Here is a 144,179-nt window from a genome sequence, read left to right as displayed (position 1 = left end):
TTGTCCTGAAACAGAAATTAAAATAAATGTTATAAACCATATTTAATTTTTGTCACTCTATATTTCAGAGGCAGAAGCTCAGTTTCATTGATATTTCTTTTCTTTTTCTCTACCTAATAAGAAACCAGTAGAACAGTCAATTCCTGTGTTTGTTGTATCATCAACCTGGGGCCACAGGGAATGCTGCAGAATGATGAAGCAAATCAGAGTCCAAACTAATGACTAAAAACTGTTAAATTGTACACTCTCTGGTACCACTAAAAATACTTGAGGACACTAAACAACAAGAAGCTCATTAATATTAGAACACACAGGGCACAATACATCAAAAATAATCAAGAATCTAGAAGGTGAAAACCTCATGTAGTGTATTTCTTTATAATATTAGCAAAGGCAATAACAGATGCTGTTCAAGCCAACTTTTAATTAAACCTGACAATGCACACAAAACATTTGATGTGGTAACAATCAACACTAATACAATCTTGTTGTAGAAATATCCTCAAAAGCATTTGATAGTTGAGCTGGATTGAAAACAATGAAATGACAGATACACTACTAATCTGGTACTGTGGTGACGTCTATAACCTTTTACACACAGCGGAAGGATTAGTAAAACACAAAGAATCACAGTAGCTATTTTCACATGACAGGCTGTAAATGAATGGAACAGAGATGTAAAGATGGATGATAAAATGAGTGAACAGGTACACTGAATACTTTATATTAAGAATGTCATTGCTTTTCTTATGCTATGTTATTGACACTGCATTGTTAATACTGTCTAAAAGAGTTCCTATTTGATATGCAGTGGAATTACTGAAGAAATCTAATAACTAGAGATAAATCTAACTTTAATACTGGGACCATACATGCAAAATGATGTGTTCTAAATTAGCTGTTACCACTCAAGGAAGAAGATCTTGGTGTCATTGTGACAGGTTTCAGAGTAGCAGCCGTGTTAGTCTGTATCCGCAAAAAGAACAGGAGTATTTGTGGCACCTTAGAGACTAACAAATTTATTAGAGCATAAGCTTTCGTGGGCTACAGGCCACTTCTTCGGCTGCATAGAATGGGACATATATTGAGGAGATATATATACACATACAGAGAGCATGAACAGGTGGGAGTTGTCTTACCAACTCTGAGAGGCCAATTAAGTAAGAGAAAAAAACTTTTGAAGTGATAACCAAGATAGCCCAGTACAGACAGTTTGATAAGAAGTGTGAGAATACTTACAAGGGGAGATAGATTCAATGTTTGTAATTGCTCAGCCATTCCCAGTCCTTATTCAAGCCTAAGTTGATTGTATCTAGTTTGCATATCAATTCCAGCTCAGCAGTTTTTCGCTGGAGTCTGTTTTTGAAGCTTTTCTGTTGCAAAATTGCCACCCGCAGGTCTGTCATTGAATGACCAGACAGGTTAAAGTGTTCTCCTACTGGTTTTTGAGTGTTATGATTCCTGATGTCAGATTTGTGTCCATTAATTCTTTTGCATAGAGTCTATCCGGTTTGGCCAATGTACATGGCAGAGGGGCATTGCTGGCACATGATGGCATATATCACATTGGTAGATGTGCAGGTGAACGAGCCCCTGATGGTATGGCTGATGGGATTAGGTCATATGATGATGTCACTTGAATAGATATGTGGACAGAGTTGGCATCGGGCTTTGTTGCAAGGATAGGTCCCTGGGTCAGTGTTTTTGTTCAGTGATGTGTGGTTGCTGGTGAGTATTTGCTTCAGGTTGGGGGGTTGTCTGTAAGCGAGGACAGGTCTGTCTCCCAAGATCTGTGAGAGTGAGGGATCATCTTTCAGGATAGGTTGTAGATCTTTGATGATGCGCTGGAGAGGTTTTAGTTGGGGGCTGAAGGTGACAGCTAGTGGTGTTCTGTTATTTTCTTTGTTGGGCCTGTCTTGTAGGAGATGACTTCTGGGTACTCATCTGGCTCTGTCAGGTTTCACGTGCCACTAATACATTTTAACGTTTTTAGAAGGTCTCTCTCTATAAGTCTATATATAATATAAATAAACTACTGTTGTATGTAAAGTAAATAAGGTTTTCAAAATGCTTAAGAAGCTTCATTTAAAAGTAAATTAAAATGCTGATCTTAAGCCGCCGACCTGCTGAGCCCGCTGCCAGCCTGGGGTTCCGTTCACCTAGGCCGGCAGTGGGCTGAGTGGGGCCTGCAGCCGGAACGCTGCCTGGCAAGGGGCCGGCAGCCAGAACCCCAGGTTGGCAGCGGGCTGAGCGGGGCCAGCGGCTGGGACCCCAGCTGGCCAGAACCCGAGGCCAGAACCCCAGCCAGAACCCCAGACCGGCGGTGGGCTGAGCGAGGCCGGGACCCCAGACCGGCGGCGGGCTGAGCGGGGCCGGCACCCTAGACAAGCAGTGGGCCGAGCGGCTCAGCCCGCTGCCGGTCTGGGATTCTGTCTGTTGGCTCCTGCCAGCCAGGGTCCCAGCTGCTGGCCCCGCTCAGCCTGCTGCCAACCTGGTGTTCAGGGTGGGGATGTGCGGGGTCCAAGAGTCAGGGCAGTGGGTGTGTGTGTGGGGGGGGGGGGCTGGGGATGTGTGGAGTGTGCAGGAGTCAGGGAAGAGGGCTGGGGGCATGTGAGTGGGTGGAGGAGTCAGGGATGGGGTCGTGGGGGGGATGCAGGGGGCTGGAGTGCAAGGGGGGTGCAGGGGTCAGGGCAGAGGGCTGGGGGGTGGGCTGGGATCAGGGGGGGTGCTCCTTGCCCCCTGAGCGGCTCACGGCAGGGGGCTGGAGGGATACGCCCCGCTCCTACCCTCCTTCCCCCTTCCTCTTCTTCGCCGCCTTACTGGTCTGAGCAGCGAGGGCGCTGGAGCTGCTCTTCTCCCCTCCCTCGCAAGGGCCATCGGCGGCAAGGAGGGAGAGAAGGCAGGGCTCCACACAGCACGCTGGGGGAAGAGGCGGGAGAGGGGGAAACTTGGCTGCCAGCGGAGCCTGCTGTACAGCAGCAGCCGGCAGGAGCAAGCTTGCTTCTACCCCTGCCTCCGCCAGAGAGAGCAGTAGGTGGGGGGGCGGAGAAGCGCGGGCTGGGTCGGGCAGGATTTATAATGGCACGCTGCTGCCTGCTGGAGTCCGTCTCAGCCCGCCGCTGGGGTTCAGCAGCGGGCTGAGCGGGACCCTGGCAGGCAGCAGTGTGCCATTAAAAATCGGCTCGCGTGCTGTCTTTGGCACACGTGCCATAGGTTGCCGACCCCTGGCCTATGCCTTAATCCAGCTGTGTACAGACCTTTCCCAATCTCTGATTTTCCCTTTGGCCCCTATTGGATTGAGCTTCTCTGATGTCCAACAGTTTACCCAATAAAGAGGAAAGTCCCCTAGTTATGTTGAAAGGATCAGTCCTTTCTTCAAACCATCACTGTTTTTGTTGTTTTAATCATGTTCAGCACTACAATTGCTTCCAAGGAACCATGAAGGGTTATTCATTTTCATAGTGAATAATAATTTTATTATGTACACTTTAGTTATTATGAAAATGATTGGCCTTATTCTGTTCCTAGTTACACTGATGAAAATCAGGAGTAACTGCTTAGGGGCTAATGGAGTTAAACCAGCGTAAAACTGATATAAGTGAAATCAGAATCTGGCAAACAAGTCCAAGAAATACTAGAATAATTATCATTGTAAAAACTAACTAACTATTAAATTTCTTTCACATTTACTAAACTGTTATTTAAATCACCATTAGCTAAAATAGAGAAGGCCTGTTCTGGATGAGAGATTAAATTACTTGCAGTATGCATGCAGTCTTTGAAAGTGATTGTGCTCCCCTTTCTATCCTCCTCTTTAAATGACACCAGTAAAACTTCTCTACAAAATAAATAAGAGAAGCAAAACCTATTGGAACAAAGTCTGCTCTGTTACACTCATGTAAATCTGGAGTAACTTTATTTATATCAGTGGAGTCTCTCCAGATTGACACCACTGTCACACAGAAAGTAATCCAAGAGGCTGCTTTTTCTTAAAGATACAAATTGAACTTTTGGGCCACTAACTTCCATGTCATGTAACACTCACATTCACAGTATGATGTTTTTTAATCATATGGGTATTCCTTACTCATGCAAGCCTCCCACTGCAATTTCAAATGAGGAGAACCATTTGTACTTTAAGCATCTTCAAGTTATGTAAAGGTCATTTATTGCAGCGATTCTCAACCATTTTCCACCTCAGATCCCAAAATGACTGGCATTTTCTTGCTATGACCCACCCAATCCTACAATTCTTGTGGCTGCAAACTATTATGGGACTGAAGTCTGGAAAGAAACCACAAGTGGGTTTTGTTCCTGAGTGGGAATTCTGGGGCTTTTTTGGTGTTGGTTGGGCTGTTGCTGAGGGATGGTGAGTGAGAGCTACATTGGGAAGGTTTGTGGATGGGGAAGGAGAGAGTCAACATGGGTGTGGTGCAAGTCTGGTAGGTGTTGCTGATGGTGGTTGAGGGGGCTGACTTAGGGGCTGACATTGGGCTGAGGGTGCTTGAGAGAGGTGTGGCTGATTCTAGCTGTTGTGAGTGCTTTTCTTTTGTCCTTTTCACCTGCCCACCCAACACTCATCTCTGGGAAACTGGCTTCAAACCTTCTGAAGCACCATTTTTCCTGCTCTAATACAGAGTACTGGTGGGTGGCGAGAAGAGGTGAGGGATGAGAGCTTCTCTAGGGTTGGGTTTAGGGGCGGATTATTGGACAATTTCTCCAGATGAGTCACATTAGGCTTATGCACTTAAATATGTAGGACTCAACTCTGCACTCTGCTACCCAGCAGCTATCACAGTACAGTTTGGGAAATCAGCTGAAGTTCCTACGTTCATGATCCAGCACAGTTGCTTGTTTTTAAGGTAAATGATTATGTGATTTACATACTGGAGGGCTGTAGCAAGCCCATATGTTTTATATATAAAAATCTAGAACTGTACCTTAAAACACCCCCTGGGATAATCTGGGGCTTGTGTACATGGGAAGTGTAGTGAGACAGGGAGTGGCTCTACAGTATACCAGCTTGCCAGGCAGTAACATCCCATTTGGACACAAGACTTCAGTATGTTGTAGTAGTGTCCACATGGGGCATTACTGTGCGGCAAGCTGGTGCACGATAGATTCACACTCTGGCTTACCACGCAGTACCTTGTTATATAGGCAAACCCTGGGTCTCATTCACTTAATCAATGCCGAGGTTCCCGGCCAATGGGAGCTGTGGAGCCAGCACTCAGGGTGGGGCGGGGACAGCTCACAGAGCCCCCTTGACTGTTCCTCCACCTAGGAGCAGCAGGGACATGTCACCACTTCGGGGGAGCCACATCGAGCCAGGTAGGAGCCTGCTAGCCCCACGCCAACCGGACTTTTAATGGCCCAGTCAGCAGTGCTGACCGGAGCCGCCAGGGTCACTTTTTGATCGGGCATTCCGGTCGAAAACCAGATACCTGGCAACCCTAACTATAGGACTAAATTTTCTCAGAGGAACACATATTTTCTAGAGAGAAAAATGAGCATCTGAGAATATTGTGCCATGAATTATATTGTCGTACATAATAACTACTGTATTACCAAGGTTTCCAATGTCTGCTTTGTGGCCTAAAAGGAGTAGGTGGTCTGAGACCAGGCCCTATTGGACAAGTATTTACATCTGTGGCAGAGTTGGAGTAAGCTAAGGCTAACTCACAGCTCTATGCTCTGTAAGCTTCCCAGCAGAGGCCTAATTTGGGAGATACTTGATTAAGGACTGTGTGGTTAACCAGTTAACAAGGGGATTCAGCTCCTCTGCTGGGGATGGCTCAACAGGAGATGGAAAGGGAGAGGGTGAGGCTGAAAGGAAGGGCAAAGAAGCCCTGGATCTCAGAAAAGTGTGATTTCTCCCCACACCTCTTGCCTTGTTACCTTAGGAGTAGGCAGGAGCTTGGGGAAAGCTTTATGGTGTGGGGACATGAATTTACTTGTATAAGACATTGTAAATAAAGCACATGGTGTTGACGCCCCTACAGGGGAATGTGTGAGGACTGTTTGCAAAGAAGAACATATGGGGAAGGAGAGCCCACCCTATGACAACATTGCATAAACCACTATTATAGTTGTCATTAATTATCATCCTGGTGGGCTCAGCAAAGAAACCACAGATTGAGTGGACATCTCAGCTCCATAGGTGATCCATCCAGGTTAGACCCGAGGTATATAGGCAAGATGGAGTGGGAAGCTAGCATTTCTGGTATCCATGCTATACTTGATCTATGATTATAAAAGAGGATTTAAGTCTTGTATCTTTCATGGGCACTGAATTTACGCAATTGTTTTTAAATTACATTTAAATTTAATCTGGTGTTTTGTTTACAGTAGGTATCACTATCTTCCTTTAAATTCTTCCTCTTCCTTTCAGGCCTGGGTTCATAAACAAATATTTTGGCCTGATGAAGGGTCAGCGAACCTCACCAGTCATTTTACACTTGTGAGCATTCTTAGCAAATCCAAAGGCTTAATCACATGAGTAAAATTAATCAATTGTATAAGGGATAGGGCCCTAAGGATAATATAAATTATACTCTGACATAATTATATACTGTATTTAAATCCATACATACCCTCTGTATCAGTGAAATACTTACCGTTACATATGCAAGGTACACAGGGTTAAAAATGGGTAGCTTCAGAGTAAAGAAATAAATCTCTGAAAATCGTAAAATTATCTGGGCCCTATGGAGCTGGCAGAATTTCCCTTTTGAGTAGAACTCTGGCTGTACTGCAAGAAGAAGAGACTTTATGATTTGTATATTTAATCATAAATAGTCTCTAACAAAATGCCTGGTATATTGTGTGGTTGTTAAACACCAATTAAATCATAAAATGTATTGAACATTTTACAGTAAGATAAAATATGATGTGCAGCTGATAAAACAACATCAATATTAACCACATTATAAGTGAACAAGATCTATTTACAGATAACTTCCAGATTCCCAGGGATGTTACAATTTATGTACACAGCTGGCTTGAATCCTTTCCCTTCCATTTCTGGTTTTTGTCAGGCTGAGTGCTAAATTTTTGAAGGGGAATAAGTGTTAATTCATTATCCCGTCAGTTCTTTGTCTGCTTCCACAACACAGAGGAGATTTTTCATCATGCTGCTCATTGTATAGGGCAGCCTTTAGAAAGAACCATTTACGAGCCTGATTCTGCTCAAACCAACAGTCTCAATTCTGCAATTGTATCCGTGTACATAGACCCATGTGGAGCCCGACTGATTTGAATGGGGTTGTGCTGGGGATGGGTGGGGAGGAGGAATTCAACTATGTGCACCTGAACGCAGGAATAAGGCCTAAATCAGGCATAATTATGCTGAAATCCATCACACCAACAATAAACTGGTGAGAAGTGCTGGTTAGGAAAAAAAATCTGGAAAATGTTTTGTTTTTTCATCTGAAAACTGAAAGCTCCAAAAAATAATTTTTTAAAAAAAATTTAGTTCAAACCCCAACATTTTCAGCTAAAAATTTCCAAAAGTTTGTAGCATATTTTTGACCAAAAACTGCTGAAAAAATGTCAAAGCTTTGGCTGAAATCTGCTGAAACTTTCAGGTTAAAAACTGCCAAAGATTTTCAGTTTTTGTAATTTTTTTTTTTTTTTGTGAGGAAAACAAGACACTTTCCATGAAAATTTTTATTTAATCAAACACTCAAATTTCCATTGAAAAAAGTTTCAATGAGAAAATTTCAAGCACTTCATGGGTGAGACCAGAATCAGGCACCATCCATTTGCACCTACTTCTTCTTTAATTGCTTTGGGAAAAACTGTGACCCTCCTTGTGCAGCTGTACAAGGTAAAGGGCCATACCGTCAGCTACACATAGTGCAGCTCACAGTATGGGAGGAGAAGCAGGCCATATGGAGCCACTACCATTCTCCTATTCTTGCAGGAAGAGAAGAAGGGGCGGGCAGTGGGTGGAACTTTGATTCCACTCTCAATGCACCATGCAAAGAAGCTATGCTGATGCATTGGCAGATGTACACTGTGCCAAATATAGATCTGGCATGATTTATTTCCTCCCCAGAGTAATAGGGGGACCAGGAGAGAGACTGTGTCTTGCTAAGTCACAATCTCCCTTCTGGGCTGCTCCAGAAGCAGCAAGAGAATGGTTGCTTCTTACTCTGGACAGATAATTAACTCACAATCTAGTCCTTATAGGTTGATTGTCAAATCCTTTGTGAGGGGTTAAACTGGGTTAAACTCATCCTCCAGCTGTAGCTTTCACTTCTCATGTACCATACATACACAAGGTTATCCCATGCAGATTAATATAGGAGGCTTACAATTTTACTTCATAAAAAGTTGAAAGAAATCTTTCTACTTGTACTTTAATAATTTTTTAAAATGCAGCACATCCTACGTAAACAAACAAGCCTATGTCATCTTGAATATAGGCATTTATGGTAATTTAATTTGCATTGAGCTTGCACATTTGCATTGTATTTTAGGAGGAGGTGGCCCACCACAGTTTTTCATTATTTAGACATTGGCTAACAGCATTTGAAATGGTTTTAACAGAGAGAACTAGAATGTTGCAGTGTCCATACACTGGCTACTGCAAGCACAACATACCTTGCCTCCACTTTCTGCACTGGTTTCCTATAGAATATCCAGTCAAGTTCAAGCTCTTGGTGTTTAATCTTCAAGGCAATCAAATGCCTGGGCCTAGCCTATCTAGAAGATTACCTAAAGCTCTGGGATGAAGACTCCTGAGGCACAGTAGAACTTTCTACCAAAAGGGAGAAGCTTATCTTCAGGAGACAGAGTTTTCTCAAAGGTTGGTACATGACTGTGTAGAACAAACTCCCCCAGGAGCATCACAGACCTCACCAACTTCTGCTCCAAGTACAACCTCCACTTCTTTGACATTGCCTTCTCTCATATAAACACAGTATATGTAAAAACCCCAAACCAACCTTACCAAACCAAAACACTCCACTGAACATGCAATTCTCTCCTTGGCAGAAGAATGAAAGAAGGAACCACACATGACACCTCATTGCATGCACAATTGTAAGGTGGTCAGATACCACAGTGATGATGATCGTATAAGAACCTCTATAGAATAGAACCATAATGCTATTTATTTAAAACACACATAGCAATGCCACAAGATTCAGTAGCAAATTTGTGTTCAGCAATTTATAAGCAACTAAAGAGGTCACAGAGGGGTTACTGTGTTGCAATTATATAATTCTGATCTTAGTTTTCTGTTGAAAAGCATAAACAAAGAGGCAAATTTTCAAACAAAATTACATTGACTGCTTTACCTAGCTGCACAGCTATAAAATGGATCGGAACTCCCCAAATATCATATAGGTATGTGACGTGTTTTGATTAAGGCTTGGCAAACTGTTCTTGAAAAATATGTTTGGCATCCTCTCTCCATAAAATTGAACAATATTTTACAAGGCATTTATAATTCACCAGTGGAGTTTACTGCTGTGAGAAGCAACTGAGTCAAACAGGGTTTACGGAAGGATTGCATTTATTTTATGACCACTAGCTATGTTTGTGACCATGCAAATCAAGATAATGAGAAAGTTAATCAACCACTCTCTTCTCATTGAGATTTCTCCTTAAGGCTCACTTCTTGGACATCTGCAAAATACTCATTAACACAATAGGGTCCTGGTCCATGACTATGGGTCCTAGGTGCTACACTAATACAAATAATAATAATCATAGTTAGATAAAGGGACAATTAAAATTTGTTATATTTAATAACTTAAAAAAACATAAACTTGTTTGTATGTCGTATTCCTTCTCTCTATCCCTTGTATGCTTCCTTTTACTTATTAGGAAAACATTCATGAAAGTACTTAGATTAAGCTCACGTTCAAGTGTTTTGCTGATTGGGGGCCTAACAACGTAAGCTACTTAAGGGAGAACTGTTTCCCCAGGCGCTTCAGTAGCACCCGGCACAACTTGGGTGCTACTGCAGTTATAGGCGGATCTTGTATACCTTAAGTACACCTATACTTAAGGTATCCTGCATTTCCTGTTTTAATTTGCTTATAACTTTGTCAAACTTTAATAGTTGAGGCTGGAATTTTCCATGCTAGGTGTCTGCCTCAGGCTCAATCATTTTGGAGAATTTCAGCAATTTAGCCATTTCCTAAAACAAGATTAGGGAAAAATATGTTTTGCCCCTGGTTTAAAAAATAAACTTACAGCTGTTTCATTGAGAAGCTATAGCATCTCCATGCTTTGGAGCAAGGATCTGAAGTACAGAAGAAGGGCAATGGCCCTGGTGTCAGCAATGTGTCTTTTGCTGTTCCCAAGAAAAAAACACCCAAATCTGGCCAAGTTCTAAGCCTATGAAAATCTCAGTCCTCACATGCTTAATGGAGACCCGTTAGAATTTGGCAGCTACATTCTCTAAAGAGAATGCCTTCATTGAGCATGCTCCATCCTGGGGCTGAGTAGGACTTCCCCTGCAATTTCTGCTCTCCTGCTGGTACCAAGGCAGCATAGAAGAGGAGGCCATTTAAGTGGACAGGAGCTAGATAGGGCAGTGGCTGAGGGAGTAGATTAAGAGTGGGGTGGGGTGGATGGAGATGGAGGCTGTCTGGGAAAGGAAATTGGGAGTGGAACGCTGGAACTTGGAGTCAGTGGGCAGAGAGAAGGCTGACATCAAATGAAGCCCTGCAGGTTGGAGATGGGGAGACTTGGACTGACTGGGCAAGGAGATTGGAACTGGGATGAGGAGTTGGGAGGATGGAGAATGGGACTGGCTATGTGAGGAATCTAGGATTTGGACAAGGAGTTGGGGATGAGGATGGGGGAAGAGACAGGGAGAAGCTGGAGGGAAGAGGGACAGTGTGAAATAAATAAGGTATGGGGCAATACTTCAAACAAGGATAAAACAAAATATTGAATAGCTGCTCACTGACTGGGCACCATTCATCCTGTGCACTGAGTGAGGCAGGGACTTGTGAAAAAAATAGTATGTGGTCATGCAATTAAAGACACTATGATAATGTATGTATCATAGGCACGGACTCTGTGGGTGCTCCGGATCTGGATTTTTAGAAGATTTTTCGGTGCTTTCATCTGTTTTTAGAAGATTTTACAACTAATATGGACATGACAAGGTCTAGCAGGAAAGTATGGTCACTCATAAGGAAGCTTAGAGCAGCACAGAAATTACCACCCAATGACAGTGTAAAGAGTCCTCGAACAGCATCACCACACACCCACCTACATGACAAAAGCCAACAGAGACAAGCCCTTTAAGGAATCAGGAGAGAGAGAATAGCCCCACCTTGGAGTGAGGAAGACATCTGCTAACCTTTCTCCACTGAGAGAGCACTGAACCTTCATAAACACAGGAAAAGCAAGTGAGGTGGCCTTGATAAGATTTCACCAGAAATGCTACTATATCTTTGTAAGAAGAGCATTAAATGGCAATCAATTTTCAAATCCTTTGTCATCCAAGAGAACAAGATACCTAAGTTATGGTAGAAAGCTAGAGTGCTAGCAATACCAAAACCAGGAAGAGACCAGACCCTTCCAGCTTGTTACCATCAGTAGGGCCCTACCAAATTCACCATCCATTTTGGTCAATTTCACAGTCATGGGATTTTTAAAATCCTAAATTTCATGATTTCAGCTATTTAAATCTGAAATTTCATGGTGTTGTAATTGTAGGGGTCCTGACCCAAAAAGGAGTTGTGGGGGGATTGCAAAGGTTATTGAAGGGGAGGTTGTGGTACTGCTACCCTTACTTCTGTGCTGCTGCTGGCAGTGGCGCTGCCTTCAGAGCTGGGCAGCTGGAGAGCAGTGGTTGGTGGCTGGGTGCCCAGCTCTGAAGGCAGCGCCGCCGCCAGCAGCAGCGCAGAAGGAAGGATGGCATGGTATGTTATTGCCACCCTTACTTCTGTGCTGCTGCCTGCCAAACTAGGCCCTCAGTCAGCAGCTGCCACTCTCCAGCCGTCCAGTTCTGAAGGCAGCAGCACAGAAGTAAAGGGTAGCATGGTATGGTATTGCCACCCTTACTTCTGCGCTGCTGCTGGAAGGGTGCCGCCTTCGGAGCTGGGCACCCGACCACCAGTCACCACTCTCCAGACACCCAGCTCTGAAGGCAGTGCAGAAGTAAGGGTGGCAATACTGCAGCCCCCCTAAATAACCTTGCGACTCCCCTGCAACTCCCTTTTGGATCAGAACCCCCAATTTGAGAAACACTGGTCTCCCCTGTGAAATCTGTATAGTATTGGGTAAAAGCACACAAAAGACCAGATTTCATGGTGGGAGACAAGATTTCATGGTCCGTGACACGTTTTTCATGACCGTGAATTTGGTAGGGCCCTAACCATCAGATATCACTTCTGAGCTGTGTTTACAGACTTCTGGAGTGACTAATTCTGCAAAGAATCACGCCCACAGTACAACAGACTATAGGTAATAATCAGGCAGGCTTCAGACTAGGAGCACTTGTGACCAAGTTCTTGCTCTTTCCACCTATATAGACAATAGTTTTAAACACTAGGGGGCTGTGAGTTTTGACAACAGCATATGGTGCTGTCTGGCATACTGGTCTGCTATCTTGAAAAAAGAATTTTCTTTCATCTGAAATGCATAGCTACATTTATTGAAAATGTTTATTGTTGATTGTATTTTGTGTTATTTTCCCTGGAATGTTTAAAAAATAAAATAAACAAACTCTCCAGCTAGCTTTCATTATCTAAATGCAATTGCATGACTTATAACTACATTTAACATAGCGAAAACTTGCTGTGTTCCTGTGGTGTAGTTTGTGGAATCCCAGAGGGTTTGTATAGAACTAAACAGACACTTTGCTGAGTGCTTTGCAAAACCCAGAGTACAAATTTGCCATATTTCTCATGTGACAACAATAAATGCTCATATATAGGGAAGATGGGTCATCCTGACAGGCTTGGAATTGGTGATTTTCCTTTAAAAAAATAAGTTAAAGGATCTATCCATGCTCTGGTTCACTCTTGAAATTTGGAAATGCAATGAGAGCATCCTATCAGGTGCTGGGTAAATCCACTTACCTGTTGTGTTTCCCAGTGATTATGGAGGGCAATGTACCTGACATAGTAGCATCTTTTTACTGCACTTTCCCAATTCTGAAGAGTGCAGATGACTTAGAATGCTCAGGAGAGCAGAGGGCCTGCTCCATTTCTTCCGTTCCAGCAGCATGCAGTGGTGAAGAGTAGACAGGGACATGATCCCAACCCACTCTTCACAGTAATGCTAAGGACCACACCTCTTCTTAGAATTCTCTGCCTTCTCAGAGGCTGGGACTGTGTCAGTTGCTGCTTACTTAGGCATCTGCTGTGTCACAGGCATGCTTGCTATTCTCCCCCATACCTGTCCCCAACAGCCAGGGGAGACCTGTGGAAAAGGTATGGATCTGGCTGTTCTTTTCATGTGAAGAAATGAGTATGGTGCAGACATATTTGTGCAGAGAACATTTTAAGCAGGGGAAAATGACATGCATCACTGATTGAGGCAGAAATTGTTTCAAAATTTGTCAGCACAGCCCTGCTGCTGCTGTGACTCCCAGCCCTCAGATTCCTCACTGACTCATCTGCATGGCAGTGAAGGTTGCCAGTCAGCGTGGGGAATTGTCTTTTTAATACCTCTTTCTATATGACTGATTTCCCCCTCCCTTCCAAACACTGTTTGGTAGCACACTTACAATTAGCAAAATTTACTGATGGAATGAAATTTTCAGATTGAAAGTAAGCAGTAAAAATAATCCCACCAGACTAGAGAGGGTCAATTAATTAACAGCAGGTAGTTAGTAAGTATCAAGTGATTATCTGGAGCTATGCCTTTGGGGTCGGGATTACTACCATTGCTAGAAAACCTGAATAAAAAGCCAAGAGAGGGTGATGCTGGAGGCAGCTGGCTTTTATTTATTCACTGTCATAACTATAAAGGGAAGGGTAACAGCCCTCCTGTGTACAATACTATAAAATCCCTCCTGGCCAGAGACACCAAAATCCTTTTACCTGTAAAGGGTTAAGAAGCTCAGGTAACCTGGCTAATACCTGATCCAAAAGACCAATAAGGGGACAAGATACTTTCAAATCTTGGTGGGGGGGAAGGCTTTTGTTTGTGCTCTTTGTTTTAGGGGTTGTTCGCTCTTGGGACTAAGAGGGACCAGACATCAATCCAGGCTTTCCACATCTTTCTGAACAAGTCTCTCATATTTCAAACTTGTAAGTAACAGCCAGGCAAGGCGTGTGAGGTTTATCTTTGTTTTCTCAACTTGTAAATGTTCCTTTTGCTAGAGGGTTTACCTCTGTTTGCTGTAACTTTGAACTTAAGATCTAGAGGGGGTTCCTCTGGGCTCTTTGAATCTGATTACCCTGTAAAGTTATTTTCCATCCTGATTTTACAGAGATGATTTTTACCTTTCTTTCTTTAATTAAAAGCCTTCTTTTTAAGAACCTGATTGATTTTTCCTTGTTTTAAGATCCAAGGGGGTTGGATCTGGACTCACCAGGAACTGGTGGGGGGAAAAGAGGGGGAATGGTTAATTTCTCCTTGTTTTAAGATCCAAGGGTTTGGATCGGTGTTCACCAGGAAATTGGTGGAGAAGTCTCTCAAGGCTACTCAGAGGAAGGGTTATAGTACTTGGGAGGGAAATATTCTGGGGAGGGGGGGTTAGACAGAGTTTCCCAAATAACTCATAAATAATTTGAGTGGTGGCAGCAAAACCAGATCTAAGCTGGTAGTTAAGCTTAGAGGTTCTCATGTAGGTCCCCACATCTGTACCCTAGAGTTCAGAGTGGGGAAGGAACCTTGACATTCACCTAGACCCCTCCACCCCAGTCTTACAAAGGTACTGGTATTATTTTTCTACTTTCTAACTCCTGAGCAACCTGCACTCAGCCCTGATTCATACATTTGTAAGCAGAATCAGAATGAGCTCTCCCCTGATATCTGGTGGTGAGCTGTGGAAAAGGACTTCAGGGGCTAATCTGGTTTGCCTGGGCACACCCACCCTACCTAGCATGATGGACTGCTTGCCCAAATGGTCACTTTGGCTGCTGTGGGATCCCCAGTCTCTTTGTTATTGGGGCAGGAGTAATAAAGGGTTGTTATCCTGGTTATGTGAATCAAAGACAGTAGAACTATACTTGGCATTTTATGACCGAGGGACTCACCCTCAACTAAGTAGCACTTGCTAGGCAAGGGACATGGGTTCCAAAACCCAGTGAACTGAGAGAGATTGGGGTCCCCAAACACCATTTTTACCCTGCTTATCTCCACTGTGTAATAGCAGAGCTAATTTTGACTATGTTAGGAGTCTTGTTACATACTGCAGAGCTGAAATCACTGATTTCCAGGTTTAAGCATGTGGTTCTGAGTGTGCCTGTTTGTAGCCCCCCTACTAACAGCTGAAATTACTAAAGAGCTAAAGTTACTAAGAGCTGAAGTCACTGAGTGCTGAGTTAAGTGGGGGAGGCCTGCAGACATATTGGTGAGTGGCTAGTAGGACGGCTAGCAGAGAGGAGCTGCTAGCAGGATGGCTGGTGGTGAAGACTGTAGCAGAACCCCACGGAGAGGCGTGGCAATCAGCCATCGACCCGAGCAGCGGAGCATGTAAGCTGCCCCCATACCTCCACCCACTTCCCCCCAGGCTGGGAGGTAAACTCTGCAGAGGAACTTCTGAACTCTGGGGGCTGCACTGACCAAGGACAGAACTCTGGGTAGGGGTGACTGTTGAGTTGCTGAACTTAAGACCCTGAGGGGAAAAGGAAACTGAAAAACTTACTTGGGGGTGGGTCTTTTGCTCATGGTTTGTGTTATGAATCCTGTTTGTGGTGTTTCCCCAACATAATGCTGCAATGTTTTGTGTTATGGTTTGTGTTATGAATCCTGTTTGTGATGTTTCTCCAACATAGTTCTGCAATGTTTCCCTCCTTTATTAAAAGGCTTTTGCTACACTCAGACTCTGTGCTTGCAAGAGGGGAAGTATTGCCTCTTAGAGGTGCCCGGAGGGGTGGTATATAACTGTTCTAGGTCACTGGATGGGGGCTTGAGCCAGTTTTGCGTTGTGTTATTGAAACGGAACCCCTAGATACTGAACCCGCCCCTTGTTGCTGCCAGCTCTGACGGCAGAAGTGTTACACTTTATAGAATTATAATCTAAATGTCTGTTGTGAATACAGCACAAGTAAAAGAGAGAGATTTTTCCACAACAATATTCACCACAGTGAAGATAATTTTGACCCAGTAGCTATAGAGGAGCTGAAATAGTGTTTCAGCACTCTTTGGTACCATCATTAAATAAAGTGATATACAAGAAATGTATGCACTATAGCATAATATGAGTTGGCAACAGAAGAATCCTTTAACAGTAAAACTGTGGCAACGTCAAACTACTTATCATATAATGCTTTTTATAACTTGGATTTATAGCCAGTTTTGCTATTTTGTGAGTTTTATGTCCAGTGGTTTCAGGAGAGTCCCATCCCAATTGTTGCAGGATTTAAATTCAAGAACATGGACTTTGGAAATGAATAGGCCCTGAATCTTTGAGCTGCACCATGGGACTTGAGAACATGTGAAGGTGTTTCACTGATTAGGGATGGATTTAAGTATATGTTTAAGTGCTTTGATGAATTGGGGCTTCAGCAGTTAAAACAGATTGAAAGAGGAGAAGGAATTCTCTCTCTCTGCATGTGTCAGAGAGGGGACTGCAAAACTTCAGCACTTGGGGTGGGATCCCCAAAGGGACTTAAGCACTGCAATGCTGAGCGTCACAACACCTAACTTTAGCAGCCTAGAAAAACACAAACAAAATTGTGATCCTCAATGCTGAGTTAAGTGCCTAAGCTCCCTATACAATGAATGGAGGAGGATAGGTTCCTTAGAATGCAACCCACAAAAGCCAGCACGCTAGGTGTAAAGCTGCCTACAGTAGTCAGTGGAGATGCCAGCCAGTTATGTGCTAAGCTCTTCCCCTTGCTTACAGATACATAGCCGCCAAGCTAGGCTTGGCAATCCTTGAACAAAAACTAGCCCATAGGTGCCAACACTGTGGGTGCTCCAGGGCTGGAGCAACCACGAAAAAAAAATAGCAGTTGCTTAGCACCCACTGGCAGCCAGCTCCCCCCAACCAGCACCTCCTGCCCACTGGCAGTCCCGCCAATCAACTCCTCCCTGTCCCACCCACTATGATCAGCTGTTTTGCGGCATGCAGGAGGCGCTGGGAGGAACAGGTGTGGGGACGGGGCACGCTCAGGGGAGGAGGCGGAACTGGGCGGGAAGAGGTGGGCTGGGGTGGGGACTTAGGAGAAGGGGTGGGGTGGGGCAGGGCCTGCGACGGGCAGGAAGAGGTGGCATGGGGGTGGGGGCTTGGGGAAAGGGGTCGGGTGGGGATGGGGCCTGGGGCAGAGCGTGAGGTTGAGCACTCCCTGGGCCTAGAGGAAGCTCGTGCCTATGACCCAGCTGCCTGGAGTCAGGTAACTTACAAACGGAAGGCATTTCTTGCTTCACACAAAGTGGCCATAGGAGGAGGTGGTGGCTACCTTATAACTCTTAGCCCAGTGGTTAGAGCAGTTACTGGGATGTAGAAGGCCCATGTTCAAGTCCCCTTTCTAGCAGAAGGGAAGAGAGGATTTGAACATGGGTCTCCCCCCTTTCAGAAGGTACATGCTAACCACTCAGCTATGGAATATTCTGATTTGGGCTTTCCTCAGTCTTTCCTGTTGAAGCTGTTGCACTGTGAATAAATAATGAAAGAGTGATTAGAGCAGGGGACAGGACCACCCAGGTGGGTGCCCTAATCAGTAGGATAGAAGTTTTAAGCTGGACACCACCACCACCTCCTCTTCCTCCTCCAGCTAGAGTTTGAATAGAACCTGATCCAGTAGATATGCTCAGAGGGTGCCTACCAGATCGGACCCTGCACACGACTTAGGTGGCCAAATGCTTATCTCCCCCCAGTTCATGAATCATTGTGGGGCTTAGGTGAGAGACAGGCACCCAGACTCCTAGAGTGACAGAACTGTTGGAATGCTCAGGAACTTTTGCCCTGAAAACCTAGTTACTGAGTGAGTTTAGGCATCTACAGGTTTTAGTGGGAACTTTGTGGATGGCAGTGGAGCCAAAACTGGGATTTAGGTGCCGAATCTTAAAATTTAGGCACCTTTGTGATACTGGCATTTGGGCCTTGCTGAACAGTGGTAGATTTAAACATACTTTTCTGAATTGGGGCCTGATTCCTTCACAGCTCTAAATTTTATCATTGTTTTCACACCATGCATGGAAAAAAACTGCATTCTAATTTAGTAAATCGCTTCTGTGGGTATAAGTGTGTGTTAATTAATTTGCATTTAATAAACACTGTGCAATCCCACTGAACTAAGGATAATTTTACAGGGCCGATGGAAATTAAAAAGTACAGAGAGACTGAGCTTTTGTGTAAGAATCCCTGGGACTAGAAGGCAGGAGTTTGGGGAGCCTGTGATAGTAGCTGATACTCCTACATCACCACAGGAAGGCTATGCAGAACTACCTCCAGGGAGCACTGTGGGGATTAGGTGCTGCAGGAAGTACCACCCACAAGGTCTAGAGTAGCAGCACCCTGTAGCTCTCTGATTGGCCAAGCACACTATTTAACCCTGGAGGGTGGCCCAGGAAGTTGTCTGGGCAGTCATACAGGTGTTTGCCTTGCTGTGATGCCAGATTTCACCTTGCTTCTGATCTCTAGCCTCTGACTCTGGCTTGACTCTTGCCTCCTGATTCCAGCCTGGCCTGATTCTGACTCTTGGTTATTGATTCTGACTCTAGTGGTTACTCTGATTTCTGCATGCTGGCTACTGCCTCGTGACTGTCCTGGACTGGTAGGCCAGACTGCCTGTCCCCTGGTCCCTTATACTCTTTGTAGTAAAGACACACAAATATTTGCTTTAACTAAAATAAGTTTAAACAGCAAAAATTATAATTGCACAGTTTGGAGGCTGCTTCCATCTGCCACACAGAGACTACTGTGCACCTCCAATGCACTAGTTTTATATTGAAGACCCTACAGAAATACAACAGGGGACAAGGTCAAATTTTACCTAATTATCAGGAAATCCCTTTAAAATCTGTGCTGCTAAATAATAGACTTATGAAAGCAAAACTGGAGCCTGGTTATAGTGTGACAGATTTATGTTACCAATCTGCCTGTGGCATCCGGGGATCACGCTGAGGCCGCAGGATCTTCAGGGGAGGAGAGGAAGAGCACCCAAGTGTCTGAATTTTAAAGCTTTATTAATAAAAAAATAAAATAGCAGAGAGTGCTGGGGATCCCCCATGTCACTCAGAGGAAGGAAAAAGCAAAGCGTTAGTGCCCCAAGCTCTAACTCACTTTCATACTCACACCCGCACTACCCGAGGCTGGCCAAGCCTAGATGTAACGTAAGAAGAAGAGGGGGAAGGGTGGATGGGAGTTCTTGTCCCGTGCACAGGTCAACCAGGGTCCACTGTATCTCTGACTTTCTTTGGCTCTCAGGAGGGTTTTTAAGTCCTGGCTTCTACTGGGGGTGTTTCATTCAGGGACCTCTGCTCCTGGTGCTCTTTGTACCAGTCCAAACCGTCTCGCTGTGGCCTCCTCGGCTTTCCCAAAACACATTGGCTCCAGAGACTTTGTTTCCCCCCCGTTGGCCTTCACTGTTTCACTCGTTTTGCAATCTCTCCAGCCCTGCTCACCTCAGCTCTCCTTTTGTCACGGCTGGCTGGGGTTGGGTAGATGTGAATGCAGCTGTAAACTTCTTGTCGAGCCCATGACCTTGGATCGGGACCAGCGTCTTATCTTCATACGGAGCTCGCTGAAGTGTCGAGTTAACCTGTTCTCTGCTCTCTTCCTCCTTCCCCCTTTGGCCTCTCGCAAGCGGCAAAAGAATCTTCCACTTCACACTCAGACACCTTTGACCCTCCCCCGAAATGCCTTGCAATGCTTGCAACCGCGTTAGCAACATATAATGCTAATTTGCCTCCCCATGAGACCCCCGGAGGGAGGGAGTCCTTGGGCCTGTGACAATAGGCTAATGGCTGAAGTGCTTTATAAGGTAGGATTTTCAAAGGGTCAAAGCAGAGGCCTAAATCTGTTCCCATTGAAGTCAATGGCCAATGATTTCAAATAGGAGCAGAATTAGGCCAATGTCGCACCCTTTTGAAAACCTCACCCTTAGACTTGAACATACATAATACACACAGAAAATTACGTTTTTAAGGTTGTGAATTTAAGCTCTTAGAAGTGAGAAAATGCTAGAATTAAGGCCCCCTTCTGCACCTTCAATTTGGCCCCCCTTGTGAGTCTATAATTTCATGTTCATATGCTTTTTTCTCACAATACCCCTGCCTTATTCAGCACCATTCTTCCTATGCACTAACTGAATGAGCTATTCAATATTCATTACTCAATGCATGACCCCAGGCCTTATTTACTGCACACTATTCAAAATCTGCTCTGAAGACAGAATTATTAACTTCTTCATGGGATTTTCTATGGCTTTCATCACTATAGTATCATAATGATTCACAAACATTAAATGAATCAATTTTCACAACACCCTGTCAGATGAAGGGCTATTATTATCCCCATTTTTCAGATGAGAACTGAGGCACAGAGATCAAGGTAAAACATTCCAGTAATTTGGAGTGCCCAATTTGAGACACCTAAGACCTGATTTTTCAAAGTATTTAATATATGATAGCACTTTATATGTTCAAAGCACAGCTCCCATTGATTTCAGTAGCAACTGGAGTGCTTAGCACTTCTGTAAATCAGACCCCACGGACTCAAACTGGGCATTCAGAAAATGAGGAACACACAGATTAGTGACCACCTGTGAAACGTTGGATTTAAGTGACTCGCCCAGCCTACCATAGGAACTCTCTGGTAAACAGAAAATCCAGTTCTCCAGGGCAGTAATGAATTGCCTTAACTATGAGATTGTCCTTTCTCTTCCTGCAATCCCTGCCTCATTCACTACACACCTTCCAACTTCTACAACAAATGAGGCAGGGTCATTCCCAGAACAGCTGCATCCTGTGCACTGAATGAGGTAAGGGTCCTGTGGGAAAAAACAGTATTTAAACATGTAATTAAAGACTGCATCATAATACACACACACACACACACACAGACATCCTTCGTTCTTGAATTCCCCAACTTTTAAGTGTCTGATTTTGCAACCTCAAGAATGTTCTTTTAATGTAATCTTTTGCATGTAATTTTCTTGGTTTTTAAAAAAGCAAACTAAACATATGGAAATTCCTTCATATGACATCATATTGATACCCACATGGGTCACCAGCAGGGTTGGAACATTTAGATCCACCACACAGATGCGTGCCACTTAACTAACCAAGTAACTGTTGGCAGTAGTAGGTTACGTATGCGATCAGGCACTAGAGGTAGATGAGGCATACACCTTGCTAGTGAGTTTCACCAGGCCCTCTCAGAGGTCCAGAGAGGCCCAGACCCCTTCCAGCTTTTGAGGCCCCTAGCCATAATAAAAATAAAAAATACAATGTCACAGTTGATATTAAGCATGGCAAGCTCTCGTCCCATATTTGAATGGTGATCGTTCTTTACCTGCTTCAGCACGTGGAAGGTGTGTTCACCTGAAGCCACTGATGCAGGCAAACTGACAAAAATATGCCATGCAAGTGTCTAAATTTGAGGCCCCCTTTGAGCTTGAGGCCCAGACCAAATGGCCCTCCTGGCCCCCCCTCTGATTGGCACTGAGTCTCACAGATATTTACTAATGGCAGAGAACATAGAAATTCAGAACTCCTGGGTTCATTGCCAGTTTTTGAAACAGCATGTACTCTTATGGGTAGAGACCGTTCTGCCCATTCTCCTCTCCAAGCCTCCCTTTGTTCTCTCCTTCACATCCCCTAGCTATTGCACCGTCTGCTTCTATGAGTATCACACACACAGTCTCCCCAGCCCGCACATGCACACACACCAATGTACCTCATTGTAGAGAAACAGAGAGAGAAAAAAATTAGAATATTGCAGGTGTTTTCAACTTGTCAACTAATGACCATTCATCATAGAAAAAAATCTCCTTCCAGTTCCTTACATGTAAATCTGGAGTAACTCCACTGAATTAATCAGAGAAGGATTTGGTCCTCTGTCATGATACATGAAGTGAGAAAAGTCCACAAATCTGATTTCAAAGCACACCGTAATAAAACTGTATTTTCTCCTTCTGGAAATTTCTCAATAAAAAAGTATTTTTTCACCAATCCCCTTTTCCTGTCCCCCCACCTCCAACGTAAAGTAAAAATATGAGAGGGTGAATAACAGCTTTTGGGCATTTCTACTGATGTGCTAAAATCTTTGCAGTGCTCTGGCTTTGAATGAGAAGCCAAGCCTGAGCTGTAGTGAACTCTTCACCAGAGATTAAATCAACACTCACAAGCTACAAAAAAGAGAAGTATTTCTTTACAGCTTTTAACTCACTAAGTAACTCCAACACACCTCACTAAGCTTTAATAGTTCTTTTCTCAGCTCCTTCCCACACACACAGGCACAGTTCTCTCTCTTTAATGCCTGTCTACATCTCTTGAATTTTTTTTTATCTTAGCATATGCTATGACAGAAACTGGCAACACTGAACTGCAGCAATTCTCAGTCCAGGTTGGAGGCTACAGCAGCAAGGCACTGTAAAGGGCAGGCACCCCAGGTTACAAGGCAGGGGTGACTCAGCTATTCATTGGTCTGGCTTGTACCCTAATATGTCACACCTACGCACACAATATCTGCTGCAAATCTTAATACATTGATCAAAAAGCACATTCATCATGTCCTTGCTCTGTGGCCATTTCAAGCTCCTGTCTTCTTGAAAAAGGAGGATCTTAAGCTTGAGGACATGGAAAGATTTAGGTAAAAGATACACTGTACCGAACCCATTTATCTCCTGTACATTTCAAAACCTGCAACATTTGTCCAGTGCCCACCTGTAAATGACCAAAAAGGTCTTTGCTATCCCCTGGTTTCTACCATTTGTGCCTGGGCGTTGACTGACAAGACCTCATTCCACTGTATCGTACAAATGCAAGGTGATGAAGTGCTGCTCTGCGCTCCAATTGACACAGGGTGAATGGGATCAGGGGAAGAAGGAGAGGTGAACAGTTCAGCTAAATGACACACATTTGTAAAATGCCAGTGCTGGGCCTCAGACAAACATCTGTGTGAATGCCAACATCTTGGTCATTTGCAACTATGGCGTAATTTTCAGGTATCTCTGAAAAAAAAAAAACCCATAAAACACCATCCCATGCAGAGGCGACATGTCAGAAGGGCCATGCTGGGTCAAGTGCCCCCTCTCCCCCCACAGCAGCCAGCTCAGTCAGGGAGCAGAAGGGCAGGGCCAGAACCAGAGTAGAAGGGGCGAGGCCAGGGACTCTTCTGACCACACTGGACTGCTGCCTGGTGCATCTGCTCTCCCAGGCTCAGCTTCCTGGGACAGCAGCCAAGCAAGCCGGAGGCACAACCCCTCCCCTCGCCCCAGGGTAGGGAGGAGACACGAGGGAAGGTCACATGTCCTCCCCTTTAGCTTCTGCCTTCCCAGTATGGGGAGGCACCAGTCATCTATGATCCCATGCTTGGAGAAGATCTGTTGTATGCATTTGCAAGTTTCTTTGAAAATGCAGCCCAGACCCAGCAATGGAAAATGAGTTTCTCCCATGCAAAAACCTGGGAAAATGAAGTCAAGAAATGCTAGCTTCAGTTGCTTGCAAATAAAGATTGAGCCACAGCTAATGCAGTGTTTGTTATCTCTTCCTCAGAAGTCTTGGATTCAAGGATTTTACTTTTAAAAAAAATCGATGATGACTTTTGCCATTTGGGCTTTTGCATGAGGGCAAGAGGATGGGTCAGTAACAGCTGAACTAATTTCACTGCAAACATTTTAAAGCTGCCAGCATAAAACAAGGGCATGTAAGGGAGAACAGGCACTTGCATAATTAGAAGTGAGGTTTTCCTGTGGGGCAAAGCAAGATATCAAAGTGAAGTGGATTCTGTGGAATGCTCCCTGTTTCTCTCTGTCTTGGGGAAGGGACACTGAGCCCGATGACCAGACCATGAGTTCATGTCTCACCTCAACTGTCTTCTGTTTGTAATTCTTTACAGCCCTTATTATAGAGAGAGGCCTTAGACTCCAGAAGACAGACAAATATCATTATCCCCATTTTACGAATAACTCAAGTGAGAGGTTGCATAAAGTCAGTTCAGGCAAAGCTAAGAACAGCTCTCTGATGTGGCAAACCCAAGTCTCCTTGACCTTGTCACACTACCTTCCCCAAATCTGTGAGCTTGGTTAGCCTGCTGATAACCCCTGCATTAACCATTGGACCACACTCCACGCTCAAAGAAAGGAACAGAACAGAATCCAGGAATCCTGACTGCCAACATTCTACTGCAGACCGGAAAATACTATGGACCCAATGGGCAAATTATGTGTCACGTTCTCCTCTAGCGGCTGGACCCCAGAGAGAGTAACAGCTATTCCTTTACTTAAGTGGTAGAGGGCTGTGTTGGGAGTGTAAAGGTGGAGGAGTCTTTAGGGTTGTACACGATGGAATTTATTTTTCCAGTCTCATGTTTAAAATGGTTTACATAATTCATACAGTGAAAGAACCATTATAAATCGGTCAAGTTCTGACACAAAAAACAAGTGTGCCACAGTTTGAACATTTGCACATTTCAGTGGCTTGTGTCTCAAACTAGCAGGTTTGAAAGTTGAAGTGTAAGATGTGGGGTCATGAATTCTTTGGGAAATCCTGCAGCTTAAGAAACTGATTAAGGATTTGAGCAGGAAGGCAGCATGGAAGAAAAACAGTCCTGTCCACATTTCTGCACTGTGTGAGGGGATGCGTTATTCCTGAACTAGAGCCTGATTAAGCCACATGTGATGACGAGTCATTCCTGTGCTAGGATCCAGCCGATCCACAAGCCGGTCTGGTGCCTCTCAGGGCAGGTATATAAGCCCCCCAGGTGACACAGCCGCTCAGTCTGTCCACCGTCGCTTCATGGCTTGGACTCTCCTCTGCCTGTTAGTGGAGAGCTACTCCACAAGCCTTAGCCTCCTCTGGCTCCAGCCTTGTTCCCAGTCCTGCTCCAGCCCAACGTTTGCCTTGTTCTGATCCTGATCTTGACTCCTGATTTGGGCTCTGATCTCTAGCTCCAGTTTCCAGTTTGACTGCACTGACCATTAAGATTGACTGCCATTGCTTTAGGACTCACCATCCAGCTCTCGGTTTCTGATACACTGTTGCTAATGAGTTGTCTTCCACTTTCCACTCAGATGTTTTACATGTATAAAACCAGATTGCATGAAGATCTGCAAGTTGTGCATGCATTTGTGTATCTATATTTGTACACACAGTTACACCAACTGTACATGCAAATTCGATATATGCATGCACAAGTCCTCTTATGCCCATTTGAGTGCCAATTGCTCACTTTGCAGATATAGGTCTGGCTCAAGCACACTTCTGTGTGCACTGCATAGCCCTTCACCTTTAGAAAAACCTTGAACATATTCTTTAAAACGTGTGTAATGAATTAATGTTACGTAGAGATGGGCCCAAATCATATCTGCATCCCTCTAACCCTGCATTTTGGAGGAATTTGTTCAGGGGATAGGGGAGAAATCTCCAACTTTGTGTCTCTAATTTTTCAGCTTTAAATCTTCTTAACCTGGAAGCTCTGTCATTTATTACATATATGGTGCTAAAGAAGTACTGTATCTAAGACCAGGTCTACACTACAAACTTACATTGGTATAATTATGTTGCTCCGGGGTGTCGCTAAGGGGTGTGAAAAATCTACACCCCTGAGTGATGTAGTTATACTGACCTAACCCCCAGTATAGACAGTGCTATGTTGATGGGGGAGCGTCTTCCGTCAACATAGCTACCGCCGCCTGGGGAGGTGGATTAACTAGGCTGATGGGAGAAGCTCTTCAATCAGTGTAGTAGCTAAAACACTATAGTGACGCAGCTGCAACGCTGTACATGTAGACAAGCCCTAATTTTTGTTATATTTCTCTGCTCCTCCTTGTTATAAACAATTCATTATAAGTGATAGGTTTCAGAGTAGCAGCCGTGTTAGTCTGTATCCGCAAAAAGAAGAACAGGAGTACTTGTGGCACCTTAGAGACTAACAAATTTATTAGAGCATAAGCTTTCGTGGACTACAGCCCACTTCTATGCATCCGAAGAAGTGGGCTGTAGTCCACGAAAGCTTATGCTCTAATAAATTTGTTAGTCTCTAAGGTGCCACAAGAACGCCTGTTCTTCATTATAAGTGATATTTCTTAAACAGACAGAAATAAGCCTTGCCTTTTTTGTCTTTATAGCTATCAATGTTAGTCTTCACAGCTTGTATTAAGCCTAGTAAGCCTTTCTTGATTTACACCCTGAGTGGTTGCATTTGAGTTAATAGGATTACCTGGGGCATAATGAGCGTTGAATTTGTCCCAGAGAAGATGAAAAATAAGGTTTTGGTTATCTGCTGCTTTTCGCCTATCCATTTGTCTGTCCTACAAAAAAATGTTTGTGTGCATCTTAGCTAAAACTGCAGTAATGCTAACTGCACAAAAAGATGTAGAGTACAGGGATAAAGAGCAATTTTAACGGTTAATTGCAACGTACTGTGCAGTGGAGGAAATGTCTAGTAAAATACAATAAATTATTGCAACCAGTAGAGGGCCTGCTATGTCTGACACAAAAGCTTAAAGAATGTGAACACTTTAAAGCCCATCCTCCACTCAAAAAAAATCCTTAGTATGACATCATGGCATAGAGGACAGCAATGAGGCCTATGCTGCATTCTAATCAGAAAGCATGCAGAAGCCATTCAGCAGAGCATTACGCAAATCAACAAGCCACTTTGTATTTCTTCACAAAGCAATAGGGGTTTTTTCCACACCATCTTTACTTTGCAAACACAGAAGTGCAATTTAAAAAGGAAGACTGCAGAAATTAAATTGATGGCCAAATAAATGCTCCGTGAAGGCCAAGGAGCTGTGAGAAGGAACTGCAAATTTCTGGGCTCAGAAATCCAGTACATCTAGAACCGGTGCTTTTTATTTGTCTACTCTTTAAGAGGCTGTATGGTCTGTTGACCAAATGCTAGAACCAAGCAACTCAGGAGAGTTGTATGCATGCATATTTATTGCTTCTGATTCTTCTGTTTGGACAAAGAAGATGTGTGAGCTGAAACATGCTGGTAAATCAGGTATGAGTGTTGGGAGTAAAGTCTCCTTCAAGCTCCCAGTCCAGCTCATTGATGAACAGGGGCAGCAGATGATCATGGGAGAGCAGGAGTACAGTGGGACAGTCCTTTTTCACTCACCTGGTAAGTTACTTGAACTATATTAAAGACTGGAACTAAAAACTAAAAGGCTGAGCGATGTACACACATAGCCAGTGAAAGCAGGCAAAAGGATAATGTCCCTGTGCCTTTAAAAACATTCATTTATTGATCCTGAATGCATAATCAATCCTATGTTTACTGAAAGTTACCCAGAGAGATGGGGCTGCATTCATATCTACTTACAAAAGGCAATGCAAAAAGTGGTGTAATCAGTGTTCTGTTATGTGGAGGAGCCAGGGAAACTTTTTTTATCTCTTTAAAAAGACAACAATATTGATAACAAATGTAAATATCTACTTGAAACCCCTTAGTATCGTTGAAATAGCATGTGTCATTTTTCTTTTGTAAGGGCTACTTTGCCATCTATATATTTTCTGTGCTTTCATCTGTTTTTAGAAGATTTTTTCTCTTCTGTTCTCTACTGAACTCCCAGCTCACTGATAAAATGCAGTATTTAAAGGAAAAGGCTTTCACTGGTGAGGAGTGATACCGTCCCAAAGGAAAGCAATGCTGGTTTTTGATACAAACTTGCACTATAAGGGTATATCTACACTGCAAGTGCAGGTGTGGTAGTAGCACAGGTAGGCATATCTGCACTAGCTTTAATCTAGCTAGCATGGGTAACAATCATAATGAAGATATGGTGCCATAGGCTTGTGCTCAAGCCACCTGAGTACAAGACTGCCAGGGAATTTGGATACATACCTGAGTTGCTAGCCCATAGTGCCACATCCACACTATTATTACCCTTGCTAGCTAGAATAAACCTAACACAGTTATGCTACCCTTGCCATAATCACACCTTCACTTGCAATGTAGACATACCTTAAATGAGGTAGAGGAAAACAATCATAGTGCATGCCCTTACACTGGAAAGATACATCAATACAGATTAAGGACACTTTCCCCAGATCTATACTGATTTGGGGCATAATTTAAATGGAAAAGTAATGCAGAGTAGTTCTCTTATAGGGCCTAAACTGGTGTTAAATGTATTCTTCCATCTGAAGTCGTCTCCATGTAATTGTATGCTTATTATTATTGTCGAGTGGAAGTCCAAAGGGCATTGGGGAATGTGGGTGGTGGGAAGATATTTGTGTGTTCCAGCTGATGGCAAGACACTAGCAGATTTAGAATTAGCCTCCTATCCTACTGCGTGTGTCCCACACTTTGTCCTAGTACAGTAATAATCATAATGGGCATACACATCCCAGCACTGGAGGAAGGGCATTTGCTAATTGATTGTCTGCTTTAATCAAGTGTCTGGCCATCAGCTGGCAAACTCAGGAAGAATGTCCTAAACCACCAGGTTGCACCTGTCCAAACTGGGAGCAGAAAACACTAGAAATCCCATAACGGAGATGGCTCATGTAGGATTTCCTGCACTGTTTTGCAGACTCTGGCAGTTCAAGAAGTTAAGATAAGAATTGCAGTGTTTGGGGTGTTTATTCAACCTGTATTTCCAAACCTTTTATGGTTTGTATGTTTATGGTTTGCTCTTCACAACCCTTAACCCCGCTTATCTGACAAACTGAAGAGAATACTATCACTGACACACATGATACCGCTCTTTACTTTTAAGACCCTTGAGAGCTTAGCTCTACACTACCCATCAAGCCCAATGTGCTAATGAGCCATTGGCCGCTCCCCTGCAGTTCTGCAGATATGCCAGCTTTCATTATCCATTAGTTCAGTTTTTTTCCCAAGACCTTCATGCTTTTTCCTATGCCATTCCTTATGCATGAGAGTTGCTTTCCCCATCCCCCTCCAAATCCATAAAGCCACTGTTTTACCCTCCTTCAAATCCCATCCTAAAACTACTTTCCACCATGGTGCCTACAAAATGGTCAAAAATGGCTAGGCGGCTGGTGTGCTGTTACTGCCGATTATCATACTTAGAATGAGCATTTCATTCCTAGGTTGTCCTTCCACCTTCTCCTGTTTCTTTTATCCATCAGTTATCTCCTGTCATATGCTACAATAGTCTCTGCTCCAAAGACCTTACTGTCTTTTTTTTTTTTTTTAATACAAGCATGCACAGCACCTAGCACAATGCAATTTTGAGTCCTGATCGGGGCTATAGGAATTTCCGCCATACAGATAATAAATACTAATGATAAGGATAGAGGTAACATAGGAAACCCCTTCCTGTCTCAGAGTGTAAGCTCCCATTTCACCATGGGTACATTTTAATAAGTCATTACATTTGTAACAATGCAAAACATCATGTTATGCAAAATAACTCAAATGATGATAATAATAATAATAATTAATAATAATCCCAATATGCAGTAGCTCATCTTCCAACCTTTTAATGCATATCATGAATCGCATGCCATCCTCAAAGAAAGGGTACATCCCAAGAAGCGTTTTGCACTAAGGCTGTCAATTTAATTGCAGTTAAATTTAATTAATGCATTATTTTTTAATGTGCGTCATCAGCATGGAAGCATGTCTTCTAAAATGGTGGTTGAAGCATGAAGGGGCATACAAATGTTTAGCATATCTGGCACATAAATACCTTGCAATGCCGGATACAACAGTGCCATGCAAACACCTGCTCTCACTTTCAGGTGACATTGTAAATAAGAAGCTGGCAGCATTATCTCCTCTAAATGTAAGCAAACTTGTTTGTCTTAGCGAGTGGCTGAACAGGAAGTACGACTGAATAGACTTGTAGACTCTAAAGTTTTACATTGTTTTGTTTTTGAGTGAAGTTATGTAAAAAGGATAATTCTATATTTGTAAGTTGTACTTTCACAATAAAGAGATTGCACTACAGTACTTATCTGAGCTGAATTGAAAAAATATTATTTCTTTTATCTTTTTACAGTGCAAATATTTGTAATAAAATAATAATATAAAGTGAGCACACATAAACTTTGTATTCTATATTGTAATTGCATTCAATATATTTAAAAATGTAGAAAACATCCAAAAATATTTAAATAAATGGTATTCTATTACTATTTAACAGTGCAATTAATCACAATTTTTTTTTAATCTTGAGATTAATCACAATTAATTTTTTAATCATTTGACAGCCCTATTTTGCACCTCAACAAAGCTATCAGACTTGGCCTAGAGCACACAATATTGGGGTAAAAAGCAATAGAAGGTACCAAAAATGTAACTACCACATTTGCAGTGTTTATCCAAAGGCATCCAAATGGACAGAAATCCCAGCAGGGAAAGAGTTATTTGGTGTTCATATTGGCTGTCGAGAATATTAGGGCTTTGCTGGTGGTGGGATGTCTCCCTTTAGGTTGATTGGTGTTAATCACTCCTCTCCTTTTCTTAGTTGACTTCCTCGTTCATAGTGTGCTGAAATAATCAGGGGTTTTGTCTTGATGATACTATTTATTGTAATAACAATACTTATCCTCTGTTTCTTTGTGTCATTCTGTAGATTAGGTTACAAAACTGTGTTTTTCTCTTACTTATTTCATGATAGGATAGTAATCATCCCCCCCTCCTAGCCTGACACAGAATCAGCCTGAAAGGGAAGAATACCTTCTCCCCAATCTCCTTCTTTCCTACCTACCTCTAAAAGTAATGCCACCCAGAGGTAATCTCCCACCCCTTCTTCTTGGTTGCCGAATTACCCCAACATTGAAGCTGCTCACCCAGAAATTGAGGGCCTGGTTCTCCAATGCCCTTCACCTAGCATAGTAATTTACGCACGTGTTTAACACTCACATTGCACACAGTTGACAAAACAAAAAATAGTCCAATGGACCTGAGTCTTTGACCCAGATGTCAAGTAATGCTTCTTTCATTCCTCAAGAAACTGTAGGTCAGACTTGATAAAGGCATTGATAATTATGCCTGCAAGCTCTCGTGTAGTGGCTCAAAAGCATGAGTATCAGACTCACAGCAGACTGTTAGAAAGCAGGGCACACCAAATTGGTTGTGAGTTCTATTCTTAGATTTCACCTATCAAGTGTAAACTCTGTAGGCACTATAGCAGCCCAACTATGGAGTCACAGACGGTCTCCTTGGGTACTCTGATCTATCTTGCCACCCAGGTGAGGCTGTCTTTGTCACAGATGGTCCCTTACACCAAAGATCAGAGCAATATTCAGGTTACTTCCAGTCCCATAAACCAGTCACTTACCCCATGTCAGTAGCACCTTAGATCTCACACCAAAGCCAAACCTATAATAAACTATCAAAAGATTTATTAACTAGGAAAAGGAAATAGAGTTGTTTACAAGGTTAAAGCAGGTAAACATGTATAGAACATGAATGAGTTCCACTCTAAGTTTCAAAAGGCAATCAAAGCTTCTATAATAAGCAAGCTCTAGATGTGCTTTAGGGCTAACCCAGGCCAAGACGCTGGGGAGCCCTTGCTTATGCTTAGAAATCCCCCTCCCCCCAAGTTTAAGCAACCTAAAGATAAAGTTTCTTCTTATTAGGGATTTTTATTCCCTTCCCCCCAGAGTTCAAACTGATGGTGTGAGTACACACACATCTCTCCTCTTCATGGGGGCAGGTGTGTGTGTGTGGAAAAGGAATGCAGTTAACAAAATCTTTGTTCTTTGATGTTCCACAATGGTTCATTTGGTTTCATCGGTCTTCTTGGTGGGCAGGACCTAACACCTTCCATAAGAAGCCAGCATTTTATATTAATTAATGCTTCTTTCCTGTTTGATGACTTACACAATTATAGAAGATTACAGTGTGAACATTTAATATCACCTATAACATGGGGTACAGTTGTTATAAGTGAGATTAATACATGCAGCATCTTATAAGCATTTCATAAAGTCTAAACACTAAACACATTTTTTATTTTAACAATACAAACACACAGGTGAGCCAGACTCATTTTGGTTGTGCATTTCTCAGTGTTAAGTTGAGGCCTAAGCACATGAGCTGGCACCTGGTCTGCCAGAGTCTCAAAGCTCACAGTATTTGTGCCGAAGTTCCAACCTTTTTATCAAATGTGCAGTTTCCTGTCCCATTACTGCATGCAGGCTGAGCAACTGTGCACATTAATATGGTACTTATTTTGTGAAGGCAGGGGTTCAGTATGTTTGCACAAATGTGTGCATAAGCTGAAAGGTTGTGTTCACATGTGTTCTAGATGTCACTAAGGAGGCTCTTTGTAAATTTGTCCCTTTCTCTTATGGAAAAGTTTGCAAGAGTTTAATAGAGACAAAACCAATAGGGCTGTATTAGGTTACTTTAAAACATATGCATTTGATAGAAAATGATACCTTCTCTATTTTTTTTGTTTACCCTTCCTCTAGAATTCTATAGCAAAGATATAATTTTTCATCTAATTCTCTATTCAGGCATAAGTGGAACTTAAGTAGTATGTAACCCTTGTGATGGCCCTCTGCACAGCGATGAATTGCACCTGGAAAGTGTAAATGTAAAGGGCATGAGCATGATGAAAGCCAATTCCCTTAAGGATTTGAACCAATATTTTCAGACTCTTTTTGTATCTGAGGTTCCAGAATTGGACTCCTGAGTCATCTCAGGACCCATATGTAATTCCGTGGTAGAGATCATCCTCGAATCGAGGGTTTGCCAATCAATCACTCAGTAGAGCAAGGGTAGTCAATTATTTTTTGTCAAGGTCTAAATTTCTTGGTCAAGATATAGTCAAGGTCCAGACTCCAGAGAAAATAATAATAATAAAAAAATAATGTTAATAAATAAATAAAAAGATTTCGGGGTCTGTTCAAAAGCATCTGGCAATCCAGATTTGGCCCATAGTCTGCCTATTAACTATCTCTGCAGTTGTGTCATTACATGGTCATGAATTGTATGATCACAAATCCAGAATCCAGGACTTGTCTAGACAAACAGTTAGTGTGCAGCAAGTTCAGGTGTAACTCTATAGTGTGCCGTGTGGACCCTGCTACCATGCACTAAGTGGTCCCTAGTGCATGTTGACCTACTCCTGTTAGGAAGGAACTTTTAATGTGCAATAGCAGAGTCCAGATAGACAGTTAGTGCACTGTAGATTTATACCCCAGCTTGCTGCATGCTAACTGTTCATCTAGACAAGCCCTCAGCCAACTTGGAAGTTTCCGATATTTTTTGATGGCTTATCCAAGTCAATGTGAGCCTTAGTTGAACCTCCAGACCTTCTAAACTTTCCCCACCCTTAAAATGCCCTCCTTTCTCCTACTCTGTGACCTCTTTTCCCATCAACAGACTCTTCCCTCTACCTTTCTCAAACCCTTGCAGGATTATTCTGCTCATTCCATGCATGGTCAAACTGTGTTATACTGGAAAGCACTTTAAGGTGCAGAGAAGGAGCCATGGGCACTCTCCCCAGTAAGCAGCATAATATAAAGAGAAATGCTGAATCACGCTCCACCTAGCAGTTATCTACAGGGGAGAGAAGCTGGGAGAGAATGACTTATTTGAATATATCCAGCTGGTTTATTTGGGGGCTAAGACAAAGTCTGAGGACAGGTCTCATTTTATCTAGATGGTTTTGCCTACTTCTATTTGTTACAACTAGAACTGGTCAAAAATATTATTGTGAACAATTTTAGAGTTGTTTTCATTTCAAAGTTCTCAAAAATAACCCATTTTTCATTATTTGGGGGGGGAATCAATTTGTTCTTTTCAAAATCAAAACAGTTGGCTAGTTTATCTGGTTTATGGAAGAAGAAGAACAACAAAAAGATAGCTATTTAGTTAAACTTCTGTGATAATGATTTAAGGAAAAAGGCATGAAGTTTTTCCACAACAAATGAAAAATTAGAACCATGTTGACTTTTTTCATAAAAAAATATTCATTTTTAAAAGGTCATTTGTTGGTGGAAAAAAATGTTGGTGGAAAATTTTTGACCATCTCTAGTTACAACATTGAATCAGGTAAAGGAAACCAGCTGTAGAAGAGAAAGAATCTGTCACACACAACTATGTTGTTTAGAAGCAAGGATAGAAAAGAAAGTAGAAAAAAGGACATACCAGTCGAATGAGATTTTGGTACAAAGAAAAGTGAAGTAGTGCTTCCTTAAACAAACTGCTAAGAATGGATCAAATTCTCACATGTTATAAATAGGTGCAGTTCCATTAACTTTAGGATCCAATGGTAGTCCTTTCCTGTGCATGGAAGGTGCATAGAGCATTTAATTTACCCTCTGGTTATTTTAAAGACAGAATGCAGGAAGATATGTAGGTTAGAAAAAGAAGATAAAAATAAATTGTCTCCCTGAGAATTCTAAATGATAATGGGGAAATTCTGAGCGTGATGCATAAGAAATATTTATTCAAAAGTAGTGTGTCTGACATTTAATTAAATGTACAACCTGCATGATAAGTAATCTTCCCAATGTGATCTGTGAAAGTCAGTTGTCCTAATCAAAGCCAAGCAGGTAGAAATACAGAACTTAAAGGAGACTGTTAGCCTGAAAATATTCAAAACTGTTAATTTGATTTTTGTCAGGGAAATCATAAATCAGTAGTTAAAAAAATTACCAAGAGTGGCAGTGGTGAGTGTTTAATTAGAAATTATGTGCCAACTCTATTTTTAATTGCAATAGACGTAATGTAATAATGCTGTTAGAGAGAGAGACTGGATTTGCCTTGAACAAGCTGGCATGATTAGTATGGCTGTATTGAATACACAACCACATTTTCTCAGACTTAACTAGAGCATCTGAAATTATCCTTGAGTGAGCTGAACAGTCTCTCGCTGTTGCCCAAGCAAAGCTGAAGTGAAGGAAACACTGAAACCATCCCACACTGAACAAAATATGTCCAGGATGAGTGAGCAGCACCGCTCCACAAACAAACAATCAGCTCTTCGTAAGGTGGAGGGGAGATTGTTATGTTCTCCACAACAGTTTTGCAAAGCTGCCAAGTCACATAGATGGTGTGTCCATCTATTCCACATGCACAACCATTTCAAAATGATGCTATTCACATGGCAGTTTAGGGATTGCTCACTATTGTCTGACTTATTTTGGAGCCAGAATTTAACACTGTGGTGGCTTCTCTTTCTAAATTCAATTTGTTGTTGGTCACACATCACTAAACCAGAAACAAATGGCTGGATTGAACCTGGCCCTCCACAGATGCACTCAGATCTTCCCTACCCCATGATCCCTACCGCTGCAGTGGGGGAAGGGCTTTCCAGATCCAAAATGGGAATTACCTCTTCCTCCCTCCCCAAATGCCGTTTGATGGGAGCATTTTCCTTCAAATGGACCTTTCTCTTTCCTCAGCTGAGCTCGGCCACAGGGCTCCTAGGAGGTAGTAAGTTCCAACCTGCCACCCAGCGACCAGCTAACAGTTGCTAGGATAGAAGCTGAACCATGACAGAGGATTCCAGTCCTGGAATCTGATTGGCAGAAGGCTGGGGGTCCTGACTACTTCACAGCTTCTGTATAAACCCAGCAAAAGAACAGGAAGTTGTCCATGCAGCTGGGATCTCCCTGTGTAGGGATGCTGCTCTCCCTGCAATTCCTGCTCCAACTCACCTGACCCTGCCTGCCTCCTGACACCCGATTTGCCCTTTGGTATGTTGTGTACTCTGATCTCCTGGTAACCTGACCCTGCCTGCCTCCTGACACCTGAGACTTGATTTTGCCTTCTGGCTTGCCTTGGACTCTGACCTCCTGGTATCTGACCTGGCCTGACTCCTGCTTTGATCACTAGGTCAGACTGCCCATGCCCCAGTCATGACACTTACTCAGCCATGTACTTTCTGGCTATTGTCCTATCATTTCTCATTTAGTAGACCCTTTCAAATTCTAATCGTTGTCTCATCAAAGTCAGTAGTTGTAGGCAATGTCATCTAGAGAAAAAGATTGCATGTCTGTCATTCAGGAATGTCTCCTTTGTTTTGACTACTGAAGTAGTTTCCTCCAGAGTGACTGTTTCATTCAGTCCAAGGGTTATTTCAGAATTTTATGTCAATTTTTTGTGATCAGACTTGACCTGATTTCTTCCAAACCTCATTTACCAGAAAAGAGTATTACTACATAATTCATTAGAGACCAGAAGTGCATTAAAAATGTATTCGACAAGAACTAATCCCTCCAGGAAATCAAATAACAACGTATTTCCTTGAAGCAGCCACAATGGAGTATGCCAATGTCTAAACATGCCAGACTTTTTTACATTAAAATAAATAACCATCATATTGCCTCTGCGTGCACATATATAAAAAGAATGCTAAGGTCAGTTGACCAACACGAACTAAACAAAATCCAACAATCTGATACTCAGCTATAAACAAAAATGCACACACCCTCTGGCTAGAGCCTGGACTAAGAGCTGACTTGGTGAATTATTTAATGTCACAGACTTTAGACAAATTCTTTTTTCTTACTCATATTAACAAAAAGGTGGCAGCCATATGAACAATGTAAATGTAACCCATGCTAACACAATGTGGCTCTTTGTCACCCCCCAGTGGTGAGACCACATATAGAGGTTTGAGTCTGCTACCGCTGCTAAGATAACTCACCTAGTCCTTTAGTTCAAGCAGTAGCAGGTTTGTGCTTTTAAATCCAAATATCCTAGTTTCCATTGCCACAGATGCCCTAACCAGGGGCATGCTAATGAATACATTAAGGCTATGTCTACATTTATAATGCTACAGTGGCACAGCTGCAGCTACTCCACTATAGGATTTCAGTGTAGACACTTACTACAGAGACTGGAGGAGTTCTTGCATCACTGTAGTAAATCCACCTCCCTGAGAGGCGGTAGCTAAGTTGATGGAAGAATTTTTCTGTTAACCTAGCGCAGTCTACATGGGGACTTAGGTCAGCTTGACTATGTCATTCAGGGGTGTGGATTTTTCACAGCTCTGAACAACACAGCTGGGTTTGATCTAATTTTCTAGTGTAGACCCAGCCCTAAGATGTTTACAACATTGCATTGTGAACTTCTAGCAGAACCTTCAAAAGATGTAGAAACTACTTAGAAAATCTGTTTTAGCATCAGCCTACCCATATGGCGGATCATTTGATTTACTATATTTTTTTCCCCAAATTCTTATCATTTGCCAGTAATGTAGGTTGCTAAATTAGCTCTGAGGTAATGAGGAAGCAAAGAAGTTTTTGTAGAAAGTGGGGGTGCTCCTTGGAGAGCAGTTTTGTTTCCCCTGATGAGTTTAGTTCCATCAGACATAGTACTATACGCCCGCTATTGAGAACAATGGAAGTTTCTGGGTGCTAAACATGCTAGAAAACCTGGCCACCACCTTAAGGTATCTAAATGGGAGCTGAGCTCTTTAAAATGTGACCCTTAGGGCAGGTCCACACTTTAAATGCTGTAGCGGCACAGCTGCACTGGTGCAGTTGTGCCGTTGTAGTGCTTTAGTAAAGAAGCTATTATGCCAATGGGAGAGCATCTCCCATCAGTGTAGTTAATCCACCTCTGGAACTGGTGGTAGCTATGTCAATGGGAGAAGCCCTCCCTTGGACATAGTGCTGTCTACAGCATGGGTTAGGTCGGAATAACTGTGTTGACCAAGAGTGCGGATTTTTCACCTGCCCCGAGCAACGTAGTTATACCGATGTAAGTTTATAGTGTAGACCCAGCCGTAGTCATTTTCTCCACCATTAGTAGTTAGGAGTAGAGCAAGGCAGATACTTAATTTTTCTATTCCATGGGAAAGTCTGCAATTTTGAAATTCTGTTCTGAAATGGAATGAAAGCAAAATATTGTAAATTTCCCGCAGAACAAAATTCTGGGGGGGAAAAGGTCAGGGTCAACAAAATCTAAACCTTTTATTCCAAATTCAACTCTATTATATAAAAAAATTCAAAACAGAAGTTGTTTTGAAGTGACATATTGAAATGTTCCATTTCAAAAGTGTCCAAATAGAATACTTTGATCTTATTGAAATATTTATTTCCAATTTTTTTCCAAAATGAAAATGTTTTTATGAAATGTTTCACTTTCAACAAATCTGCATTTTCTAGTGGAAAAAAATTCCACTGGGATATTTCCCATCAGCTCTAGTTAGGGTCATAGGCACATCCAAGCAAATTTTATTTGGTTTTACCCAGATAAAAAGTGCAGGCAGTTAGAACTGCTTCCAGACAAATAATATCTTTTTTTTTCAGTTGTTCACAACATTTTCTCTAAAGGAGAAAATAGCAAAGAAACCTTTATTTTTAAGGGAGTCAGCAATTCTTGGGACATTTCCACCTCGAGGGATGGAAGTTTGACTGAGTTACTTACCAGAAAGTTATTTTCGTCTGAAGCTGCTACAATGTGTTGGAAATCATTAATTCACAAGGAGTTTCTCACTATGGATGTCAGTTATTCATTTTAGGGTGATGGGTTGAATGGATGGGTTGAATGGGTAGGCCATTTGTCCAGTTTTAAGCCAGACAGTCATGTATTTAAATGTCCTGTCCAGTACTGAGACAAAACTGGACATGGTTTTGTCTGGTATCAGGGACAGGTGATGCCATTTTGAAAAGTGCATTGCTTGGCCCCCGCTGCTGAGTTCTTGCATGCACAGTTCGTGTGAGGTCACACTGGTGGGGATGGGGTCCACAAGTGGCAGCGGGCCCACGCCATTCCAGGAAGTACTAGATGTCCAGGATTCTAGGGATGTGTGAGTGGCTGCCCTAGCTTACCTTGTAAGAAATGTGTTTTGTTTCTGAAAGTCACATTTAGCTCCCAGGCAGATGTCACATTTCATTTAAGGTTTGTGAACTTTTCTACTAGATGACATAAACGAATAATCAAAAGGTATAAATATTGTACATAGTCATTGTCTTGATTTTATTAATGTTGGCATTTGAACTCCTTCCATTGCATTTTCTTCCTAAAGTCTGTATATCCAATTTTAGAATTGAATTTTGGGGTCAGATCCTCAGCTGGTGTAAATCAGCATCACTTCACTGAAGCCAGCTGAGGGTCTGCCCTTTGATGTTCAATAACAAGAAAGAAGGTCTATGGAGGGTCTGGGTTTTGGTCTGAGATATAATATGTGTGGCCTGAAGCCCAAGAGTGTGATGAGCTCACTATTGACACCTGTTGATGAAATGGGAGAAGAGTGGCCCAGAGTTGCTTGCGAAGTCCAGAGGGGCAAAGGTTCTGCTGCGGCAGGAGATCTCTCTCAGCATCTGTTGGTTGAGCAAGGGGCAATGGCTGAACTGGGCAGGCCTCACTTGCATTTCAGTTATGAGAAAGTTTGGGGTATTGGAGTTAAAATACAGTTAAGTTTTGAGTTTGGGGGCAATAAAATGCTATTGGCTCTGTTGGGAAAGAAGGGACAAGAGAACGGCACCAAACATACCTGAGGCAGCTTGGGCTGAAGCTGTGGAGAGAACAGTAGCCTGCTAAGAGACTCTGGAGTGGGCCTTCCTACCCAGCAATTAAAGCTGCAATTACCTCAGCTGGATCATGTGGTATAGAGGCCCTGGAGCAGCCCAAGCAGTACTGACCTGCTAGAATCCTTGAACTTCTCCGACCTTAGACCAGTGCTTCTCAAAGCTGGTCCACCGCTTGTTCAGGGAAAGCCCCTGGTAGGCCAGGCCGGTTTCTTTACCTGCCGCGTCCTCAGGTTCGGTCGATCGCGGCTCCCACTGGCTGCGGTTCGCTGCTCCAGGCCAATGAGAGCTACTGGAAGTGGCGCGGGCCGAGGGATGTGCTTGCTGCCCTTCCTGCAGCCCCCATTGGCCTGGAGCAGCGAACCGCAGCCAGTGGGAGCCGCGATCAGCCAAACCTGCGGAAGCGGCAGGTAAACAAACCGGCCCGGACCACCAGGGGCTTTCCCTGAACAAGCGGCGGACCGACTTTGAGAAGCATTGTCTTAGACAACAAACTGCGAGCAGGGAACTGGGGAGTACGGCAGTGGCTAGAATACAATGGCCACTCAGAACTGCAAGAAGAGGACTGAGATTTGGTTTATTGCTAAGGCACCTTGTGGGATGGGAGTCTGACCTAATAGTTTTCAGAGGGGTAAGCGTGCTAGTCTGTATCAGCAAAAACAACTAGGAGTTCTTGTGGCACCTTAGAGACTAACAAATATATTTGGGCATAAGCTTTCGTGGGCCAGAACCTACTTCATCAGATCTAATAGTGTTAATTAATTATATGCTGGCTTTCCCAAATTTATTCTGTTAACTCTCCCCTGCCCCCCCCATTTATAACGTTTTCTTTGTTTTAAAATCCCTGCATTCCAGTGCTTGCAAGTGGGGAAGACTATCAAAAGCACCCAAGGTGTTATATATAGTTTCATAGGTTTCTGGGTAGGGTTTTAAGCCAGAAGTTTTCAGAAGGAAACCCTTAGAAAATAGAACCTCACCCTTTTTTGCTGGAAGAAGGGTTAGATTTATGTGAATCGCTTTTTAGTAAAGTTTTAAAATAAGATTCAAGTTGCCAAGGCCCAAGTCCTGCAAACTCTTATGCATGTATTTAACTTTACACATGGGTTATGACATAGAAGTTAATGGGAGCACTCACATGTTTAGAGTTAAGCCCCAGTGTAAGTGTCTGCTGGATCTGAACTCCAGATAGTCTTGAAATACCTCACCGTTTTGAACATGTGGAGCATTTCAGTTCTGTTGTTGACTGAATGGTGGGATTGTTTTCAGTAATAAAGAATATTTATTATAGTGCTATGTGAAGGTCTTTCTAAAGAACTTTTTAAATGGGATATCAAATAAGTCAGTGTTTTCATTCTCTTGACCTTGGAGCTTAACATTTAGAATGAATCATGTGAAGTGTGATCCACCAGGATATCTGAAACCAAGTGACATCACTCACCTCAGAGTATTGTACAGACATCCTGCTGCAGAAAACACCTCATTTCCAGTGACCAATCTTAACCATTTCAGGACTTGAAAAATCAAATCACTCCCTGAATATATTTAATTTATAAATATTTTGAATACAGGGCTAGATTGCCAAAACTGATTACCTTAACTTGCATCCGCAGTCTTGCATACAAACTTCTGCATGAGCAAAAGGGGCAACTATCTGTACAAGTTCCATTTGCATGCACAGCCACCCATTATGCATGTAAACATGCTCATGTAAAGGCATAATACAAATTTTGTCCATGCAATGGGTTACATGCACATTTTGCCTGTGCTGGGCCGTGAGTTTTAACAATTTGAGCCACAGTTTATATCAGCTATAAACTGGATGTGCAGGGGAGTAAAGTTCACAGACTGTTTTGGCTTAAAGGATATGAATAAAAGGTGCCTTGGGGAGTGTGTAAAAATAACAAAGGTTCACAGAAGTTCTTGATAATGTTTAGAACATTACAGTCCTACTGCATACAACAACTGTGTCAACACTAAAAAGATCACCTGTGTATTATATTGTTATAGGAATAGCTAGGAGTATCTTCTCCAGATAATAATTTCTGATACTAAATTTCAATTCCTGATGTTCCAGCAACATAATCTCAGTAATGTATATTAAATCCTCAGAATGAAAACAGGGAATGTGGCTTAATAGGCACATCATGGTATCCAGCATCAGATGTGCCGCTCTTCACAGCTTTTATGTGTGTTAATTTTAACCCACCTCTTTAAAAAGTTCAAATCCTGACATTTTCAAATCCTTGGAGTGTGAAAATCAATGTAAGCCTGGAATAAATTGTATGTGTACATCAGAATTGTAAATCTGATCTCCCTGAACCTGTGGACGTGTGCACAACAGAGAAATGTGCCAGACAGGATGCAGGTGTATGAATAGTATTCCTATTTGGATTGTGGACGTAGGCACCGACTCCGAGAGTGCTCCAGCCCTGGAGCACCCACCGGCAGCCACGATCAGGATATGCAGGCAGCATGGGGAGGGAGAGGGATGAGGCGAGGACGAGGCGCTTGGGGGAAGGGGTGGAACTGGTGGGAAGAGGCAGGGTGGGTGTGGAGCAGGGGCAGGAAGAGGCGGGGCAGGGCTGGGGACTTGGGATAAGGGTGGGGTTGGGGCAGAGCCTGGGGCAGAGGGGGGGTAGGAAGGGGCAGGGCAGGGTGGGGTTGAGGGAAAGGGGTGGGTGAGATAGGCCCGGGGCAGAGTGGGGGTTGAGCACTCCCGGGACCTGGAGGAAGCTGGCATCTGTGATTGTGGGAGCACCTAGCAACCCCAGTCATGGACTAGGACCCTAATGTACTAGGCAATGTACAAACACAATCCACGCCCCGAAGAGCTTACAGTCTCAGTAAAACCCACAGGCAGTGAGCTCCTCTTCTCCTGAGGAAAATAGCCCTGCAATTACTGGGTTTTGAAAACTGAATCTGAATGTTTTTTTTCTGGGTATGAGGGGAAAAAAATGTCATCTAATTCAATATAGTGAGCAATCTATTCAACATTAGCCACATTTTCTCATGAATTAAGAGAAATTGAACACATATACACTCAGCCTTCCCCCCCCACCCCAATATTTACACCATCTATCATATGTACTTACCTGGGCTCCACCACTATGATGTCCGAATGTTTCACCATGTTTTAATGTATTTATCATCACACCACCCTGCGGGGAGGGGAGAGAAGTGCTATTATCCCCATTATACAGATGGCGACTGAGGCACAATATATAACTTGCGAAAAGTCCCACAGGAAGTCTGTGGTGGAGCATGGAATTGAACATGGGTCTTCCAGGCTAATGCCTTAACCACTGGACCATTCTTTCTCCAAAATGCTACCATAACTCAATACAGGAAGAAGGATTCCCTGCCAGATAAAAGGAGTCTCTCCACTCACCCTCTCAGGGCCTGTGGACTAATCACTGATGAAAGGAGGATTTTTTCCCATGATAGCCTGTTTTCTCACTAATCTTATTTTAAATAATGTAACATAATGAGGATTTATTTTGGTCTCTGTATTTTTTTTTTAAACCAGACAAAAAGGAAATGTGTTATTTGTTTGATTTCTAGTTTAGTACTTTATGTGACAGCTTGACACAAGAACAGATACAAGAATGTGGCTCACTCATTTGTGTATAGATAGCAGTCTTAAAGGATCGCAAACCAATTATCCTCCAAATTATCACATGATTTCTGGCTGATATATTTTGAGTGACTAAAATAGTTTAGAATAATAACCTTGTAACTGGACAGTAGTTTTTCGGAGCCTGCCTACAGGGCTCAAGTAATTCGTAGTATTTATTTTTTAAGATTAAATCTTTGAAAACTCCAAGTCCTTATGTGCTGGGTCCATGCTTCAAAAGTTCATCCTTTGGTGTTGTATCAAATCACAGAATGATGAATTCTGGAGCAACAGCAGAATGAAGCTATCCAGCCAGCATGGTAGTAGAGAAAACTACTGATCATAGTAAAATAAAGTTAGTTTTGATAGTTTATACACTGAATGAATCTCAGAGACAGATTAGTAGGGTGTTTAGAATTCATATGTGAAGGAAGTGAAATTTACCAGAGTGACCCAGGGATCCCTTGATGCCCTCCGGCAGAGGGCACAGGCATAGGTGCATAGGGCTTTACAGGGATACTCTGGGTCAGTTATATGCATAATAGTTCACCAAAGGGTGGCATGTGAGGTCTCTACTGAGAGTCAGTAGCCATAATTGTTGTGAACTGTATGTACAGATAATATTTAAGGAGTTATGTATCAATCCTAAACATTATGTTCCTCAGGTCTTGAGCTAAGGCGGGTCACCAGGAGGTGACATACCTTGGAAATGTTGCTTTCAGGCAGGAGATTACAGACACCTATCTCCCTGTCAGGTCATTTTTAATGTGTATATTGTACGCCTCACAATGTAGGCCTATTTGAATACTGAGCCACCAGTGGTAGATTGCTTTAGCCTGTGGATTTCACAAACAATAGCTGGTGTCCTGTTTATGAACAATGACAAAGGATTGTTCTGGTATATCTTGGGGTGCAAGGAAACATGTGGGTCCTTCGCTAAGAAGGCAAGCTGACAGCATACTTATTTCATGAAAGGAGGATCATAGACAGCCTGGCTGTAAAGTGCTGTAAGGATTTTGGGCGGGCAAGACACGGTTAGACATGAGCCTATCTTGTTAATTAAGTCTAGGCTCCAGAATGCATGTTATTATTTTATATGTAACAATTTGTTTCCAATACTTCTACTTGCTATTATTTGCAGGGCCGGCTCCAGGTTTTTTGCCACCCCAAGCAAAAAAAAAAAAGTCAGAGTGCCACCCCTTGAAAAGTGCCGTCCCCAAAGAGCCGGAATGCTGCCCCTTGAAAAGGGCCACCCCAAGCACATGATTGAAACGCTGGTGCCTAGAGCCGGCCCTGATTATTTGAATCTCTGTTTTGGTAAATAACCTTATACTTAATTTCACTAGAGACTTATCCAAGTGATGTGTGTTAAGCGGAGCAGTGATCTAAGGTGGAACTGGTAAGCAGGGGTGCACTGCTTCTTTGGAAGCAGCGAATCTGTGAATTCTGCGAGTGCACAGGAGACCAGGGGCTGGACACTTTAAGGTGATGTTTGGAGGGCTCGTGGGTTGGGGTGTGACAGTCGCTAACCTGTAGAGAAACAATGGGGCTTGTGAGGTCTGTGTGGCCAATGGAGTTGGGGAACTGACTTCTGGCAGGTACAGACAAGGCTTCCTCATTCCAAGGGCAGGTGGTAACAAGGTATCTCACAACCCTGGGTACCCCGGAAGCATCACATCCAGTTTTATCAATAGATCGAATCTTAGAATCTTAGGGTTGGAAGAGACCTCAGGAGGTCATCTAGTCCAACCCCCTGCTCAAAGTAGGACCAACACCATCTAAATCATCCCAGCCAGGGCTTTGTCAAGCCGGGCCTTAAAAACCTCTAAGGATGGAGATTCCACCATCTCCCTAGGTAACCCATTCCAGTGCTTCACGATCCTCCTACTGAAACAGTGTTTCCTAATATCCAACCTAGACCTCCCCACTGCAACTTGAGACCATTGCTCCTTGTTCTGTCACCTGCCGCCACTGAGAACAGCCGAGCTCCATCCTCTTTGGAACCCTCTTCAGGTAGTTGAAGGCTGCTATCAAATCCCCCCCCCACACTCTTCTCTTCTGCAGACTAAACAAGCCCAGTTCCCTCAGCCTCTACTTGTAAGTCATGTGCCCCAGCCCCCTGATCATTTCCGTTGCCCTCTGCTGGACTCTCCAATTTGTCCACGTCCTTTCTGTAGTGGGGACCCCAAAACTGGATGCAATACTCCAGATGTAGCCTCACCAGTGCTGAATAGAGGGGAATAATCACTTCCCTCGATTTGCTGGCAATGCTCTTACTAATGCAGCCCAATATGCCATTAGCCTTCTTGGCAACAAGGGCACACTGCTGACTCATATCCAGCTTCTTATAGTCCATTCATCCAATCCATACTTTTTTAACTTGCTGGCAAGAATACTGTGGGAGACAAATCAAAAGCTTTGCTAAAGTCAAGATATATCTATGTCCACTGCTTTCCCCATATCCACAGAGCCAGTTATTAAATCATAGAAGGCAATCAGGTTGGTCAGGCATGACTTGCCCTTAGTGAATCCATGTTGACTATTCCTGATCACCTTCCTCTCCTCCAAGTACTTCAAAATGATTTCCTTGAGGACCTGCTCCATGATTTTTCCAGGAACTGAGGTGAGGCTGACCGGTCTGTAGTTCCCCAGGTTCTCCTTCTTCCCTTTTTTAAAGATGGGCACTATATTTGCCTTTTTCCAATTGTCCAGGACCTCCCCCGATCGCCACAAGTTTTCAAAGACAGCTCTGCAATCACATCAGCCACCTGTAAAGCCTACGTGTCAGTCTTGCACTACAGCTTTGATCCATCAAAGCATTTGAGCACATGATTAGCTTCACTGAAGTCATTGGAACTCCTCATATACTTAGTTAAGCATCTTCCATGATTGAGCCCTGTGACATTATAAGAGCTTTCTCCTACGTTTCCACACCACCCATCACTCCCCTGCCCTCGCCCCCCTGTCCCCCACCGAAAGGACATAGACAGGCAGAGGCACAGAGCCATTGTTAAAGTCCAGAGAAATACTGCAAAGTCAAGCGATTCATTAAAAGGCAACTCTGACATTTTGAAAAATGGATAAAGTTCAGTGATTATATTTTGCTGTTTTAGCTGTGAGATCTGCATGCTTCAAATGTCAAAAACATTAGGCAGGATTCCCAAAAACCAAGAACAAAAAATTAACCTATAAGTTTCACCATTTCCTCTTCCTTGCATACTTGTTCTCTCTTTCACATAATTGGGGAAGTTGCTTTAGTGCTAGACAGAATTATGTCTTTCTGGATATCTCCAGCCCCTTATTATGTTCCTGACTTTCTGGATTTTTAAAATATTCACCCGGTGTGTATATATAGAGAGAGAGGAGTGGGAAAGATTAGAGTAGCTGCAAGTGCATGAAGTGTGAAATATCCTCCCCTGCAATTTTGCAGATAGACAAATAAATGAACTGTTGCCGCAAATGAGTCACTTCACTATGTACATTCATCACAATGTCTGATTTATATTTTACATGGGCAATGCACTTTTTAAAATGCACTTTTGTAAGTCAAAGTCATCCTCCACACATGCTAACAGTCTCCCCCACAGTTCCAATTCTCCCCTACAATCATTCCTCTTGAACTCAGTAGGAGTTACTCATATCCTGCAGGGGCTAATCAATCTACAGTATTATGCTTCACAAAAAATGCTTGCAGACCATTAGCCCACAATCATAGCTGCATGGGCAAGTCCTTGTACCCACATTGGGATCTCTTGAAGGCCAATTTCTGTGCAGATGCATGGCTCCATCCATGTGATTCCAACTGGAAGATCAGGGCCATAAATACTACTTTAGTAAGTGTATATCTTCATCACAGGGCCTGATCCATAGCTCACTGAAGTCAATGGGACTCTTTCCAGAGATTTTTCTGGGCTTTGGATCAGGCCCTTAATGAGAACTTAAAATCCTGAAGCTGCAGTGAGCTCTGTGTGGGCCGTCCTATGCTCCTACATGAGGGCTGCTCATGGGTGGAGCTCTGCAAATAACCAATTTTTTTAATCTGGTGGTCAAACAAAACATTTAAAACAAATGGATTTGTGAAATGTTTTGAGTGACCTGAATATGCACGTTTCATCTGAAGCATTTCATCCAGCTCTAGTCATGGTGGAAGGTATCCACCTACATGGAACTCATTGCAGAATCCAGGCCTAAGTTCTGAACTCCCTTGATTGAGGCTGGCTGTTGTGTTGGAGAGAACTGAGAGACGGATAAGTAATATATCTGTATTTCCATAGGATTATGATGCTGTTCTTTGGCTGGTAGCATACAACCCCTCTTTGAGCACTACAAGGTAAATAACTTGACATTAGCTGAAGTTTAATTTCTCTTATAGTTGTTAGGCAAAAAGATTCTTTTCCCCAAGAATCAGGCAAGTACAGACAATACTGAAGGGGATTTATTCACGGTACTGGGAAGACTGACAAGCAGCTTCAAAAATATGGTGCCACTGTGACCAGTTATATACATTCTCTTATAAATTCATTTGCATTTATCTGTACATACAGAGTCAGACATTGTTACAAGTCAAGAAAGAACCCCGAACAAAGATAAAAATAAGAACAATACGTACATATAGAGGTCATCCTACTTGCATCAAACATTTATGGCTACCTTGCAGGGGGAGGACGCGGGGTAAGGATGAGTGCTTGCAGACATCCAGTGGGTTGTGAAGGGAGGGTTAGCATTGTTCTAAGAATTGAGTTACTGAGTGGGCATTGACCACATAAGCTTATCAATTGTTTACAGTTGTCAGTGTCCTTGTTTCTCAACAGTTTCTGTCTTTTCTGCTGGCTGAATTTCTGCTGGCTTCCTGACATAGTGGATGGAGTTTTCTAGTTTCCAAAAGCAATAACATACTATAATAAAAACTAGAAATGGCCTGGACCCAACCAAACCCCCAAATCCAAACATATGCAAACATAGGGACATTTTGGTCCAGATCCAAGCTTTGTAGCTGTCATAAACAGATAGTTAAGGGTTAATGCCTTTTTTACCTGTAAAGGGTTAAGAAGTTCACCTAGCCTAGCTGACACCTGACCAGAGGAACCAATGGGAGGACAAGATGGTTCAAAAGGAAGGAGGGAAGTTCCCTTTGTCTGAGTCAGTTTTCACGTTTGACAAGAGGGAAAAGCTCCAGAATTCAGCCTTTTATCAAGTAGTGAGTATTAGTGAAGGAAATAAATAGGTTTATGTTTATTTCTTTGTAACCTGTCTTGTGCAATTAGAGGAATAATCAAATTGGGTATTTGGGGTATTTTTTGTGTAAGTAAGTTTTTGCCCAGGGGAACATCCTCTGCGTTTGGAATCTGTTGTCTGTGAGAGTAGCTAATCAGACCAGATGTAAGCTGTTAATTGAGCTTAGAGCTTCTCATGAAGATCCCCCACATCTGTACCCTAAGGTTCCTTCCCTAAAGTTCAGAGTGGGGAAGGAACCTTGACAGTAGCTCACTCAAGGCCCGCTTATAGCAAAATCAGATGTTTCTTATATTTGAGATGAGAAATGACTCAAGCTAACTGGCCTGTTCTAGATAAAATGTTCAAGGATTAATTTCAGAGTGGTAGCTGTGTTAGTCTGTATCAGCAAAAACAATGGGGTGTCCTTGTGGCACCTTAGAGACTAACAAATTTATTTGGGCATAAGCTTTCATGGGCTAAAACCCATTTCATCAGATTAATTGCAATTTTTGGAATGATATTTATTTTTCTTAAGCTCACCTCTTGTGAGGTTTATGCACCATCTGAAATAGAAATCATGATTGTGATGGGTTAAGATACCACCTAAGGGAAATCTCACTACTGCTGTATTGTATGATAACTAGACTGGTAATATGAGTCAGAATCGTACACACCAATTGATCTGTAAATATATCTACTGAAACTAACTGCAGTTTTTGCGAAAAATCAAGGGGAGAATAATTGTTCTATCTATATAAGACCCCATTTTCTGCTACCGACAGCTTCCAGGCATTCCCCTGCCCACACGGTTCTTAATTCAGGATCAAGGTCTATATCACTTCCCTCATAGTTTCAGGCCGATAAGATATTTTCCATTTCTTGTCCTAACTAGAGTATACTGTTGTTGTGCACTATTAAACAGTTGCCATGATTTGCCCCAAAGTGGCTCAATTTCAGGAATGTATGAAATGACTAATACATACATGCAGTCAGATCCTCAGCTAGAGTAAATCAATATGGATTCACTGAAGTCAATGGAACTGTACTGATTTATATCAGCTGAGGAGGTGGCCCATAGTTTGTGAAGTAGGCTAGTGTCATATTTGATGAAAGATGCTATCAAAAACCAGTTCATTTTCATTGTATTGCAATGCTCTCAGCCAACTGGATCTTGCTTATATGAATCTAAAAGAGCATTACCTTGATAGGATAGACAGAATTAACTTTTTATATTACTTAAAAATACAGTATTACAGCCAGAAAAAGCTAAAAATTCATTCCAACAATTGCATATTATATTGTCCTATGACTTTTGTTCAGTTGAAGGCTGCTTCCATTTGGTTTAAGTTTCCACAAACCTTATAAATGCGTCAAATCTATTTTTCACTGTGGAAGATAATTCTGTAATCAATTGTGTAAAACCAGCAATTAGGTATCTAACCTAAATGGCACAGCGTCTGATGCCTTAGCAAAACCTGTAATATATGCAGAAGGGCAATGTATTGAAGGATATTACTAAAAAGTCAATTTAAAAATCCCTTAACATTATTTTAATTTTGCACAATAAAGCACTCAAAAATAGGAGATGCCAAAGTTAAGATTGACTGTGCAAACAAAACTTTGTCCCTTGTATGTATGGACTGTTATAATACAGACTTTAATGTATGTTTGTGATTACACCTCTCCCCCGATATAACATGACCCAATATAACACGAATTCGGATATAACGCGGTAAAGCAGTGCTCCGGGGGGGGGGTGGGGCTGCACACTCCGGTGGATCAAAGCAAGTTCGATATATAACGCGGTTTCACCTATAACACGGTCAGATTTTTTGGCTCCCAAGGACAGCGTTATATCGAGGTAGAGGTGTATATGCTATTTTTATTTTAGCAACTGGCCTGATCCAAGGCCCAGTGTGTGTGTGCAGGATGGATTGTGCTTAGTGACTGAAGCAGCTATTTGATTGTTATTTGTATCCCCTTTTGTTTAATGTCCCATACCGGGCACTATGTCCATCTCCTGCACCAACTGAGGCAGAAGCCCTCCAGTTTCATTCACTCCATGTTGGCCAAATTGTCTGCAATAACTCTGTCTCACTAGAGAAACACCCCATAGACCTTTTATGACAGGAGCCATTGATGGGGGCATGGTCCACAAGTTTGCATGTGTAAATTCCCTAACTCAGTAATAACCTGTTGGCTCAGGTCTTGTGCAGGGTATTTCTACACTTAGTAGTAGGAAACTGAGCAAGGAGCTGGTATTTGGCCTGAAAATGTTCAGTTCGATGTACATGTGTGCTCATTTCAACATCCATTTTGCCTGGGTGCTCTTTTTGTTCCATTCTCTCTCTCTTGTATCTATAGACAGCTGTCACTGATGTATGAATACAAATTCATGTGGGCATATATATTGAAGTTAAAGGTAAGAGAGGAAAGTGAAGGCCCTGTGGCATTCCCAAAAGTCAGTCTTTCAGCAGTTACCCCATGTGGAAAGCCAAGGGGCAATAGTCCTCACTAGAGATAGGTCCATGTTTTAAACTGTGGATCTGAACCACCCTAAACTGTAGGGAAGTTTGTATCTGGATCCAAATTCACTAACATGCTTCTTTCTCTCTAATGAACAGAACCCAATCCCTGGAGCCAAGTGCCACAAAATTTGGGAAAGTTTGAGTGTGGATCCAAATGCTCCAGTCATGTCCATCTCTAATTTTCAGTAATCCCAGTTCAGCAAACCATCCCTATTTAGCAAAGCACTTAAGTATACGTTTAATGTTAAGCACACGTTTATTAGCTCAGTTCTGTCCTTTCTCTACTGCCTGCAAATTTGCCTCCCTCCCTCTCTCTTTTTAACCTTATCATAAATAAAGAGTCCCACTTACCCTTTCCTTGCCCCTATTTGGACCGGCTACATATTCCAACAGAGTTTTCTTGGTAGTAGTGATGTCATGGAATCACACCGTTTGGGACGTTGCAGCACAGCCAGTGTTAGCTGGTACAATATCAGATGATCCTTAAAAGAGAAGAAAGTGATCCATGTGATGAATGCCTCTATTAGTCCAGTGTTGTTGTAGCCATGTTGGTCCCAGGACATTAGAGACAAGATGGGTGAGGTAATATTTGTTATTGGGCCAACTTCTGTTGGTAAAGGAGACAAACTTTACACAGAGCTCTTCTTCAGGTCTTGGAAAGGTACTCAGAATGTCACAACTAAATACAAGGTGGAACAGATTGTTTAGCTTTGGTATTTAATACTACTGTAAGAGAGCTTTCCAAGTGAAGTGGCCCGTTAACACTTCTGCAGTCAAAGGACAAAAGAGGGGGGGTTAGTGGGTTACATTGTTATATTAAATCATAAAGCCAGTGTCTTTATTAAATCCATGATTTTTAGTGTCTAGCAAAGTTATGACTTTAAGTTCCTAGGCTAATCTTTTGAAGGTGTTGTGCAAGTTTCCTTTGAGGATGTGGACTGAGAGGTCAGATATGTAGTGATTGCTTTGTGAAAAGAGTTCACTCATGGGAGATGGGGTGCTTTTGTCTTTTATCATTTTTCTGTGTGGTCTCATTCAAGAGCATAGCGATGGTCTCATGTCATCAACATAGTTGTTATAGGACACTGGATGAGGTACACCACATGTTGTGATAGGTATGTGTAGGAGCCATGGATCTTGAAAGGTGTTTTTGGAGGGTATTGATCACTGGGGTGTTGTCCGAAGGCCAGAAGAGGGAATTCAGGAAAGATTATTTCAGGATGTGGTTCCAAACTCCCACTTTGGCCTTCAGACAACTCCCCCACACTCAAGCTCATTCTCAGAAGCTCCACACACCAACTCAAAGCAACACTAGACCCTGCCAGAACAACTGATGCAAAACCTGTAGAAATATCTCCACTGTTACAATGATCAATATCTACATAAGAATTGCCATACTGGGTCAAACTAATGGTCCACCTAGGCCAGTATCCTGTCTTCTGACCATGGCCAGGGCCAGAGGCTTCAAAGAGAATGAACAGAACAGGGAAATTTTTGAGTGATGCGTCTCCTGTCATCCAATCCCAGCTTCTGTCAGTTGGAGATTTAGGGACACCCAGAGCATGGGGTTGCATCTCTGGCTAGCTTGGTTAATAGCTATCGATGGGCCTATCCTCCATTAGCTTATCTAATTCTGTTTTGAACCCAGTTATATTTTTGGTCTTCACAACATCAGTGGGCAATGAGTTTCACAGGTTGACTGTGACTTCCCACAACACACCTTTCAAGATCCATGGGTCCTACACATGCCACAACATGTGGTGTACCTCATCCAGTGTCCTAAATGCCCCAACAACAACTACGGGGATGAAACCAGACAATCACTACGCTCTCGAATGAACCCACACAGTAAAATGATGAAAGACAAAAACACTATCTCGTCCATGGGTGAACATTTTCCACACAGCAGTCTCTCCATATCTGACCTCTCAGTCCTCATCCTCAAAGGAAACCTGCACAACACCTTCAAAACATGAACCTGGGAGCTTACATTCGTATATGTATCCAAAGAAGTGGGCAGTAGCCCACGAAAGCTTATGCTGTAATAAATTTGTTAGTCTCTAAGGTGCCACAAGTACTCCTGTTCTTTTTGTGGATACAGACTAACACGGCTGCTACTCTGAAACTAAAAATCATGGATTTAATAAAGACACTGGCTTTATGGTTTATTACAACAATGCAACCCACTAATTCCCCCCGCCCTCTTTTGTCCTATGACTGCAGAGGTGTTAACAGACCACTTCACTTACTGTGGTGTTAACTAGTTATGCTAAACAATCTGTTCCATCTTGTATTTAGCTATGATAATCTGAGTACTTTTCCCAGACCTGAAGAAGAGCTCTGTGGTATGTCTACAATGTGATAAAGACCCACAGAATGGCCATGGCTGGCCCAGGTCAGTTGACTTGGGCTCACAGGGCTTGGTTTATGGGGTTATAAAATTGCAGTGTAAACGTTCCGCCTTGGGCTGGAGTGTGGGCTCTGAAACCCTGCAAAGTAGGAGGGTCTCAGAGCCCAGGCTCTAGCCTGCACCCGAACGTCTACACTGCAATTTTTAGCCCTCAGCCTAAGTCAGCTGACCCACCTCTAAGACTCAGTGCTGTGGGTTTTTCCCCCCCAACAATATAGACATAACCCGTGTAAGCTCTAACCCTGGTCTCTTTCACCAACAGAAGTTGCCCAATAAAAAGAATTACCTCTCTCACTTTGTCTCCAGCACATTCAGGATATATATATAAAATAACTGAGATTTCCCTTTTTGATTTGCAAGTGACCTTTTAAAGATTAGCTCTTGCATTAGCAGTGCAAGTCCTTTATTCTTTAACTCACAGTATTTGCACATTTCGGAAATAAGAAAAATGCAAAATAAGTCAATTAATTAAAACAGTTTGGCTTCAAAGGCTCTCAAATCTTTAATGTTATTGATCGTGTTCTGTGAAGGTCTGCATGATACACGCAAGAAATAAGTTCCTAACTGAATATCAGGCTTTATTCTGAAGAGAGCCCGCATGATTAATAAACTGCAAGAACTCAAGTATTAGTCAATGTTAATAGAATAACCAGATTAAATTAGAGCTCTTGTGTGCATTTGGAATCTAAAATAATGGATTTGGCTCTTATTTTTAAAACACGATTTAGTATCGATTCAGGAAAGAATTAGAGCTAGAGGTTGAGTTTCATGCACTGTCCATGAGACAGAATTTAAGACAAGGAGGTTTAGGGGAAATGTTCCTCTTCATTTCTCAAAGTAGATCTCTACTGCATCTTGGACACAATCTACTCCATTGATTTGTTGTACTCAGATGTAGTGGTAGGGTGACCAGACAGCAAGTGTGAAAAATCAGGACAGGAGGGTGGTGGGGGTAATAGGTGCCAATATAAGACAAAGCCCCGTATATCAGGCCTGTCCCTATAAAATCGGGACATCTGGTCCGGGGGCTGATCTTCAGCCACCCAGTCCTGGTATAAATTATAGCTTCAGAGGAACAACTTTAAAGGAGGAAATGTCTGCAAGGTGCTGTGTGATTTGATGCAGTTAAAGCACTAAGCGCTCCTGGATGTCCGGGGAGAAGGCATGCTGTTAGTGTGACCCAGAATGGACAGGGTTAGTGTGGGTGTTACACAAGATGAACAGAAAAGATTGGGATGGGTGTGATATGGAAGCACAGAAGCAAAGATTTTGTGGGCCTGCTCCATTATTGCCGTCTAGCCCTAATGTCAGTTTGTTCAGCCAAGGTAGGATCACTCCAGTATAAAGAGATTCTCTGGTGGCAAAGAAATGACATGGGGACACTTATGCCACATCTGCTCCCTGCTGCCAGCCTTGCAAGAAGAAGGAGGCATAGTCTGAAAACAACAGGCATGGCTGGGATGCCCTGCACCATACCAATCCTTGGCTGCATTTTCAGCCCCTTGTGACCATTGTCACCAACCAGCCTGAGGCTGTCATGGCAGCTCTACAGTTCCACACAGTTGTCTAGACAACAGAAACTACTCCCCAGAAAGTGATGCCTTCCACCCTGCCCCACTAACTGTCCATATCATGGTTCCATTCTGTCCTACAGTTCTTGATATACTTTCCCGTTGTCCTAGGGAATGTGAGTAGAGTGACTCAAATGCAAGGAGTGCAGAGAGACAATCCAGCAATCAGTGAATATTTATTGATCATATCTTCTCTGTCAGGAAATCCTTGGTAAATGCAGAATTCAGGATACAGCCTGCTAATCTCCTGCTTTCAGGCTGCAAAAAATGTAACCAATAAATAATACAACAGCATGCAGAGGAATATCATTCTGTGGGTAAAGTCGGAAATAAGATGACTACACCTGGTTTAGTCCTATTGAATAATAAATGAACTGTCTTTTTCTCAGCTAATATAACTGCTCTCATTACTGGAAATGTTCTGTAATAATCATTCATCCGGGATCCCTGTCTTGTTACAGATGTAGATATTATACTTCTAAATGAAAACCCCTAATGTTCACCATGGATATATAACTGAAATATGATGTTGAACTCTTTTATTCGTGCTATGAGGAAGGCTTCAGTAGCTAAGAAGGACAAGAGAATACATGCAACAAAGAATACTGTGGCACCTTATAGACTAACAGATAAGCTTATGCTCCAATACATCCGTTAGTCTATAAGGTGCCACAGGACTCTTTGTTGCTTTTTACAGATCCAGACTAACATGGCTACCCCTCTGATACAAGAGAATACATGTATATCTTATTCCTATTTACATTATTTTTTCTAAGTGGACCATCTCCTGATTTAATATAACTTTTAATGTTCCATCTCTAGTGTTCACAATATCTCACTTTTCCAGGTGTAAATTTATCAGAATTCTTTACAGTTGAAAAAGACAATAGATTGTATTAACAACTATGGATCAAACATTCATTTGAACAGCTACAATGATGACAATATGGCAGTGATAATAAAAACTGTAATCCAATGCACTATGTATGTATGCAAAAAACAGAGTTAATACAATATTCGGGTTGAGAAAACAAGCATTCATAAATCAGGAAATGGAGTATAAGGCTGAAAGATAAATCTGAATTATAAAACCTTGTGCTTAGGCTTACTGTATAGTCTCTCCTTATACCAGTATAAATTATTTGCCCATTAGTTAATACTGTGATGGGGCAAGGCCAGATGGCTACAATAAAGTAGTGAGGAACAGGTATGTTAGCCCCAGGCTAAACAAATCCCTGGTACCATGGTAACCAAATGGCAGTTGCTCCAGGTTAATCAAGACACCTGGGGCCAATTAAGATCCTTCTAGAAGGCAGGAGAGACAGCTAGATTGATTGGGACACCTGAAGCCAATTAAGGACTGGCTGGAACTAGTTAAAAGCCTCTCAGTTAGTCAGTGTGGGGTGGGTGTCAGGAGCTATAGGAGGGAGCTGTGCTGTTGGAAGAAGGAAGTAGTAGGAACCATATCAGGTGCAAGGAAGGAGGCCCTGAGGTAATTGTGAAGAAGATATTGAGTGGGGGCTGCTGTAGGGAAGTAGCCCAGGGAATTGTACATGCCCTATTTCCAAAAAGTTAGCTTTCATAGCTGCTAAGTTTAGGGTCCCTGGGCTGGAGCCTGGAGTAGAGGGTGGGCCTGGGCTCCCCCCTCCTCTCCCTGATTAATCACTGATACTGGGAGACAACAGAGAGTGTGTGAGGGAGGGTTGTTTCTCCTCACCTCCCTTGCTAGCTTATGATGAAAATGGCTCAGTAGACTGTGACCCTTGCCTCTAGAGAGAGAAGGGCTATGTGGAGGGTCACAGTGAGCCTCTGAGGCTAGCAAAAATCCATCAGGAAATGCAGGACCCACGGAGTCAAGGACAGAACTTTGTCACAATACACACTACAATATGAACTATTTTTCCTTAGGTAGCCTTTTTTATATAGCACAATGCACACTGTTACTGAAAAGCATCAACAGCAGAAGATACTATGGAACAGGACTTCGAAAATATAATAAAATGCAAACCAGACTTGGCACTTATTAGTCATCAGTTTTCTATTTTTAAAACCAAGACATGATATATTTCCAGACAGTTTGTTTACAAGACAGTGAGAGATCTTTAAAGCTGTAAATTCCCTTTATGGTTAAGCAATCAAATGGCTTAATGTCTATTTGGTTTATTTCATTAGCATAAGTGCATTTGATACTGTGAAAATGTACTGCAAACATCTTGCTCCGGATCTGTCAGGGAGTGCTTTGGGTATCTTCTATTCTTATTTAAATTGCCTGCAATCTGTAACCACTGAGATGTTCTTTGCTGCACTGATTTGTTGTGGTTTTCCATGAGTATCCATTCTGAGGCATTTGTTCTTTGGGTTATTTTTTTAAGGATATTTTTAAGAACGTAAGTGGTCACACTGAATCAGACCAATGGTCCATCTAGCCCAGCATCCTGTCTTCCAACAGTGATCAGTGCCAGATGCAGAGGGAAGGGACCAGGATAGGACAATAATGGAGTGATCCATCCCCATCTCTTCTGGCAGTCAAAGTTTTAGGGAAAGCCGAAGCATAAGATTGTATTCCTGACTATCTTGGGTAATAGGAATAGATGGACGTGTCCTCCATGAATGTATCTAGTTCTTTTTTTTAATCCAATTCTTCTTTTGGCCTGCACAACATCCCCTGGTAATGAGTTCCACAGATTGACTGTGCATTGTGTGAAGAAGTACTTCCTCATGTTTGTTTTAAAGTTGCAGCCTATTAATTTCATTGAGTGACCCCTGGTTCTTGTGTTGTGCTCGCTACCCATTCCAGAGTTTATAGAACTCTATCATATTCCACCACCCATCAGTCATCTGCTTCCTAAACTGAACAGTCCCTGTCTTTTTAATCTCCCAGCATATGGAAGTTGTTCCAAACCCCTAATCATTTTTTGTTGCTCTTCTCTTTACATTTTCCAATTCTAATATATCTTTTCTGAGATGGGGTGACCAGAACTGCACACAGTGTTCAAGGTGTGGGCATATAATGGATTTATATAGTGGTGTATGACATTTTCTGTCATATTATCTACCCCTTTCCTAATGGTTCCTAACATTGTTAGCTTTTTTGACTGCCACAGCACATTAAGCAGATGTTTTCAGAGAACTATCCAGGGTGTCTCCAAGATCTTTCTTGAGTAGTAGCTAATTTAGAACCAATCCTTTTGTATATACAGTACAGACCTATTTATGCGCAGATGTCGGGAGTCAAGCTGTCACAACCACGTATTAACGGACCGTGGGTGAAGAGGGCCATGCTGAAAAAAGTGTCTATGATTCACTTAGAAAAAAACGCCGTTATTTTCTGCTCTTTCGGGCTTGCATTTTTTTTCTTTCTTATGAAGTCAGTTATTCGCTGCAGATGAATGATTTCAATATTTTCCACATTTTACACCTCCAGAAATCTTACAACTGTTTCTGTAGCACTAAGGGCTTCTATGGGCAAAATTTTGACCTTTTCAACGACATCCTCGTCATCGTCATTGTCATATAGGCCTGCGTTATTAGAATTCTCACCATCACTTTTATGGTCCAACATAGCCTCGCAGCCCGTTAATATTTCTTCCTCGGACAGAAATTCTGAAGTCGGGCAATCTTCATCCATCTGCAGCCACTCGGTAATGATTTCCGGCAACGTATCCAAACTAAAATCTTTTATTATTTGAAAGAGAAGTTTATCTTTATCCTCTTTTGTCTGCGTGCATGTTTGTAGGATGTCTTCTTCCGAAAATCCTTCAAAGTCTGGCTCTGAATCAGTGCCACTGCTGGAGTTTTCTGAGTCTGAGCCATCTTTGACAGAAAAGACATCACCAAGAGTCTTCATCCAGCAGTTTTCAATGGACTTTTGTTTTACTCCATCCCAAGCTTTTTTAACTAAATAAATAATTTCCTTCATGTTTAACTGTTTCAGGAATTTGGAAATGCCTGAAGACATGCATGACACGATCGCCAAAATCAGCTCCCGTCGATAATTGTTTTTAAAATTCTGAATAATGCCCTGGTCTAAAGGTTGAATTTTTGATGTTTTGTTGAATGGTAGATATAGCACTCAAATTTTTCCATCGCTCGATACAAGTGATTCGGCTGGAGGATGGGCTGGACAATCGTCAAGTAGCAAAAGTGCTTTGGCTTCGAGTTTCTTCGACTGCAGATGCTTACAAACAGCTGGAACAAAACTGTTGTGGAACCAGTCATCAAAAATATGTCTCGTCATCCAAGCATTTTTGCTGTTAGCGTATATTACTGGCAGTTTGGCTCTATTGAGGTGATTAAAGCAGCGAGGGTTATGAAAGCGGCCAACGAGAAGAGGGGCAAGCTTATGGCTGCCCGTCTTATTACTATAAAAAAGATCACACGATCTTTTATCTTTTTAAATCCAGCTGTTTTCTGTGTCTCGTAATTAAAGGCTAAAGTCTTATCAGGTAGCAATTTTGCAGATAAAGCTGTTTCATCACAATTATAAAGTTGTTCTTCGTGGTAGTCTTCATTTTGAAAAATAGATTTTAACTCGGCTGGAAACGCGTTTGCGGACGATTCATTGGCTGATCGGCTTTCTCCAGAAATCGATACCTGCGCTATGCGATGATGCTTTTTAAAAAGACTTATAAACTCCTTGCTGGCTTGGAATGATTCATTCCCTGTTAAATTTCCAAATTTTGTCACTTGGGCTTGAAGAATTGACCCACTTAGCGGTATTCCTTTCAGCCTTTCCTGAGCAAACCACGTGTGCATGGCTTTGTCTATTGTGGGTTTGCTGAATAGCGTACATGTTTTCGCTTAAGCCCCAAGGCAAAATCGATATTTTGTACAAAGCCATTCAGTTTAGATTAGTTTTTTAGCCATCCTTGGAGAGTAGATTCGGCAATCCCAATATCTTTTGAAACTTTGGCCTGGGTTTCTCCGCTATTTACTCGATCTGTTACAGCTAGCTTTTCTTCTACGGTGTAGGAACACTGACGCTTACCATCTGCCATTAAAATTTTCTAATGTAGTATATATATTATTATATATCTCTCTAGCGTGAGAATGACTAAGCATGCGTGATACGTCTTTACCAATATCGGTAAAGACGTACAACATGTTTCCACTTTGCACTTCCTGTCGATTTCTATGTCAGTGAGTTAGTGAGCAAATCTGTAGTGCTACATAGCAAGTTCCTGTACCGCATGTTAACAAGTCTCGCATGTTAAATAGGTAGCACTGGGAGGCATGGCGCTACTGTGATTTAAGCGGATTCACACGTAAACAGGTCTGTACTGTATATAGTTGGAATTATTTTTCCAATATGCATTACTTTGCACTTATCAACATTGAATTTCAACTGCCATTTTGTTGCCAAGTCACTCAGTTTTGTGAGATCCCTGTGTAACTCTTCACAGCTTTGGACTTAACTATCTTGAGTAATTTTGTATTGTTGGCAAATTTTGCCACCTTACTGTTCACCCCTTTTTCCAGATCATTTATGAATATGGTGAACAGCACAAGTCCTTGGGGGACTTCATTATTTACCTCTTTCTATTGTGAAAACTGACCTTTTACTGCTACCCTTTGTTTCCTGTCTTTTAACCAGTTACTGATCCATGAGAAGACCTTCCCTCTTATCCCATGACTGCTTACTTTGCTTCAGAACCTTTGGTGGGTGTGGGACCCTGTCAAAGGTATTCTGAAAGTCCAAGAACACTATATCAACTGAATCACCCTTGCCCACTTGCTGGTTGACAAGGAATTCTAATAGATTGGTGAGGCATGATTTCCCTTTTCAAAAGCCGTGTTGACTCTTCTCCAACATATGGTGTTCATCTATGTGTCTGATCATTCTGTTCTTTATTATAGTTTAAATCACTTTGCCTGTTACTGAAGTTAGGCATACTGGCTTGTAATTGCCAGGAGCACTTCTGGAGCCTTATTTAAAAATCAGCTTTGCATTATCTATCCTCCAGTCATCTGATACAGAGGCTGATTTAAATGATAGGTTACATACCACAGGTAGTAGTTCTGCAATGTCATATTTGAGTTTCTTCAGAACTCTTGGGTGAATATCATCTGGCCCTGGTGACTTATTTCTGTTTAAATTATCAATTCTTTTCAAAACCTCCTCTATTGATACCTCGATCTGAGAGAGTTACTCAAGTTTGTCATCTACAAAGAAATGGCTAGGTGTGAGAATCTCCCTCACATCCTGTGCAGTAAAGACAAATGCCAAGAATTCATTTAGCTTCTCCACAACAGCCTTCTCTTCCTTGAATGCTCCTTTAGCTCCTTGATCATCCAATGGCTCCACTGATTGTTTGGCAGGCTTCTTGCTTCTGATGTATTTAATTTTTTTGCTGTTAGTTATTGTGTCTTTGGCTAGTTGCTCTTCAAATTCTTTTTTGGTCTGCCTAATTATACTTGCCAAAGTTTATGCTCCTTTCTATTTTCCTACTAGGATTTGACTTTCAATTTATAAAGAATGCTTTTTTGTCCTCTAACCTCCTCTTTTACTTTGCTGTTTATCCACAGTGGCACTTTTTTATCCTATTTTTTTTTTTAATTTGGGGTATACATACCTTATGGTGTTTTTAAATAGTCTCCAGGCAGTTTACAGGCATTTTACCCTTGTGACTGTTCCTTTAATTTCTATTTAACTAGCTTTATTTTTGTGTAATTACTGTGATGGATATCTTTTGGTATTTCCCCTCTACAAGGATGTTAAATTCAATCACGTTATGGTTGCTATTACCAAGTGGTTGGACCAGATCCTGTGCTCCACTTAGGACTAAATCAAGAATTGGCTCTCCCCTTGTGGGTTCCAGGACTAGCTGCTCCAAGAAGCAGTCATTCATGGTGTCTAGAAATTTTGTTTCTGCATTCCATCTTGAGGTGACCCATACCCAGTCAATATGAGGATGGTTGAAATCCACCATTATTACTGAGTTTTCTGGTTTTGTAGGCTCTCTAATCTCCTGGAGCTTTTCATAGTCACTATCACCATCGTGGTCAGGTGGTTGGTAATATATTCTTGCTGCTATATTCTTTTTATTATTCAAGCATGAATTTCTATCTATAGATTCTATGGTATAGTTTTGATTCATTTAAGATTTTTACTATATTTGACTCTGCTTTCTTTTATATATAGTGCCTCACCCCCACCAGCATGACCTATGCTGTCATTCCTACATATTTTGTAACCAGGTTTTGTCATGTTCTGTTGATTATCATTCCACCATGGTTTTTGTGTTGCCTATTATATCAATATCTTCATTTAATTCCAGGCACTCAAGTTCACCCATGTTAGTATTTAGACTTCTAGCAGCTGTATACAAGCACGTATAGAATTTGTCAATATTTAGTTATCTGCCTTCATGTGTTATAATTGAATGGGACTCTTTCTGTTTTGTACTATTTCTTTTCTGGGCTGTCTCCTTTCACTTGATGGTTCTTCTCACTTTATGCTGATGCACACAACTTTATTTTCATCTGTGACATCTTTGATCAAGAAGAGTCTTCTTTTGTAGTTATATAAGCCTGGCCTCACAAAGAATATGTTCAAGCCAGAAGCACTGTTCCTGAAGGAGTAATCAACTATTAAATGGAGCATCATTGAGTGAATTGATATGAATGTCTGCCATTTATTTAAGCTCTGAAGGGAAAAAAAGAATCTGGGTGATTATTTTGAACATGAACTTGCTTTAGAATCACAGATGCAGTTCGAACAATTTGTAAAATGTTTCATTACTGTCAACCCAGTGCATTGCAGCTTTTGCTCTGCTTCTTGTTTCAGACAAAGTTCATTATTTCATGTGTTTTTCCTGTGGCAGTCAAGCTGCAAGAGATACTGCTATTATAACTTCCCTATTAACCTCACTTGTACTGAAAAGTTTGATCATCTATCACCTGCCTCCTGAAGGAATCCCGTCTCTCTCATTTCTGAAAAACTCATTTTTAAAAAAATTGCTGTTCTCTCCCAGGTTTGATAGTATCTTAGTAATGCTCCTTTGCATTTGGCTGAGTTAAGCTTTGACTGGTGTCCAAGTCACTCACTCTGAACTGCCAACACAAGCCTTTTGTCTTTTCCAGCATTTAATCTCTGTTTTGCTGATGCCGGAGTTCAGGTTATTTTGCCCCATGTTTGTTGAATTGTTGTCTTCAGAAGCTGTAGCTCATTGATTCTCTTAGACATTTAAAGTCAAAGCATTTCTTGCTTGCTTTTTTTTTTTTTAAAGAATATGGTATTGCTTTCCTATTGTAGAACATTATGAAATATACTCCATAAAAATGCTGGATTGGCCTATTTCTGTGGTGACGACGCAGGAAAGGAAACAGAACGCCAGGTCTGTGGTAGCTAGAGAGCTTTACAAGCCTCTTGCAAAAAGCCTCCTAGGAAAACTTTTCCTGGGGTTTTTATTTCTCTCCTTACTTTGTTTACAACTCTTCTTAGTGGTTACATTCTTGCGCATAGAAGAGCCAGGCAGTATACATGCACATAAGATAACGAACCCATCTCTTGAGCGCGTGAACACCAGCTGCGAGGGTACAATCAAATCAGCCAAATAAGTTTCCCAAACACAAACGCTGGATTGAAGGTCACTCCTGCCTCGTAGCCATGGGAGCAGTTTGCCGCGCCTGTGGACTGGCGATTCGGGAGCTATGCATCTCTACATCTCCCCCTGTTTTATTTTATAAATGCGGTGTTTAAACAAAACACTCTCGCAGGGTAGCATACACAATGCCACTAGATTGGGTATACATTAAACAAAGCAGCAAAGTAAAACGTCAAACATCAAAACTAGGACCCCATACTATAAAAGGGTCTTCATCCACTCTAAGGGTGGCTATAACTAAATATAATCCTACCAAGGAAGAAAAACGTCTTGGCGGATGACTTAAGCATAGCATTTCAGCATATCAATTTGCTATTGCATACAAAACTATTATCAGCAAGCTTAAAACAGCACATTTCTTTCACTGTCTCACACCCCAGATGTTGCTGGGTGGTTTACAGACAGGAACAAGGCAGGTACTTAACAGACCTTGCATTTCCGGGGCAACGGCCAGGCAGAAATCAGATTGATTTAATACTTCTGCCAGGTGGACCCAGGTGTTAAACTGCAGCCGCTGCTCCATCTGGGGTTCGCCTTGGCAGCTAGGGGCCAACAGGAAACTCTCCAATACACACAAAATAAGGAGTGAATTAGCATTAAGGCAAGCTAACAATGTCACAAGGTAATTTTCTGCGGTAGGTTCTAGCTGCTGCTGCACTCGCAGCTGCTCGGCCTGCAATGAAAGGGCTTTAACCTGTCCCCAGGTTATGCGCTGCGGGGGCCCCCGCGGGGGGCGCTGGCGAGGACGCTCGGGATCCTGCAGATGTAGGTTGAACTGTGGAATGGGGTTCGATAGTCCCTGGTGCCAGGCCATCGCCGTGCCACGGGCGGACGTTACGCGCCGGGACCCACAACGGACCTGTAGGAAGAGAAACGGCAGCATGCCCTCGTCCCCACGTTATAAGGGGCACTGGGCCATGCCACTGAGGGTCTGGGGCCTTGCGATATTTAACAAAGGGGCGGGGCAAGGCCTGGTAGCTGCGAAAATGACATTCTGCTGCAGAGTAGTTGTCAGTCAAATTCAAATGATTCAGGGTAAAAAGCACTGCAGCCAGCCATTCCTGGCGGGGAGGAAGGCCTACGGGAATCCCCCCTTTCTGTTTTTGGCGGACCAGGGCTTGCTTGAGCGCGTGAACACCAGCTGCGAGGGTACAATCAAATCAGCCAAATAAGTTTCCCAAACACAAACGCTGGATTGAAGGTCACTCCTGCCTCGTAGCCATGGGAGCAGTTTGCCGCGCCTGTGGACTGGCGATTCGGGAGCTATGCATCTCTACATATTTCTTAGTTGCAGTCAGGAGTATTTCACTGTAGAAGGGATGTCTGTGTGTAATATAACATGGTGCCTGGCAATCCAAGGCCCTGATCCTGTAAAGACTCATATTGAAGGTTATTTTGCACACTGTAAGTAGCCTATTGAATTCAATGGGATTAATAAACCTAGAGCAGGAATATAAAGAGGAGGCACAAAAGAGTTGGAGGATGGGTTCTGAGAGCACAGTATCCTCTCCCTCTCCCTGCCTTCTGGCTTCAAGGAGGAACAAGAAAATATAGGGTTGCCAACAGAGCAGTGTAACAGGATAGGTGGTAGGGAGACCAGACAGCAAGGGTGAAAAAATCAGGACACCTTTTTTTCAGGAGGCGGGAAGGGTAATTGCATATAAAAATTAAAAAAAATAAAAATAGAATGTGCACATAGGCTATCTTGTATTGAAGATCACACAACTCTCAGATTTCATCATTAGCAGTCTTATACTTTATCGATGATGCTTCAGCCCGGCGTGGCTCCTTCAGCTCCTTGAAACACAAGCCTCCTTCAGCCCCACGCAACAGGGCTCAGGCTGGAGCTACTTCAGTCCCACGCAGCTCAGGCTGGGACTCCTTCAGCCCTGTGAAAAATTGGAACAAATTACGTCCCAACAGTACTTTGATTGGGATGCAGGACAAACCCTCTAATATCGGGACAATCCTGATTTTTATCAGGATGTCTGGGCACCAGAGTAGCTGGCCCCCATGGAATTGGACCCAGATCTCCTGTTGCAGTCAAGGTGTGCCCTAGTTTGGGGAAACAAGAAGGGCAGGGCTGTCCCTTGGGGTTATAAATGAGAGACAGCCCAAAGGCAAGAGAGAGAGTTCAGGAACCAGAGTCCAGAAAGAGAACACTCAGAAGAAGAGCAGAGCTGGGCTGAGAGCTTCAGGAATGGAGATGCCCTTGAGGGATAGAGCGCTGAGAGCTCCCTAGATGAACAGTTGCAGTTTAAAAGCAGAAGGTAGTCAGGGTGGTGGAGGTCACCTATAAACTTCCCCAGGCCAGAGAGGGCTGAAGGCTAAGAGCAGCAGAGGGAGATGCCTGTTGGCTCTTTGAACCAGAGAGCTGAAGCTGCAGGGCCAGAGTGGGCTGAAGGCTGGGTAATGATAGAGAGGTGAGACCACTGAGGTCTCTGGGCAAGTGCTGGGACCATACCTGAGAGAGAAACAGGGCGGAGCACCACCTCAGCTGGAGGGGCTGGAGTGATGCATGGTGAGTGATGTTGCAGTACCTCAGAGGTGATGCATGCTGAGAGATGCCGGAGCAGTACATTATTTGGTGTATTGATGGATTGTTGGGACTTGAAAGGTTAAATGTATTGTTTGGACTGTGCTGGGAAATTCTGGATTATGGTTGTGGGACATTTTGTAATAAATTAACCCTGCAAAGGGCTGTTTATTCTCAGAGTTTGTGTGGAGTTACTGGGGATTCTGGAAGAGGGAAATTGAGGCAGGGGCTGCTTACAGGATGATCCTGAGTGAGGCCATGATAGGGAGAGCCCTACAGGCAGCCACCCCCTGACAGTCAGGGTGGCAAAATTCTGATGAAACGCTTTTTTTGGGGGGGGGGGGTCAGAATTTGCTAATTTGTCAGAATCAAAATGTTTTAGAGAGATGGTGTGTCTGCGGGAACCCAGGCTGGTTTCCATCTGAAACCCATCTGGCTTCCTGCCAGCTTACCTGCCCAGCTCCTTGACACATGCTATGTGCACTGCCTCTGAACTGGGGATTCCAGGGTCCACAACTCTAGGGCAGCCCACCAGGCAGCTTGCCCCAGAGCTGGCCCTCTTTTCTTATGCAGAGAATTTCAAAAGTTTTAGTTTTCATTCCAAATTGGAAGCAAACCAATTTTCAGACTATTAAAATTCTCCACAAAATGGAATTGCCTTTCTTCACACAGCTCTAGTTGCCAACTCTGGTGATATCTGGTGTTTGGCTTGAATCCCTAGCTCCGTCCAACAACTCATTAGGTGAGAATTACAGCTTTCACTTTTTAAACATGAGGGCTTGTCTACACCACTTAGCTTTTAGTGACAAGGCTGTGTCGACGCAGCCTTGTCGCTAAAAGTGAGCATTTGTAAATGCTCTTTGTCGGTACTTTGTCGGCACTTCCAGCCCTGCGAGTGGTGTTAGCTTTGTCAGCAGGAGAGCGCTCCTGCTGACAAAGCCGGGTTCACACTGCCACTTGCGTAGGCAAAACTTTTGTCTTTCGCAGGGGGGCTTTTTTAAGTACCTGTGAAAGACAAAAGTTTTGTCAACAACTTCCCAGTGTAGACATACCCTGAGTTTCTAGACCTCGTGGTTGCAGAGAAAAGCTTGAAAATGTGACCTGAACTCAATATAGCAGCTTGGAAATGAGAGGGCAAATAAAAAGAATCTCACATTTATTTATTTAAAAATATCATGGCTTGGGCACGGGAGGCAGTTCATGATTTTTGGAAGTACTGCCATCTTGATCTACAGCTGACATGAGACTCTGTAAGTTAAGGGCTGTTTTTTCCTGAACTGAAGCACATCTCCCTTTACTTGCTATTTTGCTCTTTTTTTTCTGTCTGAGATGAAGAAAACCCCTAGCCAAAGTTTATGGTGGAGAAACTCTCCACCTTGTGGCAGGATATAGAATTGCAGGGTTCCTCTCTGTCCCCATGCTTGTTTCCTCCCCCCCCCCATTACTGGGCTGTATTTGTACCCAGCTGATTCTACAGATATACAGCACCTAGCACTCTAGGGTCCTGGCCCATGCCTAGGGCTCTTAAGTGCCATGGTAATACAGATAATGATGAATACATGTTCATAAACTGACCAGCTGCTGACTCCAGACTGTGCTGGTGCAACTATGTGGGGCATGTGGATGAAGGATCTTGGTGTGAATTGGACAGAGGCATGAGTCTGGAGGGCTTATAGCCTGGGGTGGGGAAGGGAGCTGGAAGTCACATAGAGGGTTTTTTCAGCACAAATGTGCAGGAGCTCAGTGCACAGAGAGCTCTAAGATGCTTCGGGCATGTACCATCTTTTTGTTCTGTTTGTGCAGAGCCCAGTACAATGGGGTTCTGGGCCATCGCTAGGGCTTTGAGATGCTATGGTATGGTAATATGGTAATAAATATGCTATGGTAATATAAACAAACAATAGGTTAGGGTTGCCAAGCCTTCAGGATTGTCCTGGAGTCTCCAGGAATTAAAGATTAATCTTTACTTAAAGATTGTCATGTGATGAAACCTCCAGGAATAAGTCCAACCAAAACTGGCAACTCTAATATAGGTCCAATTGAGAAGGATGTAATATGTGTCTGAAGTGTTCTGCACTTTATAATGATCCACTAGGAGGAGCTAAAGGGTAACTTATTGCAAGGCAAATCAGTCAAAGATTTCAGGTTACATAATTAATGAAGGGGTAGTAGCGTGGGCAGGGAGTCCGGTGGGACCTGGAGTTCTCCATCCCTGCTGAGTAGAGCTTTGTTCTGGAACTCTCTGTATGAGCTTCAGTTAGGAATAACACATGTCCTCTTTTGTTAATCTATAACAGCGATCACTGATTTTGAGGGTTCTGTCTCTGGTCCTTAAGGAAGCCTGATCCTGAGAAATGTATACATGGCTGAGGAGCTTATTTAAAAAACTGTACATCTAAAAAAATGCACTGCACAGATTTTAGCGTGAGATTGAAATTCATTGTCCTAGACAGATGCTGTGTGTATGTACGTGTGTGTATGTAATATTGGCACTCCACACACATCTATATAATAAAGCATTACAATAAATTAAAGCTGTGTTGATTTCATTTTGATTTCATTGTATAGCACTTCACTTTATACCTACTGGTTCATGCATATGCTAGGAGCACTGTACTGCTGTTTGTGCTAAACAGTCATGTGTTGTACCTAGTTATGTAACTTATGGCAGGAGACATTGGGTAGCATTGTTACACATAGTCTTACCCATTATTTTTCTTAGCATTCAAGCAGTACACAGCCTTTGAAGAAATGATGTATTGTTAGTTTTATATTGATTCCTTGAGGTGAGCTGTTGCAAACAAGAGTTTGCTCTCTGCCTTAGTCTCTACAGAGTTAAGACTTGGTGTAGCGTAGTTTCTAGGAACTTGACTTTGGTGGTTGGGTTGAGATTTCTGAAAGACAGATTTGCCTGGGTGGTGGTTGATTTCAGTTCAAGGACTGGTATGTGTGTAAATAAACAAATTACACTAAGAACATATCCTGACTCCATGCTGCTGTTTTCTCCTCCAGTGGGAAACTGATTTTCAAGGCCTCAATATCTACTGCTGCTTGATAGACAGGTGATATAACTGTAAGATGTTACTGTGTTTTCCTGAAAGTCCTAGGGTTACCATACGTCCAGTTTTTCCCGGACATGTCCGGCTTTTTGGCAATCAAACCCCCGTCTGGGGGGAATTGCCAAAAAGCCGAACATGTCCGGGAAAATGCCGGCCGGGCACTTCCCCTCCCGCAGCTGCTCTGCTCCTCCTCTGACTCTTTGGCTTTGTTTAAGAGCCAAGCTGCCCGAGCGCTATGGGCTTCAGGCAGTCCCCTTGCCTCCGGACCCCAGCCACCGGCCAGGCACTTCCCCTCCCGGGCTCCGGCGGCGCAGGGTACGGAGGCATGGGGGCTGCCCAAAGCCGGTAGCGCTCGGGCAGCTCGGCTCTTAAACAGAGCCGAAGAGTCAGGGGAGGAGCCGAGCCTCCGGCCGTGGCGGCTCTGCTCCTCCCCTGACTCTTCGGCTCTGTTTAAGAGCCGAGCGCTACGGGCTTGGGGCAGCCCCCATGCCTCCGGACCCTGCGCCGCCGAAGCCCGGGAGGGGAAGTGCCCGCCCGGGGGCGCAGGGTCCGGAGGCATGGGGGCTACCCAAAGCCCAAGCGCTACTGGCTTCATGGTTTGCCGGGCAGCCTCCAGAGCCTGCGCCCCCGGCTGGGAGCTTCCCCTCCCGGGCTCCAGCTGCGCTGCGGAAGTGCCGGCCAGGGGCATGGGGTCTGGGGGCTGCCCGGCAAACCGTGAAGCCGGTAGCACTCGGGCAGCCCTTTTCGCGTGGCTGGGAGTGGGAGGGGGCGGGGTTGGGGTGGGGAAGGGGCGGAGTTGGGGCGGAACTGGAGGTGGGAAATGGGCGGGGCCAGGGCCCTGTGGAGGGTCCTCTTTTTTTATTTGTTAAATATGGTAACCCTAGAAAGTCCCCTCTAAATAGATAGGAGTCTGTATGGTTCCAAGCCATGAACATTTTGTGTTTCAGTTCAGGTGCAAAGTGCTGCAAAATGAATCACACTCTCTCTCTCTCCCTCCTTTGGATACTTAATATCAGTTTGTTCTTTGTTTTATTTAACAGGACATAAATCATCAAGACTGAAATACAATTTCTCATACACAAAGTTCAAAGTATATAGCAATGCACTATATGCAATTTTCAAATGTCTGTGAACACGTTATTTTAAAACTATCTTTAATAAAAATAACACAAAAAAAAGTATGCTTCTCATTTAGGATGAAGTCGTTGGCAAGTTTGAAGTGAAACTCCTCAACACTTTCCAAAAGATTCACCTTGGACAGGGGAGGGCAAACTACGGCCCACAGGCTGGATCTGGCCCATCAGGGCTTTCAATCCGGCCCACAGGATTGCCAGCCCCATGGCGCAGCGGGGCTAAGGGAGGCTCCCTGCCTGCCCTGACCCTGCACCACTCCCGGAAGGGCAGTGGAGGATTTAGAGTTAGTGGGGCCCTGTGCGCAACTTCATTTTTGGAGCCACCCGCTCGAGACCGAGCTAAGAAGAACATTCTCTCTTATCTTCCCCCCCATTTTTCATTCTTTTTTTCTTCATCCTCCTCCTATATTATAAGTAATAAGAAGTAAATTAAAATAAAGTGACGTCTTAATCCTCCTTGTCAGATGCTGCCATCACTTAAATTATATGAGGAGGGTTTGTGGTGTGGATTATTTTTACCTTCAGAGAACATCTAGCTCCTTCATCTGAGCCCTGTTTGTATGCATGAAGATAAAAAAGACAAGAGGCCAATACACTTACACAAAGCTTCAATAAATCCAGCAGTTTTGTCTCTCAAAATTGCAAAGCAAAGATGCATTCAGCTGGGCATATGTCAGCTCTCTTTTTATTTAATGTTACTGGCATGCAGCTATGTTGTTTTTTTGTTGTTGTTGTTTCTCTCCATTACAATGTCAGCAGGACCTTAGCAATAGTTCTCAGTTTTCATATTTGGGAGCTTCACACCTGTGCAAACTGTCTTTGCTAAAATGTAAGTCTCCTGAAATCAAAGTCTCTCTTCTAGAAGGAATAGTATATAAGCACTGAAGAAGCCGTTAAAAAAAGAGAGAAGTCTGCAGCAGGCAATGTTTTTGGAATCCATGAAATTTCATTTTCAAAATCTATATTTGAAATCATATGGTGCTTTTGTTTCTCTAGGTCTGACTCAGTGTAAGGAAAAAGCAAAAATCTTTTGCAAACTCATTGATGAAAAGAGAGGCATATCTGGGAATGATATCTTGGATCTCCTGCTGAAAGAAGAAAGAGAAAATGCCAGCAATATGAGTAAAACACTTTACATGGATTGCAATGTCCAATCATTCCCAGTCAGCAAAACAGCTGAGGATGATGTCTGCCTGAGCAGCAAAAGAAGAAAAATGTGTGCAACTCAGAGCCTTCCTTCCACGGCCGCTGGTCTAGTATCAACAGCACCTGCTCAATTCCATGCCATCTACAGCTTGCCATCTGTGTCGGTGAAGTCAGAGCTGGCAGGAGAGTTAAGACAAAGATCTGCTTTGGAAGACAATTGCTTTCAGCTGTCATGGGAGGCGCTCCAGCTGGAAGAGGATGAAGACATGGGGGAGGGTGATGAGGAGTGCAGTGAGGAAGAAAACCCATTTGCTGTTCTTGAAAAATTGATAAAGGAAAATCAAACACTACGGAAAGAAAATGCATGTTTGAAACAGATGCTGCTAGCAGCCCAGAATTCAGGTAAGCGTGTTCTTATTCTGTGATTCCAGACAGGATTTGAAACCATGTCACCTTACACAATAAGTATTAGTATTATTTTTATAGTTTTTGGGTGAATGTTTTACCATCATGCATAAGTTTGGTCAACTAGGGACAAACCTGTTTTGTGAATCAGAGCCCTGAGTTCAATTTCCCACTATTCCTGGAGTCTTTATTATTCAATTCTCAATAGTATGATGTCATTGGGAATTGAGGGCCTCCAGGACCACACAGGAGATGTTCAGCATTGCCCAGCATCAGGTCTTTGTGAGCAGGTGTTGTGACAGATTTCCCATACAGCTCTGCCAGTGCATCTCAATGATGGCCTACCACCACCTCCTACACAGGTCCCAGAGCTGGAGTTCCCTTGAAAAAAGACTGCTAGCTGTTGTCAGATTGTGGTGAAATGGATAGACATCTAATGGGAACCAGAGTGTGTCCACCACATTCATTTTGACTCCCAGCACGCTAGAAAGTTAGTTTTCAGAATATTTATTAACAAGTTCTCACTTCTGTTTAATAGCCCCTGAGAAGCTTGAAATGAAATCTGATGTTTTATTGTTTTTCCTCTACTGCCTCCGCATATGCATTCGTCCTTGGAAACTTTTTCATTAATGTAGTGCAGCTGGCACTGATACTTTCTGAAAGAAACAGTAATGCCTGTGTTTTGAGTGGAAATAATATATTTATCTGGATGTCAGAAATAATTATATATATTATATAAAGAGTAAATCAGATTTTGGTCCAACATTACAAACTTTGACAGGATTTCAAGGAAAGCTTCATTTGTTCTCTCCAGCACAGTGTTCTGAATTTTCCTTCCATGTATGAACTTTGAATTTTTATTTGAATAACAAATGCTAAATTTGACATTTCCGTGCCTCTTGCAACATGTGACCTGTTGTCAGGGACTGTTAACCATGTCTCAGTCTAATGCCTCTTTAGGAACCACAAGAAGAAATTTGTTTCTTTTAAGTAACTGAAATCTTTTTATGTGAGAAAGGAAGGTTGTCACTCACCCTGTGCAGAATACTAAGCTTTCCTTTAAATGTCTGTTTTAAACTATGTTTTTTGGTTTAAAAAAATACTCCCTACGTAACTCCTTGAAGACAAGGGAGTCTTTCCATTGACTTCAGCAGTCTGTGGATTAGGCCTTTGTTGCGCTGACACCTGCTGATGGAAGGAGGGATAGACCAAGCTGTGTGCATCTTTGGGACTTACTGAATTCTGTAATAACCTTGATACTCTGAATGGTTACATATTGTTCCCTCAATTCATGCATACAGATGTCATTGGCAACAGTTGGTTGTGCACGTGGATCAAGGGTACAATATGTCATTTTTTGACAGCGCTTATGAAAACAGTTCATCCTGATCTGGCAGCCTCTGTACATGAACAACATTTGGAGAAACACTCTCCTGCAATAAATTGCCTGACCGAACGTATGGCTAAACTTTGTGTTACACAGGTGCACTAAGGGCTCCAAAGGCAGGATATATTCACTGAGGCATGCAGGTCTAGATCTAGACTAGCATCATCTTCACGCTTTGTTGATGCACATAGGGACGTTTTAAACACTGAACCTAAATACATAACTAAAAGATTGTTTGCTTGTTTTTCTTCATACACATCCTTCATGCATCTCATTTTGCTCAGAATTGTTGTAGAAAGCTCCTTCTGCTTTCCCCTTTTAGTAATTTTATTTGCTTTCCCTGACTGCACTATCCTCAGTGACAGATAGTATATATTTAAAATTTGACCCACATACAGTAGTATTAACACACAGCCATTTACGGAGTAAGTGTTGTATTAACTTAGATGGAATATATGGGCCAAAGGTGTTAACATAATCCAGTCACTGCCCATCATTAAACAGTGTTAAACGAGATTGGGGGTTTGGTATACAGAGACCACAGCCTTCTTAGGACCAGGGCAAACACCCCATTAAAAATCCTTTTAACCTTTAATAAAAGGTAAAGAAAGGAAGGCAAACAGTTAAAGCATTTGAAATGTAAAATATTAAATAAGGCTCTTATTTTAACCACATGTCTTGTTCCCTTCCCCCGGAGAGCATTTTAGAAGGAAAAACCTCCTTGTTTGACACTCTCTGAGATGGTATCAAAAAGGGCAATAACTGTTCTTTGAGGGGAAAGAGAAGATGTTAGTTGACATGGGCCGAAGCAGTTGATGTTGTTGTTGCTGTTGTTAAAATCCAATCCCCTTTCATGCCAGGTGGTGCAGGGGATTCAGCTGGAACCGGTAGAAGTGGTGATGTTATCTGGGTTCCTTTTTCTGATTGGGTCTGGTCAGGACATCTCTCATGATTAGAACAAAGAAGGTCTGGGGTTCCAGGAGATAGTGGAGTGGCAGCCAGGATGGTGAAGTTCACTCTAGTAGCCACTGTCTGTTCTTCCATATCTTCCCTCCAAAATGTCTTTCTTTAAGGACCCAAGAAGGGAATGATGGGTGGAACACCCTCATTATTTTGTCCACCAATTAAACCTAATATCCAACATTCCAATTTTGATTGACTGGTTCCTTGTTCTACATTTTTCTTATTTACCAGGCATTATCTTAACACAGTCCTTCTAATTATATCATACTGCCTTGTTGTTTGAACTAATTCAGTCTTTCTGTCTCCCTACCATACCTTTTCCCATCAACTTTTGTTGTTATAGGTTACTGTGACATTGTATGAACTTTCAGATACTTTTTTAGAGTTGACCTCACAATTAGGGTGGATTTGTAGGTGCAATTATTACAACAATATACTTTAAGACATGTCCCCTTGTTGGGAGGGTATGGAGGTGCATCAGCTCAGTAGAACTCCAGTAGGCACAATGCCTCTTGGAGCTCCCAGGGGACCAGAGAAAATGTGGCTAAGACACCATTCTAGAGGGCGAAAGGGCTGCTTTCCACCACCGGTGACCGCACTGCTAGACAATGTGGAGGTGTCCCAGCCCTTTAAGCCTAACGATTCAGTGGGGCCTAGCCTAATTTTACCGGTGAGATTGTGTCTGGCGCTTGTGGAGAGAAAAGCTTCTTGCAACTTCAGCCCCCATCCACAACAGACTCACTCAGTGCATGATACAGTCTGGCCTACAGTCAGCCTTTGGGGCCCACACAGTCTATGGTAATATTTTCCACTAATTTGAGGGACCTAACAATATAAAGGAGAATCTCCATTTTAATTTTTAAGCACATTTCTAGTTCCCTGCCTTGAGAGGACAGCCTTGGGAATGAAGCTGAGTTGAAAGGTTGTCAGTAATATTTTTCTAAAGATGACAGCTTATACCGTTTTTCCTTCACAGACTGGCTTTTGGGGTCTGTGAAAACTATGGTCATGGATCCTTATCCCTGAGAGTCCCAGGTCAGTCTAGGATGGTGAGGACAGTTCCTCCCAGGCTGCCACTGATGGACTGTCACACACTCTCTCAGAAGTAGCTACCTACAGGTCAGTCATCAGCTGGGCAGCCAACGTGAAGTCTGGCCACAAAAAAGGGCATCTCAATAGCATGGGAGCTTACCCAGAGCAGTAGACTAGGTACAGAACTGTATTCTAATTCCAGGCCTGATACTAACTCTGGCACTGGCCTAAATTACTTAACCTTTCTAGTTAGCTCCTCATCTGTAATATGAGGATAATACCCACTATACAGGTGGTGGTAAGGTAGCTGTAATAATGTAGCAGTTAATGTTTAAAGCACTGTATGTGCATTGGATCCTGCTAAAATTTCACAGTGGGAGCTAATTGTCCACCAGACCCCCTATTTGCTTCGACAAAGGTCCCTTGTAATTTTTTTTTAACTATTGGCAACTATGCTCACAGCCCAGCAGCATCTAGGGTCCTCTTCTGCAGCTGGATTTTTCCCTTCCTGACACTTTACATAAAGTGTGTCATTTATATTTGGACCGTACTCCAAAGAATTCTCATTGACTTACCCCAAAATCATCAGGATGGCCTTGTGTGCGCTGGTATGATCATGTGAACAGAAATTGGTTCGGTTTGGAGGGGGCAGTGAAAAACTGGTTGACAGGCTTGGTCTGACATACCAAGGAGTCACCTCAGTCTGGAACTTAATGAAAAAGAGAGCAGCAAGTGAGATTAGTTTTCTTTTTTTTGCTCTCTTTATCCTTGTCATTGGGCCAATGACCCTTCAGAAGAATTAGGACCTAATTGGCCCATGAGAAACCAGTGGGCTACAGTTGGGAGCAATCAGGTATTCCGGGTGGTGGCTTTTAGCTAATTAGTAATGGAGCAACTCAGCTAGAAAGAGGCTGCTAGAGCAGCATAAAGAGTTGCTTGAAAGGAGGAGGGAAAGAAAGAGGGCTCTCACTCTAGAGAAGTCCTGTAGTTGCTGCAGGAACCCATAGGAGGTGGAGCGGTAGAGACAAGTGCTTAGAGGTGACATTGAGAGCCCCAAGAGAACTGTCAGGATCCCTGGGGAAGGGAGACCATGGCAGGCCCTAGACCAAATGGCACCCCAGGTGAGGAGCATCTTCAACGCCCTCCCCCCTCCATTGGTTAAATTTTTGAATACCTTATTTTTTTACTGCATTTGTAGCCCACTGCCCCCCCACATCCAGCACCCCAGGCAGTCACCTGCATCGCCTGCCCCTAAATCTAGCTCTGAGGGAGACAGTTGGGTGCGCCTATCAATAAGTTCCAGCAAGGAAACTGGGGTCTGGTCTGGCTCCTGGGAAGGAGATAGGAAGATCCTACAGTTTGGTCTGGCTCCTGGGAAGGAGATAGGAAGATCCACGGGGAGCGGAGTAAGCTCCTGGGTGGAGGGGATCCTGAGTTAGGGTCTACAATGGGTAGAAGAAACTCACAGGAAACAGGTTAGGCTACTGTTTAAACTAGGAGATGGAGGGGGGGAAGCCAACTGCTGCAGAGGAGCATGTGGATCGGACAGAGACTTCTCTTAGAAGAGAGTCTATTGATAGAGATTCTCTAGGTTCTAGTCGGGAAAAGAGGATGGAAGAGGATAATGTAAGGGCCAGATCAGATGAGAAACATTTACATAAAGAATCAGACATATCAGAAAAGGGCAGACAAATAAACAGTGACAAGTTTTTAAAGTGCTTGTACACAAATGCTAGAAGTCTAAATAATAAGATGGGTGAACTAGAGTGCCTCGTGATAAAAGGGGATATTGATATAATAAGTATCACAGAAACCTGGTGGACTGAGGACAATCAATGGGACACAATCATTCCAGGGTACAAAATATATCGGAAGGACAGAACAGGTCATAGGGCGGGGGGGAGGAGGGAGTGGCACTATATGTGAAAGAAAATGTAGAATCAAATGAAGTAAAAATCTTAAGTAAATCCACATGTTCCATAGAATCTCTATGGATAGTAATTACATGTTCTAATAAGAATATAACATTAGGGATCTATTATCGACCACCTGACCAGGACAGTGATAGTGATGATGAAATGCTAAGGGAAATAAGAGAGGCTATCAAAATTAAAAACTCAATAATAGTGGGGGATTTCAATTATCCCCATATTGACTGGGAACATGTCACCTCAGGACGAAATGCAGAGACAAAATTTCTCGATACTTTAAATGACTGCTTCTTGGAGCAGCTGGTACGGGAACCCACAAGGGGAGAGGCAACTCTAGATTTAGTCCTGAGTGGAGTGCAGGAGCTGGTCCAAGGGGTAACTATAACAGGACCGCTTGGAAATAGTGACCATAATATAATAACGTTTAACATCCCTGTGGTGGGAAGGACATCTCAACAGCCCAATACTCTGGCATTTAATTTCAAATTAAAAGGGGGACTATGCAAAAATGAGGGGGTTAGTTAAACAGAAATTAAAAGGTACAGTGACTAAAGTGAAATCCCTGCAAGCTGCATGGGTGCTTTTTAAAGACACCAGAATAGAGGCCCAACTTAAATGTATACCCCAAATTAAGAAATACAGTAAAAGAACTAAAAAAGAGCCACCGTGGCTTAACAACCATGTAAAAGAAGCAGTGAGAGATAAAAAGACTTCCTTTAAAAAGTGGAAGTCAAATCCTAGTGAGGTAAATAGAAAGGAGCATAAACACTGCCAAATTAAGTGTAAAAACATAATAAGAAAAGCCAAAGAGGAGTTTGAAGAATGGCTAGCCAAAAACTCCAAAGGTAATAACAACATGTTTTTTAAGTACATCAGAAACAGGAAGCCTGCTAAACAACCAGAGGGGCCCCTCGATCGAGATAGAAAAGGAGCGCTTAAAGACAATAAAGTCATTGCGGAGAAACTGAAGCAAAGAATTTGTTTAGTCTTCACGGCTGAGGATGTTAGGGAGATTCCCAAACCTGAGCTGACTTTTGTAGGTGACAAATATGAGGAACTGTCACAGATTGAAGTGTCACTAGAGGAGGTTTTGGAATTAATTGATAAACTTAACATTAACAAGTCACCAGGACCAGATGGCATTCACCCAAGAGTTCTGAAAGAACTCAAATGTGAAATTGCGGAACTATTAACTAGGGTTTGTAACCTGTCCTTTAAATTGGCTTCTGTACCCAACAACTGGAAGATAGCAAATGTAATGCCAATATTTTAAAAGGGCTCTAGAGGTGATCCCGGCAATTACAGACCGGGAAGTCTAACGTCGGTACCGGGCAAATTAGTTGAAATAATAGTAAGGAATAAAACTGTCAGACACATAGAAGAACATAAATTTTGGGGCAAAAGTCAACATGGTTTCTGTAAAGGGAAATCGTGTCTTACTAATCTATTAGAGTTCTTTGAAGGGGTCAACAAACATGTGGACACGGGGGATCCAGTGGACATAGTATACTTAGATTTCCAGAAAGCCTTTGACAAGGTCCCTCACCAAAGGCTCTTACGTAAATTAGGTTGTGATGGGATAAAAAGGAAGGTCCTTTCATAGACTGAGAACCGATTAAAAGACAGGGAACAAAGGGTAGGAATTAATGGTAAATTCTCAGAATTGGAGAGGGGTAACTAGTGGTGTTCCCCAAGGGTCAGTCCTTGGACCAATACTATTCATAAATGATCTGGAGAAAGGGATAAAAAGTGAGGTGGCAAAGTTTGCAGATGATACTAAACTGCTCAAGATAGTTAAGACTGTGAAGAACTTCAAAAAGATCTCACAAAACTAAGTGATTGGGCAACAAAATTTAATGTGGATAAATGTAAAGTAATGCACATTGGAAAAAATAACCCCAACTATACATACAATATGATGGGGGCTAATTTAGCTACAACAAATCAGGAAAAAGAACTTGGCGTCATCGTGGATAGTTCTCTGAAGATGGCCACGCAGTGTGCAGAGGCGGTCAAAAAAGCAAACAGGATGTTAGGAATCATTAAAAAGGGGATAGAGAATAAGATGGAGAATATATTATTGCCCTTATTTAAATCGATGATACGCCCACATCTTGTATACTGCGTACAGATGGGGTCTCCTCATCTCAAAAAAGATATATTGGCACTAGAAAAGGTTCAGAGAAGGGCAATTAAAATGATTAGGGGTTTGGAAAGCCTCCCATATGAGGCGAGATTAAAGAGGCTAGGACTTTTCAGCTTGGAAAAGAGGAGACTAAGGGGGATATGATAGAGGTATATAAAATTATGAGTGATGTGGAGAAAGTAGATAAGGAAAAGTTATTTACTTATTCCCATAATACAAGAACTAGGGGTCACCAAATGAACTTAATAGGCATCAGGTTTAAAACAAATAAAAGGAAGTTCTTCTTCACACAGCGCACTTGTGGAACTCCTTACCTGAGGAGGTTGTGAAGGCTAGGACTATAACAGCGTTTAAAAGAGAACTGGATAAATTCATGGTGGTTAAGTCCATTAATGGCTATTAGACAGGATGGGTAAGGAATGGTGTCCCTAGCCTCTGTTTGTCAGAGGGTGAAGATGGATGGCAGGAGAGAGATCACTTGATCATTTCCTGTTAGGTTCACTCCCTCTGGGACACCTGGCATTGGCCACTGTCGGTAGACTGGGCTGGATGGACCTTTAGTCTGACCCAGTACGGCCGTTCTTATGTTATGTACTGTAGGGGATGTCCTGAGATAGGACTGTAAATGGAAATAGGGAGACCCCGGAGATAAAGTGCCACATCCCCTGGGGAAGGGAGGCAGTCGGGGAATCCTGCTGGGGAAGCAGCAGTGTAGGAGAAGCTTTGCAGGGGCCAGCAGAAGGGGTCCAGGAAACAAAGCAGAAGAAGTTATTAGTTTGGAGATTAATTTTTTGGATTTGCATTTGGATCTTTCAGTTATTCCAGAAGGGGGTTTGGATTTTGTGACTTGGCCAGAAGACCAAGCCATGGAAGGCCCTGTGAGAGGCAGGCAGCCTGCAGGAGGTGCTGGAGCTGAAGATACCAGTGACATTATATACAGACTCAAGGGGGCATGCAAAGGGAGAGTGTGTCCCATCAGAATCCCTATGGAGAAAATGATTTTCCCCCTCAGACCCTTTAATGAGCCCCTCATGCTTTACATCTAAATTTTACTAAAATCTCCAGCTCTTTCTGCTGACAGGAGTGAAATACCAAATAGTGAGCAATGGACCAAAACGAATGGAAAAAGGGGGAGAGAGTTTTGGGTTTTTTTTTTTTTTTAAAGACTCTTTAGCATGGTGTCTGGAAAAATATTTGACACCAGGGGTTGTGAGCTTTTGTGCCAAGAGAAATGTTCTTAAACTGCCTTTAGCCCTTATTAAATCCTAATGTATTTCTAGTTCTGAGGTTAGTGACTATTTGGTGATAAGGGTTGATGACAGCTTTTTAGGTGTTATAGCCTTAGAGGGAGGAACAGTCCTGAACAAATGTTGAATCCATAGGCTAGATCCATCTTGTTGGATAACTGGAAGCAAAGGAGATTTGTAAACCAAATGTTAAGTCTGAAGGCCCCCAGGAGCTGGAGAGTCGCAGAATATTATTTTATCTGAGCCTTCTGGGGTGCTGGTCCTGAATCAGATGATGTGGTGATGTCCCAAAATTTTAAGTAGCTCATTAAGAGAGTGACTCCTGTTTTGCATGTGTACAGTACCTACCTATTTTATGGTTTGTGCTTTTCCACTGTCTAGGCGTGCTACTGTTCAATTTTAGATTTCCCCTATTGGTAAAATGAGTCATTTTACTGGTGTCTTTGGTTATTCAGAGAACTGCAAAGTTATCAGAATTGGGATTCTGGACAAATATTATAAAAGCATCACTGTTCTACAACAAAATAAAATATGAACTGGAGAAGTGAGTACATGGCCTACATTTCAAACCACAGTTCCTTCTGAGTGCACTTATGGTAAATTGTTGCAGAAAAAAATTTCATATAGTGAAGCGCTCTCAGACAATCAGTCAGAGAAATACTTTTAGCTGTATTTTACTCAGCATGTGACACGTACTGAAACCAAACTCTGTTCCTTACTGCCAAGACAGACTGGTTCATACAACTTCATATGCATTCTCTCTCACACATACAACTCACACAGTATGTGCCTGATTACAATACCACAAACCCACAAAATGGACTGCTTCATACACATATGCGTCTGTTTCCAAGGAAACAGAACTGCATTTTTGACAAATGCACACAATTTGTTACTCATATCTACTACCATGCCAGTTTTCAAACCTTTTTCTGCAGCTACCGTATGTGCTTCCTAATACACAGTCTAAGCTAAATAAAATGTTTGTGATTGCTACTGGAAAGCTGTCTTCTGTTATTAGCATGGATGCATAGTGACAGTGGATTTCACTCTCTCACATGCCTGCCAGGAGATGAGATTGAATGGACATGGTTGAAAAGTAACTATTACAGCAGGGTTTCCTGGGTTGGTGGACAATAGGCTCATGAATGAGGTGACACTGGGCCAGATTTTAAAGGTATTTAGGCATTCACTGGGACATTCAAAAGTGCCTAAATCCTATTGAAATCACCTTATTATTGAACCTACTGTCCAGCAAGTGATTAAAGTGCCAGCTAAGGGCCAAACCCTAACCTGTATTATGTGAATATGCTGAGGAGAAATGGGTGTAGGGAACTTCCTTTCCCACCCCACTCATTCAGTAAGAGGGTGCCTAGTGCTCAAAAAAGTACAAAACTGAAGGATACCGTAGCCAGTCTACATTAACTCCGACTTTTGCTAGCCCTGGTGAACTTGCTCAGTGCTAGACCAATGATGGGAGAAGTGCCTAAAATTCTTGTTGTAGATACAACTAGAGAGCAAAATGGTTCTGGTGGCAGATCACTGCTTGGCTGCCAATGAGTCAGATAGGATTTTCCCCCTGAAGGTACACAAGACATCTCCACTGGTGGAAAACAATAGAAAAATTGTGCATGTGACTCTTTAAGCAGTGGCAATCACACCATGACTGCAAACCCTTCAAAATACTTTCCTCGGTCCACCAGCATTATCTCTGCCTTGCTCAGATTCAGTCAGCTGTTCTTCCTTCATGAGCTGATCGCATCCAAGCACAGGGCCATCTTGGTAGTAGTGGAGTGGTCATATGTGATGAAAGATAGGTAGAGCTATGTATCATCTGCATATTGCTGGCACTTGAGTCCACGTCTTTAGACTAGTTCACCTAGTGGCTGCATGTAAATGTTGAAAAGGACCAGAGAGAGAATTAATCATTGTGGATCCCCATGGGTAAGGAGGGGACTAGTGTTGGAGGTGCAATTTCCTATCACTACTTGTTGGGTGCATCCCTTCAAACCATTTTAGTGCATTTCCCTGTACCCCTGTCACCTCTCCCACATGAGACAGAATGATCAACAGTGTTGAATGGTGCAGCGGCATCCAGGATGATGATAGTGGATGTTTGTCCTCTATCCATAGACAGAAAGAGATCATCCATCAGTGCCACTAAGGCTGTTTCATCAATTCTACGCCAGTCTATGTGATCGTCACTAGGCCAGGTAGGTAGTGTCTGCAAAGATGTTGCACCATGCTCAAAGACCTGGCCTTAAATGTTGTTCTCGCATTTCATTCCATTTTAAAGCCTGGAATGAAGAGAGGTAGAACTGGAAAATTCTGTACATTCAATATACCAGTTACTAAGATTTGAAAAGCATGGAAACTGGTATATGCTTTTTCAGGGCTTCAGAACCTATGCTGAAATTTATAGCTTAAGTTCTTTAAATGAATGCTTCAGAACTTAGTTAAATTTGTTGTGCTCAGTTACAATATGGAATCTTCTACTGTCAATCATACTATCATATACTTATCATGTGTCCTAAAATAGGGGGTGTTAGCAGCTAGTTGGCAGATACTGCATCTTTCCTGGAGCCAAATGAAGCTTTTGGACTGCACTAGGGTCAGCTAGAAATTGTGTGGGTGTTTGTAAATCCCAGGGTGAGCATTATAAGATCTGTTTACTGAGGCTTCAACAGCAGACAATCAAACATACATTTTAACAAAAGGCTATACTGCAAGCTTTGGATATTTCCTATTCTAGAGGTAAATTTGCATTTTGGTGGTGGATGAGAGATGAAAGGGATTAGAGGTGGGCAACGAAGGTGGGTTTTGGATCTGAATTAGATTGGGGCTAAGATTTGGCTTTTAGGTTCAAGGTCCAACCAGGGTTAAGATGCAGGCTCAGGCTTAAAATTAATATAGCTGAAGTCTCACAAACATTTCTTGTAGGATTCCAGACCACAATGGCAGGGACTTCCCAGTTCTGTTGTTCACATGAGATTTTTACCATTTGGGGCTGTAATTGCGCAAGAATAATTTGCGTGATTCTGGCCACATCCAGCCTGGAAGTAGGAAACAAGACCTCTTGCAGTTTTGGAACCTATTGATAACCAAAATTGTGGAGGTAGGATAACATCTGCGATTGTGAATCTAACCCCCACAAAATTAAAGTGATTCCATGTTCCAAAGTTGGCCCATTTCTAGTTACACTGGACATCAGCAGAATCAAGGGCCACAATGCAGTAGTTTGTTATAGGTGGAAGCTTTAAAAGTAAAAACCTCTGAAGTAACTTTCTTTTTTTCTTTAAGCACCATTCAGGTTGTTCTCTCAAGAAACACGTGACTCAGCTGCCTATTACCTGCGGTTGGTCCTGGAAAACTTAGAAAGAACAGTTACAATGAATTCTTCTCCTTCACCTCAGGCAGTGGGAAGCAAAAATTCTACCACAACAGTGAATAAGGTAATAGCAATCTTCACTGGATAAAAATGGTTTGAGGTTTCAGCCTTTAAAGCACAACCCTTTTTAATGTCATTCTTACTCTATTTTTTTCATTAGACTGTTTTTTTAATGTAGAATCTGAACTGTATAGAGATTGTTACCTTTCAGATCCATGTGCAGTATTACATGTCATATAGAAGTTTAATATTATGTGTGTATGTGCATAAACATTTATAGAGCATGTGATCAGGTCTCTGGAAACAAGCACAATATGACAATGTTATCAAAGTTTTTGGGAAAAGGACATGCTTTTTCCATGGTGTCAACATCTTTCAGAGGAAAGAATAAGTTAAAGTAATTCAATGAGAGGCATAATTAGACACTACTGGCTTTGTTGTTGTAATGTGTTTACTGGTGACAACCTAGTACGTGTTGCATCTAGGTCAAGTCAGGCCAATTTACCTTATTCCGTGCAATTATTATTTTGTAGCAATCCTATTCCCAGAAGCCCTCAAATGACTAAATCCAGTTATTCTGAACTCTAATCAAAGTTAATCTGATGACTGAAATGGTCTTTGTAGTGGTTGTCTTATAGCAAGCTGGTTAAAACTGAGACATAGAAGGGTTAAGCATCTTACCTGGGGAGACAATGTCACGTTGGCACAAGGCTGGCAGCAGGGCTGGCTCCAGGCACCAGCTTAACAAGCAGGTGCTTGGGGCGGCCAAGGGAGAGGGGTGGCACCTGCGGCAATTCGGGGGCAGCAGGTCCCTCACTCCCTCTAGGAGTGAAGGACCTGCCGCTGAACTGCCGCCGCCGATCGTGGCTTTTTTTTTTTTTTTTTTTTCTTGGGGCAGCAGAAATGCTGGAGCCGGCCCTGCCTGGCAGTAAGGAGACCAAGGTATGACACAGGATATGTCACTTAACCTCTCTATACTTTTGTTTCCACAGCTATAAATGAGGATACATATATGCCGAACTACATCATGTTTGGAAAGTGTTGTATCTAGTAAGTGCAAAGTATTTAGCCAGCCATTGGCAGACATGAGACTAGAACTCAGAACAGAGATGGTCAAAAAAGTGAGCATTTTTTGTGAAAAATTTGTCCGGTTTGTCTGAGACCGTGATATCCCCCAGCCTTTTTCTCTTCCCTCTGAGGAGGTTCTTCCTCTACCAGCTTCTTTAAAATTTAATGCGCATTTTTGAGTGAAAGTGGCCCATTACGTGCAAAAAATATCTAAATTGTGGAACATCTGTTACATGAAACTCTGATGGAGAAAAATATATTATTTTTTTTCAGAATTCATCCAATTTTGCAGAGTTTTTCAAACCATAATATAAGCAAATATTAATTGGGAGAAAAAATTGATGACTATTTTGCCCAGTTCTATTCTAAACATATAAGCCCAGATCGTCAGATGCAACAGACTTCCACTCGGTGCTGCTGAATTGGGAAGGGCTTGAAGTGAAAGGTGTCTTTTTGCTACTTCTGCACTGCCCCAGTGGCTATGGCTGCTAAGGGGATATATACTTCACTTTGGCTCAGCGTAATTTAGAGTGGCTCCAAGACCACAGTGCATCTGGGTTTTTTCAGTAGAACTGATCAAAAATCAGAATTTCTGTCTCCTGGGAAATCCTGGTATTTATTTACTACTTTTTTTATTCTGAATCATGACAAAATATCGAGCACTCTATAAACAAGAAGTTCTGAAAAATTTCAGTATGGAAATGAAAAGTTTCAAAACTTCTACTTGGACCTTTTTCAGCAAAATGAAATGTTGCAACATTCCTGAATCTGAAAATTTTGTCGCAGGTTGGTTCAACGTTAACAATGCATCTACTTGAGCAGCCAAATTACTTCATAGGAGTTGTGGTTTGGGTGCCTCATGGCCTCCTATGGGCCAGGCTTCCCAGCCAAACTGCATCTTCCATAATGCAACATGATTGTGGGGTTACTGTGATACACGGTAGCAGCTCAGTCAGCGGGGAGACTCTGGTGCATCATGGGAGATTAAGTTTGGCTACAAGTCTGACCCATAAGGGAGAACAACAGGGGTATAAGGCACCTGAATTCCAGTTTCTATGAGGTGTCACAGCAACTTAGGAGAAGGCATATTAATATCAAACTGGTCCAACACGTAATGTTTCATTTGAGTTGACTGACCCAAAATGAAATTATTTGGAAACTAAATATTTCATTTCAACTTAACCAATGGCACATTAATTTTTTTTGCAAAATTGATATCTTCCCATGGAAAATTTTGATTTTTTTTTTTTTTTTTGCAGAAACATTTTCTGTTTAAACATTTTGACAGGAAATTTCCAAGCCGCTCTATTTATCAGACAGCAGACCACATCTTTTCCTCCCCTGATACTTTTCTTACTCCTGTGTTAATAGACGGGTTGTGGCATAGAGCTAACTATGCCAGTTCCATGCCACCATCGGATTCCTCATGCCAGGTTACTATATAAGTGCTAAGTATCACTGTAGTAATCTTCTTATACTGTCATTTATACGTAGTAATAACAGGACTATGAAATTATCTGACCACTAATTCGTTTGATCTCAGCTATAGAAGTCAGTTGAAGTTTGCACAAATAATAGTGGAAGGCAGACATAGTGGGGGAACAAAGGTGACTTTTCTGAGGATATATCAGGGACTAAGGAAAGAAGATGATCTTCAGCCCATAAACCATTGTATTCTTTGGGAACTGGCTGGAATTAAAACTGTAGGTATACAGTACCTGGAATGCAAACATATATCAGCAAAGTAAGATTAATGCTCCATAATTAAGACGGTTACTGGAAGGCAAAAGAAAATTACTGGTCTTACTGAAGATCATGATTCAATTTGGTGGATGGAGTGAGCTTGTGTTACTGGAGAACATTTTTTCTTAAGAATCCTGTTAAGGATTATCCCTGTACCCAAATTGTTCCTATAAAGGGATGAGAGCTAGAATGTTCTAAAATCTTATCAAAGGAAGCTTCCTTTTAAATACACTTAGAAATAGAGAAATATCTCACTCTTCTTTTTTTATTTATTTATTTTTGGTCTTGCGGCCCTAAAGATAGAGAAATAACATTAAAATTCTTGTAGAGTATTGAAGCGTAAATTTTCACAAGATAGTTATAAAGAGTCCTTTACAAGGTTATATCAATTATGTTATCTCAAGTGGAGAATGATGACATTTCTTCTGAGTAGATTTATGACCAATGATGTTTTGGATTAGTCTGACCAGCAAGCTTTGTCTCAAACAGCTGTCACATGTCAATAGTAAGTTTGGGGGGTTTTGGCGGTAGGAGGTATTGAGGAAGATTGTGCATTTGCCAAAGCTGTAGGTATACAGTACCTGAAATGCAAACGTATATCAGCAAAGTAAGATTAACGCTCAATAATCACAGCAATATTTGTATCCATCTCTCATGTGCATATAGTGGAGATGTTGCTATTATCTGAAATTAAACCGAAGTCTAAGATGGTGTGACTGCCCTGATAGTGGATGAAGCATGGTTTGATAGATTTTTATGATAAGTCCCAGTCCAACCAGAATTTTAATAATGCACAAACACCTATTATGTATGTACTTGTACTCAATTTGAAATAAAATGTAATAGAGTAAATGATAAAAAGTCCGTTTAAATGGTCTACAGACAGCCTTGTGCCTTTACAGAATAAATTTTGTGTCCTCTCCCACCCTGTATAACATCAGAAACTTTCAGTTGCACTTATGCCACAAAACCCAAACAATGGGTATCTTAAATCTGTAATGTGTTCAGTAGACATTAATTTATCTTTTCCCATACCCAACCCCTTCAAGCTGTTGGGACACTTTCGTAGCCTGGTTTTCTTCAGGGCTTTAATTAGTACAGTTCTCCTTGCAAAGTGCTACACAAAAGAGAAATAAGGCAGAAATGTCTTGAGAGGGATTGGAGGTTAGCAGCACCTAGAGGTCTTCTCCCCCTCTGCTGGGGCTTTGACACTACCCCTGGCAGGGTGGATGTCCTGGACCTCCAATCCCTTGAATTGCTGTGAACTGGAAGAACATAACTATTTAAAGGATTGTGGGGAAGTCCTTCTAGAGCTGAGTGGTGCCAAAGGCCTCCACCTTCCCTTTCTGTTTCAGGTTCTGTGGCTTCAACTACACGGCTTAGAGCTGTTTCAACCATCTGGACAACCATAGGGAATTCTCTCCAAGGCTCCCAGACTGGTAATACTGATACATAGGTGCTGGCTCCTATGTTTCGTTTGGTGAACAATCCTCTTTATAACAGCCTGTAGTGAAGAGGCATGGCCTCCCTCCCTGACAGATGGGGAGAGACCCGCGACCGTCCCCTGGTGACCAGAGCTGTGACACCTGTGACCACCCTGCTGGAAGCAGAGGGGCGGGACAGGAACCAGAAATATAAAAGGCAGGCCCTCCAGCTCACTTAGAGGAGAGCTGCTGGAGGAGCAGGACATTTCCCCTTTCCTGCTGCTGGAGCTCAGGTCTGACAGAGGCTGCTACAGCGTCCGAGACCTGGAGGGACTGCTGGAACTACCAGGCACCGGGACACGGAGGAGCTGTTGGGGCTGCCACTAGCCATTTATCCTAGTGATGACCCCAGAACCCACGTACCCTCTGAATGGAAGTGTAGGAAGAAGCCCAGGGAAGCTGAATAGGATTTGGCTGCATTACTGACTGATGCATGTTGCGGCCGGATTCACTGCTGACTGGTGGCAGACCATTCCACCACTGTTCGGGCCCTGGCCTGGGACGCAGTGGAGTCAGGTGGGCCTGTGTTTCTCTACTACCCCACCCCTGGGGATGGCAGCCTCCCCACCTTTAGGCCAAGATGCCTGCACTGGTCTGTCGTCCACCCAAGCTAGGATGCCAGACAGTTTTGCTGTCTGCCCTGCAGAGAGCTTATCCCCCTAGAGTGCAGCCTGACTGCAGTCCAGAGCCATTAGCTGTTTGTTACCCATCCTGATTGAGGTCCTGGGGCCTATAGACTCAATGCTGTTCTGCTTGACTACAGACCAGTGACCAGAGCCATTAACTGTTGGCTGCCCCACCGTGGCAGAGGGTCGGGGCTCTCAGACTCAATTGCTGCCCGGCCCGGACTGCAGGCTTGGGCCTACTAACTGTCAGCTAATTCCTCCCTGAACTGGGTCGCTCCAGAGGCATTATAGTGAGGGGGTGTGCTCTCCCTCCCTGACAGATGTGGATAGAGATGTGACTACCTTAAACAGCCCTTAACATATCTGAAGACTGTATTATCAGGTTCCCCCCTCAGTATTCTCGTCTCAAGACTAAATATGCTCAGTTTTTTAACCTTTCCACATAGGTCAGGTTTTCTAAACCTTTTATCATTTTTTCTCTCTCTCCCCTCTGGACTGTCCAATTTGTCCACATCTTTCCTGAAGTGTAATACCCAGAATAGGACACAGGACTCCAGCTGAGGTCTCACTAGTGACGAGTAGAGCAAAAAATTACTTTCTGTTATGGAACACTTGGTGGAAAAGAGAGTGTGCACAACTGTCACTTGTGTCACATCAGCTTTTACATTGTGAATTATTTGGGCCAGGGATTGTGTCTTTTTACATATTTTTGTAAATGGTCTATCACATTTTTGTATTGAAAAACTATTTATTAATAATAATGAATCATAGATATGCTGCTTTACCAGTTCCAGTAAATGTTTGTGCTGATCCAACTTGTTGCGGATAGTTGTAATAGAAATTTGTAATGTCCCAATTTCAGAACTAATTACTTGTTGTGATTGCTGCCCCCAAGGCTCTTTCCAGGACCTCTGAAATATAAACTGTGGACTTAGATCCTCCTGGTTCCTGTAATGGGATTTGCTCAGCAGGTCCTTAGTGCTGCACAGAGTCCTCCTGTTGATTTCAATAGGACTTCACAAGGCTGGAATGGTCAAGTGCCTGTTTCCCTTTGCACGACCAGGGCCTTAGACTCTGCAAAACATACACGCTACTTTTCTGTGTCACTGTCCTGGTGCAGAAAGGAGTTAATCTTACAAGTCCTTGCAACAATCCTACATGGTCAGGACAGGTTGCTTTTATATGGAATAAAAACAGCATTGGAGCTTTCCAGATTCAGTTTTGCCAGAGGTGTAGGGATGGAATAAGGGATGGAATAGAGGAAGAGTGCAGCTACCCTCTGTTAGTGTCATGGGCTCTCGTGCGCACGCGGTTCTTTAACAGATATCACACTAGGGCTGAGCTCAGCAATTCTCTGTTCCTTGTTTTTTCATACTTTTAACTTGTAGCACTCTTCTGCGGTCCTTGTGGGGTGAGGGAGGGGGTCATTTTATGTCTTGGATTAAAGAGACACAGCAACCTGCTTCAACTCGCACTAGCTGCCATCTAGCAGCTCCCTGTCAATGGAGCTTGGAAGGAAATTGTTTGTTTTTTAACAAGGCTTGCGCTAAAAATAAATATATGAGGAAGTTTATTTTGAATAGTAATGGGCCTTAATGGAGCTGTTAAAGTAGAGCCTTAGAGCATAGGTGCCCCTTCATGTTACTCCTAGTTTCATGTATATAGATAAATGGGCTCACTTCTTGAAGTGTTCTTGTGCACACACCCAAATTTTTACATGTATACTCCATCCCTCCTTTCCTATGTGAAGCCGTTCCCACAGACACTGCAGCTAGGAGAAATGTCACAATACATTATTCCCTGAGGAGATGAAGCTTCTCAGTGGTTTGAAGGAGGGAAGGATCCCTAAGTCTCCCACAAGCAGGAGAGAACCATCTGCCACTCTTGCCTGGTAGGTCTGACCCTGCCACCCTGGTCTGATAGGTCAAACAGGATTTGAACATCCAGGGGCTTGTTTCACACCAAATGGTAACCTCTCTGCCTTGCAAAGGGGAACATCTCACACATCACACCATGAAAAGCTCTGGTCAGCTAATGTCTGAGAGGAGACTATGCTGTTTCTCCTCTTGATTTTTGTACTCAGTGGGATTGTAGTCAAGTGAGGAGGGAAGTATTTGATAAATGCAGTGGAGTTATTCTTTTGACTACTTTGATGGTCTTGATTTCCATGCTTTTCCCTTTTATCCCTGGTTCCTGTCTGCACACCTTCTTTTAATTTCACCCCATCCTTTCCCTTAGTAAAGGGCTAGTTTCTTTTTACTATATGATTCCTCTAAACAGAGATCATAAGACCTGTATATACATTCATTCACGGGGACACTAGGGTTATGTCTACAGTACACCTGGAAATGAGCCTCCCAGCCCAGGTCCACAGACGTGTTCACAGAGCTTGCGCTAGCTTGTTAAAAATAGCTGTGTAGATGTTGCTTGGATGCTGTGGCTCAAGCTTTCAAGCTGCACCGTCTACACAAGCTGCACCGTTCTTGACATGCTAGTGCAAACTCTGCTAGCACAAGTCCATGGACCTAGGCTGGGAGGCTCGCTCCCAGATGCAGTGTAGACATACCCTAGGTGGGAGGCACTGCACCTTAATGTGTATACTCCAGGAAGGATGAGCTAAAGGCTGAGACCTGGACCACAGGGCCACTTAGGAAGGAGGGGTAAGTGGACTCACCCACTCTAGTGTGCTGGGGGTGCTCCAGGATGGAGCTACATATACACTACATATGAATAGGAATACTAAATTCTTATGGACTTTATTTTTACATACTACAGAAATATACTGTATCATTCATTGCACATATATGTCCCTGTATAAAATCACTCAATGTTTATTAAACTTAATACAAGTGAACATTTCTTAAAGAAATGGAAATAAATTACTACCCTGTCTCTTTAAGCATTTGTGATTATATTATTGCATCATTGCACTCTGCCTTTGGCCTTTTAGACACCGGCCCCACATTGAAACAGCATGGACGACATCATTTTAAATAAGTGTTTTTACTTCTGAAGTGCTTGTGATTAAGGTCAAGTTTAACTAATATCCCTCATGAGTATAAGAGCCAATATAAGTTAGCCTTGAAAGGCTGTTTTTGTTCAGAGTCCTAATTCAGAGTCCTAAAATGCATTGCACTTGAAATATTGCTAAAGTGTTAAATATTTACAGTATGTTCTCCCCCAAAATTACGTCAGTTGCAATAGATGTGTGGCATGCCTCTCCTCTGCCCCTGCTTCCCCCTCCTCCCCCACAGCATTGCTCATTCGCTTATGGCTACCTGCACTTGTAACACAGCATAAATCCACAACACCCATAGCTCTGACACTTTGTTTTTTTAACCGTATTCAACACATGGATAGGTCCAGCCATTCAAGTTTATTATTACTTGTAATCAAGCTCTTTACAGAAAGGAAACTACAGGGACTCAAGCCACAAACACTTGCTGCCACCACTACGGACATTTGTATTGCACATAGTTGTTTTTTTTAATTATCTTAATTTTTCTTGGCAGTGGCCCCAGACTTTAAGACTCTCTGTCGTCCTTCTGAACCCCAGCCAGAATACATGCTACAGGAGCCAGGCCATAACCATTGAGACAGTAACTCAGAAATGTTAAGTTGTTTCATCAACATAGATCCTTCATGTGGATGCATAATTCTTTCCCATTTGCAATTATCTTCCTCAGCCCTCTGCTCCAACAGTTGGATCATGGAATATGCCCTGAAGTCATGACAGTATCAACCTTAATTTTTAATTTTCTTGCTCTTGTTGATTTTTGTTTCTTACTCTTAGATGTAGAGGGTTTCATGTGTGTTATACTTCCTGGGGGGATAGTTTCCCATCCATGTCTGTGTTTAACTCAACTTCCATTAATGTCAAATGGTGTCCTTATGCTTAAAAATGTCTAAACATTAGAGCTCCTTAAGGTACTCTGTGCACAGACAACTTTCTCTTTCCTCTGTTTGGGTGGATTTTGTTTTTGTTTGTTTGTTTGTTTTCTTTACATAGAAGTCAGTGTCAGGAAGAGCCTTTATTTTAATTTAATTTTATTGTATTACTCCAAACAAACTGGAGTGAAATCTTGATCCCATTGCAGTCAGCAGTAAAACTCCCACTGACTTCAGTGAGCCCAGGATTTTGCACTTGGCATCCCCAGGAATGATAGCAGCAGCAGGCCCTCACATCCAAATGCGTCTCCTTTGGGTAATGTTTCTACCTTCCCGCTCTTCAAGCAACAAATCAAATCATTACCAACTGTCTGTCGATGTTCTGATCCCTTTGAGGAAATGGCTGAGGGACAACAAAGCCATAAATTGAAAGGAAAAAAATCTCCTCTTGATCTCTGTATTATGCAGATAGAACAGATAAGCTGCAAACTAAAGCTCTCTCACTTGCTTTAACATATTCCCTGCTGCTCATGGACACATTTAGGGATACGCTGTGCATTCCACAGTATGATTTTTTTTTTCTGTATGGGAATGAGCCTTAGGTTCATCTTAAGTTGCTTTCTATGTCTATTTACAAATCTTTTAGGCAACTTTGGCCCCTCTGTGATGTCAGGGTCCTTGCATGGGCCTCTGACTCGTGAGCCATGTCTTCTACCATCCCACGCAACCCCATTGTACAATTGTATTAAAAAATGTGTCCATCTCTCACTCTCAAAACGAATTACATTGTTGGCCCACACAACTACCATTTGGAAAGTGTTACAGAACCTCACCCCTCTGAAACCTTCTTCTAATTTCCTGCCTGAATTTGTTCATGGCCAATTTATATCCACTTGTTCTTGTGCCAACATTGTCCTTTAGCTTAAATAGCTCTTCATGTTCCCAGGTATTTGCCCCTCCCGCTGATGTATATAGAGAGAGTTGGGCTGTCAAGCGATTAAAAAAAAATCACGATTAATCACACTGTTAAACAACAATAGAATACCATTTATTTAAATATTTTTGGATGTTTTCTACATTTTCAAATATATTTATTTCAATTACAACACAGAATACAAGGTGTACAATGCTCCCTTTACATTTATTTTTATTACAAATATTTGCACTGTAAAAACAAAATAAATAGTATATTTCAATTCACCTGTGGAAGTAGACACACCTAATACAAGTACTGTAGTGCAATCTCTTTATAATGAAAGTTGAACTTACAAATGTAGAATTATGTGCAAAAAATAACTGCATTTAATAAATAAAACAATGTAAAACTTTAGAACCTACAAGTCCACTCAGTCCTACTTCTTGTTCAGCAAATCACTCAGACAGACCAGTTTGATTATTATTTGCAGGAGATAATGCTGCCCACATTTTGTTTACGATGTCACCTGAAAGTGAGAACAAGCATTCGCATGGCATTGTTGTAGCTGGCATCTCAAGATATTTACATGCCAGATGCGCAAAAGATTCATATGTCCCTTTATGCTTCAACCACCATTCCAGAAGACATGTGTCCATGCTGATGATGGGTTCTGCTTGATAATGATCCAAAGCAGAGCAGACCGATGCATGTTCATTTTTATCCGCTCTAGTCAGATGCCACCAGCAGAAAGTTGATTTTCTTTTTTGGTGGTTCGGGTTCTGTAGTTTCTGCATTGGAGTGTTGCTCTTTTAAGACTTCTGAAAGCAAGCTCCACTCCTCGTCCCTCTCAGATTTTGGAAGGCACGTCATATTCTTAAACCTTGGGTTGAGTGCTATATCTGTCCTTAGAAATCTCACATTGGTACCTGCTTTGCGTTTTGTCAATCTGCTGTGAAAGTGTTCTTAAAACGAACATGTGCTGGGTCATCATCAGAGAAATATATAACAGAATGTGGGTAAAATAGAACAGGAGACATACAATTCTCTCCCAAGGAGTTCAGTCACAAATTTAATTAACGCATTATTTTTTTAACGAGCATCATCAGCATGGAAGCATGTCGTCTGGAATGGTGGCCAAAGCATGAAGGGGCATATGAATGTTTAGCATATCTGGCACGTAAATACCTTTAAATGCTGGCTACAAAAGTGCTATGCGAACACCTGTTCTCACTTTCAGGTGACATTGTAAATAAGAAGCAGTCAGCAGTATCTCCCATAAATGTAAACAAACTTGTTTGTCTTAGCAATTGGCTGAACAAGAAGTAGGACTGAGTGGACTTGTAGGCTCTGAAGTTTTACATTGTTTTGTTTTTGAATGCAGTTGGGTAGCAAAAAAAATCTACATTTGTAAGTTACACTTTCATGACACAGAGATTGCACTACAGTACTTGCATGAAGTGAATTGAAAAATACTATTTCTTTTGTTTATCATTTTTACAGTGCAAATATTTGTAATCAAAAATAATAATATAAAGTGAGCACTGTACACTTTGTATTCTGAGTTGTAATAGAAATCAATATATTTGAAAATGTAGAAAAACATCCAAAATATTTAATAAATTTCATTTGGTATTCTATTGTTTAACAATGCGATTAATTGTGATTAATGTTTTTAATCTCAGTTAATTTTTTGAGTTAATCGTGTGAGTTAACTGCGATTAATCGACAGCCCTAATAGAGAGCAATTATATCCCCCCTCATCCTTCTTTTTGCTAGAATAAACAAGCCAACCTTTTCTAATCTCCTTTTATAAGATAGAACAATCAGGGGGAAGGGAGAGCCTTTAGCTCATCGCTGCACCTTTTCTATTTAAATTTATCTTTCTTGAAGAGGAGGAAGATTTCCTGAGACTGGATGCTCAGGGAGCAGGATAGAGAGCAGGTGAAGGACTCTTAAACATCTATAGTACTGTAGATGCTTATAAACATTCAAGAGTTGGTTTGAAGTAATGGGAGTTCACAATTGTCATAACTATAAAGGGAAGGGTAACAGCTGTCCTGTATACAGTACTATAAAATCCCTCCTGGCCAGAGACTCCAAAATCCTTTTCCCTGTAAAGGGTTAAGAAGCTCAGGTAACCTGGCTGGCATCTGACCAAAGGACCAATAAGGGGACAAGATACTTTCAAATCTTGAGCGGGGGGGGGGAAGGGGGGAAGGCTTTTATTTGTGTTCTTTGTTTTGGGAGGGCGTTCGCTCTCGGGACTGAGAGGGACCAGACATCAATCCAGGATCTTCACATCTTTCTAAACAAGTCTCTCCTATTTCAAACTTGTAAGTAAATAGCCAGGCAAGGCGTCTTAGTTTTACTTTGTTTTCTCAACTTGTAAATGTACCTTTTACTAGAGTGTTTATCTTTGTTTGCTGTACTTTGAACCTAAGACTAGAGGGGAGTCCTCTGAGCTCTTTAAGTTTGATTACCCTGTAAAGTTATTTTCCATACTGATTTTACAGAGATGATTTTTACCTTTTTCTTTAATTAAAAACCTTCTTTTTAAGAACCTGATTGATTTTTTTCCCTTGTTTTAAGATCCAAGGGGTTTGGATCTGTATTCACCAGGGAATTGGTGAAAGTCTCTCAAGGCTACCCAGGGAAGGAAAGTAGCCTTGGGATGGTGGCAGCAGACCAGATCTAAGCTGGTAGTTAAGCTTAGAAGTTTTCATGCAGGCCCCTACATTTGTATCCTAAAGTTCAAAGTGGGGATACAGCCTTGACAACAATAAATAAAGAAAATAAACATAAATGTGACTTCTCAATATATTAATGCTGTATCAAGCACACAAAGGAAAATGTTAGCTGTGTGAGCTTATCCTTATACCATATTTTGATCTACAAAAATAGAAATTGCTGAAGAATGTAGTAAAAAGAACAGTGTGTGTGAATGATATATATATATATATATATAGAGAGAGAGAGAGAGAGAGAGAGAGAGAGATATACCTGGATAGATTTCCAGAATAGGACAGATCCTGTAGTCCTCAGTCAGACAAAAATCCCCATTGAGGGTCCACTCTGGTTCAATTCTGGCAGCTTCTAAAATATAGAACATTCTGAGCTCTACTGTGGGGCTCATAAACTATTAAAAATGATACTACCGTATTCCTGTACATTATCACACTCCCATTGATTTTGTAGGGTATGAGGGCACTCCCTAAAGGCTTAATGCAGCAGCCAATTAACCTTGACCTATTAGCAACATTTTGGAGCAAGCCTCCCAGCCTGAATGGAGAGATTTAGGCTAGCAGGGCTTGCGCTAGTGCTCTAAAAATAGTTATATAGACATTGCTGTGGAGATGTGGCTTGGGATGGCGCTCGGGCTCTGAAGCCACAACTTCAAACAACTATCTTTACAGCACTTTTGAGCACTAACGTGAGCCCTGCTAGCTTGTGTCTGTCGACCCCGGCTGGGACACTCTCTCAAAAATGCTGTAGACATACCCTTAGATGGAGCAGGGGAAATATAAAGGCAGCAAGGGGGAAGAGTGGAGGGAGAAATACCTGGGTATGAGCTGGAGCCCTGCCGACAGATCTGTATGTGGAAACTCTTGACTGTAGTTGCTGCCTTTGTTCTGCAATAGCTGTTTTTTTTTCTGCTTGGACTCTTTGTAAATTCTCATAAAGATGGCTCTGGGAAGAAGTGACCACAACTGACTGACTGACTTTTATTTTCTTGGGCAGGGAAATCTGTGCACCAGTCCACAGGGAGTTTTACCTTAGTAAAACCTGGTGGATCAGGTCCATAATTGGTTAGTTAGCTTTTTTTATTCAATATTATCAATGTTATCTATCATTTATTGCTGAGTGTTTCCCCTCATTTATTAACCCTTCTTCCTTCCTTTCCTTTATATCTTTACTCCCCTTTTTTTCTTGGTCCCTTCTCTCCTATTTTTTCATTCATTTTATATTTGTTTCCTTTTCTTCATATTTATCCCTTCTTTATTTTAGCTTTTCTGCCTTTATTTTCTTTTTTCATCTCTCTCTTTTTTCACATGTACGTATCTGATATCACCAGGAGGTCCCAGAGCTCACCTTGAACTAGAGAAATAGAAAAAGCTTGCTCATGCTATAAACAGAATGCTAATTTCAATTAATTGATGGAAATGCTTCTCCATGCCTTTAGGAAAGAAAGGTGTGCTACAGATGTAATATTTGCAATGAGGCAAAAGTTTGAAAGAACGATAAATGGAGGGCATAACTGCTATGTAGCATTTATTGATCTTGAGGGAGCTTATGACTTGGTTCCACAGGAGTTGGTGTTTGGAGTATTGAGATGGATGGGAGGGGGAATGCAAGAAGCAGGGAAGATAGAGGAGCTGAAGTGAGGGTCAAGAGCTAAGGTGGTAATGATACATGGAATTTCAGAGAGTTTTACAGTGATGGTGGGTTTGAGACAAGGCAACGTGCTGAGTCCATTTCTTATTGTTCTAGTTATGGAGTTCATTAGCAGGAGAACCAAGCTTGTGGAAAGGCAGAGAAAACTCATATATATTGCTGACAATCTGGCCATTTTGGCTTATAGCAAAGAGGAATTGGTAAATATGGGATCAGACTAGGCATCTGTGTTTGAAGATCATGATTTGAAGGTAAACACAAAGAAATCTGAAGTAGAGAAGGTGGAAGAAGAGCTGTTGATTGATATTTCAGGAGAGAAGCTGAAGCAAAAGAAAGAATTTGTGTACTTGGGAAATACACTTGGTGCCATGGGAGAGAGATCTGGAGAACTGAAAAGAAGAACCCAGTGTGCCTGGGCCTCAGTGAGAGCAGTTAAGTAACAAACTAAAAGGAAAAGTGTATGTTGCGTATGTTTGACCCTGCCTGGTTTGGAAACAGTGGGTCTTACGGAAATGGAAAAAAAGAAGAAACAGGCAGTAGAAAATAATATACTGAGGAGATTAGCAGGCAAGCAGAGGGTAGACAGGGTGCGCATGGAAGAAATTAGGGGAAAGATGAATTTAGCACTCTCAGGCTGGAGAACACATGTTTGAGGCAGGCTTAGAAATGTGATAAGAAAGGGTGAAGAACGACCATCAAACAAAGCATGGGAGGAAGAGAACAGCAGGAAAGGATGTGGAATACCTAGCATACAATGGAAATACTTTGTCAAGAGAACTTTGAAGAGAAAAGAACTGGAACTCCAAGACCTCGGAACCTGTGCTGTGGACTAGAAGAAGTGGCAAAGGATCGTGGGCACCTCCCACCCTTTGAAAACAGGACAAGGAGTCACAAAGTGAAGTGAAGGAAATGCTTTTCCTGTGAATAACTTCAGCCAAAGTAGTAAACATTAGGGGCTGTGATTATTTTGCTCTCAATTATACCAGTATCAGTCTGAAGTTAATACATTGGTATTAATGGCACTTCCCTGCTTTGACCCTTAGAGCAAAATCTGGTCCTATAATTCCATGAGAGACAAACATAAAAACAACCCTCCATAAGTAGGCTTGGCTGAACTCATTTTTTCTATATAATTTCAGTGGATAATATTGTTTTGTTTTTAACTTTTTATCAATTTTAAATTTTTACAGTTGCAGGAAATTATGGAGGGTCAGAGAATTATTTAATGACAGATGTTTAGATTCAAAAAGTTAAAGCTTTATAACACTAAAAACACAAATTGTCAAAATATACAAAATAAATATCCTTAAATCAAACTGTAAATTCTCAAGCAGCATATATCTTTCTTTGCCTTTCTATACATTTCAGTTATAGATGGAAACATTTTTTTCACCTGTATGTATGGTGAAATTGACATTTACTGATATTTATTGATAAAAATCTAATCCTTCCAAGTATATACACAATCCATATTTTGGTAAAATGTGCAAGATTTGAAACTTGCTGCAGTGACTTAAGTGGTTTCCTTGTTCATGGCATGCCATTTAAAATTAATGCTTTCATAATAGCATTAGGTCCAATGCTCCCTCTCGAGTTGCATGCTGAAGACATCTCTGTATTCTAGCACCCCCTACCTCTCGTAGATAGGGGAGGGGTGATTCAACAGCCTCTTCTTATGGACCAGGAAGGGGACACTTCTTGAGTGCTGGGATCTACATGGGGGAAGGTTATAATCTGAAAGAGGAGTAAATGGGGCAGGGCATAAAGTTGTGGAAAGGAGGCATAGAGTTCTTGAAGAGCTCATGGCAGAGAAATAATACAGTTCCAGGCGCCGTTATATTTCTGCAGCCCATCTCCATGGTGTGGCTCTCTTAAGGATCACCTCTATGTTGTGGGAATCTTGCTGGAGGGATCATCATTGACCTAGAGCCAGCAAAGAATCAAGGGCCCTCTACTGGGGTGGCCTGGACTTTCTGTTAAGATCCATTTAGGAATCTGAAGGAAATGGGGGGCCTGGCACCAGTGCAAGTGGGCAACAACCCTCCCTTCCCAATGGAAGGATCAGACGTGTCTCTCTGAGGTAAAATTTACATAGATGTCCTGCCCTTTTGCTCCCCCCTCCACCTCCCATGGATATTCCTGCAGGAGACAGGCCCTCTATTAATTTCAAATATAATATCACACCTCAAGCTACAAAGCCAAATGTTTTCCTCTCAATAATACTTGAATGTCATGAAGAAAACACTTCAAGCCAGAAATTGGAGAAACAACCTGTATTATCATGCAAGTATGGTTCAAATCATGTATTTATAATCATATGATGATTTCTCAGAGAAACTACAACAATGATCAGAGGCAAATTACCAAGTAAATGCTTTATGGACCATGGTAACATGATACAGGAGAGAGAGGAGAATAATTTGGGCATCCTCTCTTAATGCCTCAAAAACCAATAGCTGTCTTCATCTTCCACGGTCTTTCCTCAGGAATCTGTGGCTTAACACATCTGTCTGTTCTAGTCTATATAGGTTTCAGAGTAGCAGCCATGTTAGTCTGTATCCGCAAAAAGAACAGGAGTACTTGTGGCACCTTAGAGACTAACAAATTTATTAGAGCATAAGCTTTCGTGGACTACAGCCCACTTCTTTGGATGCATCCGAAGAAGTGGGCTGTAGTCCACGAAAGCTTATGCTCTAATAAATTTGTTAGTCTCTAAGGTGCCACAAGTACTCCTATTCTTCTTTTTGCTAGTCTATATAAGTTCTTATATCACACTCATTGCCATAGTATCTGAACACCTTCCAGTAGCATGTTAAGCAACATATCTAGTGTCTGACACGTTTGTACTCTTGTCCTCTCCCCAGGGGAAGAAACATGCAGTGGAGTGCTTTGTTTTGGAATTGTTTAAATAAATATAGCAAACAGTAATTTTTGTGTATGGACATAGAGTACAAGTTTAAAAAATGAACCTTATACATACAGCAGAAGGTGGTGAGGTTTGTGATGGCCCTTATTCCTGTGAGAGTTCATTCCAGAGGCATGGATCAGCACTTGAGAAAGCACTGTCTCCTGCACAGACGAATTTCACCCTTATTGCAGAGAGTTCAGTTTTGTCAGAGGAACGAAGTTGTCAAACACAGTCTTCATCCCAGAGCCTTAGTAATCTTTTAGATATCTGGAGCTCAGGCCATCTAAGTGTCTTAGGAATAAGGACAGAGACCAGAAACCAGACACTTGTTTAAAATAAGATCTTGTAATCATTGCCAAACAATGCTGTAAGAAGGAAATAAGAGAATTCATGTGCAAACAGAAGGTAGGAGATTCCTTCTACTTTAATGTAAGAAAAGGTGAGCTAATTTGTGCAGGGCTGATGCTGATTGAAATCCAGTCTATGGCCAGTAGACTGGAGAAACTGGTCTGTAGCAGTTCACTGAAATGAGGATATTACTGCTGCACTGCTTCTGAGGTCAATGTCAGTTTGCATTATCTACCCTGTAAGTATCACTCCTTCAACAAAGACTGAACCTGGCTAGATCAAATTGGACAGTTATATATTTTTTTAAATGAAAACGTATTTATTATTTATTATGCTCGCACCCAAACATTGGTGTTTGTTATATTTCAGTTAGTAAAGAGAGGGGGTTTTTAATGATAAATGTCAATATTTTGAATTTCCTACAATTAGGAGTTAAGAGTCTGATCCACAACCCATAAGTGCCAATATGAATCTTTCCGTTTACTTTAGTGGGTTTGGGATCAGAGCCTGAAACTGTACTGTGCTGCACCAACCTCAGCCTTCTTGTAGTGGTTGCATAGTTGCAATAGTTAAACTAGATTAAATGAGAGGTCTTAGTATGAGGAGAGATGATCAGACTGCTGGCCAGCTGAAATGGGAGAAGGCAATCTACTGGTCAAATTCATACTGCTCAATCCCATGATCTGTATTCGGCCAATTTCTAGCTCCATGTCAAGGAATGGCTGTTATTGATTCAAGGAGCCTTCTTCCTTTTGCCACTGGTCTCATCTTCTTTAACACATGATAAATACTGTCTCTAATAAAAATATCTGAAGCCTACTTGTCTTGGTGTGCTAAGACCAGCATTAGTAGATCAATGGTTCTTAATCGTTCCACACTGTGACCCCATGCTACAACAGAAGAAAGTTTCAATGCCTTTCCCCCCACCCCCCCCAACCGCTATCTACCCAAAAAGAAAAGGAGGGTGGCTGTGACCCCCTGGACCTTTTTGTGATACCCAGGCTGACAATACATGTAACAGAGAATGAGAATTAATGTTCCACAGTCGATTACACCAGACAATGATTTTCATAAATTTTCCCAATCACAAGTAAAAAGTCATGTAACTCCTGTTCTGCATCTGCTTTCAAGTCATGCTTACAGACACCATGAGAATAGGTCAAAAAACAAATCAATAAAAGTCTCATTATAAGGCAGGTAAGCCAGTGAAGTGAAAGGCAGATCAAAGATTTAATTGCTGCCTATTAAATATATTGGAGGGGAATATAAATGAGTTTTAGCAGAGCATGATAAGAGGATCTGGTTTTGTTCCAAATAAAATTGTTTTTTATCTATCAAATTGGCAAATACATAGTCAATTTCTTTCTGATTTTTCTGATATAGGATAACATCTAGATCTGCAATAGTTTTGAATAGTATTCAGATTTAATGAATACAACTTCTTAAATCTATTCCACTACTAATGTGCATCTACAATTTAGGTAGGCAAGCATTATTAGTTGGCCTTTGCAGAACTGCAGAGATTTTCAGAATCCTATGTATTTCCTTTCTAGCTGTGATTACAGAATTATGACATCTGGAATGACGTCAGATGTAAATACTTCAAATGAAAAAAATCAGAAATTGATTAGAAAATCAGACAGATCTACAAAATAGTTATATTTTGAAGGCCTCTGTCCCTCCCTGTTTGTTTTACATTACCGGACACTTAAAGAGATCTCACTTCCCACTGAATAATGTCAGTCTTGAATTTCTAATGATTAGAGAGTTGTGGTGGTTGCATTCAAAGGTGTAACAATTGGAAGTAACTTTGGCTTGCCTATTTTTTATGAAATTACACATGGATTTTAAAACTCAATCCTGTACCAGTGGAGCTACACAAATTTACATAGCTTACAATCTGATATATTTTTGTAGCAACTGACAATTCTGTATAGCTGAATGATCTTTGTTCTTTTACTCACCTGCATTTCTTTAGCTTTCATATTTTTTTTATTTTTAAAAGATCTATTTCCCACTGCAAAGAGCAACTGAAATGCCTAAAAGCACAAGAATTTCAAATTCACTTTTATTTCTAGTTCTGTTTTCTTTTATCCTTCTAGGATAAATACTTGAAGCCTTTGATCATTGATCCCGATAACCCAGAGAGGTACTCGCAAGTGCTTGTGGACCCCAACAAACTATACAATGTGGTGAAAAAAGCACGAGAGCAGAAATCCCACCAGGAAGTTAGCCTGTTGAATGGACTCATAGATCTCGTGTTCAGCACTCAGGAGCTAGCAGTAGCCCATGGGCTGGGGCTGAAAGGGAAGGATAAAGAAGAAAAGGCCCTCAACAGGGTAAAAGTATCAGCCTGTGAAGGTAAATATTATTTTTAAAAGGCCAAATGATTGATTTGATGTAGAAACGGGTCTTAACTAAAACAATGGAGCCTGAATACCCTACCACTGGGGGTAAGGAACTCCCATTCTTGGCTGGAGCTACTCCTGATTTATGCTGGTGCAAATGGAAGGAGAAGCAGGCCCACACTTTCTAACTGAAATGATCAATTTGTGTCTTCTGGCATGGCTAAAAGAGCACAGAATTGTTAATAAACAATGTAACTTCCCCTGAGCTGTGCAGATCTTGTTGAGTTGAATTTTCTAGCAATGATTTTCAGCTTTTTCTCACTCTTACTATCTTCTCCCCTTCTTCTTTCAGGGAACAGTCTCTCATTGCACACTCTTGCCTGGTCTACACTGGCCTTAATTTCTTAAAATTTTCCACTGTTTGCTACCGCCAGTTCAGCTCTCCGAATTGGAGCAACAGCATGAGTGCTAGTGTAGGGAAATGTTGGCTACCAGTGTGCTAACCACAAGGTCATCTAGACCTGCTCTGAGCTAGTTAGCACACAGCTCAGGGTCTTCAGATATTTTTATCCATGCAGGCGCAGAAGGCAGCTAAATGTTACCATCTGCTCTCTGGCACTGAGTTTGCTGTGGGACCCAGAAACCAGACACCTGTGTGGAATAAGTTCTTGTAATAAATCATTGCCAAACAATGTTGTAAGAAGTATGTGAGTAAATTCAAATGAGCAGAAGTAAAACTGGGATTACACACACAGGGCTGAGGCTGATGGACTTGGGAAATCATGCCTGTGGCCAGTAGACTGGAGAAACTGGTCTGTAGCGGTTCACAAAAGGGCTGATATTACTGCTGCACTGCCTCTGATGTCACTGTCAATTTGAACTAACTACCAGGCAAGCACCAATCATTCAACTGAGACCAAACCTTGGGTCAGGTCTAAACTGCATAGTTAACTTTTCCTAAACTGCTCCATTTTTCATTCGTGAATTTGTGTTCCTGCTTTGGTATGGCCATAACAATTCCTGCCACTTAATGTCCTCTCCACCCTTATTTATATACACATGCCTCATATCTGCAGTGTAACCGGGGTGAAAGTAACCTAAAGGATTTACCAGTACTCCGGAGTCCTGAGCAGGGAGCGTGGCCTCCACCGGAAGAGGCATGGCCTCAACTGGAAGAAGCAGGGCCTTTAACTTCCCAGGGCTCTTTAAATCAAGATTTAAAGGCCCCTGGGCTCCGACTGTGGCTGGGAGCCCTGGGGCCTTTAAATCACCTCCGGAGCTCCCAGCTGCAGAGGCGGCTGTGAGCCCCAGGGCTCAGGGGCGATTTAAAGGGCCCGGGACTCCCGCCGCTACCACAGCGGCACTCTAGGCCCTTTAAATCACCATGGGAGCCCTGCCGCGCTACCCCAGGGCTCTGGCAGCGGGGCTCAGGTGGCGCTTTAAAGGGCCCGGGCTCCAGCCGCTGCGGGGAGCCCCAGGCCCTTTAAATCATCAGCCAGTCTGGTCCGGCGCAGCATACTGGCTTTTGCCAGTACACCGTACCGGGCGGTACCGGCTTACTTTCACCTCTGAGGGTAACACATTTTCCAGAAGTAGAAGTTTCTTGTACAGCTTTTCTAGTGACATGCCTGAAATCCAAGCTTGCTTACTATGCAGAAGCCCATCCCTATTCAGGGCATCATGTAAGCATATGTTTAACTTTAAGCACATTGACTTCAGTGAGACTTAAGCATATGCTTCAAATTAAGTATTGATTTAGTTGCTAAATTCTCTTCTGAATCTTATCCATAGATAATACTGTACATTTAAGTCAATTACACTTCTACTTAGATTTTGTAAAAGTATGGTGAAACAAATTATTCGGTGTGACTTTCTGAGATTTTATTATTATTGTGTCTTATAAAATGTCTAGGACATTGATCAAATCAGTTATACATTTTAAACTATATGACCTTATTTCGCCTTTACATATGTAAATAGATTTTAATTGAAGCTCCTTCTTATAGCAAGCAGCAATAAATCTGAGTGGGAATACAACCAGAAACTGAAATAAAAATATAGAATTTTAATACAGCAGGTGATCCTGTTGCCCAGGATAGTAAGTGACTCAGGAGAGGAAGTCACTAACAGAGCAGTGAGTTTATTTAGAGCCAGTTTCCCTCTCTGTGGTGTTTGGTTTGGTTTGGAAGAGACTTGATACTGCCATAATTTAAGCTTCATTCCATAAACACAGCCTTGGCTTTCACTCTGCTTCACTCTTTCCTTACTTCACATTTTCCGGGCATTTCCTGCCAAGCTACGTTTACTCTTTTTCGTAGCAGATTACTGCCAGCTATCTCCTGGTTTCCCTCACACTAAGTCCCTTTAGGCACCATCACAGTTCTTTTGGGCGACTCTTCCCTTTGAACTGTGAAAGAGCAGCACAGAAACTCCCAAGTTCTGGGAACTGGTAGTCTGGCAGCACCTTGTTCATGTCATAAATCAGGCTGACAGATCACTAAATATTATTTGATATGGCCTGAATTGAAATGCATATTGACATTGGAAAAGCCCTTTTTCTTTTTATCCCTCAGAACTTTCACATGATTTTCTTTTCCTGTCCAAAGATGTGGCTGGTGAATTTTCATTGGTTGTAGAAAGTTGAAATGTTACTCTTCATTGTAAATTAATTTCTTTTATAATACTCTGTCTGCGTACACACAGTGGCTGATCAGAAAAGGGTTGTGTTCTGCTTCATCCTAACATTTGAACTAAGCAAAAAGCATGAAGAAAGGGGAAGGGGATTTAGTTTCTCATTAACAATGTGTTCCCCATCTTGAAAAAAGTGTAATATAAAGCCACAAGCTATTAAAGATGTATACTGCATATACATGTTTAATAATTCATTGTAGAGTCTGCCTGGGTGAACTATAGATCATATAATTATAGAAATGAAATAGACAAGATTAACTGGGCCAAAATTTCAAAAGGTAGAAGATGTGGCATGGTTGGTTGAATAGGCTGCAAAATCAGTGGCCACTGGGGTTCTCTGGATTATGGAGCCTCCCAGGGTTGCCCACTGAAGTGTCCATTCATGGCCCAGGCACATGAGAGTTCCATCTGAAGCCAAGGTTTGTATACACAGCCTTGCAGTGTGGGCAGAGGGTTGCACTGTAATTGCCCATGTAGACCCTGATAGTGTGAACTAAAAGGTACCTAGTTGACGGTAACATAGGCCTGTTTCAAATAGGACTAGCTACCTATTTCATGTTTACATAGTTCACAGGACTACATAAATGCTAACAGGGTCTGTATGGGTCAGTTACAGTGCAACACTTTAGTATACTTTGCAATTCACACCCCCATGCTCGGCACTGCAGGGCCCTGTAGACAAGTCCTGAGAATTGACAAGATCTCAATGTAGTGATCTTGAGGCTGCTGCGTTGCCTCTCAAGCCTGCTGGAGTACCTCAGACTGGGCTCCTGACACCAAGTAATAGATCAGAGTTGCTGTGGAACTTGACCAGTGAGAATGAACAAATTGATGTTGAGAGCTACAAATTCAATTCTGCTGCTGCGGTGGATGTCCTCCATTATCAAACTCCTTTGCTGTCTGTTACAATGCTTGGCTTCAGGGCCCTGTCAGTCCTGCTGCCCGTGACACATCAGGAAATGGAGAAGTTCCATGCAATGAGAAAAAAAAAAAAAAAGAGAATCCTATTAGCCTCTAATGCCTCAAGTGTATAACTCACACATTTGTCCAGCAACTCCACATGTCAGAAATCCAAAAGTATAGTTAACTTTATGAAACCACTTCTGGCTCTGTGCTGGCTAAAAATGCCAAACAGAAGGTTGGTTATGAAGCAAAACTTTGTTCTAAGCTTGGAAATTTTTCCAAAATAATTGGGTTGTCAAATGTTCAATAAAAAACCTTTTCTTTGCATGGCTGGCTGTGTGTGTGTGTGTGTGTGTGTATGAACAGATATGATCATTTGTGGCATGGTGGAACTCATGTTTGCAAATGCTGCTAAGTGATGATAAAATGGCAATATTACTGTTTGTGTAAACACAGCACTTATGAAAGTCAGGACTTAATAGCATTGACTAAAGCAGGCTTAACGTGAGTAAAGAAAAGCTTTGTCCCGCAAAGCTCCACCAAAGCACCTCAGTCCTGCTGTGCAGCACAACTGTTATTCTTGTCTAAGTTGGGCATCTCTGGAGCAAAAGCTGCTGATTCCAGTTTTGCAGCCATTTTGAGGAGAAGACCATCACACTGATTTACACTCCTCATGGCATAAGATGAACTGTGAATCTAGATCAAAAGAGGTGAATGGCTAGTGCATTAATTAACTGTGCAAGCTGGTACTTGTTGACTTAGAAAGTGACTTTCTGACAAACAATATGGGCCAAATCCTGGAGGGCCTTATTCAGTCCTTATTCAGACAAAGCTCCCATTGAAGTCTATTCATGTTCCCATCTAAGTGCCTGATCCAAAACCTTGAAATCACTGGAGTCTTTCCATTGATTTCATTGAGCTTTGGATCAGGCCCTAAGTGAGTCTTCTGTGATTTCACACACCCTAGATTTCACTTTGTGAAATTTCTATAAAATAGCTATTTTTGCACGGAACGCCTGAAGGCAGTAGGCGTTCTGTCTGGTGACTATGTAAAAACTGAGGAAAGCTTTCATGGTTTTTGCCATTATTACTAGCTTTGTGTCTTCCAAACTCTTTCCCGCTTATCTGTGGTGAAAATGAAGGGGAGAAGTGCTGCAGTGAGACATAGCCGCACTGAACAATCAAGTCACTAATATGCTCTACAGGATTATGTGGTGCTATCCACTCAACAATTAAAGACCAAATTGTTTACTATATACAAAAAGACTTTATCCTTTTAACCAATTTGTTTGTAAGAGCTTTCTCTTTCAGCAGTGGAGTACTAATAGATTCAGTAAGGTGCTCTCTCAAATATTAACAGTATGACACATTTATGCAGCCGTAATTAAGGCTGAGTTGAAGTTTCTAAAATGCATCCCTTGAGAGTCCTTATGACTCAGACTTAGTGCATTTTCCTCTGGTCTAAAGTTAGGCATTCAAGGTCTCAACTTGGAACACTTTTATTTTTGCTTTCCTAAGAGTACGGAAAATTTGGTCCACCCATTTTAAAATTATAGTTGCGAAAAAAATAAAATAAATAGAGCTATTGCCTTAGATTGGGATGTTTTCATGTACTCGAACCCAGCTTCCATTTAAAGAAAGAAATGTTGGCGAGCTGCAAGTCCATAATAAGTTGGTATTTTGGAGAAAGGAAATTTAAAATGGGCCTTTGAAGAACATTTAAATACATATTTACTCATGAATCCAAAGTGGCTCAGAAGAAGGAACTATTCTAGTTTGTTGGATAGTGCTACGGGTTTACAGCTGCCTGGAATATATGTTTACCTGACAGAATGTTCTGGTCTCTTAGAAAATAATGTATAGTATATGCATGGTTTTATTTATATAAAGGAAAATATAGCCACAATATATTTTAACTAACCTGAAAAAGCAAGGTCCTTAATCCTTACTTTTCTTATTGGGGGGGTCTTGCCAAAGCTTATGCTCTAATAAATTTGTTAGTCTCTAAGGTGCCACTAGTACTCCTGTTCTTCTTACTACAGTGTGAGTTAATGCAAGGACAGTGAATCAGAGTTTATAAATGAGTGGTAAGAACTGGAATTATCATTAGAAAAAGAGAAAAACAAAAGGGGACATGACAGATGTTTTGAAATATTGAAGGTCAAAGAGAATATAGGTGCCAAAAACCTTTCCAAAAGTAATGAGTTGAAAACCAAGACATGAAACGAAGAAAAGATCAAAAAGGAAGGGAGTTTATATTTCCAGACTTTGTCCAAAACCCACTGAAGTCAACGGGAGTCTTTTCCACTGTCTTCAGTGGCCTCTGCATCAATCTCTCTCTGGACAACAGATAATTAGGTCCTGATTCAGCAAAGCTCTTAAGCGAATGATTAACTCCCATTGAGGTAAATGTGATTTAAGCATCTGTTTAAAATTAAGCACAAGTTTACGAGCTCTGCTGAATTGGAGCCTCAAATGCTAAATGCAGGCAGATTAGATTCATGGCGTTTCCACTTCAGGAAAACAGTCTTTACATTCTAGTCTACTCTAGAAAAATTACCTATTGCTGCCAATGGGTGTTAAACCACATAAAGCAGAAACCATTGTTAACTGCCAGCATAGATGAGGATAGATCATGCTCAGCACCATTACAAAAAACTGGGATTAAAAATTAGTCTGTGCAGGTGTCTTTTAAACAAATGGAATTTAATTTCCAAATTAGGTAAGGTATGGCCAGGTGAAAATTGTGAAACATTAAAGGGCGAGACTATACAGGTAGCAAAGACACCTATATTAAACTCTTAAAGTTATGTATAGGCACCTAAATCAGTTACCTGCTTTTTTCAAAAGTGCTGAGAGCACAGAAACTCCTACCTAAGTCAAATAGAATGGCTAGGTCAGGGGTCGGCAACCTTTCAGAAGTGGTGTGCCGAGTCTTCATTTATTCACTCTGATTTCAGGTTTCGCGTGCCAGTAATGCATTTTAACGTTTTTAGAAGGTCTCTTTCTATAAGTCTATAATATATAACTAAACTATTGTTGTATGTAAAGTAAATAAAGTTTTTAAAATGTTTAAGAAGCTTCATTTAAAATTAAATTAAAATGCAGAGCCCCCTGGACCGGTGACCAGGACCCAGGCAGTGTGAGTGCCACTGAAAATCAGCTCGCGTGCCGCCTTCGGCACGTGTGCCATAAGTTGCCTACCCCTGGGCTAGGTACTTGGCATTTTTTGAAAATCAGGCCACCAATTTAGGTGCCTACATATTGCTTTGGGAGCTTAACTTTACATGATCATTTTTGAAAGTCTTTTCTAGAAGCTGTAATCATGAACACCGTCAAACAAGTTAGACAAATCATTTTTATGGTCTGATAACTCCACTGAAGCCATTTATATATTAGATTAACATATTTCTGATTTCCAGCAATCTAGGTTGGATCACAATCAGGCCATTAAGATCCAACTTTACCTTTTGATGTTAGCACAGATTTCCTCCTGATTGCAAGGAGAGCTGTTCTACACCAACCCATCAAAGGGTGGGAGCTCAAGATGGGAGGCAGGGGGAACTTTGGAAAAAGAAAAGGCTAGATGGATAGGCAATTGGCCTAGATGTTTGAGTCCTTCAACCCCAAACTGGTATTGTTGTGCATGCAAGCCTTGGGTTCCAGTGTTCTGGTTTGTCAGTTTGATGCAGCACTAATGTTATTTGAACCAGGCTCTTTAATAAACTATAAATCTGTGAACATAGGTGAAGTCCTCAAGCACAGTGTTTTCGGTTCTTATCTATTACAGCACATTTGCTGAATTTTACTCCTTCCAGCTCCAGTGGCTCAAAAAGAAAACAGGAAAGCAGTCCTTGTTTCAATAATACATGGAAAAATGAGCTGAAACTATGATATTTGTGAGACATGAGAGCATACATCTTAGATTGCTATTATTATCCAAGGTGGGGATCATAGTCCTGGAACATATGCTTAAAATATTGCTAACCCCCTCATGAATATAATTTCAGTAGAAATGTGGTAATCTGTTGAAACAAATCTACACAGAACATTATGGTATAATTGAAGTTGTTTAATTGCCTGTTATATCCTTTAACTGATCCCTCGAAACATTGTTATTAGTATTTAATGTAACATTTCTGTAATAAAAAAAGATGAATTTATTGGGTGAGAGGACAATCTTCCCTTTCATGAAATAAACTGGCAGATGGAAATATGAAATAAAGTACCTCGAGCCAGCTTTTGCTATACCTGCACATAATCTCACTTACTCTGAGACATTAAAAATGTGTTTCTTTGGAACATTTACAGTCTGTTGAAGGATCTGCTCCTCCTCCAGTTCCACAGTGACACAGATGCTCTGCAACTCTAATATATTGTATTGACCTCCAATGAAAAAGGGTGGTGGTAAGGGAGAATGCACCTTCTCATGTTAAGATAAATTAAAATGTTTAATAAGTATGAGAAGGCAAAGTGGGAGTTCCTCACATCACTCTGGCTGGTGCCTTTTATATATACCTAGAAAGAGCTTTGACAGTATTATGTAAATACATATAGCGTCTGTATTGTGATGCACGTGGGATAAACTGCAGAGCCACATGATAAATTATCATGCACATTTCAACCATCTCACTAGCCTCTGCCCCAACAATCCATTTCCTTGGCATTTATTCTAGCATGCCCTCTGAGCAGCTTCAAACAGCATCCTGCTAGAGACCTATTTCCTCCTCCTCCTCCAAATGTGGAATTTCAACCCTACCCTCAGATTACACCTGCCCATGCCCCATGGTGGACAAGAGTCAGTCCTGACTCAGTAACTGTTTTTCTCTACAGAAAAAAAATCTTGATTGCTTTAAAATCCATTATTTCAAACCATAAAGGGAGGGAAACAGGAGATTTAGGCCAGTAGAAATTCTCCATTTGCTATTGGCACCCAGCACTCCCCCCTAGCCTTGAAATAGTCCAAACATTGGACTTTAAAGTTCTGACCTCCCTCTTTTTTTTTTTTTTAAAGCTACGTTAAGAGTTTTTATGGTTCCCTCTAAGCCCTGCACAGTTAGGCTGATAGTTAAGGCCCTGAACTGCAAACACTGACACATAACCGTAATTTAATCTGAGTGAGTACTTCCACTGAAATCAATGGGACTACTCAGGTGCTCATGCATGAGACCTACCCCGGTTTCAGAGCCCAGGCTCTAGCCCAAGCGTCTACACTGCAATTTTATAGCCCTGCTGTTCTAGACCTGTGACCCCAAGTCAGCTGACTCAGGCCAGCTGCATCCATGCCCTGGGTCGTTTATTGTAGTGTAGACATATCCTGTGATTCTAATTGTTTGCAGGTCCTGGGCTTATGGCATCCAGCCTTATAGGCAAAGGGATACAAGAAATAATCTTAACTTTTAACTTTCTCTCAAATATCCTTCAAATAATATTTCGGTAATAGATGTGGCACACAGACTGTATGATGGTGTTGTATGGAAGTTTTACCAGCACTCATTTGGGATGAACTGTGTAACTCAGTTGTGGCTTCACTTCTTGTGAGTAATGTGGACACTGGTCACACAGATAAAACCTTTACATCGCCATGTACGCTCTCTATGCATGTGTCAATATTCTTCTGAGTACATTTTGGATCCTCAAATGATAGATTACATAAAAGTCGATGATCATTGCTAGGTCCTCATCACTAATATTTGAGCAGGTGGTAGTATTTGAATGCTAGAGTTTTCTATGATTTCATCAAAACTCCAAAGCATGGCCAAAATATTTAGGTAAATTCAGCACCAGAAGATTCACTGCCTCATACATTTAGTCATTCATATAAAATAATACGAATAGTTATCCTTACTGCACGGTATAAAATGTTATCAATGGGTATATTCAACTAGACTGCCCAAAATTACTTACCAAAACAACAAATCGTTTAGAATCCAGTGCAACTGCTTTAGTGCTTGCTTATAGTACCGAGTGGCAGATGTTGTTATATGCTTGTTTCCAGCAGATTTTGAGGCAAGTTAGAGCACTCAGGAAACAGATGTTAATTGGGTGAAGTTCCATTATAGTACTAATTATTATTTCAAGTTCTTTTCACTCTCACTCTTTTTACTTATTGACTTCTGAGATCATCTCTCTCCTTTTCCATGACAGCTTTTTTAAGACAAACATGCACTGCAGAAGGCTGGAAAGAGCTGAGCCAGGTTGAATTCCGAAGAAAATTCACAGCAAAGATTTGCAATGCCCGGCGGGATCTGAAAAACTCCATGCAAAAATCCTCTTGAAAACACCCTACCTCTGAGGTCTATGGGACTTTGATATGTAACTCTGATAATCTAATGAGGATCCTCTGACTGTATTTTCACATGGCATGTTAAGAAACTTGGTACTTCTGCTGAATAACTTGAAAAAGTCAATTATGAAACAATCTAAGGGATTTTGGGGCCATCAGACTGCCCCAACGAAACTAACCATATCATTCTGCATATAGAGTGCCTCAAGCATGGATATGAATGAGGAGACTATGCATTAGAGAGAGAGAGAGAGGTTTTTTTTTTACCACCTACTGTTACATTTATTTTTAAAGTGGTGTTGGGATAGTAAATTTGAACAAAAGCATTGCATTTCTTTAGCTAGTTATTGTCATCCTTTACAATGCATTTTCTGTTGTGTCTGAGGATAACTTTGCATGATAGGGTGCCTTGTTCTTAGCACTTTGAGTGTTGGGGTTTTTCTCTGCAGTCCTGCAGCCTGTATATATTGCTCATGAAACTGGACTGTAACTGCAGACACCAATTACATGCTAGAAATCATCACCTGAGAAAATGAGCGATTCAAAATAAAATCTCTGTGATAAAACTTTACTGATGAATGAGTAATATAAGTGAGTGCATGAAAATGGAGCCCTCCTGGAAAGGCTGTGCAAAATGCACCTCGTGAGCTAATTATGCACAAAATGGCATTTATGAACACGGATTGTTCAACAGAAAATGGAACACTTGGCCACAACAAGTGGAAAGGTTAATGCTCAAGTCAAATATAAGAGGAAATGGCATAATGAAACAACTGTTTGATCAAAGTTCTGCATTGTTTTAATTTGTACATTTGCCAGCCGGGAATCTTAACCCAGACGGAGTCCAAACTACCCTGTGGTGGGGCAGCTCCCCCACCCCAGCAAAGAGGGGTTAAAAGCAAGTGGGAAAGCTGGGTTGATTAAGGAAGCAGCCACAGCTGTGGTCTGCTGAATCTCTCTAGCCTTTGAGAGAGAAGGACCAGGCTGTCTGGGAGTTGAGCAGGGTACCTGAGGTGGAGCAGTGCTGGGGAAGGGCAGTGGGAGCTGGGGGAGCTCCAGCCTAGCAAAGCCCCAGGCTGCAGGCCTTGTCAAAGGCCTACAAAAGGGTACTGGAGCTGCAAAGGTAGGGTGACCAGATGTCCCAGTTTTATAGGGACAGGCCCGATTTTGGGGTCTTTTTCTTATATAGGCTCCTATTACCCCTCATCCCCTGTCCTGATTTTTCATACTTGCTGTCTGGTCGCCCTATTCAAAGGGGCAGCCCCTAGTTAGGCAGAGGCAGCTAGTCCAACCTCCCTTGCTGATGATCAGTGGTTTACAGGCTGCAGTTTGCCCCAGGGAGTAGGGGCTAGATGATGACTGGCAGTAGCCACTGAGGCAAGGTGGGGATAGAGGGTTGGGGGTTCCCCTGGGAGGGGAGACCCAGAGTGAGGGGGTACTGCTGGGGGCAGAACCCCTGGGCAAAGGGCACCAGGGTCTGGGAAGAACATGGGTCAGCAGCAGGCAAGACATCAGCCGGCCTGCAGAGGGTGCTCTGAGCTGGAAAAGAGTTAATTCCCTGGACAACCAGCAGGAGGCACCTCACCAGTGAGTCTCAACCCTGCCACATACCCACATAAACAATAGCTCTTTATTCAACCTGGAGCTTCGAAGGCTCTTAAACAGTAATTCCAATCTTCTGCAATGGAACACTGAGGAGTGGCAGGGAGTGATACACATGCAAGGCTCCAGCCGTTATAATAGATCAGGGGTCGGCAACGTTTGGCACGCGGCTCGCCAGGGTAAGCACCCTAGCAGGCCAGGCCAGTTTTATTTACCTGCTGACGCGGCAGGTTCGGCCAATCGTGGCCCCCACTGGCCGCGGTTCGCCGTCCCGGGCCAATGGGGGTGGAGAGAAGCGGCGCGGGCGAGGGATGTGCTGGCCGCGGCTTCCCGCCACCACCATTGGCCCGGGACGGTGAACCGTGGCCAGTGGGGGCCGCGATCGGCCGACCCTGCCGCAACAGCAGGTAAATAAACTGGCCCGGCCCGCCAGGGTGCTTACCCTGGCGAACCACGTGCCAAACATTGCCGACCTCTGTAATAGAGCATGTACTCAGATGGATGTAGAAACAACAATCTCCTTTTACTGGATACATTCATGTGTGCCTTGTAATGAGAGCACTAGCATTTTCTTTTCCAATCAGATATTTGCAGAATTTTTTTCACTTTTAAACACAGTGCCAATTCTAGCCCATCCAAAGTTAAAACCTCTCTGCAAACGTTTGTGAGATGATGAGTTATCTTATGACTATGTTGGTGCATATCAGATCAACTATATCTTCATGCCACATCCTGCCTCTTCTGCACCAAAATGTGGAAAGCGACAGGTCATTTGCTTTCACAACACTATTTCTCCTTTACTGGGGGTCCATGGGTCTGAGATCCACACTGACGGAGCAGGCAAACTACATCATCATCATTCCCTAAATTTGAGGCTGCTCTATCTTTTTCTACACAGAGCCCTGCATTGGTGGGGCACCTGATTCCATCCATCTAAGGAGTGGTCCAAGGGCAGCCATTGGCAGGAAAAGCCATAGTACTGGTGCTGCTGGGGAGGGTTGCCTCAGAGCCAGTGCAGAGGCACTGAAATTCTACACAGAGCTGTGGGCTCAATCCTGCAAGGTGGTGTGCACTCCTGTGAGATGTTGTGGAGTCAGTGGAAGTGGAGGGCACTTAGTACCTTGAAAGACCTGTGGGCCAGATTTTCAAATGTTCTGCATCCACAACTGGGGTCAGATTTTTCAAAAGAACTCATGTGTCATATCGGCCCCTAAAGTGAGTGCTCATCCTGCAATATTGTTTTGAAAATCTGTCTGACACCGTGGCTGCTGAACACTCTTGAAAGCGTGGATCTATGTGGCTTACACAGAATTCCCAAGTGCCTTGAGATCTCTGCACATTCCAGGGGAGCCACTGGTTTTGGGGGCCAAAGCTAGAGCTCATTAAATAGCGGCAAATTTAGCCCCACCAAAGAATTTGGAAGAACTGCACAAAGATAATAGAAATTTGCAGGAATTTCTGGGCAAAATCCACATCAATGTTTCCCTTCAAATTTCGGGAATTTAATTATGTTGGGTTTTGTTTTTTATCCTACCACTACTACTACACCTTTTAAATACCAGATCTCATTTTTAAACATAAGAACAGTCATTCACAACTGTGTTGGGCAGTGTGTCTCTTTATTAGACCATGCAAATAGGAACCAGAGCTCCAGTTTCGTTTATAAGGGCAGGTTCAAGGCTTGTGACCCTATCAAATTGTTTGTGTGACTTGCAAAATTAGTTCATGTCTGTGAAGCATTTTTTCTCCTTCTATTTAAACCCATTTTTGTTCCATGTTGGATTGCTGGCACATTCTCTGTCTATGCTCCACCCTAACTCTTGCTCAACACAGAGTTTAAAACATAAATAGGACATTAATAGCTTAAACAAGGAAAAGAGCATCTTAAGAAACTGTTATGTGAACCCTAAACAGGCTTAGCAAAGGTATAATACTAACTGCAGAAAAAAGTACAAGCACATAAAGTGTATATGTATGTGTATATAATGATTAGGGGTCTGGAGCACATGACTTATGAGGAGAGGCTGAGAGAACTGGGATTGTTTAGTCTCCAGAAGAGAAGAATGAGGGGGGATTTGATAGCAGCCTTCAACTACCTGAAGGGGGGTTCCAAAGAGGATGGAGCTCGGCTGTTCTCAGTCGTGGCAGATGACAGAACAAGGAGCAATGGTCTCAAGTTGCAGTGGGGGAGGTCCAGGTTGGATATCAGGAAAAACTATTTCACTAGGAGGGTGGTGAAACACTGGAATGCGTTACCTAGGGAGGTGGTGGAGTCTCCTTCCTTGGAGGTTTTTAAGGCCCGGCTTGACAGAGCCCTGGCTGGGATGATTTAGCTGGGAATTGGTCCTGCTTTGAGCAGGGGGTTGGACTAGATGACCTCCTGAGGTCCCTTCCAACCATGATATTCTATGATTCTATGATATTAAAAAAAACATGCTATACTGGTACGGGCTTTATCAGTCTAGATAGACTTATTTTTGTGTTCCTTGCTCAAGTTTTCTAATAACTCTCACTCTTTTTTATTCAATACAGAGCTTTCCCTCTTTGCTCTTGAGAACTTCTTTGAGTACAGTCACATGACCCACTTTAATAGGTCTACCCTTATTCAGGTGGTCACTTAGACCTCCCAGGCATTTCTTATAAGAAACACAGCAGCCATTCTGTAGGTAATGGATGCTAGTCACATAGCGTACTTCTGGCTAAGAAAACCCTGAGTTAAGGTAAGCTTTGTAGGAAAACTTCCAAATGTGATTCTAGAGACTGAATGATGATGAGGTGATTCCTCCCCCCCCCAAGTTAAAAAATAAAGGAGCATTACCGTGTGCAGATTATGATAAGGCCGTTCTCTCTTCTCATGCAAGGGTGTTGTGATTCTAGGCAGATCTTGTTTCTTTGTATTAAACAATGTGTAAGAAGCGGCTCTGTGGAAATTGTACCCAATAAGCAAAATCCTGTAACTATTGATGTTTGGCAAAAGTCTCATTGACTTTAATAGAACTGGGATTGGTCCTGTCTCTTCTTTGGTCATAAATTGGCATTCTCTCTGTAACTGGTGTGATCAGGATTGTTGTTCGTTATTGTGTTATATTAGTCTGTCTTCCTTTCTTTATTTTATTTGGTGGCTAAAACTAATGGGAATCTGAACGAGGACATGGAGGATATGAGCACAAAAGTGTAATGCTGATTAACAGAGCCTGTTATGTCACTCTATGTATCTTACATGTAACTAGCAAGATGTAAACAGTTGTATTTAATAATTGCTTGTTGCACAGTTTGCAGTACAGCATGCTCTTTTTCTAAAGTTTTTAGGAAATAAGGCTAATACATAAATGCCTAGAAAATACCATTCTGAGGTATTCATCATAAAAAAACAGTGCTATATAACTCAGTATGTTACATACAATTACACCGATGATTTATGTATGTTTGTTGTTGTTGCTTAATTTTGAAAAGCTTGTGTTGTTCAGAGCCAACTATTGGCAACTTCATTTTAGTGACAGAGCTTGACATATCACAAGCAAAATTATTGATTCAAAAAATAACACCATAACCATATAAACAGCATTGTATGTATTAACTGATGTTTTGTTAGAAGTACCAAACTAAAAATGAAGGGGTTTTAATCTCTTCTTTTGAAATTGTATGATAAACTCATTTACATTTTCACACAGGCGCCTTGAATTTCAAATACACTTCCTGGGGCTTTTTTTTTTATTATTATTTATTTATTTATTAAATGTTTGTATTGATTTAAGGCACATTCTATGCAAATAGTCCTATTGGTTTGGGCATGACCTGGTCTGCCAAAATTTGCAAGATGGCGAACTGATGAATTAGAACACAATACAAAAGTGAGGTACTGTATACAGTGTAGATTTTGAAGGCATTAACTGCAACATGAATGAAATAAAGTGAAAATCATGTACTGTGAGATGGTTTTCATAATAGTGCATATGTCTACAGAGCACTACAACAGGGCATCTGATCCATCCTGCAGCGGTGTCATTCAGTAATTACTTTTGAGAAATAGAAGATACTTGGGGGGAGGGGTGTTCCAGACTTTAACTTCCCAGAGTCTATTAAAGAGCCATTGAATTATCCTTTAAAAATAACTCCATTAAATGGAGTGCTCCATTCAATCGCATGGCTTTATAGTCTACTCCAAAATATGTTGTTCCCTAAAAAGGAGAAAAGATATATTTTTCGAGGGACAAGGGGGTTGAATTTTGTGACTATTGGAGTTAACAGATTGTAGATGTCTTATGGTATTTTTGGCACACTGTATCTTTTTTAGAAGGTTCTCTCTGACTTTATTCCACTGTGCCATTTCCACTGCTAGCAATTCATGAAGAGAAGCAATCTCCATTTCTTGGTGGTAAGGGGTTAAGGATCTTTTCCAGTTCCAATTGAAGGCAATAGGATTTTTTTCCATTACTTTATGTGAGCTGGATCAAACCCTTAAAGTGCACACTTCCACCTTTTCTTTTAGTGCCTAGTATCCCCATTAAGAAAGTTACAGGTTGAGAATTCTGAGTATATATTCTACCTTAGTCTTGGGTGTCAATAATTTATACTGTTAAGGCGAAATGTCTGCTATAAAGGTGAAGTTTATAGTAGACATCAATGAAATTAAGAGCCTGGGTTTCCAGCAAAGGATCATTGTGTTTTATGGTACTTTTACTCACATAGCAATGACATATTAGAGGAGTTCAAGACCTGGCAAAAAACTGAACTTGCTTGACCCATTTGTGTATGTTGGAGGGCCAGTCTCTTGGTCACTTATTTAAGAACATAGATCAGAGGTCACATTTTATTTTTTATTTGTCCTTTTTCTGGTGCTGAGAAATGGCCCTTCTATCTCATCTGCTTTGTTTCTCAATATTTAAAAGTACTTTACCACTCAAGTCACGCCTGCTGCTACCAACCAACCAGCTTTGCTCCCATTCCAATAATAGAATCTTTGACGTCTGTAATTAGTTTTATTTCTTCTATCTACCCTCTTTTTTTTCTTAAAAGGACTTATCATAGCATGTAAAAAGGAGCAGGTTACAAAGGCAAGTTGAAGTATGCTATTAACTGCTTTATAATAAAGTCCCTTAACATGCTGGGTATCACTCTTGTGTGTCACAATGTGCAGTACATTAGGAATTGGAGGGTTATTACTTTTTGAAATTGCCAGTCCTTTGCTGCTTGTTAAATTCTTATTCAGAGCCCATGTTTGGTATGGTGTGACAGAGCTCTGCCTTCTTTGACAAGAGACTTAACTTCATTTTCAATTACCCCTCTTCCCCCTCCCCCCCCCAAGATCTAATTTATTTTCACTTCCAGAAAAGTTAATGGCCAAGGATGAAATTCACTTCACTTCTCTAAGGCCTGACTAACTGGAGGGAAAACCATTTCCTCTGTCAGGACCCAGGGCACGGGACTGCAATCTGGGCCATAGGGGGGACGGTAACTGCATGGTGTGTTTTGTGCACTGAGCCCATGTGAGCATGGATATTCTGGCCAGTCCCCATTGCTGCCCTCTATGCCAAGCCATGTATGATCAGCACAGAGTACAAGGAAGCTGTGACTGTTCTGCCAATGACCATCCCCCCCCCCTGCCCATTTAATATGGGCTTTAAGTGGTACAGAGGACCTGGTATTATAGGGGTGGCTGTTTACATCTAGGGCCTGATCCAAAGCATGCTGAAGTTACTGGAAAAGCAAATCATTAGCTAAAAGTAACTATTCATTGAGATGTCTATCTTCTCTTGAGTCTGTAAACTCTGTCACAAGAAACTAAATTGAAATGTGAGCTGTTCTTTACTTGCAAAGAACATTATCACTGTGGCTTCATATAGTGAAATACCTGTAACACATCAGTTTGAGACATTTAAATGTGTACAGAGTAAAAATGTTACAATAAATCAAAATGGGAGCACTTCCCATTGTGTTTGGCTTTATCTCAAAATCCTGGGATGATTTTTTTTTTTTTTTTTTTTGGTATACATTGTGTATGGAAAAAATAGAATTCTAGCTTTGTATTCACACCAATTATCTTTGCATTTTGTCTTTACTCTTGGGCATCTGTGGTGGGGCGATTACCCCACACCTAGAGAGACTGGGCTGCGGCAGGCCTAGGCGCCTGCGTAGACGCGCGGCCAATCAGGAGAGGGCTTACTGGGAGCCAATAGGAAGACAGATTGGAGCCAGCCAATCAGAGCCCGGCTTAGCCATATAAAAGGCTGCCCAGAGCAGGAGCAGTCAGTCTGTCCCAGGCCTTCAGAGGGGAAGGTCTGTCTCCAGAGCTGGGAGGCCAGCACCACGGACAGCGCAGTGCAGGCCAGCCTGAGAGAGTGGGAGAAGGCCCTACTCCATAGCCTGCTAGGCGGCAGGCCTGGGAGGAGGAGGCCTAGCGTAGTGAAGGGCGGTTGGGGAAGTGGTCCAGAGGGATAGTCAGAGGAGGAAGGAGAAGGAAGACAGTGAGACTGTCACACGAGGGCCTCTGGACCGGGACTCAGAGTAGTGGGCGGGCCTGAGTCCCCCCCCCCCCTTTTCCCCCTTTGTTTGCTGTGCTACCCCACGCGCAGCCACGGGCCGCAGGGAGCGGCTGGTCAGAACCACACCAGATCCTAGACGGTGAGGATCGGACTTGAAGGTGTGGGGCTGTCGTTTACCCCCCCCGGAAGAGGGTGTGATTGGACAAAGGGACACTGTCGGAGGGCAGTGCTCCGGAAGAGGACGCCGACGTCGGGAGCAACGCAAGTCCGTGCACCCCACAGAGGCGAGACGACAGGCGGAACGCCACCCAAAGAGGGCGCTCTACTGGCGCAAAACTAATTCCCCAAAGCGGCCAGGAGGAGGCGCCACAGCGGTGAGCTACCGACTCTGTCACACGTGGTGGAGAATGCGGGCATAGCAGTCCACCCCTGATACGAGGGGCCAGCGCCAAGACTGCGGACTATTGCCCAGAACAGTGTCTTGCGCGGACAGACGGTCGACCCAGATTGTGGGTACAGACCCGGACCCACCAAAGGGGTCCAGAGAGTGGGGATTGAACCGGGAGTAACCCGCTGAACCCCAACATGGAGGCTGAGAAGTTATTAAAATGGCTGCTAGAGAAGCAGCAGGAGCAGTCGGCCCAGCAGCACCAGCAGCAGATGCAAATGCTGCAGCAAATGACCACTCAGCAGCAGCTGCTGATGACTCAGCACCAAGAGAATCAGCAGCAGCTCCTCCGAGAGTTGGCCACCCAGCAGCGGGTGCAGCAGGAACATTTGGTGCAACAGATGGCCGCACTATTACGACCGGCAGGAGGCACCCCTGCTGTCCCCATGGGAACCGGACTGGGGGATACCCCAGGGGCACTACCGATACGTCTCACCAAGATGGGGCCCGAGGATGACCCAGAGGCCTATCTGGTGACATTTGAACGGGTGGCGACTGCTGCCCGGTGGCCCTCAGAACATTGGGCCACGTTACTAGCCCCTTATTTGACGGGGCAGGCTCAGGCCGCATATCGGAGCCTCGACCCCCGGGAAGCGCTCGAGTACGCCCGAGTCAAGGCGGCCATCCTAGACCATACCGGCATTAGTCCAGAGACCTACCGACAGCGTCTCCGCAAGGAACAATATCCTCCGGGGGCCCGACCCCGCGCTGTGGCCCAACGCATCCGAGACCACTGCTGGAGATGGTTGAACCCAGAGGGCCTGACGGGGCCCCAGGTCGCGGAGATGGTAGCCTTAGAGCAGTTCACCCAGATCCTACCCCCGGGAGGGAGGGCCTGGGTACGACGGCATCGCCCGGCCACCCTCTCCGCAGCAGTGGCCTTAATGGAGGATTACTTGTCGGCAGAGGGGGCGGAGGCACCACCCCGAGTGACCGGAAGCCTTGGTCGCAAGGGCGGCGCAGAGAAGGTAAATTCTCGTGGGGCGGGAGCCTCCGAACCACTGGCAGGCCACAGCCATGGGCGTCCGAGGCCTCCCAACCCTGAACCCCGACCCAAGTTACTACCGGGGACGACTTGGAGGGAGCGACAGCCCCCAGAGCGAACAGGCCCCCCCGGAGGAGGCACAAGCCCAGCCGAGTCCCGAGAGAGGTGCTGGGACTGCGGTCAAGAAGGACATTTCCGGCGAGATTGCCCTTTTATGGACTGCAGCTACGGGCAGGCCTGGATGGCCGGACAACGGGCACGGCAGAAAGGGGTAAGAAAATTGATAGTCCCGGTCCAGGTTGAAGGGAACCCCACCAATGCCCTCGTAGATTCGGGGTGTAGTCAGACCCTCATACGAGAGGGGCTGGTCCCAAACCTCAATCTTTCGGGGCCCCCGATCTACCTGCAGTGTGTGCATGGAGACATCCGCCAGTATCCCACAGCCTGGGTCAAGATGGGAGTAGGCGGCCGAGAGGAGGGTCTCCGAGTAGGAGTGGCCCCTAGGCTGGCCTACCCGGTGGTGTTGGGACGAGATTGGCCCGGCTTTGGAGAGGTCCTCCTAAGATATCAGCCACCCAAGCCCCGACCAGACAGGACTATAGCACCAGGAACGGGGCTGCTTGGGAGCAGGCTAAGGGATGACCCCGGCGAGGGGACCTCCTCGACGGCGGAGACCCCTGCGAGTGGTCCGGGAGCCAGACCCCGTTCGGTGGAGGACGCCCGGGTAGAGTTAGAGCGCAACGGGGACTTCTTACGTGAGCAACGGGAAGACCCAACCCTAAGCCGAGCCTGGGAACAAGCCACCAACCCTGCTGTTGAGGGGGACGGGATGGTACGGACTCCGCAGGGCCCCCGCTTTGAGGTATGGCAGGACCGCCTGTACCGAATAGCGCAGGAACCCCAGACCCGAGAGACGTTCCGCCAGCTGTTGGTCCCCCGGAGACTGCGAGCCGGCCTCCTCCACTTAGCCCACGCGAACCCTTGGGCTGGACACCTGGGACGCGAGAAGACCCTACAGAGGGTGGCCCGCCGGTTTTTCTGGCCAGGCATCCACCGGGAAGTGGCAGACTTTTGCGCCTCGTGCCCAGAATGCCAGCGAGCCGGACCGAAAGGGGTAGCTCCTGCACCCCTGGTACCCATGCCAGTCGTGGGGGTACCCTTTGAACGGATCGGGATGGACCTCGTCGGCCCCCTTGAGCAAAGCAAGACAGGGAACCGCTTTATACTAGTAGTCGTGGACTACGCCACACGCTATCCCGAAGCCGTGCCCCTAAAGACAGCGACGGCACCGACCATTGCGGGTGAACTAGTAAAGATTTTTGCCCGGGTGGGGATACCCGGTGAAATATTGACGGACCAGGGCACCAATGTGTCCTCCAAGTTAATAGCCGAGCTATGTCGCCTCCTCCATATCCGGACCCTCCGGACATCGGTGTACCACCCGCAGACCGATGGCTTGGTAGAGCGGTTCAACGGTACACTAAAAGCCATGTTGCGGAAGTTTGTGGAGGAGGACCCCTCACATTGGGACACCTTGTTGCCGGCCCTTTTGTTTGCGATAAGAGAGGTACCACAGGCCTCGACGGGGTTCTCGCCCTTCGAGCTCCTATACGGCAGGCAGCCCAGAGGAATACTGGACCTCCTGAAAGAGGAGTGGGAAGCACAGGAGACACGGGTCCTTGGGACCACACAATACGTGCTACAGCTCCGGGAGCGACTCCAAACGTTAGGGGCCTTCGCCCGTGAAAACCTGGAATGGGCCCAGGCAGGTCAGGAGCGCCTCTATAATCGAAGGGCAAGAGGGAGGAAGTTCGCCCCAGGCGATAGGGTGTTGCTGTTGCTGCCCTCTTCCGAGTCGAAGCTCCTGGCCAAATGGCAGGGTCCCTACGAAGTGATCCGACGAGTGGGACCAGTCGATTATGAGGTCAGACTACCTGGTCGACGCAAAGAGACCCGTATTTACCATATTAATCTCCTAAAGGCCTGGAAGACCCGGGAGGCCATGTTCATCGGCCCGTCCACCCCAGAGGCGGAACTTGGACCCCTAGCAGGAGATCTTCCCGACCCCGGACCGGCTGTGGTGGGGTCAGGCCTCGACCCCAGACAGAGAGGACAACTGCAACAGATGGTGGAGAAGTTCTCAGATGTATTATCGGCCCGCCCAGGCCGGACGACCCTAATGAGTCATCATATTGCCACAGACCCCGGGAAGAGAGTGACGGACAACCATCGACCGTTACCCAAGAAAATGTGGGACACCGTCCGGCGGGAGGTGGAGACGATGTTGGAGATGGGAGTGGTAGAAGAATCGACGAGCGAGTGGCGAAGCCCTATCGTCTTAGTACCGAAGACAGATGGGGCGACCCGGTTTTGTATCGACTTCAGAAAGGTCAACGCTATCTCTCGTTTTGATGCCTATCCAATGCCGAGAGTGGATGAACTGTTAGAGCGCCTTGGAGGAGCCAAGTACCTGTCAACTTTAGATTTAACTAAAGGATATTGGCAGATCCCACTGACGCCAAACTCCCGAGCAAAGACGGCCTTCCCTACGCCTTTCGGCCTCTTCCAGTTTGTAACCATGCCGTTCGGCTTGCACGGAGCCGCAGCCACGTTCCAACGCCTGATGAACAAGGTCCTCCAGCCCCACGACCAATACACGGCGGCGTACATCGACGATATCGTGGTTTATAGCCTTGACTGGGAGAGCCATTTACACCACCTGGCAGCAGTGCTACAAGCCCTCAGGGCGGCCGGCCTAACAGCTAACCCGGCGAAATGTCACTTAGGCCAAGAAGAGGTGACCTACCTGGGATACACGGTAGGAGGGGGGAAACTAACACCCCTGATTAGCAAGGTACAAGCCCTCAGAGATGTACCCACTCCCACAACGAAGAAACAAGTGCGTCAGTTCTTGGGATTAGCTGGGTACTATCGTCGTTTTGTACCAGACTTCGCATCCATAGCCGCCCCCCTGTCAGATCTAACGAAGAACTCCCAGCCTCGACAGGTACAGTGGACTACACAATGCGAGCGAGCCTTTAACACACTCAAGGAACGGCTCACTCAAGAACCAGTACTACGGCACCCCGACTTCACGAAAGAGTTTATACTCCAAACAGACGCTTCGGAAGTCGGCCTGGGCGCAGTACTCTCCCAGGAAGTAGACGGGGAGGAACATCCTGTACTGTATTTAAGTCGGAAGCTGTTCCCCCGAGAAAGACACTTCTCAACAATAGAGAAAGAGGCCTTGGCGGTACGGTGGGCTATCGACGCCCTCCGTTACTATCTGTTAGGGAATAGTTTTAAATTAATCACGGATCATGCCCCTTTGAGATGGATCCACAGCATGAAAGACACGAATGCTAGAATTATGCAGTGGTACCTCGCCCTCCAGCCTTACGACTTCCAGGTGCTCCACCGACCGGGTAAGGCCCATACTAACGCCGATTTCTTCTCCAGGCTAGGGGAGGAGGGCGAAGAATCGGATCAAGGAGGGGGATCCTTAGCGCAGGGGGTGGTCCGTGAGGGGGCTGTCAGGCTCCCCCCCAACTGCCGAGGACCTAAACAGTTAGCCCTGACGGCAGAGGATCCGTCACGCTTGTACGGGGTGTGTCTCAAATGCACAGAGAGTGCGAGAGGAGGGAACATACCCCAGCCTAGGCAGGCGGCCGTGGGAGGAGAACCCTTGCAGGAAGCCCTGGTGGAGGACCAGCCCACTCTCCTGGAACCGCCGAGAACTGTGACTTCTCCAGGTCAAGAGGGAGCCTCACTCTGGGGGGGACCAGCCGAGGCGGTGAACCACGAGACCTGTGGAGAATCAGGAGACCCGTGGGACACTCCAGCAGTGGAGCAGATAGGAGGCAGCTTAAGGGACGAGACGGACTGGTACGTCGGACCCGGTAAGCCTCAGCGTGTTTCGGTGGGACCCCCCCGCTGAGACGGTGGATAAGCCGGGTTGCCCATAGGCAGAGACTAATTTCCGGAACTTTGGGGCCAGTAGGCCATAAGGCCCAGTGACAAGGGCTAAGTTTCTAGACTTTGAGCCGGTAAGCTGAGCCGCTGCGGGACAAAGATTGCTTTCCGTGCTCTAGGCCATTAGGCCGGTTAGGATAACCCCCCCCCCCGGAGGGTTCTTAAGGGGGAGGGTGTGTGGTGGGGCGATTACCCCACACCTAGAGAGACTGGGCTGCGGCAGGCCTAGGCGCCTGCGTAGACGCGCGGCCAATCAGGAGAGGGCTTACTGGGAGCCAATAGGAAGACAGATTGGAGCCAGCCAATCAGAGCCCGGCTTAGCCATATAAAAGGCTGCCCAGAGCAGGAGCAGTCAGTCTGTCCCAGGCCTTCAGAGGGGAAGGTCTGTCTCCAGAGCTGGGAGGCCAGCACCACGGACAGCGCAGTGCAGGCCAGCCTGAGAGAGTGGGAGAAGGCCCTACTCCATAGCCTGCTAGGCGGCAGGCCTGGGAGGAGGAGGCCTAGCGTAGTGAAGGGCGGTTGGGGAAGTGGTCCAGAGGGATAGTCAGAGGAGGAAGGAGAAGGAAGACAGTGAGACTGTCACACGAGGGCCTCTGGACCGGGACTCAGAGTAGTGGGCGGGCCTGAGTCCCCCCCCCCTTTTCCCCCCTTTGTTTGCTGTGCTACCCCACGCGCAGCCACGGGCCGCAGGGAGCGGCTGGTCAGAACCACACCAGATCCTAGACGGTGAGGATCGGACTTGAAGGTGTGGGGCTGTCGTTTACCCTCCCCCCCCGGAAGGGGGTGTGATTGGACAAAGGGACACTGTCGGAGGGCAGTGCTCCGGAAGAGGACGCCGACGTCGGGAGCAACGCAAGTCCGTGCACCCCACAGAGGCGAGACGACAGGCGGAACGCCACCCAAAGAGGGCGCTCTACTGGCGCAAAACTAATTCCCCGAAGCGGCCAGGAGGAGACGCCACAGTGGTGAGCTACCGACTCTGTCACTGCATCACTTTGTTTTATAACTCCTCTCATTGAGCCTTTACATTTAATGTCATGTGCCTGAATGTGTGTTCATTGGTTATAAATCTGATTTAACGATATAGTACATCATATCCTACAAAATGTATATTTAAGTCCTATTTAAAGTAGCAGATTAATTGTTGATCTCTTGATGTTCTCCAGTTTCAGAAAACTAAACTGCAAGCGAATGAGTGTGCTGACTACTGGCAGGAGATACAATCAAGACAGTGCTATTGTAAGAACAACTAGGAGTCTGGTGGCACCTTAAAGACTAGCAGATTTATTTGGGCATAAGCTTTCATGGGTAAGCAATCCCACTCCTTCACATGCAACATCTGAGATGCATCTGAAGAAGTAGGGTTTTTTACCCACGAAATCTTATGCCCAAATAAATCTGCTAGTCTTTAAAGTGCCACCGGACTCCTTGTTGTTTTTACGCATACAGACTAATATGGCTACCTCTCTGATACTTGACTGTAAGAGTACATCTCTGGAGACTTCCGAGTCACAGTCAAGACTTTCAAAAGTGGATGCCTAATTTTAGGCTCATATGTTCATATTTAGGCACTAAGAGTGGCTTGACTTTCAAAGGTACTTACTGCGGAGATAAAAGAAGAAGGAAACATGCGTCAGGACCCTAATGAGGCCCTGGGCGATCACTACTTCCCACCACCCAACACAGATGTAATAAGGTTGAGCAGTGTCTGTATAAGAGAAACTAAAACTACTAATTATTCCTCAAAAAAGGCTTTTAATGACTTTCAACTATAAAGGCAACACAGACAAAATAAGAAAAGCAGAATTAAAGACCAACACTAAATAAGGATTAATATAAATGGCAAGTTGTGTTGAAGACAAGCACAAGTACAAATAATATTATGCATCAGGTACTTACTACTATTTTTAATACTGCAGTACTGATATAACCTGAGGTCAAATTATCCCAACTCCACTATTCTTAATATTGTAGTGTCAACACAACTTGACATCAAATCAGCTCAAGCAACCCAGACTTCTTTACTCCGTAACCTTACCCTGCATTCATCCAAAAAATACAGTTCAGTCAGCCGTTTTCCGCACTGGCCAGTTACAGATGGTCACAAAGTGCACATCCCTTTGGTTCAGGGGGTGTGGGTCAAGTTTCCCTTATGACCAAAACACACACACAGTTTTGTGCCTTAATTCTTTTTATCTTATCTGTCGTCCGTGTCTCAAAACAGACCAATCAATCGGGTTACGCCAAATGTTTACTGTGATTATTGTGGTTGCTTTAATACCCAATGGTTGTTTTAGTTTTATCGTTAGATAACTTATCTCCATATAGCCAATTATCTCAACTGTGAGTAATGTGGTTTTATAGGCTGTGTCTGAGGGCATGACCTATTTCACCATATAGGAGTGAGCATAACATTGTCTGGTTGCAGGTGTCTTTTGACCACAGGTTGCAGCTTAATTTTGCAAAGTTTGCTTTTTAAAGCTAATATTACAACGCTCGCTCTGTAAAATTTCCAGAAGTTTTAGGCCTAACACTGACAATACTGTTGTTCATTTTAAGCTTGACAATACTCTTGTTCAAATTATTCACACTCACCATCCATCCTCTCCCTTCTACTTAGGTGTGAGCTGCTCAGTGCTCAGCTCACTTAAAAATCGGGCCAGTTAGGTGCCTAAGTGTGGAGTTAGAAGCATAACTTTACAGAGCTACTTTTGAGAATTTTGGCCCAGAAGTCAGTTTTTGTTTTTTATTAAGAAGAGAATGTGTGGTTGGGAAACATGTTAACAGGGAGATAGTGTCAGGATTTTGATATTTTTCGAGGTTTCCCCATGGCACAATTTTATTTATTTATTTATTGGTAAGAAACTTTTGTACTAGCAGGACAAAAATAAGAATCACATTTGATGAATGTGATAATATTCTGCTCTCCGGTCCATGCCTCGGCTGATGTTCTATTCCCCTTTCACGTGTGGAACTTTGTGAGGAATACACCCCCCTCCCAGCATGGCAGCACTCCCACTGCTGGAAGTGGGAATTGAGTATATAGGTAGGACAGAGCTTAGACTTGTGCTGTGCAAGTCTGAGAGCATAATTTTACCCTAAATGAGGTATTTCTTTATGTGGGTATTTATTTTACATTCTTGCAGACTGTAATACTTTTCCATTCCATGCAATATATCTTTTTAATACAATAGAGTGTAACATTTAACATTTTTAAAAAAATTACCTTTGAAATCATGATTACTATGTATATTTTTAACAATATAATAAACTCTCATAAAACACTGGATTTTGATCTGTTGAACCATTGTGATTGATTCAGTGGTGGGGCTTTTTGTTTCTTCTACTAGAGTAAATGTGATCAGCCAATTTTTTTTTTTTTGAACCGTACTTGTATTGTTTTAATTCAGTGTTTAAATGTTATGTGACTGATGATTTTAAAAGAAGATTTCCTCTCGATGCAGCTGCCTCTTTTAGGACCACAGAAGTTAATTGTTCAAAAAAATCACTTTTTCTCTGTCTGTAAGTGAAAGCAGAAGATCAATTTATTTCCCAACCACAGGATTTACTTTCTTCCCAGGACTGCAGCTGCCATGACGCACACATGTTTTCTCAGAATGAGAAGAACTTGAAACTCACCATAATCACAGCTGTCACTTTCTACCCAGCCAGACACACCCAGAGTACTAGTCTCTCTTCAGGAATTTAATCCCCAGAATAATATAAAAACCACCATGCAAAATGACTTGTTTTATGCTAGCAACACTTTTTTCCCAGCTGTATAAAAGCTGGCTTGCTCTTTCTCAGAATTGTAGATGTGGGAAGGAAGGGGCATAAGACACGAAAAGAGGGGTTAAAGCCTGCACTACTGTCATTATTTTGATCTTTTCACAGCACAGATGCAACAACTCCCAGTTGAAATAAAAAAAAAAAGACAATTCTGTTCTGTAAAAGAATGAATCTATTGTCATTTAAAAATTTTATCTTCTTGATCTCATCTGGTTTCCAGAGCATACAATGTACTGTTGCTTCCTGTTTCATATAATATTAAGTCAGGGTGGACATTTCTGGGGCCAGATTTTCAACTGCTATAAATTGGTATAGTTTTGAGTTACGTCAATTTTGCTAGCTGAAGGTCTGGCTGTAGCCTGCAACAAACAAATGATGCTGTTGTCCAGGATGTACTTTCCTAGTGACAACAAAGAGATTTTGCAACATTGATATTTAAACACCACCCCTCCAAAAATGATCAAACCCAACACACGTACGCCGAACAGGAGAGGATGGAGAGATGTGAGGGGGCAGTTTCCAGCTCCCTGTTTCTCCCTACCAGCCCCATCCCTGAAATGATTTAGAACAGCTGGTGGGCTCCTCCAGGTTGTGCCACTGGTGTAGGGTTCTTAATAGATCCTACACAGGGCAGATAAATATATCAGAGTTCTGCTCCAGCACAACCCATTCGTGGCTTGTGAGTAGGATGGATGACTATACAGGGCTGTCAGCAAAACAGAGAGACTCTCTGGTAGTCCCCCACCAAAAGGGTACTACTTTGCTTGACACTTGTAGATAGGTTATGGTTCCTTTGTGCCTTAATGAATTATAGCATCTGGCCCATGATTCTGTACTTCTTACTCAGGCATAATTAAAACTGATGTTAATTGGAGCTTTGCCTGTATGCATATTGTAGAATCAGGCCCCTAATACGCCGGTATACAATAAATTACTCCATGCCAATTACAGCAGAAATAGATTTTTCTTCCACAAAGTTGATGGGATTGTCCCATTGTGTTCAATCAGGGTTAACATACCTATTGTAGATGATGGTATGCAAAATACATTGATATATGGAAGACTGAGTTTAATTCCTTGAAATAACCATATAAACATGCACTTCAATAATCCACTTTCCTTTTTGCTTGAATGAAAGCTTTGCCTTTGAAATACTGACCTTGCAACACAAGAAGTTTATAGGCTCAGATATTTCCATTGCAAATGAAGCCCTTGTTTTGATTTTGAATTTAGGCTTGGGGACTGTGAAAGAATTGCAGCATTAATCCTAAATTTTATAGTCTTTATTGACCAAAAGATGTTATCGCATAATCATGCTTTAAATGGAGCGGCTATAGTGCTAGATCCTTCTGGGACACTCACTTTATTTTGTTTTATTTATTTTTTACAATGCAACGCATTTGTTTTCTAGAGGAATTCATATCTACACTGTGATCCATACACGTTATATAGCAGTGGGCTCATAAAACTACAGTCCAGTGCTGACTCAGGAGCACACTTTAAGTCAGAGGCTGAAAAAGAACAAAGTTGGTTCGATAAATTATGGCCGTACATGCCATTTCAGAGACTGCCTAAATCCAATTCTTTAGCAAGCTGGCAACAGCAAAATAGTAAAGTCCTACCAAATCAAAAGAAGTTCAATCAAATGCTTGCTGCTAGCCTTAAGTCCCTAATTGCACAGTAATGCAGGACTAAACAAATTTCTACCTAAAACTGCTGTAATGGAAAGCTGTGGTTGAGTCCTGGTTCAATTTCACACCACTACTGTGCTGTGGATACCCAAGTCATTTTCAGTATATTAATGGCCACTTGGGGTGGCAAACAGTTTGATGCTGACTGCTGTGTAGTGCTCTTGTCTTAAGCTCTGTAAGGCTGAAAAATAGTGTTTACATTTATTCAGCCTATTTAAACAAAGGAAATAGCACAGGAAACAGTTTCCTTGCGCAACGTTTGTATTTGCTGCCCTGCCACATCCTTGCTATTGCATGGAGACTATCTTAGACACATTTAAGTGATACTCTGACAAGATTTTTATTGTTTTTTTAATATATGTTTCATAAAACATGATTCTAGGAGCTGCACTCCTCCAGAGTATAGAAACTTGTCATGAGGCCTATGTTTCTACTCAAAACTGTTCAAGTTCTGTATTTCAAGTAGCAAATATCTTGAATGACATGCTGGTAAACAATATATGCACCAAGAATTATTCATTTGAATTTTAAATAAACAAATCTGAGAACCACAACATACATTCAGAAAAATTGCAAATGGAAAGAGGTGAAATACATTTAATAAATAGCTTTTTGTTCACCCATTTCTATTTAGTCAAATCAATGTAATTTTCATTAAGACTGACCAAGTCTCAGGACAAAATGCCATTTAAAAAATGAACACCTCTGTGACAGTAGAAACTGCTGATTTGGATTTATTAGAAGCAAAATGTAAATGTATACTTACAGTTTCACTGCTCTATTAAAATATTGTGTGCTGCTATTGGCTCTTTCTAGTTTCTGGCCTTAAATCCATAAGTGAAGATTTATTATCATGTTGTTTTTCTTAATTCTTTATATAACACCCAATAGTTTCCTAGGTGCTGTACAAATAGTGGCAAAGGATTATAATATACTGGTGTTTCATTAAAAGCTCAAAATTGGCTATGCCATTATTTATGCTGCAGTTGAGAAGGTCTGGATACTTGATAACCGTATACATCTTAAAATGGAAGGAGGGACGGGGGATGGGAAAGTGTATGCATACACATTTTACTTGGTACAAGTTCACTGGCATTATACCAGATATGAGTCTCTATAATTTATAGGGCAATTTGAATTCCTGTTAGACTACAGTGGGCAGGCCTCTTAAATTCTAACTAATGTTGGTCCTATCAGCACCATGCTGGCCCATTCATTTCCCAGTTCATGGATGGGTAGATAAATTTCCAACCTTTGATCTATTTTTTTTGTTTTTTTGTTTTGGCTTGTAAGATAGTGATTAAGAACTGCATATGTCAGCCAACACTTTATGCTAGGAGGGTGATCTTGCCTTCAGACACAGATGGGGGCGGGGGACATGAGGGAAGAGATGAATGTGTTTCTTGGAAGATTTGAGGGTGATCATCCTGGCGACTGACTTCAAGATGTTGCTTTGTGCCTCAACTTCCTCAATGCAGCTTTGGTCAAGGAGGTCAGATTTAGCCAAGGTGGGGAAACCTATGACGTTAGGGAGGGCTTTACAAATTCCAGCAAATTGGAAGTAACCAGTCTACCCTGGCAGGGGTGATCAATGCATTTGACCTGCCATTGCAGATTTTAATACCAAACACTTTCCCTGTGAGCTAGGAATGCTTAAGGATATTCCACTTACCCATTTTCTGCTAAAGTTCTAAGCACACAAGCATCCTCAGAAGGTGTCCAGCTGTGCTTGTCACCATGTGCTCTCTCTCTCTCTCTCATATATGATTTTTTTCCCACCCTTTTGGGTGCTGTTTCCGTTTCCTTCAGGCCTTGATCCTGCATGGCCTGTGAGGTGAGCACCAGGATGTATATAGCTGTTGTGCTTCATCTGAGATGTGAGTTTAGGCTACATGTGGAACAAGTGAGAATGATAACCAACAGGGTTAGTCCTCTACACTGTGTTAGTGTCCTTGAGTACCCATTCCCATACTCAAGTACAGAGTAAAAGAGGAACTCTGTCCGTGATAGCTGTGTTTTGAGGAAACATCAGCCTATACGTGCAAACCTCATCATGTATATGAAGTGCTTAGCTAACCACCCTCTTTGGACCCACTCCTGCTACAAGCAGGAGTAACTTGGAGGCTGCACAGTAGCACACTCCTTAAAGCAATATCATGTCCCTGTATATCTCATCCTCCTCCTACCTTTTCACCTTCCACTTGTATGCACAAGTATTGTGGAGGATGAAGTCCTAAGTATAATCTGGACATTAGAAACCACACAAATGCCTCTTCTAAGTTAAGAAATATTAATACTCAGCACTCTATATGTCCATAGCACTGCACAAATTTGAATTACAACATCCTCAAGGTGTAGATATGATTCAGCAAGCTACATCTGAAATGAAGAGGGACTTTTCCATGTCCCCATTCATTGATGGGCACCCATTGAAGAAAACTGACTGGAAGGTAAGTCCTTATGGAGAGAAAAAAGGAATTCAAACTTTTAACATCAAGGATGTTTAGACTTCACCTCACTTTACTTCAAAAGGCAAAGTAGTTAGTTAACAGAAACATGTTGTGGCTTACCCCCGCATGGATTAAAATATTATATGTATTTATTACTTATCACTGGCTATATTGCTACATAAGATACACAGATAGTCAGGCCTTACCATGAGTTAACAATGCCAAAGACTGACATACTCTATTACCCAGCAAGAAGCTCCATCTTGGAGGATCCCTGTACCTGCACAAATGAAGTCAATGTGGTTCTGTGAAGGTAGAGAGGCCAGGATACAATAGGAAAGCCAGAGGAGGGAATAAACTAGGGGGTTAGTAGGATATTCTGTTTTAGTGATTATCAAATTAATGAGTTTTCAGGAGGAATCTAAATGAGTAGTGAGGCTTCTATTCGAAATGTGCCTCTTTTGTTAAGAAGAGACTGCATTTTCTAAGACCAGATTTAGTTTATAATTAACTGGAATGTAACTCTAATCACAAGGTTAGCCACCACATATAGCCATAGTATAAATATTTTATACAGTCCCTTGAAGGATGTAAATTGCTGTGTACTGTAATGTTTGAGTATTATAACAACAAGAGATTCTGGACTCCTAAATATTATGGAAACATCAGTGTTTGAGTAATTCGACCCTCATACGTAATAAAGAACAAGTTGTTTATCCTTCTACGGAGTATTCTGATATAAATGTTTCATGAAATTAATACATGAAAAGCTGAAGATCATGGGACTTCAGGATCAGGGCCAGCTCCAGGGTTTTGGCCACCCCAAGCAGGCCAAAAAAAAAAAAAAGAAAAGAAAAGCTGCGATCGCTATCTGCGGCGGCAATTTGGTGGGAGGTCCTTCGCTCCGAACCAGAGTGAGGAACCGTCCGCCAAATTGCCGCCGAATAGCTGGACGTGCCGCCCCAAGCACCTGCTTGACAAGCTGGTGCCTGGAGACGGCCCTGTTCAGGATTCATAGGATAAATTACTTGATTGTATTAATAGTCAATAATTGTTGATTTGAGGTTTTGAAGTGGGAAGATCATTCGGTAATTCTTTGAGCGCTGATCCCTATGTGTATTCCACATGAGGATATGCATGAGCCTGCCACTGAAGAATTTGCAAGTAGTGTCCACTGATCCACACCTGAGCCCTGACACTCCACATGCTCAGTACCAAGATATAAAGGAAGGGGTGGACTAATCACCCCTCCAGTTCCTTCTTACCACATGGCCTGAGTCGAAATCCTCTGTGTCCAAAGCTGCTTCATCATTTTGTTATCTATACTGTAAATAGTTCTATCTTTTACTGTTTTAGTCTTTGTTTAATATAGAGTAGCTTTTGCCCACCTTGGGGATCTTCCCTGTGCTCCTCCTCAGGAGCAGGACTGTCAGGGTTCCCTCCCCAATCCGAACTCTGGGGTACGGATGTGGGGACCCACATAAAAGACCCCCTAAGCTTATTTCTACCAGCTTAGGTTAAAAACTTCCCCAAGGCACAAGTTCTTCCTTGTCCTTGGACGGTATCGCTGCCACCACCAAGTGAGTTAGACAAAGATTCAGGAAAAGGACCATGTGGAGTTCCTGTTCCCCACAATATCCCCCCCAAGCCCTTTCACCCCCTTTCTTGGGGAGGCTTGAGAATAATATACCAACCAAATAAGTAAACAAGATGAGCACAGAGCAGACCCTTGGTTTTTTAGGACACTAAAAAGCCATCAGGTTCTTAAAAGCAGAACTTTATAATAAAGAAAAAAAGTAAAAGAAGCATCTTTGTAAAATCAGGATGGAAGGTAATTTTACAGGGTAATAAGATTTAAAAGACGGAGGATTCCCCTCTAGGCAAAACTTCAGTTATGAAAAACAGGAATAAACCTCCCTCTTAGCATAGGGAAAATTCACAAGCTAAAACAAAAGATAATCTAACGCATTTCCTTGCTTTACTTACAATTTTTGTAATCTTGGATGCTTATTGGAGGCAGAGTTTTAGGAGATGATTTTTTCTGACCTGGTCCCTCTCTGTCCCAGAGAGAACAACAAAGAGAGCAGAAACAAAACCTCCCCCCACAGATTTGAAAGTATCTTCTTCCCTTATTGGTCCTCTTGGTCAGGTGCCAACCAGGTTATTTGAGCTTCTTAACCCCTTACAGGTAAAAGAGCGATTTTATGCTACCCTTAGCTGTATGTTTTATGACAAGGACTATGCCCAGAGTTCCAGGGCCTAAGAACTACATCTCCTGCCCACATTCCTTCTTCATCAGCGACAACCACCGGCATGGCTAGACTCCCTTGAGGGATCTCCACCAAGTGCAACATCTGCTACTCCTTCCCTCCCCAAACCTCCTCAGTTAAAACTCTTGGGTATCTCAGGGAGACCCCAGTCAGATCCAGGCCAAGAGGATCCCCCATACATTGGTCTGTCTGCCAGCAGTGACCCTCCGAGCACAAGCTCTGGAGCTGAGACATCCCCTTCATATTGGTGCACATAAAAAAAAAATCTTGTGGTGGGAGTTGGGCTGAGGGGTTCCAAGAGTAGGAAGGGGCTCAAGGCTGGGGCAGAGGGTTGGGATGAGGGCTCTGGCTGGGCATGCAGGCTCTGGCATGGGGATGAGGGGTTTGGGGTACAGGAGGGTGCTCTGGCAGGGAGAGAGGACTCCCCACAGCAGCAGCAGCACCTGGGCTGGGGGTGAGAGGCACCTCTCTCCGCTGTGGTGGGGCTGGGCTGCAGGATAGGTGCCCCTCCCCCAGCCCCAGGAGGTCTGGTCCCGGGCTGGGGGAGGTGCGCCCTGGCCATGCCTGGGTCCCGGGCTGAGGGAGGGGCGCTTTGGCTGTGCCTGGGTCCTGGGCCGCAGCAGAGTTGGGGAAAGGGGAGGAGCACTGCAGCAGGCAGGTCCCTGGGTGGATTCCCTGAGCACCTGCACAGCGCTAAGTAGGCTGCTGCATGGCCGTGCAGCTTACAGGGAACTTAGGTGGGATATTGAGAACAGGGCCACTGATTCAATGAAGATCAGCTTCCTCATCACCATCACATTAACTAGAAGGGTAAGTAAACTGAGGATGTTAATGGCTGACCCATCATACACCACTTTTCATAAGAAGGTTTCCCTTTCCCTCACCTGAAAGTCATCTTTGAGGTAATTTCTGTTTCACATAAAACCAGTCTATTCACTTAATGATATTGTTTCCAAAACCTCATGCTTCCAGTGAGGAGAGGAGACTTCACTCCTTTGATGTCAGATGGGTTCTAATGTTTTACCTGCAAAGAACAAAACCAATTATTAAAAAGTGTCTACTCTGTCGCTATAGCAAAGCAATCACAGGAACAAGCATTATCTGCTCAGAAACACTCTCCAAGCAGATATCTAGCTAGATCACTCTGTTATCCGTTGGCATGTCTCCCTCCCCTAGATGGGCTGAGGACCCTGTGACGGGTTGGACCCTTTGGGAAGTCCCCTGATGTGCTGAGATACCACTGAGCCTACCTGTTCCACCAGCATGGGCCCCCTTTAATCTGTCTTGCTGAGCCAGGCTCTTAAAACCTCCTCTAATACAACACAGGCAGGGTCACACCCAGCTGCAGATCAGCTCTGGGAAGACTCGGCTTAAGGAACTTGCTCCAGCACTCAGATGTTCACCTCCCTTGGAGTACAGACCCAAAGGTCTATTCTATTCACCTCTTCCCTCCATGTGGAAGAGGGTCTGCACAATTTCTCATCTCCCCTCCTCCCTCTGTTAGAAATCACATAAACTGGGTTGTATTATAAAGCAAAAATGTATTAACTGTAACAGGTGTATTTTAAGTAGTTAAGGAGGTAACAGACAGAACAAGGCAGATTACTAAGAAAATAAAACAGAGCATGCAAACTAAGCTGACTACACTAAAGAAACTGGTTACATGTGAGTTCTCACCCTAAATGTGGTTCTAATAATCTTCTTCACAGGCCAGACGCCCTTCCAGCCTGGGTCCAGTTCTTTCCCCCTGTTCAGTCTTAGGCCCTGTCTACACTGGCAAGTTTCTGAGCAGTAAAGCAGCTTCCTGTCCTGTAACTCCCAAGGTGTACACACTGCCAAGCCACTTACTGAGCAGAAACTGTGTAGTTGCAGCACTTTTTAAAAAAAAACACCCCAGCAAGAAGCATACAGTTTTCTGCGCTGGGGGTATAGCACTGCAGTGCCAGTGTAGACACCATGGTCAATTACAGTGCTGCGATTGGTCTCCGGGAGGTGTCCCACAATGCCTGTTCTCGCCTCTCTGGTCAATGGTTTGAACTCTACTGCCCTGCCCAGAAGTGACCAACTGTCATCCTCACCCTGTAAATTACTTTGGAATTTTGAAAATCCCTTTCCTGTTTGCTTGGTGTGTGCAGTGGTTTCAGCGCATCTTTCCAGGTGACCATGCCTGCTCCACGCACCAGGCGATTCCCCGCTTGGAGCAATGTCGAGCTGCTGGACCTCATCGGCATTTGGGGAGAGGAGGCTGTGCAGTCCCAGCTGCGCTCCAGCTGTAGGAATTATACCTACGGACAGATTTCACGATGCATGACAGAAAGGGGCCATGACCGGGGCACATTGCAGTGCAGGGTCAACGTGAAGGAGCTGAGGAACGCCCACCACAAGGCGCGGGAGGCAAACCACCGCTCCAGTGCTGCATCCATGAGCTGCTGGTTCTACAAAGAGCTGGACGTGATACTCGGTGACCCCACCTCCACTACGAAGGCCACTGCAGATACTTCAGTGGCTCATGTGCCAGTTGAGAGTGGACCAAGCCAGGAGGAGGAAATCTTGGACGTGGATGTGGAGGGGGAGGGGGATCCAGAGGCAGAGGATGACTCGGAGGTCAGAGATGCATACAGCTAGGAGCTCTTTTCTATCCTGGAGGAGGCTAGCCAGTCACAGCTGTTGGAGCTTGGCGAAGCACAAACAGGAGAGGAGGCCCCTGGTAAGTGGATCTGATTTGGGAATTGCTGAAACGAGCGGTTGGGGGCAGGAGGGTTACAGAATGCAGGCTTGTATCCCACCACATGCCTAGTCTGAGTGGTGGAACAGGCTGTTGATTGACTCCCTCACTTCACGAGAATCTCCCTCAGATCTCCAGGAAACTCTCATGGAGATACTGGGCAATCCGTTGCCGCAGGTTCTTCGGCAGAGCTGCTTTGTTTCTTGCCTCATTAACATTAATTTTCCCACACCACTGTCCCATCATGGAGGTGGGAGGGGGGCAGGAACACCCTTTCTGCACACAAGCAGGCCGCATAGGGGCCAGGGCAGAAGCTACAGTCTTGGAGAAGATCCTCCTTTGATTCCCTGCTCACCCTGAGCAGCGAGATATCTTCCATAATGATCCTGTGGAAAGTGTGGGAACAGGAATGATTATCAGCTCCCCCTCCCCCACAGTGCTGGCTCTCCCCAAGAGCCACGTGCCCAGTGTACAGCAGGGTCCGATAAGAGTGATTTACCCTGCCCCTGCGGCTGCTCACCATTTTGGGGATCTTGTAGCTCGTGTGCTTGCCTGGGGTCAGACAGATAGTGACAGGTGTGAGAGTGCTGGCTGTGTTTTAAATTACTGAATCAGTGTTCTCTGTATTGCAAACAATACTGCTTCTGTAAAACGTTGCATTTAAACTTCACAGAGATGACCTTGGGAGCCCAGCCTCCTCTTTTGTTATCGGTGGCTGAACGGCTGCGCAGAATTAGAAAGCAGCCAAGAAGAACAAAGGAGGACTTTCTGCATGATGTTACGATGCACTCCACTGCCAAGAAACAGGAATTGAATGAGTGGCGGGACAGCAAGAAGGACCGAAAGGAGAACATGGCCCACTAGAATGAAGCCATGGAGCAGCTCTTAAAGGTTATGGAGCACCAAGTGGACGTGCTCCAGGCAATACTAGTTCTTCAAACTGAGCAGCTCCGTGCTTGCCCTCCCCTGCAGTCGCAGTCCCATGCTTCCCCTTGCCTCCCCCACCCCCCGACACTGCCAACACACTCTTATCAACCTCCTGGCTCTAGTCTACATCCACAGCATTCCACTCCTCCCTCCTCACAGTCCAGCGCTGCAGACTCCCATTGCACTCAACAGCCATCCCTCTGCAGTTTATCCCTGTTGAAGTACAGCACCTACTGTATTGTACTCCAAAGGAGAAGGTTGGATATGATCCCTGGACATACACAAATCTTTAGCCATCCCGGGACCTTACCTCCTCCTAGGACCTTTCCTTTCCCCATCCCCATCACTGCTGATGGGTTTGTTTGTTTGATTCTCTCTCCTCCAGTAATTTTTTAATAAAAATAAATAAATAAATGGAGATATCCTCTCTCCTAGAATGGGAAGGGACCCTGAAAGCTCATTGAGTCCAGGCCCCTGCCTTCACTAGCAGGACCAAGTACTGATTTTGCCCCAGATCCCTAAGTGGCCCCCTCAAGGATTGAACTCACAACCCTGGGTTTAGCAGGCCAATGCTCAAATCACTGAGCTATCCCTCCCCCTGTGAGAATTGTGTTGGTTGGAAAGCAATCTTTATTCTATTAATTAAAAGCAAAAAGAGCCCTGCAAAGCAACATACAATTATGTTAAACCCACATATTGCATCATCTGCACCAATCACCTCCTAGCATTTCAAGCACTGCACTCCTGAGCATAGCAACAAACATTTAGTGGCTTTCAGCTTTCGATTGCTGCCTCAAGGCATCCCTGAGCCTTATGGCCCCACGCTGAGCCCCTCTAATAGCCCTGATCTCTGGCTGTTCAAATTCAGCCTCCTGGCACTGAGCCTCTGTGGTGCAGCCCTGAGTGAAGCTTTCACGCTTCCCTTCACAAATATTATACAGCACACGGCTATAAGCATAAGAATATTGTCATCAGCCAGGTTCAGATTTCCCATAGAGGCAGTGCTAACAAACCTTTAAATGGCCAAGTGCACACTCAACGGTCATTCTGCACTTGCTCAGCCTGTTGAATCACTCCTCGCTGCTGTCAAGTTGTCCTGTCTATGGCTTCATAAGCCATGGCATTAAGGGGTAGGCAGGGTCTCCCAGGATCACAATAGGCATTTTGACTTCCCCTACGGTGATCTTCTGGTTTGGGAAGAAATTCCCTGCTTGCAGCTTCCTGAACAGGCCAGTGTTCCGAATCTTCAGCAGGAGCGCTGCCAGCTTTTCTGCCGCCCCCACAGAAGTGGCGGAAGGTCCCGCCACCGAAATGCCGCCGAAGTTGCCGCCCCCCAAATTGTAGCACCCTAGGCGACCGCCTAGGTCGCCTAATAGGTTGCGCCAGCCCTTATCTTCTGTGTTCAATCTTTACTTTATACAGCTAGGTGAGGCCAAGATCAAAGGCCCAAATAGGCAAACAGACAATGGCTCATTCCTTGGGGCATAGCTTCAAAAGATTGGGTTTTTTTATAGAACCAGATGTGTGGAATTTGCATTCATCTCCCCCAAGATATTCCCCCAGAAAAAACACTTTTTGTTCCAAAAGTCCATTCCTGTCTAGCACATTGTTCAATATAGTCATTTGAACCCCCAGGACTCACATCTGTCACATCTCCTCCCCTGACCCACAATAATACATGAACCATTCATTTCATACAATGGGCCCCAAAGGTACTTAAAACTTAATTCAATAAAGTTTCCCAAGGATATAGCAGGAAATTGCCATATCTGTCACAAGCTGATCTATTATGTCCCTGAGCTCTTCAGAAAATCTGGCCCTTAATAAAAGTTGCCTGATTTTCAGAAGTGATGCATATGTAGAGCTCTGGAAACCAGCAGCCAGATTTTCAAGTGTCGACCATTCACCAGCTTCCATTGCTGTCAGTGCGAGCTACTGGCTGTTTTGTGCTTTTAAAAATCAGGTTACTGATTTAGGCACCTAAGTATGGGTTAATGTACCCAACTTTAGGCAGCCACTTCTGAAAATGTTGACCTGGATGTTTAATCTATGCTGTCTGCTAGGTTTATATGTACTATGTATTAAAGTGGTTAGTCAGGGGTCTAAAAAGAATACATTTTGGACTGATGACTAACCACTATTCTTTAATTCAGGTATCTATTGAACCACACATAAATATAGCAAGCACCACCCTTGTATGAGTTGATTATGAAAGTTGTCATACATCTTTGCTAATTCATTGCTTAGCCCAAAGAGTAATAAAAAGGTCAACAAATGGATGAGTATCATCAAAACAGAGTAGTGGATTCTCTGCAAAAGAAAAGATTTTTGCAGCCCACAGCAATGCAAAATGTAGCATTTTTAGAAGCCCCTAAGGCTGTGCAATTATTTCTTTTTTCATCTACTCAAGAGGAGTGGCAATCAAACTGTCTAAGCCTGGCGGGCAAAGAGGGCATTCCAGTCAGCTCATTGCATTTGATGTGACTTTAGGTATCTGCTGATCTCATAATGTAGCTCCACCAGACCTGCTTTGTCAGGCATATGAGCTGCAGAAATTTGTGCATGAAGTAGGAGTTCACAAAGAAGTCCTTTAATCTCTCTAATAAAGTCAAAACTGACAACTAGATATCTTAAGGTTGTGGGGCGGAGGAGGGGAGATTATAAGGACCAGGACTAGCTGGTTTAGTTTGGAGCTAAAATAGCAATCCCTTCCCCTCCCCGAGTATTTAAATGATAAATGACTCCTTTCCTATTTTGAGAAGGATTAATTTCTCATCTTAAAAATCCCCCTTTTTAGAAAGGAATCTCAAACAATCAGTAATACATATCAGCTCTGCCATAAATTCTTTTCCTTCGTAGGCTTTTCTTAACAAACTGGAAAAGCAGAGCAAGTAGTAGGATTTGAAGGAGGAATCAATGATCCGCCTTGCTAGATTTCTGTCAGGAATATTTAGTACCCAATAGAGAGACTGGTATTGTTTATTCAATTGACTTTAACCTTGGCTTGTGTCTTTTTATTCCTTGATGCTGCAATGAAGTCCTAATGTGCAATTTTTGTGATAGCCCATCTGAAGGGAAACATTCTGATGTCATGTGATGAGGACCTGTGATAAGGCCTCCTGCTGGTCATTAGTGCCTCCTGCTGGTCATCCTGGGGATCAGTTCCACAGGTCGGTATGCCCACTCCCGGTGGTGTCTCACTCACCGTCACTCCAAGGACTGGAACGTCCTCTTCATGAAA

At 43.1% G+C, this 144,179-nt stretch overlaps 1 protein-coding gene across 1 annotated transcript; it reads left to right on the top strand.

Moving 5' to 3' along the window:
• Positions 1-26,883: 26,883 nt before the first annotated feature.
• LOC128832678 (uncharacterized) lies at positions 26,884-114,168 on the top strand. Its single transcript, XM_054020233.1, has 5 exons — positions 26,884-27,388; positions 71,348-71,899; positions 83,909-84,060; positions 103,472-103,730; positions 113,459-114,168. Exons 1-5 carry the CDS (start codon positions 27,160-27,162, stop codon positions 113,587-113,589), a joined length of 1,323 nt encoding a protein of 440 aa, XP_053876208.1. The 5' UTR covers positions 26,884-27,159; the 3' UTR covers positions 113,590-114,168.
• Positions 114,169-144,179: the final 30,011 nt, after the last annotated feature.

This window comes from Malaclemys terrapin, chromosome 2 (assembly GCF_027887155.1).
Source record: "Malaclemys terrapin pileata isolate rMalTer1 chromosome 2, rMalTer1.hap1, whole genome shotgun sequence".
NCBI classification, from domain to species: domain Eukaryota; kingdom Metazoa; phylum Chordata; order Testudines; family Emydidae; genus Malaclemys; species Malaclemys terrapin.
The sequence above is the reverse complement of the archived record's forward strand: the minus strand, read 5'-3'. Positions and strand labels throughout refer to the sequence as shown.

Bases quoted from the DNA above. Each gene is read 5' to 3' on its own strand.
- LOC128832678 (XM_054020233.1), top strand. From the start codon at position 27,160: ATGCTAGAACCAAGCAACTCAGGAGAGTTGTATGCATGCATATTTATT. The intron at 27,389-71,347 runs GTAAGTTACTTG...TTGTTTCTCTAG, and splicing joins AGTCCTTTTTCACTCACCTG to GTCTGACTCAGTGTAAGGAA. The intron at 103,731-113,458 runs GTAAATATTATT...TTTCCATGACAG, and splicing joins AAAAGTATCAGCCTGTGAAG to CTTTTTTAAGACAAACATGC.